The following is a 110,521-nucleotide window of genomic DNA, read 5'->3' as shown; positions in this document are numbered from 1 at the left end:
ATGCAGTGGAGCACACCTATAATCTGAGCACCCAGGAACTGAAGGCAGAAGGATCAGAAGTTCAAGGTCACTCTCAGCTTACACAGCAAGTTTGAGTCTGGCTTGGGCTAGATGAGACCCATTTTTAAAAAAGTCAGTTATGGCACATGCCTTTAATCCCAGCACACAGGAGACAGATGCAGGTGGATCACCGTGAGTGTGAAGCCAGCCTGGTCTACTTGGTGAATTCCAGGCCAGCCCAAGATACACAGCGAGACTCTGTCTCAAAAACAAAATAACAGGGGCTGGAGAGATGGCTCAACGATTAAGAACACTTAAGAACAGAGGTCCTGAGTTCAATTCCCAGCAACCACATGGTGGCTCACAACCATCTGTAATGAGATCTGGTGCCCTCTTCTGGCCTGCACGTATATATGCAGATAGAACACTGTATATATAATAAATAAATAAATCTTAAAAACAACAACAACAGCCAGAAGCCATCCTAAAATCTACTGTATGATCCAATGTTTTGTGCTATTAATATACAACCAAGGAAAATTATTGTTGGTGGATTTCCAACTAGATGAACACATTTTAGTGGTCACTATTGAGTCTTCCAGTTTCTGAGGCAGAATCTCGTAAGACTGGCTGGACTTTACAGCCCTCACTAGCCATTTCAGTAAAGCTCAGAGTTCCTTCTCCTACAGATCCAGCCAAGCAGAACGTGTTGAGGCATGCATGCCAAAGAAGCCAGCACACAGTAGGTGCTCTCAAAGTATTGGTGGACTATTAGCTTGAGTTTCCCTTCCTGGTTACACTTGAAGCAAATAATACCAAACCCTCTTCTCCAGCTCCCTCAGCTTGTCAGAACGCTGCTCTTCACCATGTCCTCATTTGTCGACAGAAGACGGTTCCCTTCCAGCCCGTCACCTCTAAATGCATTCCCTATGGACTCAACACCAGGCAAATTTGTACACAGTATTTATTCAATGATGTTCTGTACTTAGTAATCACATGGCTCTCTACCTGCAATCACAGTTCTCCACCGTGGATTGTGAGGGTCACGGGACTGGCCAGCTAGCTGTGATATACAACAACGAACATGGGGTCACAATGAAAGAGCTTTGAGATGTTTATGAACAGAAAGATGAGGATGACGACATTGTGGGTCCTGAGTGAGGGCCCAGACAGGCTGCCCAACCCACAGAACCCGAGGCCTGAGCAAGGCCTCAGAGGGTCCATCTAAGGGAGAATCTAAGGCACTGTAGTGAAGGACATGATTGGCCCACCAAGTGTGGTCTCCTGGTCTCATGGCAGGTGCTTGCCTGGAACCAGTGCAATACGCATTCCATTTAGGTTTTACTGAACCTCTGCAAGCAGCATTCCCTAATGAAAATGAAGACAAGGCCATTCTTGGAAAAGTGTGCCCCAGAAGACACTCTCTGTCACAAGACCAACCAGGTCCCTTTCTAAGGTCCCTGAGAATAGCAGCCTGGGAGCAACTAAGACTTTCAAAGGCTGACAAGGCACAGAGTGGATGGATGAAAAGATAACAATACATGGAAAAAACTTTGGCTTATAAAACTCCAACCCGAGGCAGGGGCAAGTGTCAACCAACATGCAGAAGCAGATATGAGTGCAGCAGAGATGATCTCAGAAGTTGTCAGCATCCCCCACACTGCCCAAATCCCAAGCCCAGCTCTCCCTCCTCCCCCAGCACCCCAATAGCACGCACACGCACACACATGATCTACAGACAGAGGTTGGCGATCAAGGCCTGACATCAGGAGAGAACCCTTGGCACTCTGCACTGTATCACAATGAGTCCCGACCAGACTGGGAAAGGAACGCTGGCCTAAGCTTGACTGAAGAGTCTCAGTTGAGAAGGTCAGCGGTTCTCAAGACAGCCAGGTCTGGAAAGTCTTTTACTTCTCCTACTTCGCTGAATGGCTGCCCACCCTGGTTGAAAGTCAGCTTATACCGCAACCGGATGGGTTCCTGGGACAGAAGAGAGGCTAAGATGTTAGAGATTCAAGCCCACGGTAAAAGCCTCCACCCAACCTAGGAGTCTCCAAGGAACAGCTTACAGCTCTTCTATTTTATTTTTTTGAGACAGGCTGTATGTCTCAAATGTAGCCTTGGCTGGCCTGGAACTCACTGTATAGATCAGGCCTGCCTCTGCCTCTAGAGTGCTGGGACCACAGATGTATACCACCACACACTCGGTTTATTTACATAATTCCCTCAAATGAAGTCTTCAAGTAACGGGATGGCCTGGCTACCCCGGCTTAGTCTCTTTGAAGCTACAAACACAAAGGGAGTCAGGCATGAACCCTGGAAGTCCCGCCCACTTCTGCAGTCCCAAAGGAAAATTCAGAGACCCACAGGAAGACAGGATGCTTCCTCCAGAGGAGTCTAGGCATGAGTTCACATGTCTGTCCCTTGCTTCCCAGCTGTGACAGCCCTTACAGATCTTCTATCAAGCCCCAAAGCAAAGCAGGCCCCAATAAGGGCTGTTCCACCCCCAAACTCAACCTGGACCCACTCAGACTTGACAACAAACCTCAATGTACTACTCAGGGCCCTATTTCCCTGCTACCAAAGGCCCAGGAACATACTTTGTGTGGGTTGTCAAGCAGCAGCATCTGCGATATCACGGCTGGAGGCATCAAAGGACTGAATGCTGGGAGCTTGGAACTGGATGCCGGCTGCAGCTTCACTCGCATTGACTATGGGTGGAAGACACAACCCGTTAATCCAGAAAGCCACAGCATCAGCAAGAGCACTCAGGCCAACAGTAACTTCCCCTCCCTCAAGACCCTCAGGGTTCCACACAGACATTTCTTATGAGGGGATATAGGATCTGAAAAAGCCTTTCCTCTGCCCACAGGAATGTATCTGAAGGCGTGTGGTCAGCAGTTGGCATCTCAGATGAAGCATAAACACTAGAGAGAATCTTGGGCTGAGTTCTCAATCTGCCTCTTATGCGCTCTGTGTTCTTGGGTACAACACTTAGTTCTGAGCCTTGCCGTCACAGCGTTTAAAGCAGCGACAGGCTACCACATCGATGAGAGCACATACATATCCATTTCCATCTTTTCTTGCTTGCTTTATAGCCTAAGTCAAAAAAAGAGGGCCATGCAACCCTGGATGCTAGTGGCCAGGTTCATGCTTTATAAGGTCCAGAAGAACCCAAGAAGAAAATAGAGCCAACTCTCTTCATCTAGGTGAGATGTGGTGGCACATGCCTATACACCCAGCACTCAGGAGGTAGAGGCAGGAAGAAGGTGAGTTTAAGGCCACATTTGGCTAAAAGCAAGTTCTAGGCCAGCTTGACCTGCACAGTGTGACTCTGTATGAAAAAACGAAACACATCAGGGCATGGTGGTCCACACCTTTAATCCCAGCACCTGGGAGACAGAGGCAGGCGGATCTTTTGACTTGGGGGCCAGACTGGTCTACATAATGAGTTCTAGGCCAGCCTGAGCTACACAGTGAGACTTGTCTCAAAAACAAAACAAAACATAACAAAGCAAAACCCCCCAAAAAGATTTTGTTTTGTGTTTTGTTTTTTGAGACAGGGTTTCTATGTGTAGTCTTGGCTGTCTTGGAACTTGCTCTACAGGCCAGGTTGGCCTTGAACTCACAGAGATTCACCTGCCTCTGCCCTCCAACCAAGTGCTAGAATTAAAGGTGTGCGCCACCACCTGGCAGTATTCTTAAGGAATTAACTAAAAAACTTGTCTGGATAGATCCTTATTTGAAGTCAAATATATAGGAATACCCAGCTGAGTAAGCCATTGAAATCCCCATTTTACGTTTAGCCAGTCTGAGAGAAGAGCCTGTCCCTCTATCTAACTAATAATGTCTCAGCAAGTGTTCAGAAACAAGTCACTAGTGAAAAGGTCAAAGCTGGCCAGCAGATGACTCACCTTTGGGACAGCCACCTGAAACATGATGTCCCAGACAGGCTGGGTAGCAGTGCTCATCATGGTCAACAGCAACACCTGCACATCCGGGTGGCCGGGGGCCCCAGTCTGGGAGAAGTGCAGCAGAATTCTGAAGCCATTCCGGTCATACACGATGATGGGAGGCAGGCTGCCTGGTAGACAGGGACCCCCCAAGGTCAGCACTCACACTTGATACCATCCCTGCTGCCTCCCATCTCCCTTCCATCTGCACCACGTATCCCAAATCCTCATGGACTCCTCCAATCCAAATGGTCTCTTACCACCACCCACCCGTTCTCATCAAGATACCCGGCTTAAAAAGGAATCTTTTTTTTTTTCATTGAACTCGATCACAAAGTATGTAGGAACACTATAGAAAGCACGAAATCACAAAGAATGAAATTCAAAACCAACCAAAAAACTCAGCAAATAGAATAAGCCAGTTGTGGTGGGCCACACTTTTTAACCCCACACCTGCCTCTGGCCAGCTGGTGATGCTGAATGTTATCTTTCTGCTTTGATTTTTCTATACTTCTGTATACGGAGTATGTTATTTTTTTACACACACACACCCTTTTAAACTTTTTATTATAATTATTTTATATTTATGAAGTTACAAAAGCAAACCAAATGATTCTCATAAACATTACCCACCTTCCTCAAATGTTAATACCTTATATAATTGTGGGATAATTATCACAACCAAGAAATTAACACTGGACATGCAATGCTGTTCCAATCAAAGCTTAACAACACAAATGTGCAGAGTGCCTGTTATCAGCAAGTACATTTAAACAACTCTGCCTGGCTGCCAGTCCCCTGCACGCCAACTTCCCCACACCTTGTCCCCATACAGGACTCTGGGCTGTTGAAGAGCAGAGTCCCCGATGCTCAGGACTGTTTTCTGCTGCACATACTACCATGCATATCACAGCGTGCAGCCTTAGCTGGCAGAGCCTCTGGTTTCCTTTCCCCTGTAACTGAGGCAAGACCCACTTTTCAGACTTGAGGATCCACAGAGAAGCATCATCATTAGCCAAATCCTTCCTTTCCTTCAATTTCCACCTTTTTTTCAGTCACTTCCAGTCACATTAAACCTTCCCTCCTTGAATTCCAGATGAACAAACATCATGTCCCTAATAGATTTCAACCTCCTCATTAAACTCTACCTGCCAATACCCTTCACAGTTGACATCCTAAGACAGAGAAGCCTAAGAAAAACATCAGCTCAAAAGGCTGAAAAGCTCTCCTCAGCTCTCCCCAGCCTCATACCCAACTCCCCCAGTTTAAGGACCGTGCCTATGAGCGTGGAGTGGTTTGCTGTTGTTCAGGATCCAACAAAGAAGGGGAACAAACTACTTACTGGGTTTCACAGACTCCAAAGGGACAAACACTTGAGCCAGAGGTGTATTCTGTGAGGCTGGGGAAGAAGCCAATGGTCCAGCCTCCCAGGACCAACCTGGAGAGTCCTTGGTACCTGGTGGCACTTCCTTGGGGATGCTTTTTTGTGGAACATAATTCCTACAAAGAAATAAAAATGATCATTGACTAACAAAAACTAGAAAACTTCGGGAATCTGTTATCGTTGTTTGTTTGTTTTCTGAATAACAAGAAAACAGGTATGCATGCAAAGGTGTCCATTCCCATGAGAGGAAAATGATTAAATCTAGCCGTGTAAACCGTAATGTAACTGTTAAAGAGAATGAGGCACATTTATACGTGCACCCACATGGCAGCTCACAACTGTCAGTTCCAGGGGATCGGGCATCCTGACACAGACATCTATACAGGCAAAACACCAATGCACATACAATAAAAATAAACACATTTTTAAAAATGTCTCAAAGATGTAACATGACATGAAAAAGGATCTGTGAGGACTGTGAGAAGGCTCGGAGAGTGAGGCAGTTGCGGCCAAGCCTGATGACCTGCAGCTGGCCCCACACTATGCACAAAACTGACTCCAAGGTGTCCTTTAACCTCCACATGTATGCTGTGGTGCCCAAAACACTAAATCAATGTAATTAAAACAATTTTAAGGAGCTGAAAAGATGGTTCAGTGGTCCAAAGTGCTGCTCTTACAGAGGACATGAGTTTCCCAGCAGCTCACAGCTACCTGTAATTCCAGCAGGGGATTTGATGCCCTCTTTTGGAACCAGAATACAAACACCTTCTTTTCTTAAAAAAAAAAAAAGTGGGACTGGGCATAGTAGTACACAGCACCCAGGAAGCAGAAATAGATAGATGTCAGTAAACTCAAAGACAGCCAGGGCTACACAGTGAGACCCAGGGAGTGGGGAGGGGTGTGCTAGAGAGACGAATCGTAATCAAGAACACATACCAAGGACCTATATTTGGTTCCCAGTACCCACATCAGGCAGAACCCAACCACTTGTAACTCTAGCTTCAGGCGGCCCAACACCTCCAAGGGAATTCGAATGCATGTGGCATATATATACACAGAAACACACATATAAATAAAAATAAATCTTAAAAAAGAGAAAGAAGGGCTGGAGAGGTGGCTCAGAGGTTAAGAGCACTGCTTGCTCTTCCAAAGGTCCTGAGTTCAATTCCCAGCAACCACATGGTGGCTCACAACCATCTGTAATGAGATCTGGTGTCCTCTTCTGGCCTGCAGGGATACGTGCAGACAGAACGCTGTATACATAATAAATAAATCTTTTTTTAAAAAAAAAAGAGAGGCCAGGCGGTGGTGGCGCACGCCTTTAATCCCAGCACTTGGGAGGCAGAGCCAGGTGGATCTCTGTGAGTTCGAGGCCAGCCTGGTCTCCAAAAGCGAGTTCCAGGAAAGGCGCAAAGCTACACAGAGAAACCCTGTCTCAAAAAACCAAAAAAAAAAAAAAAAAAGAGAGAGAGAGAGAGAGAAAGAAAAGTCATGTTGGAAGACAGCTTCATAAAAATAAGCTACGATAATGCACTATCACATGTACAGCAAAAGCAAAGGCATGTATGATGTATGTACCTGTCATCATAGCACTCAACAGACTGAGGAAGGGTGATTCCCAGGCTAGCCTACTATAGTGAGACTTACCTGGGGGTGGGGGCGGGGGCGGGGGCGGGGGAAGCTCCAGCAAAGAAAGAACTGGAGTCAGGGGCCAAAATAAATCCTCTTTGAAAAGAAGAAAAAAGAACCGTCTACCGGTTTTTTTCAGGGAATGGTATTTAGGACCTATTGTTACTTTTCTAGTTTTGTTTAATTTCAAACATAGCAGTCAGGAAAGAGAAACAAGTATCAAAATTATCAGTCAGCCAGCCATAGAACACACGGGACAAGGCTATAATCACAGAACTTGGGAGGCAGAGGTTCAGGAGTTCAAGGTCATCCTTGGCTCCTAACTGGGTTGAAGCCAGTCTAGACATAAGACTGTCTCATAAAACAAGAACAGGCCAGCGAGATGGCTCCGCGCAGATAAAGATACTTGCTGCAAAAACCTGGAGAGCTAGGTTCACTCTCTGGAACCCACAGAAAGGCGAGAAAGAACCACCTCGCAAAACTGCCCTCTGACTCTGCGTGCTCACCCTGGCATGCGTGTCCCTGTACATGCCCACCAGGCACCTACTCTCACAAATTAAAAAGATACAATAAACAAAAATGTCTGTGGTCGTCGTTGTCGATTTCTTTCTGGAGCTGTCCGAGTGAGGATGGGGTAAGGCAGCAGAGGGGAGCCGCACCCTGCACTTGCAATACAAAGAGCATGCGTGCCCTTCAGCAGGAGAAGCTACTGGCCCCGAACACTCACAGTGGTCCTGGAGACGGCTGTGGTGAGAGGAAATCCAGCAGGTTCCGTTCTGCAGAAAGGCTCTGGACCGCGCCCCCCAGGAGAGTGATGGCAGCAGGCTGCTTCTGATCTTTACAGCAACTTGGAATGACAACCTGCCAAACCAAGAACGACGGCTAAAACAATCTCTTTCATGGCAGGGTCAGAAAGAAAGGGCAGAACAGAAGACTCCTCCTGCACAGACCTTCAGGAAGCAGGAGCCAGGACAACGATAGGGTTAGTTAGGGCCAGGGAGAGAAAGACTTTTGGCCTGCCAGGGAGATGGGAAGTAAAGCCAACAGGGGAGATGAAGTGCTCTGGAGCCAACCCCACAGGATGATGGGAGGAGCCCAAAGAGTGGTGCAGTGGTGACCGCTCTCCTGAAGGCAGAACTGTGTGTGGCCAGGGTGGAAGTGAGCAGCCCTCCCCGGAACTCCCCACCGAGGAAGAACTTTCTTACCTTGTTGCTGGTGGGAATATCATTGAGCCCTGTGAGAAAGGAGTAGAGTGAGATACGTCACCACAACACTGCCTCACAGACGATGGGGCTGGATAGCGTGCCCACCCTTCCAGGACATCTAGAAAGCCTAGACAAGGAACCTGCCCAAAGCCAATCCACCCACCCAAAGAGATGTTTCAACTCTGGCCTGGTGTGCCAGAGGCCTCCCCACAGCAGGCCCATGCTGCTTGAAGGAAACAACCTACCCATCCCTCTACGCAGTGTCATTCTGCGCCTGTGTGACCGACCTCTCTTACCTAAGGCTGCCAGGTCCTGATGAAGCAACGATGGCGTCTCGAGGTCAATGAGGGGGCAGTTCTTCCCGCAGGCTACTTGCTTTGGAAAGACTAGTACACAGATGGGGTTAAAAGACTCAAACATGGCCAGTCGGTGGTGGCACACACCTTTAATCCCAGCACCCAGGAGGCAGAGGGGAGGAACTCTGAGTTCGAGGACAATGGGGCCAAATATATATATATATATATACAAAAACAAAAAACCTGTCTCGAAGAAAAACAAAAGAAAGAAAGACTCCATTTAAATGTCTCCATTTAAATCCTACTGGTGTCCTCTTGGAAGACATCCTGCCTCTCACCAACCAACTTCTGCCTCAGCTGGGTGCTGGGAAGCAGCTTGCCATAGAAGCCAAAGGAGTCAGTCCTCCAGGCACTGAGGTCCTCCTATTCCCTTGGCCCCTCTCATCCCCCAGGGCAGCAGCTTAGGCTCCTTCTTTAGTTTAGACACCTTTGCAGTTTCTAGTCAAATTCATCTACAGTACTCAGAGACACTCAGGCCCAGCTCCAAGCAATCCTGACTGAGAAGGTACAGGTCAGAGACTGAACAGCATGCAATTAAAAAAAATTTTTTTTGAGCAGTGCTGAGATGTAATCTTGGGCCTTGTGAATGCTAGGCAAACCCCTACTACTGAACCACTAACCATTTCCTTAGTCTCAAGCTCCAGGAGCACTGGAGAGAGATCAAAACCTGGGACAACACAGCCATCTCCTTGCATGTGCAGCCACGGTAGGGCTCTAACCGGGCAGGCTGTGTGATGGCTCCTGGGGCGCAGGCCTGTGACCTGCAGCCTATTTCTACAGAAAAGGGGACAGAAGCAAGCTCTCTCGTTCTTGTGACTTGCACACTGCCCTAAGGCAGAGGCTCAGTCTTAGCACACACCTCTGGTGACAGGAATGTCTCCCACGGCACCGGTCGCTGGGTTCCCAGCATTGACTCGACCCTCCACCACCTGTTTGTACAGCAGAACCCCCTGAGTGAGAAGGTCATTTGCTTGAAGAATCTCCGCTGAGGAAAGAGCAGATTTAGAAGTCCTCAGTGTAGCAGCCACCATCTATCTTTTCTTAGTCACTCCGTGTGGCTCTACCAGGCTTGGCACACCCAGGACCCCTGACCTTTATCATGTGACCGGGTTCTACACGGTTCATCACTTAGGTTTAGCTCTGTTTCCAGTTATCCAAACACTAGCAGCAGTTAACACTCCAAACGCTGTTCTTTTAGTGAGGATTTTTTTTTTTAAAGACAAATTAATGTAGATGTCACTATTTAAAAAATTCCTTGCTACCTGATTCAATTATTGAAAGATTTTTCATATCTGGAGAATAGATACATGAATCAGCTTTGTAGCCTATACATTTTACCAGTCTGGAAATAAAGATCTGGTATTCCCACTGAAAATTTGACATCCTAACTGAAGCATACTTAATAACAAATAACCACACCTGGCCATTATATGCTCTTAAGTCTCTCAATTACACCCGAATTTGACAAAGCTCCTGAGTTATCTGTCAACTGCAATCTAAGTAACAGAAAAACATCACCACAGGAGGATACAGCCAGCAAAACATATTCAGAGAACCTTACAAGTCAAGGAACCTGTGTTTCATAGAAGGAGGAGGAAGAGGAAGATGGGGAAAGAAACAAAGGAGGAGGAAGAGAAGGAAAAGAAGGAGAAGGAGGAGAAAGAGAAGGAAAAGGAAGAGGAAGAGAAGGAAAAGAAAGAGGAGAAGGAGAAAAAGGAGAAGAAGAAAGGAAGGCAGGACATCGTTTCCTGGTCTTCCATGGGAAAGGTCACACAATGTCTCTCATAGATTTCTACTCTTTTCCTGGTTTCTGGCCCTCACATTTCTTGTTCAAGCCTGGAGTCTTCTGAAGTCAGATCTAAGCCCCCAGCCCACACCAAACTCAAAGCTATCTGTCTTGCTGCTGGCCTCGCAGCAGCATGGCCCGGAGGACCACATCTATTTTACTACACCCTGAAAAACAGAGCTGTTACCCAGGGCGTCGTCATCATCCGTGGTGTCACTTGCTAGGCGGAACAGGGTCGGCCGCAGCTTCTCACATCTTTCATACACAACCTAGGGAAACAGAGCCTTGTTTACACCCTCACACCCAGACCCCACCCAAGTCCTCATGTGTCTCCCTCAGCCGCCTCAGACTGCAGGCTTCTTCCTTAGGCTGTGTCAGATCCGTGACTACTGTTCTGTGGTAACGTGACAGTCAGAAAACTGTAGAAGTAGAAGGCCGGGGCTTGCCTCTCATGCATTAGAAGGTTGAGAACCACTGCTCTGAGCCCAAGTGTGGTGACTCACACCTTTAATCCCAGCATGCAGGAGGTAGGGGTGGGCGAGTAAGAGGCCAGCCTGACAGACACATCAAGTCCCAGGCCAGCCAGCCTGTCTCAAAAACAAACAAACAAAAACAAACACATCTTTGTAACTTCAGACAACTCAGTTAGGGAATGGGCAGAAGATTTGAGCACACGTTCTCTACAAGAGCAACACACGTGGATAAGGACAAGAAGGCATGTGAAACACGGGCCGGAGGAACGGAAGTCACATGGAGGTACACGCTACAGCCAGCACAGCTGCCACAAAGGAGGACAGGTGTCAGCAGATGTCGGCTGCATGTGCAGACCTAGAATCCTTGCAAGGTGCTGAGGAGGCTGTAAAATGATACAGCTACTTTAAAACCCAGGTCAGGCAGCTCACAATCTGTAACAGCAGCTCCAGGGAGTCCAACACTCTCTCCTGACCTCCGTGGGCACCCACACACGGCAGGCACCCACACACGACAGGCACCCACACACGACAGGCACAAACCACAAATCTTTAAAAAAAAAAAAAAAAAATTAAACTTGCTTCCTACAAACAGGCTTTTCTGCAGTGGGGGATGAAAGTGCTCTAAAATCAGATAGTGGTGATAAATACCATTACAATGTGCTAATTATCTCAAGGGTGTTGTTATCAAAAAGAACCACTGATCTGAGAGGAAATAAGAAAGAAGTGGAATTATCTGCTGCTGTTAGGACTGTGAAATAGTGCAAACACTTAGGAAAAGACTCTGGTAGCTTCGGAAAAAGTTAACTGTTCATTTACCCACACCTAGACATCGAGAGAAATGTAGGTGTACATTTACGCAAAATTCTGTACACTGTTCACACAGCAGGCTAATTTGTAATCATTATGGTCTGAAAACACCCAATTATTCATCAGCTGACGGCATGCATACATACTGTGGTGCATCCATGCAAAAGACATCACTTTGTATACTAAACTGAAAAACTGATTAAAACTAAGGCGGTAGACACTGCCATTCTACTTACAGAATAAAAGGTAAATAATATATCAGTGGCTAGTGAGAACGGAGGAAGGGAAGGATGGAAGAGAGGGATAACAAAGGAATAGAGGAGATTTGTCTCTCCTGACCATGATGGCAGCCATAGGAACGCACAGGTGCAGTGTATCATGCTTGTAACAACAGGTGCAGTCTTAGGTCACAGCTAGCGATTACCTGCAGGGACTCCTGGTCAGGCAGGGCCTGGCCTGCCTTTCGGTACATGCTCAGCATCTCCCGCAGCACCTTCACGTGACTCCGTACTTCCTCCACTGCACTGACTCGCTTGGAGATCTTCTCAGATTTTTCTTGTTCCTTTGAGGGAAACAAGGAGGACAGAAATAAGAGAAGTCACCTAGGTAACTCCTAAACACCGGAAAGAGAAAGGCACTGCATGCTGGGAGTTCAGGAAGTCATGAACACTAGTGAGTGGGGGTGCTACCCAGAATCCCTGCAGATGAAACACGGCCTGGTGACTGCTCAACTGTACATGCGGTCTCAATTCTTCTGGGGAAACGACTCCTGAACCTAACTCCATCGACACCAACATCTGTCACTAGGGCAGAAGTTCCCAAGTGCTTTGTGCCATGGACAAAAGAAGCTGGGAGACTTGACAAGGAGTCATGATGCTAGTCACCATCCTGCTGGTCCCATTCAGGATGAGGAGGACATCTCTTCTCCAAGCCAGATTTTCATCACACCCTTACACATATCCATATACACTATCCATCATAGCCTGTCAAATGCCAGGTCTTCTATAGCGTCAACTGCAAAAATGCCTACCTCCTTGACCAAATTCTTGATCAGCCGGTTTGCAGCCTGAAGATCTTCAGGGTGGTTGCTCTTGAGAAGTCTTGTCAAAAGCTGAAGAGCAAAAAGAGCAGGTGAAGCTGTAATTCTCCCCAGCCAAGTGGAAGCACAGCAACAGAAGAATTAGCAGGACTGTGGTCTACACGCTGTATGCAATATCCTTCCAAGTATACAGTGACACTGGAATATGGGTACTGGGACTACGAGAAAAACCAGTGGGTTTCTCATGGGGAAGATGGGAGGATTATATCCCCTAGAGGACATCTGGGGATATAATTTGTAATCATCATGGTCTGAAACCACCCAAATACTCATTGGTCAATGATATGCAACAGACTACCCATCACTTTGTATGCTAAAACCAAAAATTAAACAAAACTAAGGGGGTAGCCAGTGTCATTCTACTTATAAAATAAAAGGCAAACAAAACAGTAAGCCCCTGGCTTGTGGGAATGGGGGTAATGGAAGGAAGAGAAGGGAAACATTTTCAAATGTCACAACTAGAGAGAATATTACTTGCATATATAGCGGGTAGAAGCCAGGGATGTTGACGGATCCTTTGGGGTACAAAAAAAGGCTTCATAGCAGAGGATTAACTAACTCAGAAGGCCAAGAGTGGGCTAGACATGCACCGTAGTTACAGAGCACTTGTCTAGCATACACCCGGTCCTGGGTTCCATGCCCAGCACGGAACAGTGTGAGAAAAAAATATAAATAAATAAATGTTAGGAGTTCTGAGCATGACCTTGGTCACATGCTCAAGGATGGGATAGACTTTCACCAAAGACTTGTTTCCCATTTAATTCTACGCTGAGCAAAATGACCTGCACAGAGTCCCTCAGGGACTCTGGACAGTGTGATGGTGTCTTAGTTAGGGATACTACTGCTGTGATCAAACACCATGACCAAAGAAACTTGGGAGGAAAGGGTTTACTCAGCTTATGCTTCAACATCACAGTTCATCATCCAAGGAAGTCAGGACAGGACAGGAACTCAAACAGGGCAGGAATCTGTAGGCAGGAGCTGATACAGAGGCTAGGGAGGGTGCAGTTTACTGGTTTGCTCAATGCTTTTTTACAGGACCCAGGACCACCAGCCCAGGGATGGCACCACCTACAATGGGCTGGGCCCTCCCCCGTCAATCACTAAATTAAGAAAATGCCCTACGCTGGGCGGCAGTGGTACATGCCTTTAATCCCAGCACTCAGGAGGCTGAGCCAGGAGGATCTCTGTGAGTTCAAGGCCAGCCTGGTCTACAGAGTGAGATCCAGGACAGGCACCAAGGCTACACAGAGAAACCCTGTCTCGAAAAACAAAAGCAAAAACAAAACAAGAAAGAAAGAAGGAAGCAAGGGAGGGAGGGAGGGAGGGAGGGAGGGAGGAAGGAAGGAAAGAAAGAAAGAAAGAAAGAAAGAAAGAAAGAAAGAAAGAAAGAAAGAAAGAGAGAGAAAGAGAGAAAGAAAGAAAGAAAGAAAGAAAGAAAGAAAATGCACTACAAGCCCACATACAGACTGATCTTATGGAGGCATTTTCTTAATTGAGGTTCCCGCCCCAGATGACTTCAGCTTGTATAAAGTTGACATAAAACTATCCTACAGATGGTTAATCTCTGCCAGCTTTCCTGTACCGGAAGTCACCTAGGAGACACATCTTGGGCGAATCTTTGAGGACATGAACAGAGAAGTTTAACTGAGGAGGGGAAGAGACCCACCTGAGTGTAGGTAGTACCATGCCAAGGGATAGAGTCCCAGGCTGAACAAAAAGGGGAGAAGGAGAATTCCAGATGGGAACCAGCATTTCTCTCTCTCCGTTTCCCAAGCGCACACCTGCTGCCATGCACTCCCCCCCACCCCCCACCCCCCACCCCCGGAATGGGCTGCACCTTCAAACTGTGAGCCCAACAAAGCCCCCCTCTTCCCTCAAGGTGCTTTTGTTGGGTATTCAGTCACGGCAACGAGAACCGTATGAATACACAGGGCCAAGGAAGATGGTTTTCATCTTTCACGGTAGTCACACCACACTCCGCGACCCAGGGCTCCAGCAGGGGAGGAGCCACAGATAAATGCAAGTCCACCCAGGCCACTCTGCCAAAACTGACCAGAACACCGCTCAGGAGCCAAAGGAAGGAAGCTGGGCAGAACAGCACACTTGCAATCAGCAACTCAGAATACAAGGCACAGGATCAAGAGTTCAAGATCAGCTTCAGCTATATAAAACCTTGTCTCAAAAAAATAAATAAAAATAAAAAGAAAGGAACAAAACAAGCTGGGACTAGTGGCACACACCTGTAATCCAGCATTTGGGAGGTGAAGGTAGGAAGACGGAGAATTCAAACAGAGTCTAGACTACAGAGATACTGTTTCCAAAAAAACCCCAAAATGTACGGGGTAACGGAGCTAGAGAGATGGCTGAGTGGTTAAAAGCATTTACACATGAAATTAAAAATAAATCTTTTTAAAAAAATACACTACCCAGGCTTAGTGGCACACATCTTTAATCCCAGCATTTGGGAGGCAGAGGCAGGTGGATCGCTGTGAGTTTAAGGCCAGCCTGGTCTACATAGTGAGTTCCAGGACAGCCAGAGCTACAGAGTGAGACCCTGTCTCAAAAAAACAAAAAACACATAGTACAAAAAAAAAAAAAAAAAACAAAAAAAAAAACATAAAACAAACGCTACAAAGGGTACGGCTGAGAGGGAGCAGGTGGACAGCATGTGCCCATGGATGAACACATGCACAGAGCTTTCCAGACCCTGCTAACCAAACGGCATGGCTGACAAAAAGCAGTGTCCAGCTCGAGAGTTGCCTCAGCAGGTAAGAGCACTAACTGATCTTGCAGAGGATCTGGCTTGGATTCCAAGCACCCACATAATAGCTAGAAACCATTTGTAATTCCAGTCCCAGGGCAACAGAAGCCCTCTTCTGACCTTTATGGACACCAAGCATAAAAAAAAATTTAAAAAGAAACCCTATGACAAATGGCAACCTCGTGCAAAGGACCATCCGTGAGCCCTCAAGCCTCTCTAGGACCATCCGGGAGTCCTCAAGCCTAGTGCTTGGTTTAGCATTTGTCTTAGATAGGGTTTCTACTGTTGTGAAGAGACACCATGACCATGGCAACTCTTAAAAGGAAAACATTTAATTGGGGCTGGCTTACAGTTTAGAGGTTTAGTCCATTATCATCACGGTGGGACATGGCGGCATGCGGGCAGACACGGTGCTGGAGGGTTCTACATCTTTCAGAGGCAATAGGGAGTGGTCTGTCTCACTGGGCATGGCTTGAGCACATGTGAGACCTCAAAGCCCTCCTCCACAGTGACACACTTCCTCCAAGACCATACCCACTCCAACAAGGCCACACCTCCTATAATGCCACTCACTCTCTTTGGGGCCATTTTCTTTCAAACCATCGCAGCATTTAACTACCTGCCTCCCATCTGATGTGTGAGGACTACAAATCCTGAAGTTTCCAGGGAAAGGGCAATGGGCTGGGTCAAGCTTATGGGAACTAAAAAGCATCCATGCCAACATGAGTCCCTCTCCTTCCCATCTGCTGCTCCCCTTCCACGTTACTGAACCAGAGCCCTCAGCCCCAGGCTCTCCCACCCCGACAGGAATCCTTACACAGATAAAGGATGGCACATAGCATGGCATTTATTATGTGGCCCATCCACAGGAAAATCCAAACTTCCTGCTATCTCATGGCACAGAAGCCATTACTCTGCCCCACATACTCTCAGAGGACAGTCAGGCTCCACAAAAGTCCCAAGGCAGGGAGGGGATTTTACCTTTGACTTTTCCTCATCAGCATCAAAGATGGAGCTCTTTGGCCAGGGAGAAGGTGGGGGTAGGATTTTATCCATCGGTAGTTTAGGATCTTGCTTTATTATTCCTAAAATGTGAAATTCATGATTAAGACGTTGATACTGAAGGATAAAACCTACAAGTCCCTGATTCCTAACAACTCCATATCCTCTTAAGCAGCGAGTCAGGCATTAGCAGAACTAGAGGTCCCTGAGGATGGAGCCTGCCCTTCATAATTAGCTTTGGGTCCACCTCCCATTTCCCTGGTGACACTCTGCTGTTGTTACTTTTTTGTTTTGTTTTGTTTTTTCTCTAGCTGTCCTGGAACTCACTCTGTAGACCAGGCTGCTGTCAAACTCAGAGATCCACCTGCCTCTACCTCCCAAGTACTGGGATTAAATAAATGCATGTGCCACCACTACCTGGCTTTTTTTTTTTTTTTTAATAGCCTTTATCATGGGAGGAATACATACAATCCACAGCATACATGTAGAGACCAGAGGATAATTTATGGGAGTCGATCTCTCTACCATGTGGATTCCAGGAGTTGAACTCAAGCCATCAATCTTGGCGACAAGTGCACTCACCCATTGACCCATCTCACCAGCCCCAACACTTTAATTTTGAGGGAAAACAACCAAGCCAATCTGCCGCTGCTGCCCTCCTTAGAATGTGAAATGCCATGTGAAAGCAAGGGAGGTGGAGGTAGCAGGCTTTGCTGATGTCCATTGAAGGGAAGTCATCTACTCTCAGAAACAATGCCATTTTATATATCTGCCTCCTTTAACTCTTTTAACCTAATCACATAAATTCTGGTCAAAAGAATAGGACCTAGGGGCTGGAGAGATGGCTCAGCAGTTAAGAACACTGACTGCTCTTCTATAGGACCCTGGTTTAATTCCCAGGACCCACATGGCAGCTCATAACTGTCTATAACTCTGGTTCCAGGGGATCTGACACCCTTACACAGACATATGTGTAGGCAAAATGCCAATGCACATAAAATAAAACTAAATCAATTATTAAAAAAAAAAAAAGAATAGGCTCTAAGTCACACTAATGGCCCTGGTGGAGATAGGACATTTGAAACGGTCCAAAAGATTGTAAGATCACAAAGACACTCTATTGTTCTCTCCTTTAAAAGCTAATTCAAATGGATAACTGTCATCACCTAGATATGAAACTGCCTCTCAAAAAAGGTATAACTTCAAGAAACACGATACAGCTGAAGGCATGTTAGAACAATGGGAAGAATACGATTCTCTTAATAAGCTATGTACGTATGTACCCCAGAGAATCACTCTACATACCGATTCTCACTGCCAAGCTTGCCTGAGTTATAACTTGTTTGGTTTTAGGGTTTTATTTTTTGCATGTGTAAGGTATGTGAATGTTTACGTGTATGTGGGCACATTTGTGTGCATGTGTGTAGATGCCTGAAGCTGTTGTCCGCTCACTCAATACAGCTAGTCTAGCTAGACTGCTCGCCCAGGAAATACTGTCCTGAGTGCTAGGATTACAGGTAGTCACCATGCCTGTCCTTTTTCTATGTGAGTTCTGGGGATTTGAACTCTGGTCCTCAGACTTGCACAGCAAGTGCTTTATCTACAAGCTGTCTTCACAGCCCTGAGTTCTAACTTTTTTTTTTCCTTTGGTTTTTCAAAACAGGTTTCTCTGTGTAGCCCTGGCTGTACTGGAACTCACTCTGTAGACCAGGTTGGCCTCGAACTCACAGAGATCTGCCTACCTCTGCCTCCCGAGTGCTGGGATTAAAGACATGTGCCACCACTGCCCTGCCTAAGTTCTAACTTTAAAAGCCTTTGAGTATACTCTTAAAATCCAAAGGGAGAGATATTAGGTATTGTAATCAATCATTTTCCACCATATCCTCTCTTTTTTTCTTGTTTTTTTGAGACAGAGTTTCTCCATGTAACAGCCTTGGCAGTCCTAGAACTCACTCTGTAGACCAGGCTGGCCTCAAACTCACTGAGATCTGCCTGGGAATTGAACTCAGGACCTCTGGAAGAACAGCCAGTGCTCTCAACCTCTGAGCCATTTCTCCAGCCCCATTTCAAAAAAAAATTTTAAAGACTTATTTTTACTTTATGAACACTGATGTTCTGCCTGCATGAATGTCTGTGTGAGGGTGTTGGATCCCCTGGAACTGGAGTTACAGACAGTTGTGAGCTGCTATGTGAGTGCTGGGAATTGAACCAGGGTCCTCTGGAAGAACAGCCAGTGCTCTTAACCACTGAGCCATCTCTCCAGCCCTTTTGAAAATGTGTAGTGTAGTCTGGCCTTGAACTTCTGATCCTCCTGCCTCCACCTCCTCCAGCGAATCCTACTGGAGTGTGCCACCACACCCCGACCTTATTCTCTCAATACCGGGTCTGTACACAGTTGAGCTGTGCTGGCAGCCAGCAAGGCCTAGCCATTCTCCTCCCTCTCCCCGCCATAGGACTGAGCACATGCCAAGCCCAGACTTTTACCTGGGCGCCCAAGATTCAAACTCACATCCTCATGCTTGTACACAAGCAGTTACCTAGTAAGCCACCTTTCAGACGGCATCCTAAGGCCCTCACCCCTCTCCACTGCTGCAGGGCCTCCCTGCGGCTTCCTGGACTTGTAACTCAGAATATGGTTACTTTCTGTCTTCCTTTTTCCCATGTACCTCCTCCCTACAGATGCTGAGACTCATAGCTTGCCAATGACCCTTTTGTCTTTTTCTCTCAAACTCAATAAAAACTGTCTTCAGTGTCCCTTTGTGTCTATTTTATCTACAAGACTAAGAAGTCGTAAAATGGACCCTGATTCCCCAATAACAATTTCACTAAACGTCAACAGCCTTCAAACCCCGTGACATAGCTTACTGGTAGAAAGCTTGCCTAGCTTATACAAGTACTAAATAAAAATAGCCCACCTAAAATAAAATTCTTCTACAGACAGAAACAAACAACCACAAAACAGCACGTATACATGGTCTGATCGAGGCTTTCTATCACCTCAGGAACTCACAAACTGCCACAAAACCAGGCCAGAACCCAGTCCCAAGGCCTGTACTCTATACTATGCAGCTCCATGACTCCCCAGGGCCCAGAGATGACTGCAAGACCTCGGTCTGATGCAGCCCCCAAGAGGCTGAGTGCATACGGCAGGGGAAAACAGCGGGTGATGAGCCCAGTTCCTTCTTCCAAAGAGTCTGACATGAAAGGAAACCAAGAACCGGGCAGTGGTGGCGCACGCCTTTAATCCCAGCACTCGGGAGGCAGAGCCAGGCTGATCTCTGTGAGTTCAAGGCCAACCTGGTCTACCAAGTGAGTCCCAGGAAAGGCGCAAAGCTACACAGAGAAACCCTGTCTCGAAAAACCAAAAAAATTAAAATTAAAAAAATAAAAATAAAAAAGCAAAGCAAAACAAAGCAGGCCCAGTGTTGGCACTCGTCAGGTGAAGGCAGGAGGGTAAGGAGTGAGGTCTCCCTCAGCTACACAGTGAACTTCAGACCAGCCTAGGTTACAGGAGACCCTGTACCCAGAAACAAAACACCACAGTGAGGACAGGAGACGTGAACACTGAGATCAAACCTTGCTTCTTCAGCATCTGATAAGCATCTCGGATCTTCATGTCTTCTGGAAACCAGACTGTCCAGCTAAAGAGGATTTCAATAACTCTTCCTTTAACCTTTTCGGTGGCCCAGGCCCCTAGGTACTAAAGTAAACAGGAGAATTAATTAGAGAGCTGGGAGGGACTTCAGCTAGCTGGCCAGCACTTCCCCTAGAGAGATGCTGCTGAAGTCCAGACGTGAGCTGGACTGGAAATGAGACCCACCCGGAGGACAAATTCCCTGGCAGCAGACCCCAAAGCCTCTTCTGGATTCAAGACAATCCAATCTCCACTATTAATAACAAAGCTCATCATGGACCTGAGCACTGTGGTTCATTCCTATAGTCCCAGCGCTGGGAGACCAAAGCAGGAGAATTGCCACAATTTTGAAGGCAGCCTGAGCTACATGGTAAAATCCTGTCTTAAAAAAATAAACATAAGACAGACAGTGGTGGTGCATGCCTTTTAATCCCAGCACTCAGGAGGCAGAGGCAGGCGGATCTCTGAGTTTGAGGCCAGCCTGGGCTACAGAGTGAGTTCCAGGACAGCTAGAGCTACACAGAGAAACCCTGTCTTGAAAAAAAAAAAAAAAAAAAGTAATACAAAATAAGCATAATAACAAACCACAACAATAAAAACTCCAGAACCAAAGTGCTAGAAGGGTATGCAGGCCTTTTCCCCACACCAGGCTCTCCCCATGGGTCATTCCCATTTATATTATACAATGATTTCCTGTCTCTTGTGGGGGCTCTAATGAATTATGGGACCTGGAGGGAGTCTTAAAAGCCCCTGACTGGCATTGTGCAATGTTTAGTACCTTGAAGACATTCAAAGCTAGTGATCGGCTCTTGAAACACATAGTGTAGGTAGGACTAAGCCCTTTATAAGAATGTTTAAAACCAGACAGAGGTCAGGAGTAGGGGCTTATACCTTTAATCCTAGCATTGATTTTGAAGCTAGCCTGGTCAAGGACAGCCAGAGCTATAGAGAGAGACCCTGTCTCAAAACAAAACAAAGACCAGATGGGTCAGAACTCAACTAAACTGTAGGATGCACACAGGTCCCAGAGAACCGTGGCTGGTTCCTGTTGTGGGATATCTGTACACTGTGAAGATGTATTGCTGTGACTGATGTAATAAAAAAAACTGAACGACCAATAGCTAGGCAGGAGAGATAGGCGGGACTTCTGGGCAGAGAGAGATCTCTGGGAAAAAGAAAAGACGGGAGTCACCAGTCAGACACGGAAGAAGCAGGATGGGCAGTACAGAGTAAAGGTAACAACTGAGCCACGTAAAAGAACACAGATTAAGGTGGGGGAGGAAGGACCGGGAAGGGGGCAGGGCGGACGAGAATTTAAAAAAAAAAAAAAAGAAGAATGTAGATTAAAAGATATAGGTTAATTTAAGTTATAAGAACTAGTTAGGAACAAGCCTAAGCTAAGGCCGAGCTTTCATAATTCATAGTAAGTCTCCATGTTGTTATTTGTGAGCTGGTGGCCCAAAGAAAACTCTGTCTACAGGTTCTATACAGGAAAGAACTCATATGCACTCAGTGGCAGGTGGGTGACATAGCTTAATACAAGTGCCAGGAATAAAGTGCAGGGACAAGGTAAGAGGCGATGTGAAATAGTCACACCTGCTTATCACTCCATTATCACTGCCAGGAAACCTGGGCCTCACGCTACAGTCTCTCACCTCCTGTAGGCCTTACAGCTCACAAATAGATGATGCCATTTTGGGGTTTTTGATTTTTGGAGGGTTTTTTGTTTGTTTGTTTTGTTTTTCAAGATAGGATTTCTCTGTGTAGCCCTGGCTGTCCTGGAACTCACTATGTAGACCAGGCTGGCCTCGAACTCACAGAGATCTGCCTGCCTGTCTTCCCTGAGTGTTGGGATTAAAGGCCTGCCCCGCTACTGCCCTGCTAGGTAATGCCATTTTCAAGGAAAAACAGAAATGCTAACACTGGAGGGACAGAGACTAGCTCTGAACCTGACTGCCCTCCAAATGTTGGCAGGGAGACAGCTTTGGCGTGAAGGGCTCTGCTCCCGACACACAGGCAGGTTCTGTCCGAGACCAGGCCAGCCTTTCATCTGCAGGGTGACAAAGTCTGAAAGTGGGGTACAGGTACAACATAATGAGCATGCCAAGCCCACGTACTCACCTTTGGGGACAATATTTTGATCAACTCGTTCAGGAAGCGGAACTTGGCCACCTCATTGTGGAACTTCTCCCCGCAGTAGTTCATGCACATCTCCAGGACCTGCAGACAAGATCCCCATAAGGGAAAGCCAGCCCCACAGGCTCGCCTTGAAGCACCACAGCAGGCTGACCTCAAGGCTTACAGAGCTCAGCTGCTGAAGTGTAGAACCAGAGCTACCTCTCTCTCAAGTCCTTTCTTAAGACCCCCAGCCTTTAGGAGAAAGCAAACACCTTCTGATGAAGAAAACTTGGCTGGGCTGAGGCTCGGCTGGTAGCCTTTGCTAGCATGCTTTCAGCTCTCAGTTCCAGTCCCAGCAGCACAACTGAGTAAGCACACCTGTAATCCCAGCACTTGGGAAGCAGGCAGGAGGATAAGTTTTTGAAATTCACCCTTAGCTACATTGCCGAGTTCAAAGCCAGTCTAGACTACATGAGTTCCTGTACCAAACAGACAAACAAACAAAACCCAAAACAGCCTGGTCTACAGAGCAAGTTCCAGGACAGCCAGAGCTACACAGACAAACTCTATTTCGGGAGGGAAAAAAAATGATGGGGCTGGAGAAATGGCTCAGCGGTTAAGAATACTGGCTGCTCCTCTAGAGGACCCAGGTTCAATTCCCAGCACCCACATGGCAGCTTATAACTGTCTATAATTCCAGGTTCAGGGAATTCATGGCACCAGGCATGCATATGGTGCACATATCTGTGCATGCAGGCAAAATACCCATGGGGGGTGGGGTGGAGAGATGGCTCAGAGGTTAAGAGCACTGCTTGTTCTTCCAAGGGTCCTGAGTTCAATTCCCAGCAAACACATGGTGGCTCACAACCATCTGTAATGAGATCTGGTGCCCTCTTCTGGCTTGCAGGGATATGTGCAGACAGAACACTGTATACATAATAAATAAATAGATCTTTAAAAAAAAAAAAAAAAAAAAAAAAAAAAAAAAAAAAAAAAAAGAACACTAGCTGCCCTAACAAAAGACCTGAGTTCCATTCCCAGTTCAATTCCCAGCATCCATATGGTGCTGTATACTGTCTGTAACTCCAGTTCTAGGAGATCTGACACCCTCTTCTGGCCTTCCCAGGCACCAGGCACATGTGTGACGCATGTGATGTACAAACATACATGAAAGTAGACAAAACACTGATACACATAAATATTTTAAAATGCCAAAACCAAACCATGGCCACGTGTGGTGACACACATCTTTAATCCCAGCAGAAGCAGGTGGATCTCTGAGTTCAAGGCCAGCCTGGTCTACCCAGCCAGTTCCAGGCCAGGAAGGGCTACACAGTGAGATTCTGTCTTAAAACAACAATGTCCTATGTTAAAAAGTGCCATGTCAGTATCCAGAAGTTCAGTGGGATGTTTAGATGACTCTTTGGGCAAGGAAAACTGGCCTCCAGGTCTCCCCGTGCCCAGGGGTAGAAACCTGGCTCACAGTGCCTAAGAACTGCTTGCTCCACTACCCTTGGCTTCCAAAGGCAAGCTAGGACTGCATTCCTGAGCCCAGACTAGTTTTTCCTTTTTCTTTCTTTTCTTTTTTGGAGACAAGATCTCTCTATTATGTATCCCTAACTGTTCTGAAAATTCATATGTAGACCAGGCTAACCTCAAACTCAAAGATTAGCTTGCCTCCGTCTCCCAAACGCTGGGATTAAAGGCATAAGCCACTATACCCCACCCACAGTGACTTTTAAACATATCAAATGAATCTGTTTGTTTCTGAGACGCAGCCTCATATCATAGCCCTGGCTGACCTAGGACTCCCTATCTAGCCCAGACTAGTCTCAAACTTACAGCAATCCCATGGCCTCTGCCTCCAGAATGCTGGAATTACAGGCCTGCACCACCACACCATTTTTCCCCCAGGCTGATCTCTACCTGGTCCTCCTGCCTTGATCTCCCAAGTGCTGGAATTACACAGCCACAGCCAGCCTCCAGCTTTCTTTTACAGATAGTAATTATCCTTATTTTCAATTCTAGAACTAGGAACTACTTCAGTTTTTTTTTTTTTTTTTTTTTTAAGGGAGGGGGAGGCTGGAGAGAGGACTGAGTGGTTAAGAACTGTTCCTCTTCCTGAGGAACCAGGTTCAATTCCCAGCACCCACATGAGGGTTTACAACTTCAGGTCCAAGGGAATCTGTGTCCTCTTGGACCTCTATGGGCATCCAAGAATGCATATAGTATACATGCTTACATGTAGGCAAAACACTCATACACATGAAAGTAAACTCTTTTTTTGTTTCCATTAATATCTACATATTCAGATATTAAAATCTGGGCTTTGAGGAACATGAAAATTCCAGTAACACTGGCCCAAACTTAGGCATGGCAAGCATGATCGAGGCTTGCACAGCAGCTGCCCTGTACAGACACAGCACAGCCCAGCCCACACCGACTCCATCTTTCATGTGTGTTCACTCTGTCAGTTGCCAACCCTGTTCCTAGTTGGGGAGGCAAACAGACATGAACCCCTCCTTTCCTTCTCCCAAAGCGGGCTAAGGTCTAAGGACTATCATAATACGCATCTGGGAAACCCCCTAGCCTGTTGTCAACACCTGGAAAGGAGAACTTGTCTGGTGACCTCAGTGCTCTTTCTAGAGTTGGGACAGAAATGTGTGGGCTGAGTGGCCAGCCAACTCACCGTCAGGGCGTAAAGGGCTTCCTTCTCTTGTGGAGACTGGATCTTGTGGGCCAGTAGCCAGGGCGCATGTGTCGGGCTGAAGAAAAATCAAAACAGACCTGGACTCAGGGTAGGGTGGACCACCTAAGCAACCTAGCAGCACACACTCACTTAAGCTGCCCCTCCTTCAGAAAGGTGTCCCAAAGCAGAGGAAGGGTATACCTGGCAGAGCTTAGGCACACACCAGTGAGACACTGATGCCCTCCCACCCTAGCACTTGGAGCCAGCATGTGCCCAGGCTACATCATACCCCCCTTGCCACTCCCAGAACAGCAGGCTCAGAGCAACGTAGACACCATCCATCCTCTGACAACTACTCAGTGAACACTACATCAGGAAGAGTGAAAGCTCTGAGCATGCTCCAAACAGCTGACCACGGAGCACCATGTAGGTCAACATCTGCATAAATTACTATTTCTCAGCTCCTTTGCAGGGGCTTTGGAAATAAATTCAAAACAATCTTGTTCTAGGGTGGAGATGTGATTCAGTGGTGGAGGGCATGCTTAGAACACATCAGGCTCTGAGTCCAATTTCCATCTCCGCGAATAAAGAAATAATAAAGCAATGCCTTGCCATTCTTTCTCCTACGGAAAACAGTGTATTTAATCATAATAAACAGGGTGCTAGGAGATGGCTCAGCAGTTAAAAGCACTCGATGCACACGCAGAGGATCTGGGTTCAGTTCCCATCACCCAAAGGCAGCTCACAACTGTCCCCAGAACTCCAGTCCAGGGAATCTGACCTCTTCTACTCTGTGGATACCAGATAGGCAGGTACTACATTTACATACATGCAAACAAAACACACATAAATTTAAATAAATCTTTCTTAATTTTGTTTGTTTGTTTGTTTGTTTGAGACAGGGTTTCTTTGTGTAAGAATCCTGGCTGTCCTGGAACTCTCTTTGTAGAACAGGCTAGCCTTAAACTCACAGAGACCTGCCTGTGTCTGCGTCCTGAGGACTGGGACTAAAGGGATGCACCACCGCACCCAGCTTTCTTAAAATTTTTTAATCATAACCAATGCATCAGTATGATTCCCATCTTTGGGAAACCTAGTTCAATTTGTTTTATAACATAACACAATTTAAAAAAAGTCTTAGTTATAAAAAATAGCCAGTCATGGTACAGTTGCACCTTTAATTCCAACATTCGGGAGGCAGAGGCAGGAGTTTCTCTGTGAGTTCAAGGCCAGCATGGTCTACATATGGAGCTCTAGGGCAGCCAGGACTTCATAGAGAGACCCTGTCTCAAAAAAACCAAACAAACAAAAAAGCAAAACCAAACAAAAAAGCAATAGTGCAAAACATTTTTTTTTAAATACCAATTTGCTTAGAATGTGGGGGGAGGGGTAAAGAATGAAATGAAAACATTCCCAGCTGCAGGCCCCCAAGACAAGGGTCTGATGCCCCCAAAGTCAAGCTTGTCTCTAAGGAGCTTACCCATTGGGGTCGGTGTTCACCTGCTCACAGAAATTCTGGATCGCTGACCAATCCTGCTCCACCATGCTTGGGTCTGTGGCTTTATCTGTCGAGGAATCAACGATAAAGTTAAAGAAAGCATAACATAAGAAATGTGTGCCTTCTGCATGGCTGTGACTGACATCACAGCTCTAGAGGTCAGATCAGTGGTCAGGTGGCAGAGACGGGCAGGGACGGCGCCTGGGCTGTTCACCGCAGTTGAGTACCGTGTGCCAGCAATGTTAGGCCGTTCCTAAAGATATGCTGGACGCATGAATGAAAAACTGATTAGTAAGCAAACAGCCATTTCTAGGGCCAAATCCGTCTGTGTGTACCTTCTTCAACGTCAGGAGCTCCCGTCCTGGCTTTGCGATGTGGGTGGTTGGCTGGGGTAGCATTTGGGGGCTGTCAGTTTCTTAGCCCCATAACAGAGAGATAATACCCCACCAAGGGAGTCTGTTTGGGTTCTAGGTTTTTCTACAACATCCTTGACTCTGGGTGGTCCACCCTTGTCCTGACCGAGATCTATTTTCAGGGGTGAAATCTGATGTTATTATTTCTCTCCCCGAGAAGTCTTTTCCTCCCCTCACATGCCTACCCCTCTCTTTAAGACTCCTCAGGAAATGAGATGGGTCCCTGGGTAAAGGCACTTGCCAGCAAGCTCCGTGACTTGAGTTGATCCCACTTGGTGGAAGGAAAGAACTGACTCCAAGAAGTTGTCCTCTGACTTTCACTTTTGCACTGTAGTACACACACACACACACACACACACACACACACACACACAATTTTAAGAAGTTTTAAAGACTTCTCAGAATTCCTTCTGCTAGGAAAAAACGCCCTCCTGCTGCAGGATAATGCTTTTGTACACTGGTTTAATGAAACGCTGGTTGGCCAGTAGCCCCATACTGCTCCGGTACCAAGTCTCTCCCCTCCTGATTACCCAGGATTCCATCCTCAACCTAAAGTCAGCTGACTGCCTCCTCCTACAGTCACATCCACGTCACGTGAGGTCATATGAGAATCAAAGGGCACATCTATGGGCTTTATCTAAACACAAAGCTCCCCCACCCCAACATCCACACACGCAGGGCCCTTTCTTGCAGAATCCTATCTGCCAATCAGATCACAATGCAAACACAACCCTTTCCTAGAGACGGCCTGCCTTGGGAGCTGGAGTGGGGCTCAGGTGTACAGCGCTTGCCTAGAACATGTGAAGCTCTGGCTCCATCCCAGTACCACAAAAGAAAAAAAAAAATCCTAGATCTGTATCTCCCACCACACACAAAATAGATGATGTCTGACTCCTCAAAACTTTTTTTTTTTTTCCTTTTTTCACAGGGTCTCACTATTTTGCCAAGGCTGGTTCTCAACTTCCCAACAGCAGGTGCAGACTGGCACTTTAATGGCATTCCTCTCCAACCACCACTTTATGGTGGTGATCTCTAACTCTACCCTAAATAATCACAACCATCAATTAATGTCCCCGAACTCTCTGACTGTTTCAATTATAAAATAAGGAACATAGTTTTATTTGTTTGTTTGTTTGTTTTGGTGTTTTCAAGACACAGTTTCTCTGTGTAGCCTTGGCTGTCCTGGAACTAGCTCTGTAGACCAGGCTGGCCTTGAACTCTGAGATCTGCCTGCCTCTGCCTCTCAAGTGCTGGGACTAAAGGCATGCACTACTATGCCCAGCTAGGAATTCAGTATTTTCAACTATTATGTGATTTAGGGATAGTGTCCAAAGTGCCGGCACAGAGTAAGTAATCGATAATTATTTAATTCTAAATAGTCTCTGCCTTTTCCTATTAAAAAAATGCATATACTTTATTGTACCTACAGAGATTAAAACCCTTGAAGCCATATGCCACATTATTCCTCTAGTGCTTAACACAAGGCTTTCCAAATAGGTATGAAATACAGATGCTCCCTGACTAACCATGAAGTGACTTCCCATAAAATTACCCCAATAAGCCAGGCAATGGTGGTGCATGCCTTTAATTCCCTTTAATTAAATCCGTCTTTAATTCCCAGCACTCGGGAGGCAGAGGCAGGAGGATCTCTGTGAATTCAAGGCCAGTCTGGTTTACAGAGTAAATTCCAGAACAAGCAGCGTTATATAGAGAAACCCTATCTCAAAAAACAAAACAACACAAAAAGACTACCCCTATAAACCTTACCCTCCAAAATCTGTAAGTTGGTGAGATGGCTCAGCGGGTCGAGCAACTTCCGCCAAGCCTGACAACCTCCGTTTGACCCCAGGGGCCCACATGGTGAAGAGAGATCACTGACTTCGGCATACACTTGAACATAACAAAATAAGTAACATGTGCTGGAGAGAGAGCTCAGTGTTTAGGAGTGGGTACTGCTCTTGCTGAGGACCTGAGCTCAGTTCCCAGCACCCATGTTGGGCGGCTCACAATGGCCTGTAACTCCAGCTCCAGGGGTCTTGGCACTCTCTTTTGGCCTCCTCGAACATCTACACTAATATGTACAAACACACACACACAAAACTAAAAAGAAAATAAATCTTAAAACAAACAAACAAACAAGTTGCCTAGTTATTCTAGGTCTAAGAACCATCTGCAGATAGTTAAATAAATTTTTCAACAGTGATTCTCCGACTCGGTGCCTGAATCACCTGAAGTGATTCACCATTTAAGCTTCAACTTCGGAACACAACAGGGTCAAGGCTGACACCTCTTAGAGCTGGAGGCAGAGGAAAGGACCAGGAGAGCCCTGCGTGCAGAATGCAGCCTTCTCCTTCATTCCCTTCTGTGGGTTCCTGGGGAGGAAGGGTCCAGCAGGGTCCACTGGGGCAAAGGAAGTTAGAAAGCTCCCAAACCCTTAACCGGGGGAAACAGCCAAAGGCTCCGTGTGGCATAAGATGTTTCTTCTTTATCTGCTCGATTTGGGGTGAGGACTCACTCAAGGGTCACTTTTATTTTTCCTTTCTCTAGGTGTTTTTTTTTAAGTAGGACACCATGACAAAGTCCTCAGAAGGGCTGACATTGATGTTATCATCTCACCCTTTGCAGCTGAGGAGACTCTGTTCCAGGCACAGAGCAAGAAAACCACACAAACAAAAGTTAGGCCCCAGGTCAGCCTGGCTCCAAGTCCTGGTGGGAAGACTTGGCTCCTTGACAAAGGCAGGAAGGAAGGGACTGCTCACCTTTACCTGCTCCAGCACCAGAGCATGGCCGGCACAGACAATCACTTAAAGAAGGAATGTGTCTGCTGTATGGGGCTAGGATAGCCGCCTGGGCCATGGCTGACGCCAGAGAGTGGCTATTTCAGTTCTGAAATGCCCCTGAACACATAATCCCTGACTGTCCAAGCTATTTCAGAGGTCTCAGGCAGCTACAGAGAAAGTGACCCCCACAGGACCCAGCAAGTGGGCCTGATAGGAACAACAGCTGCTGGGATCTGTCTGACACAAATCTAAACCAAAGAGGAGCTGGGGGGATGGAGGGGAAGAGCCAGCAAAACCCTCCGAGGACACCCTTCTTTGTCTTGTGACTGTCACCGTCCTCAGGGCACTGAGAATGGACATCCAGGCTCCTTACTGAGGCTGTCCCTGGAAGGGACAAGGAGAGTCCAAGAAATAATACTGTTGTCACATACTTGCTTAATAAAAAGTGTTCCTAAGATTTGCTGCAAGCCTGTTCCTGTTCCGCTCTGGGTCAAGGGTATTAAGACAGCAGCAGAGATCCTAGTTGCCAGTAAAATGGCTCCTGGAGTGACCATTTGAGAAGCCAAATGATTTCAGCCAGCTGCCAACCAATCGCCAGGGTCATGACTCAGTCACTAGAGGCAGAGTGTGCTTGCAAGGGGAGCCTGGAGGCTAGAAGCTGGGTCACCTCTGGGAGCCCAACTCAACCTTCCAGCAGTGCTCATTGCACAAGGAGTTTTTCCTCAGGGCCACAACCTGGGACCCTACAGCCCATCAATCATTCAATGCCGCCTACAGGGAAACCGGCCAGGACCAGAAGGAATGCTGTAATCTGGACTCCAGGCTAGCAGAGCTGCGAAGCTCTGGATTTTGAAACAGATGTAGACTGCAATCCAGAGCCCCGGGGGTGGAATAAAAGTGGAGAGGGAAGGAAGATGGGCTATTGTGTGGGAGCAAGTCCAGGCAGAAGCAAGAACAAGGGATCCACTTTACTTTTCATTACACTTCATTTTTACTAGACCAGAGTTAGAATCCACAGTCAGAGACCAAGGTGACCACATGCCCTGAAAAACAACACAATCCTGGCAACACTTGAGACCCCCGCAGCGAGCCAGCTCTCACTACACTCATAGTAGCTCTCAGAGTTTTTCATAAGGGGTAATGCTAGAGCAGTCACATGGAATAATGATAAATGCACTGGCTGGCATGGTGTTGGTTAATTGGCAATTCCAGCTCTCAGGAGGCTGAGACAGGAGGACTGCCATAAATTCAAGACCACCTTGAGTTAAATACCAGTCCAGCCCAGGCTACATAGCAAAACTCCGTTAAAAACAAACATAGCCGGGGAGGTGGTGGCTCACGCCTTTAATCCCAGGACTCGGGAGGCAGAGACAGGCAGATCTCTGAGTTTGAAGCCAGCCTGGGCTATATAGACCCAGTTCCAGGAAAGTCAGGGCTACACAGTGACAATCTGTCTCAGAAAGAAAGAAAAAAAAAAACTTTATGAAAATGCATTAACATTTTTGATCTTCCAAAAGCTCTAAGGAGACAGTAAAGGCAAGATCTACCAATGGCTTTCTTTTCCATCTTGTCAAGACACATGGTACATCCTTCTCAACTACACACCTGTCCTGATCATGCCTCCAACTCCTCCAACTCTTGTCTCTACATTATACCACCAGTACCCACCCTCAGCACTCCTGCTTTAAAACACAGCACCTCCTTCACACACACACACACACACACACACACACACACACATACACACACACACACACACACACTCTCACTCACTCACTCGCGCTCACACTCGCACACACACACTCTAGCCTGTGCAGATACTTGTGGAAGCCAGAGATGTTGCCATATCTTCTCAATTGCTTTTCGACCTTTATTCTTTATTTTTTTGAGACAAGGTCTCTCTTTGAACCTGGAGCTCTCTGGGTTTGCCTAGACTGGCCAGCCAGCAAGCCCCTGAGATCTGCCTGTCTCTGCTCTATACTGCTGGGTGTACAGATATGTGTAGTCGTGCCTGATTTTATGTGGTTGCTGGGAATCTAAATCTGGGTAGTGACACTTGTATGTTAAGCACTAGCCAAGTCCCCAGCCCCTGCTGTACACATTTCTGATGAGCAGTTGACACTCCAACATCCCAACTGAGAGGACAAATGGGGGTGGGCAAACAGGGGGTTCCTGATCCAACCCTCCCCATCCTGAGAAATTGGACATGGCTGGAGATACCTTGGGGGTCAGGATTGGCAAGGTCAGGGTTATAATTGGCATCTAGTGGAGAACAAAATGAACTTAAAACAGCCTAGCACAGCTCGGGACGCGGGCCCAAGATGTCAATTGCAGAGGTTGAAACCCCATCTCCAACACTGTGCGGGCCCGCGGTGCACTTTCGTGGTTCGGTTTTCTTCCAGGACTCCTGGACTTCACTGCCTTCCTCAGGCCCAGTGCAGTGACAGGACCTCCGAGTTTGCATGTGCAACCACCTTTATCTCCTTCCCCAGACCTCACCGAGACAAGCTGTTCTTCCTCTGCAGGCCACATCCGGGTCTGGTACTTCCCATTCAGGTTCCCAAGGGCTCCAACATCTGAAAGCCCCTCAGCAGTGGCCAAACACGGACCCAGAAGCCAAGGGGAGCTCCCCAAAGGAGCACCACAGGAAGAGGAGTTCCTGTGCCCTCTCCATTACTCTCAAATTCCCACTGGATCTTGCCCCTCTCCTTCCTTTCACACCAAGCACCATAAAAAACCATTTGCACACACACTCACACCCCCACACACCCCCACTACAGATTATCCCACGGCTCTTCAACACATTTCTTTGAAAGTAGTTGCCAACTTTGAAATAACTCAAGGAATTTTACATAAAACGGTTGGTTCTAGGCCTCTCTGGAAAGGCAGAGGGTCTAAGAACTCTGGGGTAGCTGCCAACTCCTCAGAGAGCCCCAGTTGCAGACAGGCGCACTTCAACAGCCACTGGCAGGGCTGGCTCTCACCCTACCCAGCACACGCGTTGTCCCCCACTCCAATCTCAGCCTGCTGTTCCCCACCGCTTCACAAACCTTCTGTTTCCACCATTTTACTCAAGGCCTCTCAATAACCTTTTGCCAGACTCCAAGTTCCCCTCCCTCCAGTCTCCATTTTGAAGCAACAAACTATGGCCCACACCCCCTCTGCCTGTGGCTCTCCCCAGCCCAGCTTTCCAGCTCTGCTTCTACACCTCCAGGCTACTGGTCCCGTACCACGCCTCCAGCTCTTACCCCCACCCCCCACCCCAGCCCACTCACAGAGCCTCTTCCTGACTATCTTGCAAAGAACTTCAAACTTCACACTACATAATCCCTCCTCCTCACAGGTGGGGCATCCACAATTACCTTTGACTCCTGAAACCAGGGATCCTTCCCATTCTTCATCTCCTGAGTCCATCTGTGTGTGCACCCTGAAGGAAGGCTGTCTATGGTGTTGGCTAATCCTTGCTGGATTTTGCTTGTTTGTTTGTTTTGTTTTGTTTTCCTAGACAGGGCCTCACTATGGAGCTCTAGCTGTCCCGGAAGACCAGGCTGGCCTCCAACTTACAGAGATCCACTGGCTCTACCTCGAGTACCACTACCATGCGGCTCCAGATTTTTTTTTTTTAATCAAAGTAATGCACATGCAACTGTGTTTACATTAAACCTTTCAGGTGGACTCAGCTAGTCCTTGATCCCCACCTCCCTGTCCTACTGCACCACCCCCCTCCAGCTATCTAAAGACCTGAAATCTCACCTCCACCAATTCATCCAGTAGCACCGCATGTGGCGCCTTGATTGGGCTAACTGGATCAGATCCTCTCCAACAGCCTCCCCCATCTGCTAAGACGTAAAATTCGGGGCCAGCAATAACTCTGAAGATAAAGGGGCCTGCAACCAAGTCTTATCACCCGAGTTTCAGTCCTAGGGCCCACAGAAGAGTCTAAAGAGATAAATCACCCCTCCTCCCCAGTTGTCCTCTGACCTCCACAAGCCAGGAGCAGCACGCCCCACCCCAAATACACAAAATAGAAAATATTTAAAAAATAATAGTTTCTTCTGTGGCATACAAAGCCATCCATGATCTTCTTACTTCTATTAGCAAATTAGCCTGACGTATCTTTTCTGTATTCCCTGCTCTTTAAGCTGTGCACTCCCGGCCAACAGGCCTACTCCCTCCCAGAATGTTCTACATTCTCGTTCTGAGTTTTTGCAGTTTCCTGTCTGGAATATGGCCTCCTCCATTGTCCACAAAAACACTGTATACCAGCTATGACAAGCCCCAGGTAAACAAAACAGTCCCTACTGTGCTCAAAAAGCGCCCTTCCTGCAGCTTCTGTTAACGAGGTGCTGCTCTGGCAGCCAGCACCCAATGAAAATGTCTTTGTGAGCAATGTCCCGTGTTACCATCGCAGTGCGCCCAGAATGCAGTGGAGCCCACACAAGGGGTGGATTCTTTATCCTTTCTGAACCTCAATTCCTCAGATTAAGCGAGAATCTTAAGGACCCCACCTCCAGGGACCACCGTGAAGCTAGGACAAGGAACAATTAAATCTGGCCAGAGAAAACCCGTACCGAGGCAAAAAGGCTGGTTTTGCTCTTAAAGGTAGCAGCCACATTAGCTCTTAGACACGATATGCAAAGAAGCTGCGCAGTCAGGGGTAAGTAAATGAGGGTTCCCCTCCAGGGTCTGCGACCAGACTAACAATGGCTGAAACGCCTTCTGCACGGTCCTCGGCACAAGAGATCACTACGCTCCAGCTGTTAGGTGGGGCCGCTGGGCCACTGAGCCGTGGGGTGGTCTGAGGTCCCCGGAATTCCCTGGGCGAGCCTAGAGACCCCTTCCCCACCGAGGAGGACAACCAGGGCGGCGGGAAGCGGGATCACGTGCGGCGCGATGCTACTCACTGAGCCACAGTTCCAGCGCTGCCGCCGACCCCGGGGCACCAGACGCCGACTCGGTCCCCGCTGGGGATCCAGTCCCCGGCGCCACTGCCGTCGCTGCCATCTGCCCAGCCCAGTGCTGCGGGCGCAGTTACCCCTGCCCTAAAGCTGCAGCCGCCGCCGCCGCCTAGCCTTCTCTCCAGCTGCCGACGCGGCAGGGACAGAGAGGCACGTGATGCGGGCGGCCCCTGCTGGGCACGCCCATTTCTGACCCTGGTCCCACCTCCCCATACCACTCCTCTGCGCCGCCTCCAACTCACGAGGTCTTTTTTGTGCAAGACCACTTGAAAGATCAAAAACCAACCTAGCAAGTTACGGTCCCTTCTTCCTTGAGAAGTAGGGTTCCCAGATAAGATACTGCACTCCTGGCTAAATCTGAATTTCAATAAAGCATCATCCTTTCAACATTTTTATTCATTAGGGTCCTCCCAGAGCACCTTCCATTCTGACTTCCACACTTTTTTTTTATTTTCTACATGACACATTGCACCATAATTTATAAAACACTTATTTTATGAAAGGATACTTTTCTCAAAAGCAGGTGGTGATTTTCGTACTCTAAGAAGTGAACACGTTAATGTATAAACACGCCTTTTTCTGATTGTTTTGGGTTAAGGTCTCATGTAACCAGTAGGTTTTGTTCACTACACAGCTAAGGACCCAGAACTCTTGATCTTCTTGCCATTATATTCCAAGCATGAGTAAAGCAAATGCTACCACTACAGCTTTGTTGTGGTTTTGGTTTTGGTTTTGAGAAGGGTCTCTCACACTCAGTAATCTAAGATGTTCTTGAACTATGTGGGCCAAGACAGCCTAAAACCCTGCAGTAATTCTCCTGCCTCAGCCTTCCAAGAGGTGGAACTACAGGTGTGAACTACCATGCCAGCCTTATACATGAAATATTTTATTTAACTCTTCAATTAAAGGAGTCAAGAAGATGTTGTATTAATATGTCCACAAGAAAGGTCAAAGGGCAAATTGATGAAGAATAAAGAACTATTGAAACAAACATGCAAATGGGTACAAAACTGGCTCCAGCCAGTGGAGAAAGCTATCTGGCCAGTGGACAGGATTAATATGCATGTCTAGACGCCAGAGTAATTTTGCATTGCTGTCAATGATCTACTACTGGCAGCACTGTTAAGACTATGGGAAGCCTCAGCCTGGCAGGCAATGGAGACAACGCACAAGGTTCCACTGAAGCACCAGTTCTTCCCTATTATCCCTCACCTGTCATTTCCCACCCTCCAGGCCACACCCCCAACCCCCCCCCACACACACATACAGAAGGATTTTAATTTGCACAGATCTGTGCCTCCAGCACATCAAAAAGTGCTTGGCATACCAGTGCCAGTAAGTATCTGATGAATGGACACATTAATAGTGGAAACAGCAAGAGGTGACCTTAGGACTTTAGGCATATCACAATCCCAAATACATAAATATCTTTTTTTTTTTAATTTTTATGTGCATGAATGTTTTCCCTGCATGTCTATCTATGCACCACATGTATGCCTGGTGCCTGAAGAGGCCAGAGAGGGTGTCAGATTCCCTAAGACTGGAATTGTAGACAGTGGTGAGCTGCCATGTGGGTGCTAGGAATTGAACCTGGGTCACACATACTCCTGACCACTTAGCCATCTTTCCAGCCTTGTTTTTAATTTTTTAAACACCGTTCGTGTATGTGTGATGTGTATGTGCTGGTTCAGGCACACACGTCACTATGCTTGTGGAGCTCAGAGGACAACTTTGTAGAACTGGTTCTCTCCTCCCACCCATACGTGCATTCTGGGGATAGAACTCATATCATTAGGCTTTTATGGCAATCACTTTTACCTGCTGATCCAGTGAAATGGCTCCAAATATTTATGTTTAAAGGGACATTTTTGTGTTGGCCATGGTAGTACACACTTGTAAACTGAGCACTTGTGAGGCAGAAGCAAGATTATGAGTCAGAGTACACAGTGAGACCCTGTAACAAATAAATAACAAAGAAGCTGTTCATAGTAGCTCATAATCTATAGTCACAGCCCTGGGAAACATGAGGCAGGAGGACCCTGAGTTTGAGGCTAACCTGGGCCTACATCAGTGATAGCCCGTATCAAGAAAAACAAGGACATTCGATGTGTTTCAAACCAATGCTCCCATCTACATCCTGACATGCTACTGTCCCTAACACCCTTCAACACTAGCAGTAATGAAACTACACACATGCCCACGTGACAAGAGACTAGGCACTGTGTGCCAGGTTTTATGCTAATCTATCTAGTTGTTTTTCTTAGATAGCTCACACTGATGCAATTAGTTTTCTCTGCTGACTGGAAGGATGAAGATCAAGATGTCAGGAGATGGAGCCTCTGGAGAAGGCTCCCTTCTTGCTGCAGATGTTCTGAATTCTTCCTGTGTTGTGTTGTGTCCTCGTGTGTGGAGAAGAGGCAGAAAGCAGCTCTCTAGTCTTGTTTGTTCCGTTTTTGTGTTTTGACACAGGCTCTTACTACTCGGGGCAATCTAGTTTCACCTCCCAAGTGCAAGGATTACAGGTTCACACCACTACACCAGCAAAAGTGCTGTGGATATTGCTCTGTATGCTGTGAATGTGTTGCTCTGATTGGTTAATAAATAAGATGCTGATTGGCCAGTAGCCAGGCAGGAAGTATAGGTGGGACAAGCAGAGAATTCTGGGAAGTGGAAGGCTGAGTCAGGAGATGCTGCCAGCTGCTGCTGGCATGAGAAGCAAGATGTAAGGATACCAGTAAGCCACGAGCCACATGGCAAGGTATAGATTTATAGAAACGGGTTAATTTAAGATGTATAAGAACTAGATAGCAAGAAGCCTGCCACAGCCATACAGTTTATAAGTAATATAATTCTCTATTTTTTTCCTTGGATCTGAGTGGCTGCAGGAGCCAGGTGGACACAGGAAAACTCCAGCTACACAGAAGACCCCTCTTGTTCTAAAGACATCAATCTCATGGTGCACCTCGACCCTGCAGGACCTCATGTAAACCTGCTCACCTTACCAAGGCCTTGCCTCTAAGATTACACTGGAGGTTAGCCGGGCGGTGGTGGCACACGCCTTTAATCCCAGCACTCGGGAGGCAGAGGCAGGCGGATCTCTGTGAGTTTGAGGCCAGCCTGGGGTACCAAGTGAGTTCCAGGAAAGGCGCAAAGCTACACAAGAGAAACCCTGTCTCGAAAAACCAAAAAAAAAAAAGATTACACTGGAGGTTGGGGGGGGGGGCATAGCATAGGCATGGGGAGGGGGCGCATATTTCAGTCTACACCCAGGTAAGGAACATTTCATACTTTAATGAAAACGGTGTTGTCTTGAGCACATCTATGTTACTTGATTTGGTTCTTTTGAGAATCACTTCACATCTCTGTAAACTGTTGATAACTGAAAACAATGGGGAACTATTCTTACCCATAGGCATGCAAATGAATACTGTGCAGGCAACACACAACCCCTTTCCCCTGGAAAAACCAGTTCTGTGGCCATTTGCATATTTACTGCAATATTTCTAGTCTAGAGACTGTTCTTTGCATTTTCCTTTGAAGCAGTTTTAAAATCTCACCAACTGAATTATCATCTTTTGTTTTTTTCAGACAAGATTTCTATAGCACAGGCTATCCTCAAACTTGACCTGTAATGGAGGATGGGTTTACAGGGGTACATTACCATGCCTGGTTTATGTAGTACAGGTGATTGAACACAGGGCTTTGTGCATTGTGGTCAAGCACTATGCCAACTGAGCCCCAGCCCTCTTCATTACTGTAAACAGAAGTTTCTGCCCTGCCAGCAACTCCCAGATACCCAGCAGCTACTTTGTAAATTACCACAGAGAGGCTTATATTAATTATAAATATTTGGCCATTAGCTCAGGCTTGTTACTAACTCTTACACTTGAATTAACCCATAATTCTTATCTATGTTTAGCCACATGGCTCATGGCTTGTTACCTCATTTTCTACACATTCTGCTTGCTCAGTGGAAGGCTGGCATCTCCTCCTTCGTCCTTCTTCATCTCTTCAGTTTGATTGTACCACCTAACTTTATTCTGCCTCACCATTGGCCAAACAGGTTTATTACCAATCAATGAGAGCAACACATATTCACAGCATACAGAAGGACCATTCCACTGCACATTACTCTTTTTTTTGTTTGTTTTTCAAGACAGGGGTTCTCTGTGTAGTTCTGGCTGTCCTGGAACTCCCTCTGTAAACCACGCTGGCCTTGAACTCACAGAGATCTGCCTGCTTCTGCCACCCAAGTGCTGGGATTAAAGGTGGGTGCCAACACTGCCTGGACTCTTCAGTACTCTTAATAGTCCCTATCTTGAAAATTCTAGGGCTGGGCATGTGCCCCTTATCCCAGCACTTGGAGGCAGAAGCAGGCCAATCTCTATGAATTCAAGACCACCCTGGTCTACATAGTGAGTTCTAGGATAGTCAGGGCTACTAGAGAGAACCTGTCTTAAACAAACAAACAAACAAACAAACAAACAAACAAACAAACAAACAAGGGGCTGGAGAGATGGCTCAGTGGTTAACAGCACTGGCTGTTCTTCCAGAGGTCCTGAGTTCAATTCCCAGCAACCACATGGTGGCTCACAACATCTATAATGAGATCTGGTGCCCTCTTCTGGCATAAAGGCATACATACAGACAGAGCATTTACACTAAAAAAAGAAAAGAAGAATGAAAGAAAGGAAATTCTAGGGCTGGGAATTTACCTCCAGAGTGGAGTGTATTACCTAGCATGCATAACTGGCCAAGCTCCAATACACACACAAAAAGTGCCCGGGTGTCTGTGTGTGTAAGATCTCAGGAAAAAGCTCCTTAATGTCCAAGGCTAGAACAATTTAGCAGCAAAATAGAAGGCAGACTCAGTGGCACATGCCTTTAGTACCAGCACTTGGGAGACAGTCAGGCAGATCTCTGAGTTCCAGGCCAACCCATCTCCATAGTGAGCTCCAGGCCAGCCGAGGCTACACAGAGAGACTCTATCTCAAGGGAGTGGAGGAGTAGCATTGGATATAACCTTTAGCATAAGATAAATATGCACAAATCCATCATGATCTAAATGGTTGAATGCATGGGGGCAGGTGACACATTTCTCATGCAGAAACTTTCATGTAATACATGTAATTTCTGCAACTATATGCCACCCTCAAGGAGGTAAACAGCAACTGACTTCAGAAGAGTACAGCATGAAAGGTGAGGGGACAAGGGACAGTCACTCTACAGTGGAGAAATCTGACAAATGTTGCCTCAGCTAAAGGGGTCAGGGTGGGCACTGTTAGATTATCCTAGCACTTATCAGGAGGTAGAGGCAGGAGGATCTCTGTGAGTTACAGCCCAGACTGGTCTACATAGCCAGCTCCAAGATAGTCAGGATTGGGTGGGAGGGGAGAGAATAGGGGAACCTGTGGCTGATATGTAGAACTGAATGGTATTGTAAAATAAAATAAAATTAAAAAAAAAAAAGATAGGACTACAGAAAGAGACTCTGTCTCAAAATAAACAACAACAAAAGCTTAACAATTATCAGTCATTGAGGATAACAGATGGATATGGTGGCATGCAGATGCCTGTAATTCCAGCACTGGCAAGAAGGTAGGAAAAGGGAGAGTTCAAGATGGGCAGTGATGGTGTACGCCTTCAATCCTAGCACTGGGGAAGCAGAGGTAGGTAGATCTCTGTGAGTTTGAGGCCAGCCTGGCAGTCTGCTCTACAAACCAAGTTCCAATACAGCCAGAGCTGTAACACAGAGAAACTCTGTCTCAAAAAACCAAGGAGGAGGGGAGGTAGAGTTCAAGGCTACCTGGGCTACACAGAGGCCCTGTCTTAGAAAATAATAAATAAAGGTAACAAACCCATGTGGGTGGCACAGACATACTTAAGGTCCTGTCTTCTCTTCCCTCCGCACCCTCAGGCCTAACAGAACCTGGCACCTAGTATTTGCTCCATAAATGAGTGAGGACAAGGTTAGACAGACGCGGCCAAGAGGGATGAGGTGTTCTCCAGACAGAAAAGATCCTTTGTCAGCAATATGCTACAGCAGCCAGCTTGAGAGGACACAGGCAGGGGTGGAACTCTTCTCCAAGTTTGGAAGGAATGGCTGGGACCCCAATGATTTGCCCAGATCTGAAGGGAAAGTTGGAAATCCCAAAATCATCATCAAAGGCTTAATCTGGTCTGCTTTCTAAATTTATTAAACCCGCCAGTCATGTTGTCACATGCCTTCTTAAGAGAAAGAGCAACCACAAATGATGTGAAGCTATGGGTACTGCATGCCATATTCTAACTGAACATGGCAGCCCTTAATCAACACTCTCAAGGCCTGATCCAATTAGATGATATATCTAGAGCTTTTTTCTTTCCTTTTTTAACTTTTATTTTATGTGTATGGGCATTTTGCCTGCATGTATGTCTGTGTCTGTTCACCACATATGTGGGGTACCTACAGAGGACAGAAGAGAGCATTGGATCCTCTGGAACTGGAGTTCCAGATGGTTGTAAGCTGTGTAAGTCCTCTGTAAGAGCAGCCAGTGCTCGTAACTGCTGAGCCATCCTGTAGTGATATATTGTGTACCCCAATAAAGCTTACCTGGGGATCAGAGAACAAAGCCAGCCACTAAATTAGACATAGAGGTCGGGCAGCTGTGACATACACCTTTAATCCTATCACTGGGAAGCTGAGATCCATTTGGATCACTGTGGGTTCAAGGCCACACTGGGCCACATGAGAGAAACAGAACCACGTGGTGGTGACATGCCTTTAATCCCAGAAAATAATATGGCAGGACACAGAAAGGTATATAAGGCATGAGGAAACAGGAACTCGCTCTCTTGAGGCTGAGGATTTCATAGAGGTAAGCTAGTGCCTGGCTGTTCTGCTTCTCTGATCTTTCAGCTTTGACCCCAATCTGGCTCTGGGTTTTTTATTAGAAGACCTTTTAAGATTCATGTTACATCATCCCTCCAGCCTCTTTTTTTCTTCTTTTTATCTCCTAGGCATGTGCCACCAAGGCCTGGTGAGTAAGTGTGCTTACTGCCAAGTGTAGGCATGGTGGGGATCAAACAGATGCTTTCTTGCAGGCTAGCCAAGCTTCCCCAGCTTTGTGTCTGGGCCTTCATTCAGATACCTATTAGTGACCTGCTCTATGAGTGAGTGCTTCCTGATCACCTAATGTGTGAACAGGTGCCATTATCAACACGGGGAATACAGTATTGGGCAAGGCAGATGAGCCTCCTGCACATGTGGACCTCACAATCTCTTACTTAAAGTGGCTGCAGAACTAATTATTCAGCTGTTTCCATAATCAATTCCAACTGTGTACTGCAGAGAACCCCGTGAGGATTTATGAAGGAGGAGGCTCTAGATGTCAGGGGCTTCCTGTTGACATTGGAGCTAAGACCCAAAGGTTAAGAATGAGGAGGCAAGGTGGGGGTGGACAGCATGAGAAAAGGCAGAAAGGAAGCAGGGATACCCAAGAATCGAAGGAAGGCTGATGTGGCCAAAGACTAGAGAATAAGAGGCTGGGGCATGACAGAAATGAAGGAAGAGGTCAGGAAAGCAAACAGGCACCTCTATCATGTCCTTCTGATGGCTGGACTATTGTTTTCAGTTTAAATGTGCAGTTTATTTAACTATTTCCAAACACTCTGACGGTAATTTTATGTGTTAACTTGACTGGGCCATAGTAGCTAGTTAGACCTTTCTGGATATATCTGTGAGGTGTTTTTGGAAGGAATCACAACTGGAATTGGGAGACTCAGAAAGTCAGATGGCTGTCCCCTATGTGGGTGGGCTCATTCAATCTGTTGAGGGACTATAAAGAATATATGGAGTTTAATTCTTCCAGGTAGCCTGAGCTGGGACACTGGTGTCTTCTACCATGGATGCTCCCAATTCTCAGGTCTGTGAACTACATTGGCTTGTGGGTGATAGGTGGTAAGACCTTAGCTTCTGTAATCACATGAATTACCACCTTATACCAATTTTCTTTTTAGACATACGTCCACCTGATTCTGTTTCTCTGAGAACTCTAATACAGGTCCTCATAGGCCATGTTGAACAAACTCAGTTTTGTCACACCAAGGAGCCACCTCATTCAAGTCCAATTTTGGCTCTAGGGTGCTCTGCCTCTAGTCCGGCCCTGCTCTTATCTCTCTTCAGCATGTAGCCAAGAATAACCTTCCCAAATCAAACCTGATCGTGTCACTTCTCTGCTTTAAACATTTCAGGGCTCCTCGCCCACCTCACAAACACCCAAATCCTTGTTTTCACTAAGCCAACCCTAACTTGGTTCAGGTGCAAGCCCAGCCAGGCAAACCCCATTCTCAGAGTCTGACTGATGTACCGGAATCTTCTCTAACAGTGATGCGTACAAAAATAGGAAGTTGAGTTGGGGGAGAATGCCTATAGGAGTGGCTTTGCTTTCAGGACAGAGCCATAGAAAACCACTCTCCCACTAGACAAGAGAAGGAAGTGGCAGTTGACTGTGATGGAGGCTGCTGCCGATCTAAGACCAGGGAGCAGCAGTGGAATGACCCTGAGTCCTTGCTGATGTCACTAAGTCAACAGTTCCCACAGCCTAGTTTACCACTGAACTTTCAGCTCTGTGGGAAAGAGAAATCGTGTTTAACCAGGTTAGAAACTGGATTTGGGTATCTGAAAGTTAGTACCTGGATCTAATTTCCCTGATATGCTGGGTCCTAAAGTTAGAAGTTATCACTTAGCTCTCCCTACAGACTGAACCATCCCACCTGGTCAAACTCCACTTTGGTCTTTCACAAAGCCACTCCCTTCCAGAAGTCAGGACTCAATACAACCATGGACAATGGACCAGACAGCTAACTACAACAGCAGATCTTGCAAGGGAGAATTGGTTCCTGGAGTGGAGGAAGTTATGTTGGGAGACTGTTGGGATCTAGCAGAGTTAAGCCAGCTGATAATAGCTTCTTCTGAAAAAAACAAAACAAAACAAAAAAACTGGTCTAATAGATGAAAGTTTCAAACATTTATTATTTATGAGATTTAAACTTGATTCTCTACTGTGTATCAAGCAATGTACCAAGTACTGTGTTTTTAACCAAAAATAACAGACTTCCTGTCTGCCTCAATCTCAAATTTTTAAAATAGTAAATGTAAATTTCACACAAGAGTAAGTACTATGAACTTTTTTTGTGTGTGTGTGTTGGGAATTGAACCCATGGCTTTGTGCATTCTAGGCAAAAACCACTCTGCTACCCAGACACATTTCTCGTTCTAAGACAAAAGTTAAGTTAAATGAAGGCAGTGGTTTTCATTGATATGAAGAGACACCATGGCCATGGCAACTTTTTTTTTTTTTAACCACAGCAACTCTTATAATGAAAATATTTAATTGGGGTGGCTCCCTTACAGTTTCAGAGGTTCAGTCCATTATCATCATGATGGGAAACATTGCAGGGTGCAGGCATATGTAGTGCTGGAGCTGAGTGCTACATCTTTCAGGCAACAGGAAGTCAACCGAAACACTGGGCAGTATCCTGGGCACAGGAAACTTCAAAGCCCACTCCGAGTGACACACTTTCCTCCAACAAGGCCAAACCTACTCCAACAAGCCACATTTCCTAATAGTGTCACTCCCTATGCGATTATGGGGGCCAATGGCATCCATACCACCACAGGAAGCAGAAATGAAATTGCAAATGTGCTTACCAAAACATTCTTTCTTTGTTTGCTTGTTTTTTTCGAGACAGGGTTTCTCTGTGTAGTTTTGGTGCCTGTCCTGCAACTCGCTCTGTAGCCCAGGCTGGCCTCGAACTGACAGAGATCCACATGGCTCTGCCTCCTGAGTGCTGGGGTTAAAGGCGTGCGCCACCACCCGGCAAAACATTCTTTTCTGAGAGTCGCTAAATCCACTGAAGAGAGAATCCCTAAAAGAGGAAGCATTCCTCTCTCACTACAGTGGGTGCCCTGCAGATGGTGCCTTTAGCTGTCTGTCCCACCGACCACAGCTGACAGGACCAGGGACAGACAGCTGCCTAGGCCCACAAGATGCTCTCCTGGGAGTCTGGACACAGATGCTCTGGTATTTAATAGGCAGTGTAGAGGAGAGATGATTTAGCAGGGCACCAAAGGCTGAGTGGCAGAGATGCAGAGAAAGCCAGCCCACAGAGGGAATATGAGCACAGAGATCAATCCAAGAAACTGGCAGTTTCAGAAGAAAAAGCAGCTGCCTCAAGTCCAAGTGGATTTCAGTAGATTCTCAGCACTCCAGAGGTCCAGCTGGAAGTCCTGACCTTTGGGTCTGCGAGTCCTAGAGTTTTCAATGCATTCCCTGGTGGACTGTTACCTAGTCTGCTTTATTCCTTGGAATGAAAATTACTGCATCTAAGGATAACAATGCTGATGATCAGAATGACTGAAAATTGTAGCTAATATTTATTGTTCTACATTTATTTATTTATTTGGTTTTTTCGAGGCAAGGTTTCTCCATGTAGTTTTGGTGCCTATCCTGGATCTTGCTCTGTAGACCAGGCTGGCCTGGAACTCAGATCCACCTGCTTCTGCCTCCTGAGTGCTGGGATTACCACTGCCTGGTGCTAATATTTATTTAAAAAAAAAAAAAAAGAAAGAAACAATGTAGCCATTGGGCAACAATTCCCTGCTTTCTCTCCCTCAGCCTGAAGCCCCAGTTGTGCTTTGTCTCCTATTCATCCTTTTGTGACTTTTGCACAAGGTTCATCAGTGTTATAGCATTTGTCAGAATCAACTTAGCATTTTTTGTTCATTTTGAGATAGGGTCTCATACAGCTCAAGATGATTTCAAATTTGTTATGGAAGCAGGCAAGATAGCTCTGAGGGATTTGGGGGGGGGGGGCAAGGATACAAGGACTCACTATGTTACCTTGGCTGGCCTGGAGCTTGGCTCAGTAAAGAAAAGTACTTGTGTTACAAGTCTGATGACCTGGCAGGGCAGTGGTGTTACACACCTTTAATCCCAGTACTCCAGAGGCAGAGGCAGGCAGATCTCTGTGATTTCAAGGGCAGCCTGGGCTATAGAGAGAGCTCCAGAACAGCCAAGGGTACACAGTGAAACCTGTCTCAAAAACAAACAAACAAAAAAAGTCTGGTGACCTGAATTCAATCCCTGGAACCTCAGCTGAAGGTTAGAACTGACCACTGAAAGCTGACCTCTGACCTCATATACTATACAACTGCATACTATACAACTAATTTAAAAAAATAAATTAAATAATTCTATATGGAGCTGAGGATGGAGGATGATCTTGAATTGCTGATCCTCTGGTTTCCACCTCCAAAAGCTGGGATTACAGGCCCAAAATATCATACCAGATCTACTTTGTAGGTGGAGTTTTCCTGTCCCAATTGCCTGCTCCCAAATAACCAACACAGAGGCTTAATATTACTTGTAAATGCCCAGCCAATAGCTCAGGCTTGTTACTAGTGAATTCTTACACTTAAATTAACCCATATTTCTTATCTATGCTTCCACGTGTGACTCATTGCTTGTTACCTCATTTTCTACACATCCTGCTTCCTGGGTACATCTCCTTCTCTCCACCCCTCTTCATCTAGTATCCCCAATTTGACTGTCCTGCCTAACTACATCCTGCCTTGCTGTAGGCCAATCAGCTTCTTTATTAACCAGTGAGAGTAATACATATTCACGGTGTACAGAAGGATTATTCCACATTACTTAGCATTACTATCACTTTAGGAAAATATTCACATTCCCTGAGCACAAGCCTATGTTCTCTCTATCCCCTCACCCTTTCCCCCTCCTTTTGGCTTTTGTGGCCCAGGATGACCTTGAGCTCACCTTCTGCCTCAGTCCCCATCCCCACCCTCCAAGACAGTTTCCTCTGTGTAGGCCTGGATGTTCTGGGACTCACTCTGTAGAACAGGATGGCCTGAACTCAGGAGATCCACCTGTCTCTGCCTCCAGAGCACTGGAATCAAAGGCATGCACCACTATGCCCAGTTTACCTCAGCCTTTTGAAGGCTAGGATCACTGGCATGTGCTATCACACCTGAAACAACCACTTTTAATGTTTCAAGAGCAGTAGTTCTGATGTCATGTAAGAGTTGGAAGGGCCGGGCAGCGGTGGTGCACGCCTTTAATTCCATCACTTGGGAGGCAGAGCCAGGTGGATCTTTGTGAGTTTGAGGCCAGGCTGGTCTACAGAGCGAGATCCAGGACAGGCACCAAAACTACACTGAGAAACCCTTTCTTGAAAAACCAAAAATAAATAAATTAATTAAAAAATAAATAAATAAAAATTAAAAAAAAAAGTTGGAAGGGGTGTGGGGGACCAGCCCCCACACTTATTTACCCCAGGAACTCTTGAGGAATGAATGAGGGATAAGAGACTTAGTTAAAAATAGAGGGGGAGAGAAACAGAGAGAAAACACAGGCTAGACTCTGGTGGGCCTGGATCCTTATCCACTGGCCCAGAAACTTTATTCCAAAGGTCTATTTATAACAATGCCAAGGGATGGACCTCTCCCTTGCTAGTTACAGTCACCTGGTACCCAGGCCCATGGTCCAATCAACCCCTTATGCAGTCCTGCTGGGTAAAGCCACTAGGAAACCTAGTGGGCTCCAACAGAGGTGGGGGGCAGCAGTTAAGAGCACTGGCTGTTCTTGCAGTGTACCCAGTTTCTATTCGTAGCACCCACATGGCCGCTTACAGCTGCCCATAACTCCAGTTCCAGGGGATCAGATGTCCTCTTCTGACCTCAGTGGGGGCCAGACATACACATGGCAAAGAGACATACATGCAGGCCAACATTCATACAACAAAAATATTTTTTTTTTAAATTAAGAGTTGGTCTAAGCATGATGGCACTGCCTTTAATTCCAGTACTTGGGAGAAAAAGACAGATCTCTGTGAGTTCAAGGCCAGCCTAGTCTATGAAACTAGTTCCAGGCCAGCCAGGGCTATATATTGAGAACCCGGATCCCAAAAGAGTTAGATTGGACTCTTGAAATTTGTCATAGGTCTGAGTTTAAATAAGACTTTGTCTCATATCATATCCTAAAAGTGTTACTTAACTTTTCACAGTCTCAGTTTCTCCATCTGTAACATAGGAAAATACAAAACAACATCCCCCCCCCCACACACACACACAGTAATAATACTACCTATCTCCTGGGGTAAGTTAATGACCTAAGAGCTGGAGAGCTAGGTCAGCAGTTAAGAGGACTGGCTGCTCTTCCAGAAGACCCATGTTGAATTCCTAGCACTCACACAACAGCTCACAACTGTCTTGTAATGCCAGTTCCAGGGGATCCAACATGCTCACACAGACATACATGTAGGCAAAACCCAATGCACAGAAAATAAATAAAAATAAATCATTTTAAAAAAAAAACGTTAATGAGACAGGCAGTGGTGGTGCATGCCTTTAATCCCAGCACTGGTGAGGCAGAAGCAGGATCTCTGTGAATTCAAGGCCAGCCTGGTCTAAGAATGAGTTCTAGGACAGGCTCCAAAGCTACACAGAAGCCCGTGAGCAGCTGAAATAGATGCAGCACACACACAGTAAGCCACTGATGTTATTACTCTGCCCCACTCTGTAGTCAGCCTCTGGAATTTCCTCCATTTAAGTCCCTTGGGTAGGTTTCTTACATTGAGTATGTCTCTATGGGACTATCTATTCCTAGTGAAGGTTGGCAGCAGCACCTCTGGTAGTCCATCAGGTTCAGAATCTGAATCTTTTTTTTTTTTTTTCTAAAAAAACTGTTCCGTTTTACTTTATTTCACATAAGGAAACCAAATGATTAAGCAGAATCTGAATCTTAAGCTCAAAGTCACCCAACACTTAAGGGGAAATAGCTAAAAAAAGTAAACACTCACCATCACCGGTTCTTACCTGTTCCCACTGCAGACTTCAGCTAAACAGGCCATCCGCTACCATTGTCTGGTTCCCATCTGTCTCAGGGATTCTATTGCTGTGATAAAACACCATGACTAAAAATAACTTGGGGAGGAAAGGGTTTATTTCATCTTAGAACTCTCATATTCTAACATGGAAGGAAGTCAAGGGAGGAACTCTAGGCAGAAACTGAAATCAGAGGCCATGGAGGAACACTGCCTGCTGACTTGCTCCCTATGGCTTATGTGACCTGCTTTCTTATATCATTCAGGACCAACTGCCCAGAGATGGCATGCCCAGTGGGTGGGGCCCTTCCACATCAATCATTACTCAAGAAAATGTCCACAGACCAATTTTATAAAGGCATTTTCTCAATTAAGACCCCTTCTTCCCAAACTGGACATGGTAGTGCACCCATGAAAGGAAGAGTCCCCAAAACAAGCAAGACTCAGAGACAGCCTCCGCTCCCACTGTTAGGGGTTTCACAAGAACACCAAGCTACACAACTGTCACATTTCATTGGCTCCCAGGAGCCTGTCACATATATGCAGAGGGCCTAGGTCAGACCCACGCAGGCTCCCTGGTTGTTAGTTCAGTCTCTGTGAGTCCCTATGGGCCCAGGTTAGTTGATTCTGTGTTTTCTTGTGGTGTCCCTGACCCTTCTGGACAGTCCTTCCACCCCCTCCCCCTGCTTTTGCAGGATTTCCTGAGCTCTGCTTCATGTTTGGTTGTGGGTTTCCGCATATTTCCATCAGTTGCTGGATGAAGCCTCTCTGATGACACTTGGGCTAGGCACCAATCTATGAGTATAGCAGAATACCATCAGAAATCATTTTACTGACTTTTTTTTTTTTTTTTTTTTTTTTTTTGCTGGTCATATTTGGTTCTATCCTAGGTCTCTAGGCTACCTAGCTTCTGGTTCCTGGCTTTGCAGGCAGTGTCAGAGGTGGGCTCCCTCTTGTGGCATGGGTCTCAAGCTGGAGTGGACATTGGTTGGCCACTCTCCTAATTTCTATGTCACCTTTACTTTGTCTTATAGGTAGGACAAATTGTAGGTCAAAGGTTTTGAGGCTGGGTTGGTGTCCCAATCCCTCCACTGGGAGTCTTCCTGGTTATAAGAGATGACAAGGTTCTTTAAGATCAAGCCTCTATCACTTCTTCAACAGTCGACTGGTTATGCATCTGCCCTCCTCAGGAGAGAGTGTGCTGGTGCAGAGAGGCTGCCCCTAAGGAAATCTAGAAGCCCTGCTGGGGTCTTGTACCTGGTCACCATGCTCCTTAAGCTACTATGAGTTAGTTAGGACCTCAAGAACAGAAATTTGATTTCAGGGATCTGAATACAAGCAATGGTGGATATGATGAAAGGCACCAATATAAGGAGAGTGAAGGTCTCTAGTTAAAGCATCATGTCTCAGGAACTGGAAGAGAGCAGATGACCTTCAAGGAAAGAAGACACAAGCTACCCTAAATCCAAGGACAAAGAGCAACACCAAACACAAGTGTTTACTTTGCTGGAAGAGCAACTTCTCTATTTACAATCAAAAGAAAAGTTTGATGTCTAGTTCAGCCCTGCCTATGTACATTATGACTCTTAACTCCAAATGGGGCCTCAGAATTGGGATCCATGAATCCAGACCAGCACCACTATTGTGGGCTAAACTGTGCCCCACCTACTATTCTGGACACAGAACCCTAAGCCCTAGTATCATATAATGTTAGGCTGTACTCGGAGGTCAGACCTTTAAAGGGGTGTTACATTAAAAGGAGGCTGTTAAGAGTGGGTAGCATTTAGTCTGACTGGTGCCCATGAGAAAGACCAGGATACACTGAAAGGAACCAGGGACAAATGTGCACAAAGGAAAGATCCTGGGAATTGCACTGTCTGCAATTCAGGAGAGGCTCCCCCAAGAAACCGACCCTATGACACTTACCCTGGACTTCCAGTCTCTAGGACACTAAGCAAATCAATTATTTTGGTTTAAGTCACAGTATTCTGTGGTGTTTTGTTATGCACCCTAGTGAACCAAGCCTTCTAGACTGTTTTGGAATGTCGATGTATTCTGTAAACCAGCTCCTAATATCTGTTGTAGAATGTGGCATGAAAATCAACACAAGGGACTGGAGAGATGACTCATCGATTAAACACTGCTATTCTAGAAGACTTGGGTTTAATTCCAAGCACCCAAATGGTAGCTCACAACCCTCTGAAACTTTATTTCGAGGCAATCCAGTGCTCTCTTGTTGCTTTTGCAAGAATCACTGCACATATGCATGTTATACACATGCATACATGAAGGCAAAACACCCATACACATTAAAAAAAAAAGTCTTTAAAAAATAACCAGGCAGTGGTGGTACACACCTTTAATCCCAGCACTCAGAAGCAGGTGGATCTCTGAGTTTGAGGCCAGCCTGGTCTACGGAGTGAGTTCCAGGACAGTCAGAACTGTTACAGAGAAACCCTGTCTCAAAAAAACCAAAAAAAAAAAAAAAGAGAAAATTAAGACATGAGTTCAGGTTCATCCTTCCCAGAGTCAGCGAGGTGAAACAGGCTGGGCTTCCCCAAAGGCCAGCTGATGAGGGTAGTCAGAGAGTCTGTTTTTACTACTGTTCATCATTCAAATGGGCCCCAGGCCTCCTGATCTCCTCAGAATGCAGTTTCCATGATTAGAGGCCCTTGGAGCCACGTTCACGGTCCTACGCATCTTCTCCTTAACTAGAAAGCACCTTCTGGATTCGTTCCTGTACCTCCTTTGGGCCCAAGGACACCATCATCTCAGCCACAGGAGGTCCTTGCTAAAAAAAAGAAAAAAAACAAAAACAATGTCTTTTTGCCTTGAACTGCAGAAGGAATTCATTCCTAGTTTCAACATCTCAATTTGTAGAAGGCAACCCTAGGCCAGCTCCAACCCACAGCCTGCAACCCCAGGAATGGGGTCTATATTTATTTTATTTTCTTTTATCTAGGTTGTTATTTTTGTTTTATTTTTGCAGAGCTAAAAGAGCTTCATGAATGCTAGCAAATGCTTCAGCACTAAGATATAACCTAATCCTACTCAGTCCTACTTGTCTGAATTTTTTTCCCGTTCAATTGGCTCCCAGGAGTCTGTTTCTGCCTTTGGCAAATTGGTAATCTGTCTATTATTCCCTTGATCTCCACGGAGGCAGGGATCACATGTGTTCTGTTCATGCCATCTCTGCTGTAACTGTCACAGGGCCTGCACACAGAAGATACTCAGTGGATAAATGAAGGAAGTGATCATGTTTCATCAGTTCATCATCCCCTAGACTGGCCTTAGTACCAGACTGTGAATACTGGCTGGAAGGGTCAATGAGGGGCTGTAGACATCAGTTCAGTTCATGTCCCATCTTACCAGCTGTCCACTGAGCATCATTCGGAGGAGCTTCATCACGCTGCTATACTTGGTGCCTTCCAGGCCTTCTGACAGCTTCTTCAGTTCTCTGTTCACCACATCCTGAGTTAGGCTCAAACCAGATCTTTCTAAAACCCTAAAAAAGAGAGCCAGTCTGAGCCAGGTGTGACAGTTATGATTGTAATCCCAGCAGAGCTGGGGAGGCAGAGGCAGGCTGTCCTGGTCTACAGAGCAAGTTTTAGGACAGCCAGGGCTCTACAGAGAAACCCTGACTTGGAAGACACACAGACACACAGACACACAGACACACAGACACAGACACACACACACACACACACACAGAGAGAGAGAGAGAGAGAGAGAGAGAGAGAGAGACACACTGAGATTGTAAGAGACTGTAATGAGCATCCAGGGTAGGAGAGGAAGGGTCAGGAGACTGTTATTCACCTAGAGCACACAGTTTTATGAGGGTTAGGAAACTTACTACACAATCTACTATAGGCAAACAATGACGGAACCACATATATAGGTGGCCCATGAAAGAAGTAAGACACAGGTAACTAAAAGGACATCATAAAGCCAGTGAGATGGCTCAAGAAAGCCTGCCACCAAGCCTGATGAATTGAGCTCAATGCTCAGATCCCACATAGTGGAAGGAGAACCAACTCTCTGAAAGCAGTCCCTTGATTTTCACGCATGTGCCATGGCATGTGTCTTCCCCATGCATACAAAGTAGATAAACTTCAAAGAAGGCACAGCAGGGGTGGTATAAAAATAGGAAGTCACTAAAAGATAAATTACTAACTGCCACATAGTCGCTATGCCTCTATTTTTAACCCATAAGGCAGGGACAATAATAGCACCTGTACTGCACAGGGAGGTAACAAAGAGCTAAGATGTGACCAGCATTAAGTAAAGCCCTGAACTCATGGTAAACACTCAAAAATATTGGATACTATGTTTCAGTAAAAGCTTAAAACTTGCCCAGCAATTACTTGCCCAGGCCTTAAATCCCAGCACGTGGGAGGCAGAGGCAGGCAGATCTCTTTATCAGTTTGAGGCTAGCCTGGTCTACAGAGTGAAGGCTACATAGAAAAATCCGGACACAAAATCCAAAAACAAAACTAAAAAACTTAGCTAGTATTTTCTACACCCCACAGCTCAGAGACATTGCAGGAGAACCTCAAAAGAAAACTTAGGAATAGGTTCGACACAGGATACAAGAATGGGTAATTTCTGAGGAATTACTTGAAATAGCTTCAAGATTTGTTAAGGGGAGTATAGCACAGAGGAAGAGAAAGAAAGCATCAGGAAACACCAGCTCCAGGAATAGCCCTGCTATTAATAGGTACAGCCTCTTTTCCCACAAACAGAAACATGAAGAATCTAAACTCCACCAGGCAGCAACCACCCTCACATCCAGGCAGCCATGTTAAGACCCTTTCCCAAAAGTACTGTTGAGTTTTGAGTGGTCCCCAACTAGTGAGAGCTGAATTTGTAAACCATCCATTCCAGCTCTGATTGAGGCAGTAGGTACATTACACCGCAGCTTCCCGGGTCCCTTAGGATTGTATTCCAGGGGCTGGAGAGATGGTTTAGCAGTTATGAGCACTTACTGCTTCTAGAGAACCCAAGTTTGGTTCCCAGCACCCATGTCAGGTGGCTTACAACCATCCTTCACTTCAGTCCCAAGAAATCAGTGCCCTCTTGTAGTCTCCATGGATGAGGTCTCGCGCGCGCGTGCGCGCGCGACACACACGCACGCACGGACGTGCGCACGCACGCCGCCGCTGCTGCCACCGCCACCACCACCACCACCACCACCACCACCACCACCACCACCAATAACAAACCAACTTCTGAAATGATAGGACAGAGGTGCTGTACCAATGCTGCGTGAGCAGAACCCCTGCTCCTGGTGAGATCCACACCATGGTGCTCTGAGTGGCAGCTCAGTGTGGAGCAGTACTGACTTAGGAAGTGGTCTTCTAAGTGATTTGGAGAAACAGCCTCTCTGTACACAGCTTTCCTCAACAACTGCCAGAGTTCAGCAGCAGAGCACATGAAAAAACAAGGAGGACAAGGCCACTGCCTGCCCCTGAGTCAGCTGGCACTCATCTGGAGCCCCCAGCTTCCAGCACTGGGAGAAAAGAGTCTGTTGTTTACAGAAGTCTATGGTATTTTTATCATAGCAGTCTTCCTGGACAAAAGGCAATCATTAAATGGAACAGGATCAATGCTGTTTATAAAATCAAGGAGAGGAAATACTAAAAATATAAAATGCAATATAGGGAGAAAACGGACACTCCCCAATGTCATTGCATTCAAGGAAGGAGGCTGCCAAGGAACAGAAGGACAGGCCCCAGGAAACTGCTAATGACACACGTTAGGCCTGGCTGAGAGCTTGGCACTACCACTAAAGTGGTCTGGTGGCTCCTGGGTACTTGGTGTCAGCTTTCCTGACTTGAGTCGGAGTCCCAGTGTCTCTAAAAGATAACCTATGACAAGGATACGAAGTTGAGACACCATCTTGGTGAACTGGAATTAATAGCTGGAGAGATGGTTCAGCAGTTAAAAACATACTGCTCTGGGTTGGGGATTTAGCTCAGTGGTAGAGCGCTTGTTTAGCAAGCACAAGGCCCTGGGTTCGGGTCCTCAGCTGGGGGGCGGGCGGAGCATACTGCTCTTTCAGAGGACCTGAGCTTGATTCACAATGGGTGGCTCAATTTATCTCCAGCCTCCACAGGTACTGTATTCACATGGACATATCCACGCAAATTAAAAGAAAAAAAAATTCTGGATTTGGTACTTTAATACCAGAACTTGGATGATGGCAGAAACAGGTGGATCTCTACAAGTTTGAGGCCAGCCTGGTCTATACATGAGTTCCAGACCAACCAAGGCTATATAGTGAGACCCTGTCTCAAACAATAAATAAACAAAAGAAAAAAAGAATTAAAGACCCTACTATGGAATGTACCAAATTACTGACAATATTAGCTCTTGGGTACAGATTGGGCGTGGACTTGCAAATATACTTAGTAATATTCATGTAAGGTTGGTCACCGTACAGCTATTTCTCTTTTTTTTTCTTCCTTCCCTCCTTCCTTCCTTCCTTCCTTCCTTCTTTCTTTCTTTCTTTTTTTGAGACAGGGTTTCTCTGTGTAGCTTTTGGAGCCTATCCTGGAATTCCCTCTGTAGACCAGGCTGACCTCAAACTCAGAAATCCACCTGACTCTGCCTCCCGAGTGCTGGGATTAAAGGCATGCACCACCACCCAGCTTTGTATAGTTATTTCTAAAAAGTCAAATTTGGAAGCAACCCTAATGTACATAAACAGATGAATTAAGTTCTTGTTGAAGTTGTGTTACAAGTAAAGCTAGCTATAGAAAGGAATGAGGAGACTCCCCCCCCCTCGAGTTAAGGACCGAACCCAGGGTCTTCTACCACTGAGCTAAATCCCCAACCCCGAGACTTTCAAGGATTGGACAAATCTAGGCATATTACTGTTGGGTACAGTATTCCATGCCTAAAGTCTCAACTTCCTGGAAAGACAGAGGGAACTCATTTTCCATCTGTTTGGGACTAGCCTGGGCAAGATACAGTACCTATCTCTTAAAAAAAAAAAAAAAAAAAAAAGAAAAGAAAAAAGAAAAAAAGCAGAAAAATATATCTATAAACACCCAAACATTATCCCTGTACTGTACCTTTTGGGCAAAAATGGAAAATAAGAATTACAACTATGAGAAGAACTAGGCAGATAGAAGAATGCACCAAGGCATAATTGACACCACCATGTCTGGCTTCCAATATCCAGGTTTAAAGTCTAGGTTTAAAAAGTTTTAGTGTATTAATAATATACAAGACATGAAAATGGTGCTCAGCATACATGCAGGCAAAACACTCAGACACGTAAAATAAAACTGAATACGTATTTAAAATTTTTATCTGACAAAAATCTTGTTATTGCTACAGTAAGACAGGTCCTCTCTCCCCTACACACAGCTAAGGAAAAGGAGGCTCTAAGAGCGAGACACCTGGACCTTCAGGGTTGCTGTCCTTACCTGAGAAAGCATTTTTTTAGTTTGTCACAGTTTTGTGATGGGGTCCAAGAGCCAAAGGTCCGGTGTAGAGAAGCCCAAAGAGTGGGAAGGGTGTGTCTAGCCTGTAGCCAGGTGTGTGAACACTTACCCCAGCAAGCGTTTGACAATCACGTCCACCTTTTCCGACTCAATGCCCAGCTGTGCGCGATGGACAGCAGGGCGAGTCCATAAGTAGGAGTACACTGGGGAGACCAGATCCTGTAGGCGGCTGATGTGGCCCTGGGGAGAGAGGCAGTCACCACATGCACTGGGAGAGCTTGGGGAACACTGGAGGGAAAGAAGCCCTAAAACCACACCTGTCGCAGCAGGATGATCCTCTCCATATATTCGGGGTCCAGAACATCCTTGTCGTGCAGTTGGCTCCCAAACGCCTCCTTTACCAGGGCCTGCAGCTTCTCCACCAACTGGGGCCTCTGGGTCTCACTGCTCACCAGCCGCTGGAGGTGCAGCCTGAGAGGAAAAAAAGGGGATGCCCTGGCACTGGACACCCAGGACTATGCCAAACCTCTCCCTCAGGGTAGCAGTAGGGACTGAAGGCTGTCACATCTTCAAAACTGTAAGTAAAACGTATTTTTTTTGTATATGTAAAAGGAGCTGGATTTGATGGAGGTCACAGCCAGCCTAAGTCTATCTAGGCAGACATGATTTGTTTTCATTTATTTATTCGTTTATTTATTTTTTGAGACAAGGTTTCCCTATATATCCCTAGCTGGCCTGGAACTCACTTTGTAGACCCAGTTGGCCTCAAAATTACAGAGATCCACCTGCTTCTGCTCCCCAAGTACAGATTAAAGGTGTGTAACACCACACCATGCATTTTCTGTATTTTAAAAATTAGTAGCTGACTTTTTCCTGTTACTTTTGAGGTTGTAGGAAGCAAACTCGGGGCCTCATGCATGCTAAGGAAGCATTCTAAAACTGAGCCGCAGCCAGCAAAGAAACTCTTTTAAGCTAGATCACCATAAGGAACATTCTGGCTCTCCCTGTGGAATGCGCAGCTCTGGGTGCACAATGCCCTGGCCACAGCCTTAACTGGCTGGCGTAGGCTGGATCCACGCTGTGGGCTCAGACTTGTCTTCCAGCTGCCCTGGCCCTTTCCTCCTTGGTGTCTTGCCAGCCTCTCCCTCCTTACACTGTCACCTGACCACCACAGGCACTGAATTTACCCAGATGGATGCAGGAACGTGCTGATATAAACGGAGAGGTAAGAAAATGTATTCCTAGGATTTGGAACAGGGGGTTGTTTCAATGAAGCACTCAGCCTCATTGTGAACAAACAGTAGAGCCTCCAAGAGTCCAACCCTAATACCAAGCCCTGCCACCTTCGGTCCCAGGCTGTCCTTTGTCTCTTTCTGTCAGGACTGGGAGGGCCAAGAAGACTCAGAGCAGTGCAGAACCAGGGACCATTCAAAGTTCTGTGGCCCTCTGTCTGTGTTACAGAAGAAAGCCAGGTAAGTGGAAAACAGCTCATGGGGTTGGCATTGGGACAGTCCTGATTCTAAAGCCTGTCTGCCAAGTGTTTGCAGTAACTCACACAGCCGTTGGAAAGCTGGGGAGCCTTGGCACAGATAGGGTAGTAGTGAGGACTAAATAGGAGTATACATTCAAAGTACAGATGCCAGGGCCTGGAAGCCACCCATTTGGGAGCTGCAGACCTGCAGGAGTTGAGGCTCCTGATATGTCACAGGATGAAAAGGCATTATGGGAGGCCTTCTGGAATGTAGACTGGCAAAAAACTTTTTGCTTTGTTTTTGGTGTTTGAGACAGGTTCTATGTAGGCAGGCTGGCCTAGAACTCTCCATCTTCCCACCTCAACCCCCTGAGTGCTGGGATTATAAGCATGTGTAATTTGGTTGAAAAAATATTTTTAAATGAGTATTACAGTAAACATATGACTGTAGTACAGAAACTATAGAATCTCCTTAGCATCAAGGCCAGATAGAAAGAAGGAAAATAACAACCCAAAAGACCCTCCTGGCCATGCTAAATTGATATATCACAAGTCCAAGCCTGGAACACAGTCAAGCTAAATGAAATTTTTTTTAAAGATTTATTTATTTATTATGTATACAGGAGAGGGTGCCAGATCTCATTACAGTTGGTTGTGAGCCACCATGTGGGTGCTGGGAATTGAACTCAGGACCTCTGGAAGAGCAGTCAGTGCTCTTAACTGCTGAGCCATCTCTCCAGCCCTAAATGAATCTTAATTACTATTCCCATTTTCATATACTACCGGTGATGGAAACATCTGAGGATAATTCAGCTTGACTAGATTCAGTCTGTGGGCGTCAGTCCTAAGGTACTCCCCCCCCACCCCCCCACGCCCCCCCACCCCGAGTTCAATTCCCAGCAACCACATGGTGGCTCCCAACCATCTGTAATGAGAACTGGCACCCTCTTCTGGCCTGCAGGCAGAACACTATATACAAAATAAATCTTTTAAAAAAAAAAAAAAATTACAGAACTGACAAAGTCATATACTTAAACAACTGCAGGTGAGTCAGTGTGCTGGCACACTCCTGTAATTTGAGCACTTGGGAGGTGGAGGCAAGAAGATCAAGATTCACGGTCATCAATTGGCCACTATGTAACCTAATCTGGCTTAGAATTTACAATTCTCCTGTCTTAACTTTCCAAGTGCTGGGATTACAGATATGCACCATAGTGCTTTGCTCTCTTACTTACCTATTGAATTCTGGGAGCTTCTCCAGGTCCAGCAGGGCTGAGTGACAGGTGATCCGAGTCAGGTCAAACTGTGTTATCAGCTCCGGCAGGGTCCTGCCCATTTGGTTCTCTGCAAGTCAGGCCCACTCAGCTGCTCAGCCCCTCCCTAATCTTATTTCTGTTCTTCCTTTTATCTTTCTTTCTGCATTGCCCAGGCTGGCCTACAGATTTTGATCCTCCTGCCTCAGTTTCCTACATAGCTGGAATATACGTGTTGGTTATACCACCCTGCTTTTCTCCAAGTTTCACACACAGAGGAGCAACTGAGCAAGCTGTAGGCTCCCCACATTTAGATCAAGGCCGCAAGAACAGTGTGCCCACTGTCTGGCTACTCCAGAGCTTCTAGTGTGCTTGGCTGAGCAGAGTCTGGCACCTGCATACCCAACCAACTTCATACTTAATGCCACAGTGGGACCTCAGTGCTGGAAGCTGCTGCTTTTCTGGTTCATCCGAGAAAGAACTTTGGTGTTATACAGTCCAGACTGACATCAAACTAGCAATCCTCCTGCTTCAGCTTCTCTAGTGTTGGGATTCCAAGTATCTAACACCATATCCAGACTGAAAGCTATTTCTTTTTTATTGTTTTTCTCTTATTTTTAATTTATGAGTGTGTGTGTAGGGGTGTGTGTGTGTGCTACAAACCCACCCACAGAGGCCAAAAGAGGGTGTTGGACCCTTTGGCGGTTGTGAGCCATCTGATAGAAGTTCTGGGAACAGTACTCATACCAGCAAGAGCTTTTAGCTGCTGAGACATCTCTCCAGTCCCCTGGAAGCAGTTTCTTTATGAGCAGCAGCTCCCTTTGGTGCAGAAGGCACCATGGTCAGGCACTGGCCTTAAGAACTACATCCTTTACTAAGGTTGTGACTCTGGCAAGTTACAACCTCCTTGAGCCTCGAAATCACCTTAGAAACCAGGATTATCAAGTTACTGCCATAAGAAGTCAACCCATTTGGTACTCGCTTCTTCAAAGTTTGTGTTCTAAACCTTGAATAAGCTAGATTCACAGTAACACCAGTAATACTGTTAGAGCTCATACTTGTATAATTACAGTAATCATAAGGTCTGTGGCTTTTGTGCTTATGGTGTGGGAAGACAGTGAGCTGGTTCCTTATATTTATAAGCTCACTGGCTCCTAATTAACCCTACTGGGCATATCCTTAGTCTTATCATATGGACAAGGTTAATGAGACTCTAGGTCTTTGAGGGCAGGGACAGTGCCTACTGTGAGTCCCACTCCATCAACCACAAAGCTGTGTGGGAAAACCAAGTGAGGGAACACAGTAGCGTGTGTGACTCAGTAAACTCCACTGACTAGAATAATGAACTTGTCCAAGATCACGTGACTGACAGATGCCAATGCTGGGACTGACAAGCACATCTGCCTATGTTAAAGCTCAAGTTCAGCCACCATGACCACACTGCATATGTACCTGCAAACCCCGAACCACAGTTGGTGATGATGTCAAGCAAGGCTTCAGGCAGAAAACCAGTGGCAGCAAAGTGTTCCAGGAAAATGTCCCCTTGCCTTTTAGACAGCTTGCTACCATCCCTGTTGAGGAGCAGGGGCAGATGAGCAAACTGAGGTGGCTGCCAGCCCAGGGCCTGGTACAGGAGCAGGTGCTTGGAGGTGGAGACGAGCCACTCAGAGCCTCGCAGCACATGGCTGATGCTCATGTGGTGGTCATCCACCACACAGGCTAGGTGGTAGGTGGGGAAGCCATCACTCTTCAGGATAACTGGATCCCCCTCCACACTGGCCACTTCATGCTGAGTCCAGCCATAGACAAGGTCCTGGAAGGCTGGTGCTGCCTCCTCCAGGCGGAAGCGGATAGCAGGCTTGGGGTCCATGGCCAGCTTCTGGGCCACCTGTGCCTGACTCAAGTTCCGGCACCGATTGTCATACCTAGTGGGAGACAGAGCAACAGAGTAGTTAAGTATCAATGGGCAGCTATCCCACTTGTCTCTCAAGTTCTGGTTTTTACTTGCAATGCTGGGGATTTTACTCAAGGCCCCGGGCATGCTAGTAAGTACTCTACCAACTGAACTATAACCCCAACCCTCACCTTTGGTTTCTGGTAGCTTATGACCTTGGGCAACTCATTAACCTCTTGAAAGGGTTCCTTCGATCTAGAATGGATTTAAAAAAAGTTGTGTGGGATAACACAGTTTGGCAGACACAAATGTTTGCTGACCTATTAGTCATTGTCCCTTTTCCTTTGTTAAGGAGGACATGGAAAAATGCTTAGATCAAAAGTAGGCTTACAGAAAGTATAGACCATGTTGCAATCTCATGACCTGGTGCCAGTGATCAGTCCAGGTAGGAATGTAAACCCATTCTATTCACTGAGAATCAAAGAAAACAACACTTGGTGGGTAAGGAAGGGCTATGGTACTGGGAAAGATATCTCTCTCCAACAAGGTTAAGACATACCTGTAAGAGGGGGAAAACCCTCCTTTTATACCTCCCAGGAGTACTCTGTGGATGCCACCCTCTGAGAAGCCATGTTGGAACTGTTAACCCCACATACAATTAAGTGAGAGATGGCAAGGCTGTCAGCAGGCAGGGTAATAGTCAGAGAGGTCACCACAGAGCTCTGTTATCTCAATGTTACTCCTCTTAGCGTGGAGTCACCCACCACCAGATTTCCACAAGATACAAACATAAGGTCTGTGTGCTCACATCCTCCTTATTCAAAGTAGGTGTGTAGACTACCAGCACCAGCTTCACTTGGGAACTCCTGAGAAATTCAGACCTCAACTTTAGACCTGCTAAGCAAGAATCTACAGGGTAACCATAAGCCCAGCTGATTCTTCTACTAGAAAAAGTACAGGGAGCTGATGTTGCTGTCATTTTAAAAATTTATTTTATCTTTTAACTTTCTTTTTTTGGTTGATCACTTCTTCAAAAATTATGTGTATGTATGTGCACATGAGCACAGCACCTGTGGAAGCCAGAACCGTTGGATGCCCCTGGAGCATCTGGTACTGGTGAGCTGCCTAATGTGGGTGTTGAGAACTAAACTCTGGTCCTGTACAAAGTAGTATGAGTTCCTAACTACTAATCCAACTCCCCAGTCCCCTAGTTTGCCACCTAAACAAAAAGAGTTCTACCTGAACATGGTGGAACACACCTTTAATGCCAACACTAAAGAGGCAGAAGTAGGTTGTTTTCCGAGTTCAAGGACAGCCTGGTCTACAGAGCTTGTTCCAGGACAGCCAGAGCTACATAGGGAAACCCTGTCTTGAAAACAAAAACAAAAAGGTTTTTAAAAATGTTGTTGTTATTATTATTATTATTGTTGTTGTTATTATTATTATTATTATGTGTGTGCATGAAGTGCACATGCCATGGTGCATGGGTGGAAGTCAGAGGACAGCATTATGGAGTCAGTTCTCTCCTTCCACCTTTCACATGAGTTCTAAGGCTAAAACTCAGGTCTCTAGGCATATGCAGTAAACAACTTCACCCACTGAGCCAATTCACTGGCCTCCGTCTGTAGCTTGAGTTTTTCTGCCTTGCCCACAGTCAGGACAAATCCTTGTCACCCGCCAGTCCCACAGCCGCTCAGACCCAACCAAGCAAACACAGAGACTTATATTGCATACAAACTGTATGGCCGTGGCAGGCTTCTTGCTAACTTTTCTTATATCTTAAAGTAACCCATTTCTAGAAATCTATACCTTGCCACGTGGCTCGTGGCTTACCAGCATCTTCACATGCTTCTTGTGCTGGCGGCATCTGGCAGTCAGTCCTTCTGCCTTCCTGTCCTTTTATTTCTCCTCTCTGTTAGTCCCGCCTATCCTTCCTGCCTAGCCACAGCCGATCAGGTTTTATTTATTGATCAATCAGAACAACTTGACATACAGACCATCCCCCAGCACAGCCAAGTGCAGACCATTTCAGACACCTGCACTCAGGCCCATGGTCCTAATCATCCTCTATGCGGACCTGCTGGGTAACGCCACAAAGAACCCAAGAAGGGCTCCCACAGGACATACAGAACATCCCACAGCACTGGTCTGTCACTTTTAACTTTTTAAATTATATACAATAGTGTCCTACCTAACACAAATGTGAATGAAGATTGCAAACTCAGTTCTTGATACATCTAACTTTTCAAATGATGTCTCATAGATCCCATGATACCATGTGACCACAACTAAAAACAATTCTTTGTACTAATGGACTACAGTCTGTTTACAATTAAAACAAACAGCTGGTCATGGTGGTGCATGTCTTTAATCCCAGCACTCTGGGGGCAAAGACTGGAGGATCTCTGAGAGTTCAAGGCCAGCCTGGTCTACAGAGTGAGTTCCAAAACAGCCAGGTCTACACGAAGAAACCCTGTCTCAAAAATCAACAACAACAAAAACAAAACAAAAAACCAATCCCCCCCCCACAAATAAAAATAAAAAAATGAAGAAAAGGAGCTGAGCATCAGCATTACTCATTTTCTTCATGCTGACTATGGACAGAATGTGAGCAGCTGCTTCAAGCCCCTGCTGCCTTACCATGATGGGCTGTACCTTCAACTGTGAGCCAGAAGGAAGCCTTCCTTTCTTACGTTTCTTTTGTCAGGGTGTTTTATGACAGCAAATAAACTACACACTACACATATCACAGATGCAAAGGATGTATCTCAATGTTCCCTCACTGTACTGGTTACTGTCCTATTGCTGTGACAAAACACCATGACTGAGGCAACTTATAAAAGAAAGCATTCAATTAGAATCATGTTTCAGAGGGTTAGAATCCATCATGGTGGAGCAGAGGCATGGCAGCAGGAACAGCTGAGAATTCACATCTTAGCAAGCAGGAAGCAGAGAGAGCTTACTGAGAATGACTAGAGTCTTTTGAAACCTCAAGGCCCACCCCTAGTGACACAACTCCTCCAATAAGGTCACACTTCCTAGTCCTTCTTTAATACTTCTACCAGTGGGGACCAAGTATTCAAACCACACAAACCTATGGGCACCATTCACTTTTCTTTAAACCACCACATTCATCATAACTCCCCCTTTTAAAACAAAGCATAAAAGATATAAAGATTCATTAATAGGAAACAGAGTAATATATAGCATTTCCACATAGAATTTTTGCTGTTGTTTTTAAAGGGTCTCACAAAGCTCAGGAAGTCTCCCAAAGTTCCAAGGTAGTGAAAAATGACTCTGAACTCCTGATCCTCTTGCCTTTGCCTCCTGAATGATGGGATTACAGGCAAATTTCATTATGCAATGTCATAAATGGAATATTATAAGAGAGAAAAAAATTATGGGCTGATACAGAAGCTCCCTCAAGACAGGAGGTGTGTACTATACTGCACACTACTATTGCCTAGAAAAGGTACCAGGAATTTCCATCTGTCAGCATAGGCACTGAACACCAGCTGGTACCAACTGCCTCTTGAGTAATGAGTGGCCAAAGGGACGGTTGAGAGAGATGTTTCTGTATATTTTGGGGTAGTTTAAGTATCAAACATGAAGCTAGTGAGATGGCTCAGTGGGTAAGGGTACCTCCTGCCAAGACTAATGACCTGAGTTCCATCTCCATGTGGTAGGAGGAGAGCACCAACTCATGAAAGCTGCCCTTTGACCTCTACATACACACTGTGGGATGTGCTGCCCCTTCATAAAATCACTTTAAAAAAGCAAAAAGAAGTTTAAGTATTAAACATGAAAAGACTTTTAGATTTTTATGTTTTCTTGTTTTTGTTTCTGTTTTTAAATAGGGTCACACTGTGAAGTCCTTATTGTCCTGGAACTTGCTTTGTAGACCAGGCTGGGCCTTGAACTCAGAGATATGCGTTGACCTCTTGTCTCCTGAGTGCTGGAATTAAACGTAGGTGCCACCATACCCAGATACTTTTATTATTTTTAATTTTTAGTGTGTGGATGGGGGCGGGGTTGTGCATGTGAATACAGGTGTTTATAGAGGCCAGAATCAGATTCCTCTGGAATTGGTTATTAATTATTTCACGTGGATGTTAAGAACTGAACTTGGGTCCTCTACAGGATCAGTAAGCTTTTGTTTTGTTTTGTTTTGTTTTGTTTTCTGAGACAGGTTCTCTTTACATAGCCTGGCTGCCCTGGAACTATGTAGAACTGGCTAGCTTCTAACTCACTGAGATCTACCTCCCTGTGCCTTCCAAGTACTAGAATTAGATGTGTGTGTCACCATACACAGCCAAGTCACTATTCTTAACTACTGAGCACTGTCTCCAGCCCAGAACAATTTTTAGGCCTTATAAGTTATTATTATTACAAATAATATTGCGTAAGGTGTAGTGTAGCCAGCAGCTTCTCCAATAGCCATAATGACTGTGACCCTGCCTCTTGGCATTCCTGCTCTACAATGTCCTCTCTCTAAGTATGGGCTGAACTCACAACTCACACTGACTTCTTTTTTTTTATTTTGGTTTTTCGAAACAGGGTTTCCCTGTGTAGCTTTGTACCTTTCCTGGAACTCACTCTGTAGCTCAGGCTGGCCTTGAACTCACAGAGATCCACCTGCCTCTGCCTCCCGAGTGCTGGGATTAAATGCGTGCGCCACCACTGCCCTGCCACACTGACTTCTTTTTAAGGAACAGAACACAAGTGGTAAGATGTCCCTTCCACAGTTAGGTGTATTTAATTGCTAGGCTGTGAGCCGCCCTATGTAGACCTGTGTGGTTTAGAGATAGAGTTGGAAGAATGTTTGCCTAGCATGTACCAGGCTATTCATTCAACCTCAAGCACTACCAAAAAGATAAAAAGGAAGGGAAGTTGGGAATTTAGCTCACTTGTAGAGCACTTGCCTAGCAAGCACAAGGTCCTAGGTTCAGCCCTTAGCTCTGGAAAAAAAGAAAAGAAATAAACAGACTTTGTGTGTACCTTGGCAATTTAGTTGGCTAGAAGAAACCCACCTGACAAGCAACAGACAACTAGTAAGACCCTTGGTCTACCAACAGCCTTTGGGGAGAAGATAAACGTGAATCCTCCTCAGACAAAACTCCACAGAACTGCAGGCTTGACTTCAGCCCAACTGTAGCTTTGAAAGACACCCAGAAGCAAAGAACCTAGCTAAGCCTCACCCAGATGCTTGACCTGCAGAAACAGAGAAGGGACAAATGGGCTTAGGGAGGTGTCCAAAGTGGCCTGTGGCTCTCACCGGGGTGTCTGGCGGCTCCTCAGAGCTTCTTTCTTCAGGAGCTCTAGCCGCTGTGGTGAACAGAAACAGGGATAGGCAGCTCCAGATTTCAGCAATGCTTCTGTGGCCTGGGCATACAGTGCCAGCCGCTGTGACTGATTGTAGGGCCCTGCAGGACCACCCCGACGGGGACTTTCATCAGGTGGGATGCCTGAGCACAGGTGGAGAATTGTTATCACACAGTAACACCAGAAATGCACACTGCTCTTTTTGTCCCCTCTAAGTATTCATCTGGGTGCTTTTTCATACACATTCAACTTTTTGTTTTTTCGAGACAGGGTTTCTCGGTGTGTAGCCCTGGAACTCACTTTGTAGACCAGGCTGGCCTCAAACTTACAGATTTCTGCCTGCCTCTGTTTTTGGAGTGCTGGGATTAAAAACATGTGGCCCCATGCCCGGACACACATTGAATTTTTAAGCCTTATGGTAATCCATGAGGGCAGTACTACCACAATTTCTGTGAAGTGGGGCTAAAGTCATGTAGTCTAGTGAAGGGGGAGGCACAGGGATATGCGTGGTCTGCCTACTGTGTATCCTTTCCACTCATCTTTTCCCAGGTAAGAGAGAAACCAACCGAGGCCTGCAGCCACAGACTCAAGAGGAGGTAGTAAGGCGAGGCTCCAGCCTGTCCTGGTTGGATTCCTGGCTGTTGCTACTTACTGGCCAGGACAGAGATCACAAAGGATGACAATGTGTAAATACTAGGGTGCTATTCACTCTGCAGTCTGCTTTGATGTTTGTTCTGCAACCTCTCCCAAACCTTTAAGTCTTTCTTAAAATAAGTGTTGATACAATTACAATCTGGATGGAAAAACCAAGGCATATGGTTACCTCCAGCTCTAAACCCAGGTTAGAGGTCCAAAGCCCACATTCCTAACTTTGCATAACTCATCCTTTCTAAGCCTTAGTGTTCTCCTGGAAAATGAAGCTAACAGTCTTTTGTGCAGAATGACTATGGGAACAAACACATTGGTGCTTATATGCTTACAGAGTATTGAGCCTGAAGGCTTGTAGGTAAGACAGTCTGAATAAAGCTTCAGATTATACCCAAACACTTACAGGCTAGACTCCAAACCTAATATCCAGCTTCCTGACTCAGGTGGGAAAGACAAATATCAACACTTCCAATAGAGAGCAGGGGAGATGCAAGACCTGCAGAAGGGGGCTTCTGTCCTCTAGAAGCTTCTAGTAAAGTAGGATAAGAAAGACCATAGATCACCTTGTGACCTTTAATGCTAGCACACACACTCCAGGCAGATGGAACTGGGTTCAAACCCAGTGGCCAGCTCAGAGATTTTGGGTAAATCTACTTTGAATGCTTCCAACTCTTCATTTGTAAAACAAGATGCAAATATTAATTGTCTCATAAGGGTCATAAGAGGCCAAAATAAGATTAAGAGCCAGATACCACCTGGCACTTGTTAAATCCACAATACATTCTGGCTATATTATTACTAGCATAACTTAGCTACCTCTCTCACAGCACCCTCATTTCTTCACTTGATAAAAAAAAGATAGGGTGGTAGGCATGGTTATCTCATACTGGTAATTCTCTAACTTGGGAGGCTGAAATAAGAAGACTGCCAAAGTTCAAGTCTAGCCTGTGCTATATAGCAAAATCCTGTCTCAAAACAAAAATGAAAACTACATACATATGGGGCTTGGAGAGATGGCTCAGTAGTTAAGAGTATTTATTGCTCTTGCAGAGGACATAGGTTTGGTTGCCAGCTCCCACATGGAGGCTTACAAGTACCTGTAACTCCGGTTCCAGGGGATCTGATACCTTCTTCTGGCCTCCACAGGATTCTGCACACATGTGGTACACATAAACTCATGCAGGTAAATTCCATTAGGGATCATTTCCATATCAAAATTTATTAGTTTTTTATAAAAAAGATCTCCCTCTTCTTCATTAATTTCATTCTCAAGGCATTTTCACACATGTATATAGTATATTTTTATTCTACTTCCCTTCACTCGTATTTCCCTCCCATTCCTATTAACATTTCCTCAACACGGTTAGGTTTCAAATCTGGGACAAAGGCTGAGGTGCCTACTTAACTATCAAATCAGACCTGGCAGCCAGGTTCTCCCTGCATCCTTCAGTCCTTGCCAGTTACAGGGTCCTCCTGGCTGGCATACCCACCCCCTAGCCTGAACTTCTCCAGCACAGGGGCTGGGCTGCCCTTCCCTATATAATTCAGACATTTCAGTTTCCTGGTCTTTTTGGGCCTCCTGGCTGCTGCACCTGGTCATCCCTCCATGTTGTCGTCTCTCCCCCCCCCCACTCCCCATGGCTCAGGGTCACACCCACTCTGGACTCTCCCAGATGTCCCTGCCTCTGACTATGTCTCCTTTTTATCTACAATAAGCTTTTTCCTCCACCATACCTTCTTCTTTCTTCTTTTTTTCATTCAATCCTTGCCAGTCCCTTTCCCAGATTTAGGACTTGGTTTGTTTTGTGACCCACTTTGCTAACCAGGGTCATCTGTGTGAGCAATAGATGTTGTCTTAGTAACTGTTCTATTGCTGTGATAAGACACCATGCCAAGCACAGCAGGCCCTGTTTACACAACAGTGTGGCAGTGATGTTCAATGAGGGCAGGAGCAGCAGCTTTGCTCAGCTCAGCATGAGCCTCACACAGTACCTGGTGGAGCAAGAGCCCCATCCAGTTGAAGCTCTCACCTGGGCCTGCACTTTCCTGAGTGGATTTAAGGTCCTCCTCCTCCAGTCCCTTTGCTTTTTTGTAGTCCCAGGGCCACACCGGACTCCTTGTCACTCCTCACCCAACACTACTTCTCCTCCACAGAACTTCTGCATCTGATTCCATCTACTCTACATAGCCAGAATTAGTCCCTTAGTTCTCTGGGCACCTGTGCCCAGAGAACGACCACACCAAGAAGAACACCCTTTCTCAGTTTTCCAATCTGTCACTCTTTCTCTGTTACTTTGCAAGTGCACATGTCCATGTAGAGGACAAAGAGATCAATGTTGGGTGTCTTCCTCAAGGGCTTTCTACTTCATTTTGTAAGATTTTTAAATAATCTATTCCTGTGTATATGGGTGTTTTGTCTGCATGCATGTACGTGTACCATGTTCATATAGTACCCACAGAGTGTTGGAACCTAGACCAGTAAGTGCTCTTAACCACTGAGACATCTCTTCCTGCCCCTCTCACTGAACCTAGAGCTCGCCCCAGGGGATCTGACCTCAAGTCCTCACACCTGCACAGAGCAAGCACTTTACCCAATGAATCATCTCTCCAGTCCTTTCTCTATAATTCCTTTTTTAAAAAGAAGATTTATTTATTTATTATGTATCTAGTGTTCTGCTTGCATGTATGCCTGCCAACCAGAAGAGGGCACCAGATCTCACTACAGATGGTTGTAAGCCACCATGTGGTTGCTGGGAATTGAACTCAGGTCCTCTGGAAGAGCAGCCATTTCTCTTAACCTGAGTCATCTCTCCAGGCCCCCTCTATAATTCTTATCTCAACTTAATATCAGGTTAACGATGAATTACAGGACACAGTTCAGTGGTAGAGCACTTGCTTAATATGCACAGGCCCTGGGTTAGAGCCCCAAAACTGTTTTAAAAAATATTCTGAGTAAGTGTAGTACTAATATTTACAATCCTAGCATTTTCAAGGCTGAGGCAAGCAGGTGGAACAAAGTGATCATAATTACATTCCTTTATTCAATGAACCTCAACTAAATACATATATACTAAAATTTCACTAATAAAAGCTAGAAATAAATGGGTTTCTGCTACTTAGGAACTTAGAGCCTAATGAATAATTATCCAAGGTGAGAGTATATGTCTTCAAGTAGTCTTGGTATTTTTCCTTATGGTGTTAAATTTCTCTAGTGCCTGCCTTTAGTAGGAGCCCACAGGAGTTCAGACTGATCCAGGAAACTCAAACACACTCTTTCTTTTCAACAAGCCTAGTTATACTCAGAATTAAATTACACACAAGAAGATCAACTTCTAAGACTGCACTCATTTTGTGTGGCTCACAACGATGTGGTTTAAAAATAAAATAAAATAAATTCAAGCCTAGGTTTAACAATGGACAGTGTTCACTTAAAAAAAAATCAGTCATTGAAGTGGCTCAGGGGTCAAGACTCTTGTGACAAAGCCTGATAATTGAAGTTCAAGCCCTAGAATCCACATTGTAGGAGAGAACCAACTCCTGCACGTTGTCCTCTGATGGCCACACAAGGGCACACACACAAATAACTTAAAACAAAATTTAAATAAAAAAAAGTTAGGGAGAAGATACCTAAAAAAAAAAAAGGGGGGGGGGAGTGTTCAGCTGGGCATGGTGGCACAAGTCAATTTTAATCCTAGCATTCAGGAGGCAGAGGCCAGCTGGTCTATATAGTGAGTTCCAGGACATCCAAGACTACACAGAGGGACCCTCTATCAACACATACATACATACTACAAATTTTGGCTTTCTGGTTTTTCTTGGAACTATAAAGCTGGACAATTTGAGATCACATTCTCAGGGGAGCAGGAGCTGGCGCTCATAGACACTGCCTCCTTTGCAGGATACCCCACTTCCTTCACTTCACCACAGGCCTCGCCATTCATTTCCCATGAGCCTGTTTCCTGCCCTGGCCTCTCAGAAAATGGACTTAAGCTACTGAGATAAGAGCAGGTATTCCACAACAGTCTTAGAGCTTGGCTTCAGGAAGCCTGCCACCCCAGACTGAGCAGATTTATCTATTTCCCAAGGAATTCTTGTTCTCCACCTTGAACCCAGAGAAGATCCACAGCCGCCTTCTGTTTCCTGTTCCTCCTCAGAGACTCTTTGCCAGCCTCACCTGCCCACTCCAGCATGTCCTCAATGTTCTCTGCTGCCCTTGGTACCAGTCGGCTCTGATCAGTGTCCTCCAGCCTCAGAATGAAGCTCCCTTGGTGCTTCTTGGCAAAGATGTAGTTGTAGAGGGCTGTACGGAGGCCACCCAGGTGCAAGAAGCCTGGTAGAAGAGAACAGGTCTAACAGGACAGGGGAAAAGCTGCCAGCTGAAGTGCAAAGAAGAATGTTCCAACCCAAGTTTAAGACCAAGAAATGGCGTGACTGTTCAATTTCTTTGGTGGACACCCAGACAAGACTGTCACTGAAAAGGACACAGTGGGGATGGTGATGGCCCAGTGGTTACAAGCACTGGATGCTCTCCCAGAGGACCCAGGTTTTTTTCCCAGCATCCACATGGTGGCTTATAACTATCTGAAACTCCCATCTCAGCAGTTTTCTGACCTCAGCAGGTACCACACATATGTGGTGCACATACACATATGCAGACAAATGACTCATAACATAAAATAAAATAAATAAACCTCAAAAACAAAAAACAAAAAAAGAAAAGGTAAGGACAGGGTGGCTGACTCCATTCAGTCCTTCATCTTGGGAATGGAAGGACACCCAGGTGTCAGGTCTAGGAGCTTGTCATCACGTAAAAATGCTCCACTCAACTTTGACATCTGTCTCAAGGCCAAGTTTCACCAGAAGGAGAAATAGCATTCATTCTCTGTTTGAAAATTTCTGTCTGAAAATTATTCATAGAGGCCAGATCATACTAGCATTTACATTACATAAATATACTGATATATTGCGGGGGGTAGGGTGGTGGCTAATTACATGTTAATAACACATCTAAATCCTATTAAAATCACATTTTTCATATGTACTCTACATATGATACTTAGCCACATCATTCAATTTGGAGTTTTTCCTACTTGAGATTTTTCACCATAAGTGCTAGTTGTAAGTAATTATAATTAAAGTAACATTTGATTTCACTCTATTTCCCTTCACTGGGGTTTAAACTCCAAAACTATTACTACTGACTGAAAAACTAAAAATTTCCCAGGTCTGTCATTCCCCTTTCCTCTACTTTTTTTGGTCCAGCACAAAGCCCTGGATCTCCACAGTCAGGCCATTTACATTTATAATGACCTCATCTGTATTTCCAGGTACCTAAGGCAGCATGGGACAAGAAATGTTCTTCTGGGTACTGGGCAGACCTGGCTCAACACTGATTCTATGTGAGACCTTCAGCAAATTATTTCAAAACCACAAAACAAGTAGTTCTCAGTGGAACTGAGCCTCAGGAATTTCAAGACAGAAGAGACCAGAAATTGAAAATAACACCCTTCACATCATATATAGCTGGATTCTACATCCAGGGGCTGGATAAATGGCTCAAGCCAATAAAGTACCTGCTGCATAAGCATGATAAGCAGAGTTTGGGTCCCCAGCACCCACGTAAAAGCCAAACATCCAGCTATCAAGTCCAGCGCTGGCAGAGGGCAAACAAGCAGGTCCCTACAGCTCACTGGCCAGCCAGTGTAGGGGAATCAATGAGCACCAGGTTCAGCGACTCTTTCTCATACCAACATGAAAACATACACCATACATGAAATTTAAAAAAGAATTCTCCATCCAGCATTAAGAATTTGCTAACTGTCAGGAATTCATTTAGCTTTCACAAGTTTTAATTTACTGATGTTAGTAAGACTTAAAAAAAAAAATCAGGCTGGATCTGGTGCCGGGAGCCTTTAATGACCACTCTGAAGGTGATCTGTGTGAGTCTGAGCTAACAGCAAGTTCCAGGCCAGCCAGGCATACAGTAAGGTCCTCTCTCAACAAAACAAAAACACCTGGATCCTTCTTTACCATGAGGCTGTGGTGATACCTAAATGTTGACCAAAGGAGAACTTTAAGACAGATCTTGTGACTCACGTCTGTAACTCCAGTATCTGGAAAGCAGAGACAGGAAGATTGTACAAGTTCAATGACAGTATGGTCTTTAGAGTGAGTTTAAGGGCAAACAGGGTGATACAGTAAACTGTTGCCAAATAAAAACAAACCAAAACAAACAAACAAACAAAAAACAAAATTTAAACCTTCAATTAATTTTAGCTATCACAGTGATCTACACTGATTGACAACTCCTTCCCATTGGGCTTTTCCTGCCGGTGAGCAAAGCAATGAAAACGATAACTGCAGTGAAGGCTACTGCACACAGCAGATCTGGCTGAGCGGCTCAAAACCATCAGACAGGTACTATTATTAGCCCTGCTTGACAAACAGCAAAAGTGGGACATCAACAGAGCAGATAATGTTGCCAAAATGACACATCTAGGAATGGACAAAAGCAGAAAATGCCAGGCCTTGGTGCCCTACATAAATGCTTCTTCAAACAAGGTGAGCCTCCCAGTGCATGGTCACAGAAGGTAAGCATAGAAACGGAAAGCTGAGGTTTGGAAACTTAGAGCCATCTGATGTCCACTGAGACTAACAAAAAGAACGAAGCTTTTGTTTTGTATGTATTCCAGATACTCATTTTTCCCCCTAGTAGTTTCATTTATATTAGTCTTGAATACAGAATCACAACTGGTACTTAGGAACCTGGGTTTCCACCACATAGAGTTTAAAAAGCTCCACGACTTATAGTGCCTGCCCAGAAGTCACGTGTCACTCCTGTGCAGCTGGGACTCTGTCACAATCATCTTTTTCTGCTGACCCTGGACCTGGAATGAAAGGTTGCTCAGTGTCCAGAGGGCCGAAGGTGACTTGAGCTAAAGGAAAGCTGGGAACTTGTGGTGAGGAGGGTAGGTGATGACAGTATTTCTTTCTTTTTGGTTTTCCAAGACAGTTTCTCTGTGCAGCCTTGGCTGTCCTGGAACTCTCTCTGTAGACCAACCAGGCTGGCCCGGAGATTCGCCTGTCTCTGCCTCTGTCTGTCTGTGCTGGGATTAAAGGCGTGAGTCCCGCCACGCAGCAAGATGGCAGTGTTTCTAACAGGGCATATACTGGGCCTCTTTTCCTTTGGCTTGCTAGACTTTCAGCAACAATGAACCCGGGTCATTGTGCCATTTCCTCTTAGGCGTCAAGCAGGTCTCCTTAACATTTGGTTCTCAACACAAACGTTAACTCTTCAGCAACGCCTTCTAGGGTACCCTATCCTGCTTCATTTCTAAAATGACAAATAGAACTCTTGTACGTGTTTGACGTGGCCACTAGAATGCCGATTCCTTCAAAGCAGGAAACCCTAACTTTTCAATGACTCTAGTGCACAGGACTTGACACAATTTATACGCACTACACGCTGAGTACGTGAAAGAAGAACAGAGACAATACGACAAAGAAACTTCCCAAGAACCTGAATCAATTCAGGTCTTAAGTCCTCCATTTCCGTCCCTGTAAAATGGGGTCGCGCCGACACCGGAAGGGGCTGTTTCTGGAACGTTCCGGGGGGCGGGGACGGGACGGAGGGATGCGGCGCGTCCGTCCACCAGGATTACCTGTGGGGCTGGGAGCGAAGCGGACTCGCACCGTGGCCCCGGGATCTGGGCCCAGACCGGCTTCCCGCCGTCCCACTTGGTGGCCTGGGGCCACCGCGCGAGGCCCGGCCCGCAGAAGCCTCTCGAGGAGCGCCGCCATGTGAACTAGAAACACACACGTGGGCCTCTCCGCGCGTCACTTCCGCGCGGCGGGGGAGACTCATTCCGACCAATCGACTTCCGCCACCGCGAGGGCGGCCCCGCCTCTTAAAGGCGCAGGCTGCCTATCTGTGCCGCTCACTCCCCCTCTGGACAGTGCATTGCCGCTAGGGGACAGCGTGCAGGGAGCCGGCCATTTCCCAGACCCGCCCCCCTCGGCTGCGGGAATGCTAAAGCGTGGCAGGGGCCGGCCCGGGAAGCGGAGGAGGCGGGTCTCCATAGAAACCTCCACCTGTTTCCGGCCAGGCTGTGTGAAATTAGGGGCTGTTGCGGGGGCCAATCTCAGCCAGCTCGCTTCTTCCCGGCGGCCCCTGCGGGCGCGGTGGGTGTTGTACACAATCATCATGGCGGCGGCCGGAGCCCCGGATGGTGAGTGCGGAGGGGAAGGCGGTCGGTAGGTGGCTGAAGAGCTGCGGGCGCCGCGGGGGTCGGGGGACGGGTACTGGCTCTAGAGGGAGGAGGTGGCGCAGCAGCCGCCGTGCGGTGGCGCCCGGGCCTATTCTCGTCGCAGGCCCGGCCCGCGGCGAGCGCCCACCCCCTAACCCCTTTGCAGGCATGGACACGGAGGCCGAGGCTGTGACCCCCGAGGCGCCCGCACGGCCCCTCAACTGCGTAGAGGACGAAGCAGCGGCGGGGGCGGCGGCCGAGGACTCCTGCGACGCGCGAGGCAGCCTGCTGCCGGCCCCGGCCCAGCCCCCTGGGGACCCTGTGGCTCAGGCCTCGGTCAGCAATGGCGAGGACGCGGGCGGCGGTGCGAGCAGGGAGCTGGTGGAGCTGAAGATAATTTGGAACAAGACTAAGCACGACGTGAAGGTCCCTTTGGACAGCACGGGTTCCGAGCTAAAGCAGAAGATTCACTCCATTACAGGTATTCTAGGAGCTGACAGCCAACTGCCTCCACCTCCCCACCCCCCACCTTCTAGTTGATGTTGCTTACGTCGTGCTGGAACTGCTTGTGTTTTCCTTGCATGGACTCCCCGTCCACTGCAGTTTTCTGAAGTCAGTATTTGCATGTGCATTATTAACCTGAGAGGGAAAATTGGACCCATAATGATAGAGAGCTACCGAGGGATGGAGCTGAGATGCAAGCTTGAAACTGAATTATTAGGCTCAGCCGTCTAATGTTGAACTACCAAAGCGAGTGAAAATCTCCCATGGCATTCACTAAATGTACAGTTCCTGGGCATTAACTGTGGAGATTCTCTATGAGTCTAGGATGTAGCCAGGATTTATTTTTAGTAGGTAGGTAAGTTTCGTAAGGGAAGTTCATAAAACATTACTATTGACAGTCATGGTGGCCCTTCACAATTATTCATAGTTGGTCTTTTTATTTATATTGGTTTGCTACTTAAAATGATTTCTTTCTTAAGCTTTTCCCATGTAGCCTGTAAGTGCCATAGAAAATAACTTATTGGCTTCTGTATCTCTGACTCTTGGGCATTCTCAGTATTTAAATGAGAACAAGGTTGAAGAACAACTTGGAGAGAATGATAGCTAAGACACATTGAACAATTCTAAATACTCTAAGTCTATTAGAAGGACCAAGTCTTATGAATCAAATAGGTTTGATGGTCCGAGTTCCTCCAAGTTCACAAAGCTGATAGCCAGTGGAGCCAGTATTCATTTTCTGTTTTGTTAGAGAAGGATGAGGGTCCATACATTTCCTGCTTGTTCCTTTCACTGTCTTCCACTTTTTGTCAAGGTCTCCCACCTGCCATGCAGAAGGTCATGTACAAGGGACTTGTTCCTGAAGATAAAACGTTGAGAGAAATAAAAGTGACCAGTGGAGCCAAGATCATGGTGGTTGGCTCTACTATAAATGATGTTTTAGCAGTAAACACCCCCAAAGATGCCGCCCAGCAGGATGCAAAGGCTGAAGAAAACAAGAAGGAGCCCCTCTGTAGGCAGAAGGTGAGTCCATTGTGTACTTGCTTGTTGGTCCTGGGAAATTGGAGGCTGGTTACATTCTCCCTAGAATAAGCTCCTTTTTGGACAGGGCCCATGATGGAAATTTATGGAGCAGTTGGGTGCAGCAGAGTGGAGTTGACAGCTACCTGAAATATGCAGCTTTGTCATCTGGTGGGTCAGTGTCCTTAGTCTTCCTGCGTTAGGATAAGGCCTTTGTAAAGGGAGACTTGAGCTAGTTAGCAAATGGAACCAGACATGGGTTTCTTTTATTTAGTGCCAGAGAAGATGACCAGTGTTAGAATTAAGCCATTATTCCTTACAACTGCTCACATTTGGGGTGTGTGTGTGTGTGTGTGTGTGTGTGTGTGTGTGTCTTCTCAAGTTCAAAAAGCCCAATTCTGGATAGGTATGGAAGTCAACAGTTTTCAGAGGTTCCCCTAAAACTGACCGTCTCAGGAACCCAAACCAAACTGAATAAGAAGATATTGACACTTTATTTTGTGTGTATATGACCTTTCTCCATGATATAACCTGAGTTTTTATATTATCTCTCTTGCTCGTTTTTGTGCTTTTTGTTTTTGTTTTTGAGACAGGGTTTCACTCTTTAGACTGGCCTGAAGCTTGATCTGGATACTAGGCTGGCCTGGACTTTGTACAATCCTCTTGTCTCTGTCTCCCTAGTTCTGAGTTTGTGGGCATGTGCCATCATGTCTGTTTATACATATGTGTTTGTGTGTCCATGATACAAAGGACTGAACCTAGAGTTTTATGCATGGTAGTAGGCAAGAACTCTATACTGAGCTATCCCTCAGTCTCTTACCATGTATTTTTAATTTAATCGGTCCTTACCAGAGTAGATTTGACTTGAACCAACATTAGATATAGGGCCAGTAGACACTAAAGGCATAGTTCCAATCATGGGAGAAAGATGGTTTTATGTTAGATATCCATAATCCATGTTTACTTCATAACCAAAAAGTATTTTTAAAAATTTGGCAGCAAAATTGAACAGAATTGTGGGGACAATTACACTTTTTTTAAAAAAGTACATATGTATGTATATGAGTACTCTGTCTGCATGTTCCTCTGCTCGCCAGAGGAGGGCATTGGATCCATTATAGGTCCATATGGTTGTGAGCCACCATGTGGTTGCTGGGAATTGAACCCAGGACCTCTGGAAGTACAGCCCGTGATCTTAACCACTGAACCATCTCTCTAGCCCCTCTTAACGTTTTTTTGATGGAAATACTAATGTGTTTGAAAGAAATATTGTTTGGTGACAAGTTGCTACTCCAGATACCATAGAGAATATTATGTACTCTGAAGTTTAAAACATCTTTCTCTAGGGTATTTGTTTTGTGTTGTATTTGGTGTTGGGGATTGAACCTGGGACCTTGTCAATAGATAACGCATGCTCTACTGTAGAGCAGCACCTCTATAGAGTTTTAGATAAGAATTGTAAAGTTGAATTATCATCTAAAAGTAAGTATTTGTATGAGCCATTTTCATTCCTAAATATGGGATCCTAATTTCCTGTAATCCGTTGGGGTCATTGGTATTTTCTGTCTTCCCCTGCCACATTTATGAAGGAAATGTGAGTATTTTCTCCTGTCACAGCCTTAGTGTGTAACCTGCCTTGTAAATACAGGTTTTGGGTTACTAATGATAGCTTAACATGCTTAGAACTGTTCACCACTGTGCAGGGACAATTCTCCCAAAGGTACTTATAAGGCATGACTCAAATATATTGCCACTCTTTGGTGCTTTGCTTTGGTGATGCCACTGGTTATGAGGCATAACACGACCTAATGAGGCTCCACTCCCTCATTAGGCTTTTGATCAGTTGTGTTTCAGAATCTGAGGCTGATGTCAGCAGCAGCCCTTTGCTAGCAATCCCTACCACGGTGTTCTGCTATGCCAGTGAAGGTTTGGGTTGGCTCATTGCCTGTTAGTGCTTGCATTTGACTTGTTTTACCCGTGGCCCATTTATTGGCCTATAGTTCCAGCTGTACCAAACAGCTACTGTGCCTGTAAAGCCACAGATGTAAAGGAGATGAGATGAAGGCATTTAGGGACTGTGAGCTTTGGAACTCTTGAGCGCTGAAGTGGAAGGCAGGAGGAGGGGGCTTGGAGGCTTCTTAGTGGTAAGGCATAGGAGGAGTCAGCATTTCTGTTTTCAAAATATGGCTCCTTGGGTATTCTTTGTGGCTGGGTTGAGGGTGGGGTAGAGGAAGACTTCTGCCATAGTCTGGCTCTCCATAATAATGGACAAATGACCCTGCTTGGCATTTATATCTGTATAGGCAATTCGTAGTTTCTTTGGAGTTGAAAAACACAGATGTTGCTGTCTTTTCCTGTCTGTTAACTTAATGGTTAGTTTTTTCACTGGAGAGGTGGGAGTAAAACATTTGATTTAAGAACCTTTGAACTCCTACTTAGTGTGTGGAACTTCTGTATCTAATATGGTGGCTGCACATGGAGAGTTAAGCCTAAATAAAGTTGAGAAGTCACTGGCTAGCACAGGTAAAGGAACATTTCATTATCAACATAAACTCCCTTGAACACGTTTGCTCTGTAGTGTCATGGGATCTGTAGTTTGTTGATACTAAAAACTTTCAAACATTAAGACTGCTTCATCCTGTCTATCCAAACGATAAAAACCTGGCTCAAATGTAGTAGGCTGTCTCATTTTCCTCTTTGTTCTGGCTTATATTGTAGCAACACAGGAAAGTGCTGGACAAAGGAAAACCTGAAGATGTGATGCCATCTGTTAAGGGTGCCCAGGTAAGCTGGCCTGCTTTTTGAGTCCTTAAAAGAAGCTGGTTCCACAGTCTAAGATTCCTGTAATCATGGCCTCAAGTTCTGTCTCACCTCCCTCTCTGCCCTACTGTCCCTTCCTTTCTCACTGTGCTCTTGTGCCTCCAGGAGCGCCTGCCAACGGTACCCTTGTCTGGCATGTATAATAAATCTGGAGGGAAAGTGAGACTCACCTTTAAGCTAGAGCAAGACCAGCTGTGGATCGGCACTAAAGGTACTCCAGTTCTCTCAGCCTCCTTGGCATCCTGGAACCCTGCCTGCCTCTAGTGCCCAGCAGCACTGACTCCTGACCACGATTCTGCCTTTCATTTGGAGCCCCTCTGTTCCCCGTGCTTTGTGTCTTCCTAGCTTTTGACTTTGTCTTTACATGCTTGCCTCTTGGTTGGCCCCATCCCCCTCTTTCTTTTCAGTCTGATCCCAGAGACCATCCTTCAAATCTTGGCCCTTAAGTTAACATACAAACCAAGAGATCCCAAGCATATGACCAAAATCTGGTCCTTAGGTAAGGGTTTTATGGGTATATATGTAGTTGTACAAATGAGATTTCCCTGAAATGAATGGGGAGCTTCTCTTAGAAACTGTCAGAAGATCTGGTCACTGGAGCCTGCACTCTTCATGTAGCATTGAGGAGCTGTGACTAAGCAGTAATATGCAACACAGTCCCCATGGCCCTGTCTAATGTTTAGTTAGCTTGGCTTATGGTGCCTGTGTGGCCCCTCTCTGTTGGTCAGTTTGACTCCAGAAGCGAAGGTTCCCTAATTGCCACCTAGAATTGCCTCTTTGCCTGATGATTGCCCTTCATATACATCCTCATCTCTTGTCAACAACACCCTGCCTGCGCAGCTATCTGGTTCAGCCTTGCTGTTCCTGGGGAGTATCTCTGGTCATCCCTACTCCACCTTCCCCTGATGGTTACCTAATTGTGTTTGTTTGTTGGCTTATTTATTTATTTTTGACAAAGGGCTTCTCTATGTAACCCTGGCTGTCCTAGAACTTGCTCTGTAGACCAGATTAACCTCAAACTCAGATCCGCCTGCTTCTGCCTCCTGAGTACTGGGATTAAATGCATGCACTGTCACTCTTGGCTAGTTATCAAATCTTGTTGGTAACACTCCAGAATTGCTCTGTGTCCCTGTCTCTGCCATTCCTCAGTACTGGTAAAGGCTACTAGCATCTTTTTAAAAGTTGCATCAGGAGCAAGTTTCTGTTTACCTGACCCCTTCTATTATTTTGGTCCTCATTGCTGTACTGTTTTGTTTTGTTGTTGTTGTTGTTGTTTTTTTTTTTTTTTTTTTTTTTGGTCTGGTTCATAGGCCTTTAAACCTTTAGTTCTTCAAGGGCAGGTTCGATGTTTAATCATACTCCATTTTAAATCCTTGGCCTGCTCTGTCAGCCCTCATGTATATGAGGTACATTTTTGAATTTCCCAGCTCATATTTTGCACAGCTCTTGTCTTTGCTGGGACCTATCCTGGAATGTCTTCTCAGTCCTTGGGATTAATAAATAGTCTTTCTTCCAAGACCCCACCCCCAAGATGCACTTTCCTAATGAAGCCTTCCTTACATCTCCCTAACCCTCCACTTGAACTTCTGTTTCTTTTGAGTTGCTTCTGCTCCTTTAGCACTCTGTTGATGTCTCCAGAGCACTCATTACTCTCCGACTTGTCTGTCCCTGTTAGATTCCTGGAGGGACCCGAACATGCCTAATTCACCTGTTTCTGGCCATCACTGTAGGTGTTCGGTGTTCGAGGTAAATGCCAAAGAGGCGAATAGAGGTCCCATCATCAGAAACTTACTTGTTGTTTCCAAGGGAAGGTTGCAGAAAATGGAACCAAGGGCAGGTTGGTGGGGAGTGTAGTGTGATTTTTATTATCTAAAATAGGAACCTAGAATACAGATCACTGTTTCAACCCTAGGGATTCTTAAAAATGAATAGGTTGAAGTGTTGAAAGGGCTTGAGTTTTCTCATTTTGTGATGGCTATGTTGTTCATTTTATAATCAACTCTTAACTGCATGATCAGATCAAATTTTCTAGGTATTAAAAGGTTTCTCTAGTGTTCCAGTGGCTTTTGAAGGCTTTGCGCGAACATTCTGTTCTAGAGAGCCTGTCATATCATCTCCTTTGCCAATGATTAGCTGCCCTGCCTGTGGGCTTTCTTGGTGATCTTGCTTCATCTTATTTATTGCGTTTCCTTGCTAATGCACATGGCTCTCTTCTGTAGCTGGGCGTCTCTGCTTGCTGGCAGCCCAGATTGAGAGCAGTTGCCCAGGCTAGTCTAGGAAGGCCATCATGTCCAGGAGGATAGGTGCAGGCAAGGGGTTTAGGTAGGGCTCAAGTGTAGTGCTTAATGGATCCTTGGAATAGTTTTTTACCATGAAGTTGTGTATGTTGTTTGGTGTTTTTGAGGAAACTATAACCTAGCCTGGCCTCAGACTTTTGTTGATTGTCCTGCTCCAGCCTCTTGAGTACTGGATTTAGGCATGAACTATCATGCCTGGCTTAAAGATTTTATTTAAGCTTCTGAAAGCAACTAGCTTCCTGTTTTAGTGTGAGGGCAGAGCTCTAGAAGTGTCCTGATGCACTGAGATTTGAGCTGTTTGAGAACTCCTTCCATTACTGCATGGCCATGAGCTTGTACCTTTCATGGTTGATAAGGCCGAGCTCTTCATTCTGAGCTAAACCCTTCCTTATCAATGTCTCTAGTAGCCCAAGGGGAGGGTAAGTGTTCTTCTTGTGTGCCCAGGAGGCCTGTCATCTAGCATCAAAAGGACTTGGAGAAGCACAGCTTGTTCTGGGAATTGGCTAAAAGCCATTGGCTTGTCTTCACTTCAGCAAGAAGCTGCTATGAAGTGACTATCCCAGCAGCTAATTGGCCTCTCAATGGGTACTTTGCTGAGTAAGGGACCCTCAAGACTGCCACACACAACCTTTTCTTGCCTGTGTAGGAAGAAGCAGGGTGAGACTATGGAGCTGCCCAGGAGAGCATACTAGGCTTGTGGTCAGCTGCCCCACCCTGCTTGTAGGACAGTCAAAGCTTAATTGATTGCCATTATTTGCTGTGTGCTCTTTGGGTTGTCCAGTCTTTGGAATTGGAGGAAAAGTCAGAAATCTCTGATTGTATGAAATCTCTAGACATTTCAAGGTGAAAAGTATTTTGAAAGTCTTAATTTTAAGGATGCTGCTGGTCTTGTCTGTGTGTGGCTGCTGTTTTAGAATCACAAAGTAGACATGTTCAGACCCCTTTTCCCCATTCCAAGTTTTCTGAAGTCAAGGCCTGTGGAAGTACAATACTTGGATGTCACTGGGAAGGCCAGAGCCCAGGACTCTTTAAATTTCTAGTTCCATTTGGTAACTTAGTTGTTTACTTATCTGCCTCTCTAGATCTTTCTTTCTGCAAAGGCTATAAGGAGTCTTTTTCCACCTTGATTTAACAGTTTTATGACAATGCCTGCCTGTACTTGAGGTATCTGGTGCTTCCTGGGTTATTTCCTGTGGCACAGATTCCCGTGCCTCCACACTATTACACTTGTCTGCTGCAGGTGACTCATTTCACTGAAGGCCTGTTTCATGGCTGCCTCCTCTTTCCTGCCATCCTTAAACTTGTAAAATGTTCTCTGCCCTGTGTGATCGATCATTGATGTCTCCAGTGTTAAGAGGTGATGGCGTAAATGTTTTGAGAGGCCACCACAAGCAGTTCTGTTTATAGAGGGTTTGGTAAGTTTGGGCACAGGCAGTAGCCTTGGAAGCTTGGCATACTTCTCCCTCCTGTTGCTTCTTTGTTGTGGGCCTCTTGACTTTGCCTTTCTTAGGTGTTCAAAACGGTAGCTGATTCTGGGTTTGGGTTATGAAAACATAGAGGAGTTTTGAGGTGTTTTTTAATCATCAGACTTTAAAACTAATAAAAAGAGGGGTAAATGTGTCCTGGGACTTTTACTCTACCATCACCAAACCCTGTTTTCCATTTGGTGCTCCAGATTTCCCAGCTCCCTACTAGGCTGTAGGTGCATTGGTCAGAAGATGTCATCCCTCATCCCCAGAGGGTGTGATACCTCCCAACTGAGTTACTATACATCCAGCCAGCCCTGGTGTGGGAGGAAATGCTGTGGTCAAGGAGGAGTTGGGACAGGTAGACCTTTGAGTAACTGCTATCATTCTTTCAACCTAGAGCGGACTGAGAAACTGCCCATGGGCTCCATTAAAAACGTGGTCAGTGAACCTATTGAAGGACATGAAGACTACCACATGATGGTGAGTAGCCTCAGCCTGCCTGGCCACCTGCTTCTGCTTCATCTTGAAGGGAGTGGATTTTTAACAGGGCATTGCTAATTGAAAAGAAAACAGTTTTCAGAAGACTATGGAGATCCTTGTTTTCTTGTCTACTTAGAGTTGTGTCCATGAGCTTATTCCCAGTTGTGGTTTTTTTGTTTTGTTTTGTTTTGCTTTGTTTTTTTCAATCTCCCAGCAGTCCAAAGGAGGGTATGTTTTCTTTTGTCCTTTTTAGAAATCTATTCTGTCTCCCTCTTATTTGTAATACTTTGTTTTTAGGCCAGGAAAATGAATTGGAATGGCTTGTGGACTTTCATTTTAAGTTTTGTCTTGCTTATAAAAGAGAACATCACCTTAGCCATGAGGCTGTGAAGATACCAAGAAGTCTCTCTCCGGTAGTGGTCTGCCACCCACATGGCCGGGAGCCCTTTGGGAAGATGGGGCCCAGGGCATGCTTGCTCTGCATGGAGCTCGTCAGTTTGTGCAGAACAAAGCAGGCAGTTTAGTGAGCTGATAAAATGAGCACTTTACAAATGGAGTTTACCTGCCTAGACTCCAAAGTTGCTATAAGAGGCACTTACCCTGGGCTAGCAACAGTTCCAGGGTGGGTTTGCCTGCTTTTGTCTTCCCAGGAACAGTTTTTTTTTTTTTCAGGATCTAGCCTGTAGTGATGCTGCCATGTTCCCCTGACCTCCATGAGCAGCTAGTTATTTGAACTGTAGGTAGGATTACCAAGTCCATGGCACAGAGGTCATGTTGGACAGTCTCCTTGCTCTAGAGCAGTCAGTGAAAGGGTCTTAGCATACAGTGGGCTGCAGAGCTGGTGTGTCCTCTCCTGCCTGCTCAGGTCAGCTAGGTGGTGGCAGAGCCAAGGCCATGGGACCGCAATCACTTTTGGACTTTGTTCCTAACGGTGACAAGAACATACTGAGGCTTCCTTTGGGGCTACCTCTACACCTTCACGTGTTTGTAATGTATAAAACAAGATGGCAGACAGATTGGTTTGGCCTGCTTAGTTACTTTTCTGCTTTAACAGTTGATACTGGTACTCTTAGCCTGGCCCTTTCACTCCTTTTTGAAACATTTGCTTGAACAGTTTGACCCTATGGGGCTTGCAAATCCTGTTTTTCAGGCAGCCTGGTGATGGGGAAGCAGATAGGGTGAATAGACTACATTAGACATTTCTTAAGGAATCTGTGTTCATGGATAATGGTTTAAAATTTAGTTTAAATTCAGTTTAAATTTAGTTAAAATTTTCTGAAGTCATTTTAGGCAAAAAGTGGATTCAGTCCCCTTCTGACTTTTTTTTTAATGCCATGAAATAGCACTTTATCCTTGTTTTAGTGGAAGATTGACTTCCTTCTTCTTCCAGATGCCATTTGTCTACTAGAGGAGTATGTCCCAGTTCAAAGTGTTCTTTGGTTTTTAGGGTTATGTTTCAAAGATACAGAAAAGGGTACACCTTACATTTTATACCATAACCCATACATCCATCACCAAAATATGATAGTTGTAAATATTTTGTAACTTGTTTTAAATCTTTTAAATAAAATTTTTTTTACCAACAGTGATGTTGTCCCCATTGTCTTCCCCTCTCCCCTCCCCATTATTGTAATCTATCATGTATGTTCTTCATCGATCATTGCTTTTGTTTATACATATGTCCATGAACAAGGTGGCGTACTGTCTTGTGGTTTTTTCCAGTTTTCATAAATAGCATCATGGTATCTACCCTTCTCCAACTTGATGGTTTGGGTTTGACATTGTCATCTATCAGAACTCTAGATCCAAAGGATCTGTTTATATTTTAATAAAAGACTTCAGTGTTTGTATGAATAGGCCACACTACTGTGAATTATGGGTACCCTTCCTTACTGGTGGGTGTGTAGGTTATTGTCAGGATTTTAACATTTCACACAGTGTGCTTTAGACATTCATACCTGCTTCCTGTGTGTGAGTGACATGTTTTCTAGGGCAACAGTCCTCAAACTATGGCCTCTGGAACCAGTAACGTTGAAATTACCCGGGAGCTTGCTCAAAGTTTCTTGAGCTTTGCCTCAGGCCTCCAGAACTAAAATCCAGGGGCTGGAGCCTACACACTATTTTTGCAAGTCTTTCTGATGTGCATTGAAGTTTGCAAACTACTGCCTTAGGGGTGGCTATGCTGAACTGAACTTTCCCTGCCCAACTTGCCCCCCCCCTCACCCCTTTGAGTGTAGGAGAAACATACAGTTTGGTTTTGTTTTTCTTCCCTTTTTAATCAGTTTGCTCCCCTCCCTCCTGCGTCTGTTGTTCTGCCTGCTTGGTCACCCTCCTCTGAAGCATCGCTTGGTTTTTCCTTTTCCCTTGCAGGCGTTTCAGTTGGGCCCCACGGAAGCCTCTTACTACTGGGTGTACTGGGTTCCAACTCAATATGTGGATGCAATCAAAGACACTGTGCTGGGCAAGTGGCAGTATTTTTGAAAGCACTTTCACCTCTGGCCCAGGAGACTGACCCAAAGTGAAGGACATTGCCGGGAGAGGTCTGCAGCATCCCTGGATTGCAGAGTTCTGGGACTTTGTTCACACACAAAAAAAATCTCTATTCAATCTGAGGTGATGTGGTGACTGAAGCCAGAGGTGATGTACTTTCACCATTAGCTTAATTTGAACTTAAAATCACCGGTTCCCTTTCTTGCAGTAAGCTTACCATTTTTAAAGTCAGTTTGGTGGAAATTAATAAATCCAAGTTTTGAACATGTGTGGAATACTCTTAAGTCTGTTTGAGAGTAGATCTGCCAGTAATGCTGAGAGGGAATAATCAAAAGCTTTCTGATTGTTTTCTTTTTGTTCTTTTTCTCTTTTCTTTTCTTTTTCTTTTTTTCTTTCTTTTTTTTTTTGGTTTTTAGAAGTGATTTCAACTGAAATGTTCAGATGTCTTTGGTTGCAAACATTTGGACTGCATTGTGATGAGTTGGTTTTTTTTTTTTTTTTTTTTTTCTTTTTTCCTTGGTATTAAAATTGTATGCAAAATGGGGGTGGTTAGTAAGCCATATTTTTTTGTGTGTGTGCTCATTGATTCAGATTTTTTTTTAATGTTTTCTCAATTCCCTATGATTTTGTTTTAAACCCAAAGATGCCAGTTTCTCTTTTGGTACCTCATCTTCACCTCCTTGCCAGGCTCTCTCCCATGTGCTGCTGCTGCTGCTTGGGAAAACACATGGGAAAAGAACAGCTGGTGGTCTTGGTATAGGGCTCCCACCTTTCTGGGGTATTCATTGAGCAGCAGAGTATCTCTCACTTGACTCCTGTGTACATGTCTTAGCCCTTGGATCCCTGTTCTGGGGGAGTTCCAAGGCTGGTTTGGTTGTTGACAGCCTTCCTTGAGCTTGGCTTTGAAGCCCTGGCTATCACCACAGCCTGGGACTTGCTGCTCCAAGGCCCCCTGCTCTGAGGAGCCGGTTCGCCATATGGCCTCAGATCACATGCTTGCTTTCTTGGGAAGCTTCCTAGAACTTCTTAAGCAGTCCAGTGGTTGTTTGAATTACTGCTTCTCCATTTGGTCCTTCTGCTCATGCGTTTAGTTCAAGTGTCCTTTATCCCAGGTTCAGAGATGCTGCCTTTCTCGTGGAAGACCTCTGACCCAGTGGGTTGGCCAGTGGTATTCCAACAACAGAGATGGGATAAATTGCTTTTAGGACCAGCTTGCTCTTCTGGTTTTAGCCCTGATGTTCTTTGTACATGTGAACTGCTGTCTTCTCCGTAAGCCTTGATTGACTGAAATGAGGGACAGTCTCTTGGTGGATGATTCCCTTTGTGCTGTTTGCTGTTTCTCTGCTGCCGTCTTTGCAGTTCTCCTCTCACTGGTTGCAGGCTCTCATAGTAAGGTTTGGTGAGAAACCTTCCCAGCGTCACACTTTGGATTCTAAGCTGTTACCCGCCCTCATCCTGTGAAATGTACTCGCATGTATTCGCCTAAGATGACTATTCCTTGTGAGCCAGTTAATGACGATATTTATGCCCTTCCCTTCTAAGCTGTAGTTTGGGAATCCAGCCCACATAGACAGACTCTTGCTTTTTGTGGTGTATTCAGTGCCAAGTTATGCATCTGGACAGGAAAACCTACTCTGCTTTTTGGGCGCATAAGTAATATATGCAAAATTCAGCGTCCAAGAAACTGCTTGTGTTTCAGCACCTAAGTGGTAATTGTGGATTTTCTGTTCTTGTTGGCCTGCAGTTCCTGGAGAAAGTACATTTTGCTCCTTGTCCCAGCCTCCTCCTGCACTTGGCAGGTCTGTCAAGGAAGTGACCAAGTGGCAGGTAGAGCATCTTCTTGGCTTGAATACTGTCATTTGTTTGCCAATGTCCCTGTTCTTGAGACTTGTCTGACAGTGCCACATACCCAGTTTTGGTCTCTCTGAGCTGGCCTTTGTGTTCCCACCTTAGCTCTGAGGCCCCTTCTGCCAGCCCCCCATTTTCTGTGAGGGTCCCAGTGCTCCCTGCCTTCCCTCCTCCTAGTACACGTGCCCTGCTATTATCCCCCTGCTGCCCAAGGGCCAAACTGCTTCTCACACAGGCTGGTGTCATTTCAAGAGGACCAAAGCCTCTGTGAGCCTTTTTATTTTCAGTAAAATGGTGCTTTTTCCTTACTTGGAGATACTCTCTATAAATAATGTAAATGACACCTTTTCGTATGGAGCTGTTTTGAGTATTGCTTTCCAGAGCTTGCTGAATCTGCTTGAGCTCTGGCTCCTGAGCCTGGCAGCACAGAAGGCCTGGCCAGAAGCTCTCTGAAGGGCAGGGGCAGGCAGCGCCAGAAGCCCTGGGAAGAAGTGTTCAGGTCTGTCTGGGTCACAGCAGTATTTGCTATTTCGTCACTCAGTTCCTTGAGCAGTCTTTATAGATTTCTTACCATGTGGAGTATACTGACTAAATTTGTGTGAGCAAATTGAAATTCTCTTCCCTTTAGGTCACATCACAGTGTTTTTTCCTCAGGATTATTTCTGTACAACTCCTTCACTGTCAGATGAGAGCATGCAGATAGCTCTTCAGGAGAAGACTCTTGGTGGCATTACATGAAGCTAGATGGAGGCGCCCTACTCATGACGAGGCATCTCCTGGGCTTGTCATTATGTAGCCACTCAAAGTGCTGTTCTCGCATTTATAGGTGGTACTGGTGGCTCTTCTGCAGGGCTGTCCTCACAGACATCACGCCTTCCTTTTCCTCCCTGAGGTGACTAGGCAGAAAACTGTGACCACATAACCGCCACTGAGCCTGGATCCCTCACTCAGAGCACTCAGACTCAAGAGTTGCAGGACTTTTGTGAAGTATTTTAATCCATGGTGGGCCTTGCAGATAGCTTTGACTCTTAAATTAAGTTTGACTGGACAAGGATGTACTTTCATAGCATCTTGAGGACAAAGTAGGGGCCTGGTAAGGTCCTAAGTAGCTCCTTAATTGCTGCTTTCCCTTATGAGGGCCAAAGAGATTAACTTTGCTACATTGCCATGTCTCAGAAAAGTTGCCATATCTTACCCAGAAGGGAATTTTTCTTCTTTAATGTGCCTGGAGGAGCACTGTGAGCTCTTGCAGTTGACCTGCCCTTGTCTTTGCCAGGAGCCAAGAAGGGAAGGGATAGATAGATAGATAGATAAATGCCAAGGTCAGGCTTTCTTTCCTGACTTTCTTTCCATCTGCCTAGGGAGCCAACTTTCTCTTGCTCCTTGTTACTGTTCAACCCTGGTCCCTTGGAAAAATGGTCCCTTTGTCTTCAGGCTTTGTAATAAAGACACCTCCAGTCAGAATCAGGCCCATTTCCTTCTTCATAGGCCTAGAAGCCTGTTTGAAGTCACAGTGGCCAGGAGCCCTCTGGTGTGCAGGACAGCTGGTGGATTTACCTGCCAGGCTGGGTGGTTCTGTTTTCTTGGTGTCTGAGAACCTTCTTTACCTTTCCTACAGAGTTCTGCAGAGGTATTTGACAATGTGTAAGTACTATGTTTCCTTGTGGTGTACACTCTGTTCTTGTTTGTTTTTAAATCAAAATGCCTGTTTGGGAGGAGATGAACGTATTTAGTCTATTAGATTTGCGCTGCTGGATTTTTTTTTTTTTTAATGTGTAATCTTGACTAGCTGTCTTATTGTTTATCCTGTAAGATTAGTCTATCAATTAAAGTTTGATAATTAATTGCGTCTCTCTTTCCTTCCAATTCTTCATGCGCCTAATCTATTCTTGGGACTTAACATTTAGAACAGGGCCCAGAGCCATCTTCTGTCAGCTCTGGTCTGACTTGTATGGCTTTGAGTAATATATAAAAGTTGGTTTTCTGAAACAGCTGACAAAGAGATGGGATTGAGTCTGAAATATCAGACTAATGAGCTTGCCAATCAGCTACCCTCTTGCTAGGGTAGCCCTCTGCCATGCATGCCTCTAGTTAGGGGAAGCTGCCTCTCTGTTCTAACTGGAAATCCTGTAACCTTGCCAGCCATTTACCTTCAAAAACGTGTTTTAAAAAACTATGGAAACAGCCACAGCTAGAGCCACATGCTATAAAGACCCAAGAAGGAAAGCAGGTGGAAGAAAATTATTACCAGAAACAGAACAAGACCAGAATCCTTAGCATCAAGGGTTATGGCAGCAAGGGTGTGTGACATAGTCTACCTAGTTACTCACGTTAGACATTTTCCCTTCCCTCTATTGTGCATGTATTCCTGAAGGTCCTGGTTTCCAATTTTTCTATTTTGCTAATACCACATACGTCTGAAGCAACACTGAAAGGTATTTTTCTTTTCTTTCTTTTTTCAGGTAGGTCTTGCTAGGTAGTATAGGCCTGTTTGGAACTCAGGATTCTCCTACCTTACCCTCCTAAAAGACTCCAGGCTCTTGCTGTGATGTCCAGCTTCAGTCTTAGATTTGTATTAAAGTTTTTATTACAGTTTTGTGTGTGTACAAATAACACGTGTGCATACTCACATCACGATGTGTGTGGAAATCAGAGCACTGCTTTTGGAAGTTGATTCTTTCCTCCTACTGTATAGGTTCTGGGATGGAAAGGCTTGGCAACAGGGTAAGCCACAGAGCTATCTTAACCCCCTACCACTAGATTCTTAAAAATCTGGCCAACAACTGTTCCCACAGTAGAGACCCTAGAAGCAGACAGTCCTCAGAGATAGAGCCGGGTCTCTTCCCACTCTTTCTTGAGCCAGAGCCAGCTGAGGCAGGCCTGAGGAGCTTGCTGCTGTGAGAGCTCTGCCGCACGACAGTCAAGGCCGCCTCTCCACTCCTCTCACTCCCCTAACCCTGTTTCCTTGACGGAGGTGACCAGGGCTGTTGTTATTTTCAAACTGTTTTGCTTTTTCTCCAACTTTTCCTTGTTCACTTCATCTTCAACTAATTTTCAAGTTTCTCATTTTTATGCCTTCTGCCCTTATCTAAATCCTTTGCTCATTTTCTGCCCTTCGAACTTTTTTTTTTAATTGCATGTATATTTTACCAAGTCGCTCATGTGAGGAGTTCAGAGGACAAGTTAGTAGACTTGGTTTTCTCCTACATTGACTGGAATCTAGGAATCTAACTCAGGTTACCAGGTGTGTTCGTGAAAAGCCTTTACCTGCTGAGCCATCTTTCAGCCCCTCCCTTTTTTGTTTGGAAAGTTTTCAGATTTAGAAAGTTGAAGTATCCTAATCTGTTTAGCATCCTCATACCTTTCACCTGGTTAACCAGTAGCTATGGTATTGTCCACAAGTGCTTGCTAATCAGACCACTTTATTGTGCTGATGACAGACATACAAATTCAGACACTTGCCTGTGGTTACATAAACATACTCCTAAGAAGAAGGAGTATGAATGCTACTATCTCATCTAAAAATATATCAATAATACTTAATTTGTAGAATTTTTTCCTATTAATATTCATGTACCTCTCCCCCCCCCCCCCTTAAGACAGGGCCTCACTTGAGCTCTGACTGGCCTGGATCTTGTTTTGTGGATCAGGCTGGCCTTGAACTCACTGTGAAGCTGGAGGTAGCCTTGCTCCTTAATTCTACTGCTACCTCTATCTCCCAAATGCTTATAGGTATGAGCTACCATATCCTGTCCTGCTTGGTTATGAGTTGTGTTCTCTGTCACATTATGGGTTTCCATGGCTAGGGATCCTCTGGTCCTGGGGAGGTTTAGCAGGGTAGGCCCCTCCTACACCCTCAGGGCCAAGTCCTTGTGTCTAGTGATGACTGTGGCAGTACTCTCACATCCAAGTCTAAGACTTCGACTCCCTGGTCCGTTACTGAGGACTGGTAAAGTGTTTACTTATATTGTTCTATTATTAACTAAAACTCTGAGTCAGATATTGGAGTAAAAACCTGATAGATCCAAAGAGCGATGAAGTAACAATCAGCTGACTCTGCCTCTCCATGCTTCCCCTATCCAAAAAGGCCACAACTACTTCTGTTTCTGTATGTATCCTGGGTCCTCCAAAATCTCTATGGCTAACTCTGGTTGGCTAGTTGCTAACTGCCCCGATTCACAGTTAAACTTTATTGGAAGTTTCAAGTGTCAGTACAAACAAGTATCCTGAAAGAGACTGATGTAGTTCTTGGTGTCAAACTCTGTTCATATGAGTTAGGAAAAGGGCTTGGGCTCTTTTACTAATAATGGAAACCTAGAGTGTCAGACCCAGCCCAATGCAAATACTCCACTAAGGTGGTTAGGTGTGACCATGTGACCATGTAATGCCTGGTTCTGTTGTATTCTCTGTGGAGCTGGAATCTGTTATCTAGCAACTCCACAGGAGGGTGTTTTTGTACCCAGAGTTCTGGCAAGAGCACCAGTAGTTGCATTATTTTATGTTACTCTTGCCCTCCACAGAGCAGACATTGCCACTTCAGTTTCTAAGATGCCCCATTCATTGTGAGACTTTGACTGTTCAGCAGTTACTCCATACAGAGCTAACAACACTTTGATGGCCATCTCACAGGGCTTTGACCTCTTGCTATGTGACAAATGCTGCCTGAAAACCTTTTCTAGGGTTCTAGCCTTCCAGGGGAGAATGGCAGCCAGAGAGGGGGCCTCTTTGGGCTCTCTCATAGAACTTAGTCTAAACACTGCATTCAGGTTCTGCCATGTCAGCACTCAGATTGATCTGTCACATCCCTCCTGGTACCCTCATTTCAGCCATTAAAGGACTTAGGTCCAGAGAACAATCACATTCCTGTCTGTAACTAGCTGATTCAGAACCCAGATTTGCCCAGTGCTGAAGTCTGCACCCTTCACCTGACTATTTAGGACTAAAGGAAAGTGGTTCTTGCCTATTTTGCTTCATTGTCCCCTCCCTGATTTCACTGATGCATGTTGAGAATTGCTTGCTTAAACTTTGATCTCGGCATTTATTCATTGGACTTACTGTTAATAAAAGTCTGAAATTTGCTCATTTGGCTTTATTATTTTAAAAACTCAAAGTCGTACATGCTGCACTTGATAAAGAAATTTCAAGTGATAGGTGTGTGTCTGTTTCCCTGTCTACTCAACCCCAGCTGATCTATTGCTGAAGGAACAGAATTCCTGTAGGCTTCAGCACATGAGGACCCATCCTAGGAACATAAAAGTCAGCTTTAACTCACTTGGTAGAGTGAGGAGGCACATCACAGGCCCTTGATTGTGAGTCCAGGCTCTAGCATGGCATTTTTTCTTTTTCTTTTTTTTTTTTTTCTTTTTTCTTTTTTGTTGTTGTTGCTTTGGAGCCTGTCCTGGAACTTGCTCTTGTAGACCAGGGTGGCCTCAAGCTCAGAGATCTGCCTGCCCCTGCCTCCCGAGTGCTGGGATTAAAGGCGTGCGCTACCATCGCCCAGCAAGCATGGCATTTTTCTTATGTTTTTGCTCATCTTGTTTATCTGTTTCCAGCTTGGGTATCCCACAAGCCCCTCAAATTCACCATGTCCCAATTGGAAATTATGACACTCCTTAAAATCTGACCCTCATTTTATTCCTGGTTTCAGTAGCAGCTCACCTGTGTGAACAGCTGAAATCAAGTTACTCGGAACCTTCTCCATCCATTACTTTATCCCAGTCTCCAAATCTTTTTTTTCCTTATGAGCTCTTGAAGTAACGATCAGGTTCATCCTCTTAAGTATACCCTGGGTGTCTCTGCCCTGCAGAAAATCCCATAGTGGCCAACAGTTCCTTAGACCATAAGGTTTCTGGTGGTCTAAAGCTGACCACTTTAACCGCAGGTGACCATCTAGTTCATGCACTACAGGTTTCCTAAACCAGAGGCTGATATCTCACCTATTTTTGTTATTATTTTTAGGTTTTTCAAGACAGGGTTTCTCTTTGTAACAGCCCTGGCTGTCCTGGAACTCGCTTTGTGGACCAGGCTGGCCTCAAACTCACAGAGATCCACCAGCCTCTGCCTCCCAAGTGCTGGGATTAAAGGTGCGCACCATTGGTGGCGCACGCCTTTAGTCCCAGCACTGTATCTTATTTTGAGACAGTTTCATGTGGCCCTGGTTAGCTTTGAACTTCTTAGGTAGCTGAGGTGTGCCACATGGGGCAACCACTGGCTTTGCATTCACTACTGCTCCTACTGTGTTTTGTGTGCTGCCCTTCCTATGTGGCTGCTACACAGCCTAAAAAGCCTTTCCCAAGCACCAGCTCCTCAGTCTTGGCTGGACTACTGTCAGTTTTCATACCCTTTATGATACTTTCATTCTTCATTTATTAACAACACTTGAAGATTTACTTGTTAACCACACATCTTTCTGATGTATCTTGGTAATGACCATTATTTATTCACTTTGGTACCTTTTTTTTTTTTTCATTATGGTATGAGTTATAGAAGTGAGATCATGCTGCTTATCTTCACTTTGTTGTTTTGAGATAGGGTGCTGTGTAGCCAGGGGTAATCTTGAACCCCCAATCCTCTTGCCTCCTTCTCCCAAGTACTGGAACTATAGACATGTGTGTTTATTTTCACTTAAAACAACTTTTCCATATTCTACAGATTTGTTTTTATTCAACCATCCCCACCTAGAGTTTATTTAAACTTTTGGGACAGTTTGATTTAGGCTAGCCTGTGATTCACAGTTCATGAGACCTTGCTGGACATCCAATTACAAGTCCTCAGTATATTCCTTTTCAAATTCATATTGACACATTCTCCCAACTTTTGATGAATTTGACAGTTGAAAGAATAATATGAACAAGGGCTCACCCTAGCTAGTCACCAGTTAGCATTTTGACTTTTTTTCCTGAATCATTTCAAAGTCAGCTGCTGACATGCTTCATTCCTAAATATTTTCTATTTCCAGGCAACATGGTTATTCTACCTGCTGTACCTAAGAAACCTAACATTGTCTTATCACATACATACAGTCCAGTTATCCCCAAATGTCTTCCTAGTGCTTTCCAGCTCCATGTTTCCCAAAGTTACCATCTCCCTGGTCTTTGATTTAGAATAGTCATGTTGCCCTTTCCCATGACAATTAGAAGCTCACATTGACAGGCAGTGCCACCTTGTAGACTCAATCCTGCACCATCAGTCTGCTTATAGGATTTTAAAAAGAACACCTGGAGGGTGACATGTGGTTGGTATATCAGCACAGGTTAGCTCGTGTTATTGGATACTGTCATGTAGACTTTAAAGGTCTCCCTGAACCTCCTGCTGGGCTCACTGTTGGGACTGTCTAGGGGATACAGTGAAGAGACTGAAGTGGCTGAACTAGAGGAACTGGGAGACAATGGCTGGAGACAGTGCTGGGCACAGAACCCAGTCTTGTGCATTCTGGGCAAGTGTTCTACCACTGAGCTTTATCCCCAGCCCCAAGGGCTCATGAGTCACCCAGAACACAAAAGACAGGAAATTACCCCCAACAAGCTGGCCAGCTAGATGAGCTGAAATAGCAAGCCTCATTAGGTAAGGCAGGAGGAAGATACTTATCATCAACCTTGGTTTTTGACACAACATACACGTGAACATGCACACCAAACTTACACATCAACTGCGTGGCTTCTGTTCTCTGACTTGTATTTAATTTGGAATGCTGTGTGTGCTCAGTTTGCTGCCTACCTATCAGAACACAGAATCCTTACTGAAACCATTCTGATGAGTTTAGAGCAGCTTGATATGGAATAAAGGCATCTGTGAAAACTAGGCTCCTTAATGCTCCACGATGGCAGTTTTACATGGTATTTTCTTGAAATGTCTACCCATCAAGTCTTAGCAACACGACTGCTTAAACATAAGCCGAACAAAGACGACACCAATGGACATGCCAAGGTGAACGGAAAGCCCACAAAACCTCAGCCCTACTGAAGAACTATAGGCAACCAAGAAAGCTGAAAGCAGCTGAAGTAGTCATCCCCAGAAAAGAGCACACCGATTGGTTGTCCAGTGCCAGTTGTCAGCCCCGAAAACATCCATACAAGTCACATTACACACACAGTAACAAAGAGACCATGAATTTGAAGGAGAGTAGGGAGGGGTATATGGGATTGTTTGAACGGAGGGAAACAAGAAATGTTGGAATTATACTTGAATTTCAAAAAATAATTTAAAAGGGGGAGGGTGGCTGAGGATATAACATGGTGGTAGAGCACTTGTCTAACATGTGAACCCTTGAGCCTGTCCCCAGCACTACAGGGAGAAAACCCCAAAACACACAACTGGTTTATATTACTAAAAGGAAAGGAGTATGTGGGACCAACGTGTCTAAATAATTCTAGGGAGACAAAGAAGAGACCTGGCACTTCAGAAAGAAGTGTTGAGGGTAGGCCCAAATGTAGTTGCTTCCTCCCCTTTCACCTCATCCCACCCAGAAGCTTCTCTGCTGGCCGAGGACCGCTTACCTCCGTCCCTCTCCCTGCTGATACCACCTTCTCTAAGCTCTTGCTTCCATTCCCTTCTACAAACAAAACTAAACTGCAGTAAAGAGCAATTACAGCAGGACTCAAACTGAACCTCAGGATGTAAGCTATGTGTACATGTTGCCTATAACAACCCTAGGAAGCACAGTGATGAGAACAAAAGGGTAGCTGTGGTGCAGGTATATACCTATCATCCCAGCACTCAGAAGACTGAGGTCGGTAGGACTGTGGGTCTGAGGCCAGCCTGGGCTTCATAGACAGCATGCATGTCTCAAAAGAGGTGGGGGCTTTCAAAAAAACTAAAAAATAAAAAAATAAAAGCCATGCCGTGGTGGCGCACGCCTTTAATCCCAGCACTCGGGAGGCAGAGCCAAGCGGATCTCTATTGAGTTTGAGGCCAGCTTGGTCTATAGAGCGAGATCCAGGACAGGCACCAAAACTACACAGAGAAACCCTGTCTCAAAAAAAAAAAAAAAAAAAAAAAGAGGTGGGGGGCAGAACTGATAATGGATATGTGACTGAAGAGCAGTGTTTAAAGCCAAGCTGACCCTCAGGAGAGCTGATCCCCAAAACTTCAACTTTGGTATTTTGGAAAGAGCCCCACGTGCTTTCGGCCAGTAACATCCAATTCATCAGTGTGAAGGGAGAAACAAGTGAAGCAAGTGTTCTTGCACCGTCAATCCATGTGCTGAGGTGGGTAGGAAAGGGAAACCTGCTTTGGGGACACTGCTGGAGTTCCCCTCCCCCCCTTTTTTTACACAGGTTCTTGCTGTTACCTAGGCTGGCTTTAACTCTTACATGCTAGGGTTATAGGAATGTACCACCATACCTGGGTAGGTCATACAGTTTTCATTTTTATTTTTTGGTCAGCATACAAAATAATGGGTTTCACTGTGACATATTTATACAAAATACATCGTTATTTTTTATTCTGGAAATTAAGCAACATCAATAAAAATTAAAAATTAGGTGGAACAGGGTGGTTCAAACCTATAATCTTAGCACTTGGGAGGCTGAGGCAGGAGGATCACTGTGAGGTTAGCTTGTGGTAATGAGTTCAGTCCAGAATGAAATTGTCTCAAAAAAGAAAAACTGAAGATTGAGAAAAATGTTAGTTTTATAATAGATTTATTTTTAAAGGGTAAAACACTCAAGACAATTTAAATACAAGTCCAACAGAACCGCTGTCAGTCAGCCATGATGCCATCAGGTGTTCTCGGAGTCCTCCTGGTGAGGAAGAAGGCTCTGGCAATGACAAGATAAGTTGGGTTTCTTTTTGGTGTGTAGTCACTGACTCTAAATGCCACCTTTAAGGTGCCCAGTGCATTCTAAACACTAAAACAGTAGAGCTGAAACAACAGTGACTGTCAAATAAGGCTTAACAGTGACAGCAATGCCCATCTATGACCCAATTTGACCTTCACAAAGCCCTGATAGGGCCAGTCGTCATTGCCACTTTACATGGAATCAAATTCATAGCTCAGCAGCTTGTCCAAGATCGCCAGGCTCACTGCATGGCCATCAATAAGGGGCATTACTGCCGATTTGGGTCTCTGTCTCTGGCCACCTCTGCTTCTGAGAGCAGGCAAGGCTGTGCTGGGAGTGGGACTGAGGGACTGAGGTGCGTTTCTGGTTTATGCCATGCAGTATTTGTGTAAGACTGCTTTTAAGAAGAGGGCTCCTGGAACCCTGCATGGGTTAGGGATTTGGATGCCATTAACCAGAAATGGCCTGTGTTCTCTAACTAATGACAGTCTGTCAAGCACTGCCAACTTTTGTTCTGAGTCTCCAGACAGATTAATCCCATGGGAGAATGTGGCTTTATGTCAGGTTGTTTACCTGATACTTTATTCATATACGTCCTTCTTATCTGCAATGTAGTCTACAATTTCTTGTGGACACATTAACTTCTCTGCATCTATGTCAGGAATTTCAAACCCTAAAATGAAAAAGAAAAATTGGTAACAGTGTGTGAATATGGAAAAAGTAAACCCTTTAGAACTGAAAGCCTCTGACTCCCCTTTCCTCTTTTAATTTTAGGTCAGAGCCTCACTAAGTGACTCAGGCTGACCTTGAAATTTCAAGTAGCCAGGATTACAAGTCTGCCACCAGGCTTGGCTTGCATTTGATTCTGTCATCTCACTACACATTTCCAGCAATCTGGAGTCTCATTTTGTTTTTGAACTGGGTAGGTTTTAGAAAATACATATATCATGTTGGGCTTAAGTTTTTTAGAAATAATAGAAAATTTCTCTTTTTAAGTACACAACTCAGTAGTTTGTAGTACGCTCACAAGGTTGTACAACCATTGCTATTGTTTAATTCCCCAAGAATTAATCCAATTAATCAAAGTCTCCCTAGAATAGTTCTTAACCTGTGGGTCCCCTTTGGGGTCACATATTAGATATTCTGCATATCAGATATTTATACTATGATTCATAACAGCAAAATTACAGTCATGAAATAGCAACAAAATAATTTAATGGCTGGAGATCACCATAACATGAAGTACTGTATTAAAGGGTCACAACTTTAGGAAGGTTGAGAACCCCTGCCCTAGAACATTTTTATCACCCCTAAAAACAAAACCAAGTCATTAGTAGTTCACTCCCCACCATCTCAGTACTTGGCAGCCTTAGATCTACTCTGTCCCATCTGTTTTCCTCCTGATATTTCATGCCAGTGGCGTACGTGTGCAGCACATGCGGGGTGCTTTGTCTTTTGTCCTCCGGGTCATCCCTGCTGCAGTCTGTACTCCTTTCTTGTCATGCAGCTGAGTTGTGACAGTGTCAATGGGGCTCAAATTCTGGATGAGCACCTTCTATGTGATCTCTCAGCAGTCCCAATCTTGAAGCTCCTATCTGGCACACTCATTTTCCAGTGTAGGAAAAGACTGTGAGAGGTGCCATTGCTTGTCAGGCTCACACATGTCTGAACTCCGTCCAGCTCTGGTACGTGTAAGCCCTAGGCAGCATAGCATTTGCTGACATCATCTATAAGGAGCTTTAACTAGGGCCTGCTTTGTTGGGTGGCACAGGTATCCTTTGCTTTCTAGTCAAACAGCTATCCAAAAAGGAGCCAAGGAATTTTATAAAGTCTCATTTGCACAACAAACAGATCTTAATAAAAACTTGAAGCAGGCATGGCAAACATCACAGGAGATGCAGACCTCATCTGTGTGTCCTCAGAGCAGCTTATTACTGCTGTCTGGTTAGTGTCGTCAGCATCTCTACAAGTCAGACTTTTGCCCTTCATCCCATGCTTTCCCAGGCCTTTTGGGGCCAGTCAGCCTTTAATTCTAGTACACATTCGGCTAGGCCTGCACTGTCCCTAATATTCACTTCATTTGACAGTAAGAAGACTGGGAAGTACTAGCTGTTATTGTTTCTACTAATACCTGAATCTAGTCCAGACTCTAGCATTTCCTTCAGTTTAAACCACCTAAAAGTCACCTGGGATACAGCCTGGGTTTCAGAGAGAGAGAGAGAGATCTTTTCTTAAAAACAACAAAATAAAGACTCATAACATGCAAATCCAAAGCTAAGGTATATATGTTACCAAATTCGTCTTCCATGGCCATAATAATCTCCACTTGGTCCAAACTGTCTAAGCCCAGGTCCTTCATAAAATGAGAATTTACTGAGAGCTGCAAGAAAGAAATACAAAACAAAATTTAATTCATGAAGGTGTTTGCTTCCCAACAACAGAATGGTACTTCATCATCATATAGAAGATTTTCAAAGAAACATCAAGGCTTTAAATAACATGGTATATTTAACATATGCTGGGATGGGCACAGTATATTTTGTTAGTTTATTCAATTTCATTTTAAGGCGGTTAACTTTAGAAACAAATTTAAATGAAGGATTTCATGCTACTTTTTTTTTTTTTTTGGTTTTTCGAGACAGGGTTTCTCTGCGCCTTTCCTAGAACTCACTTGGTAGCCCAGGTAGTTCAGGCTGGCCTTGAACTCACAGAGAACCACCTGCCTCTGCCTCCCAAATGCTGGGATTAAAGGCGTATGCCACTGCTGCCCAGCCATGCCACATATTTTATTAGGATCTTTGATCACTATTCTAAAGGACATCTGAGAGAATTTGTTTTCTTGCTATTTTACTAGCAAATAAAACCCCTTCTCCCCCAAGCCTAACTGTAGGCTATTATCCTAGCAACTCAGGAGGTAGGCACTGACAGATCTCTCTGAGTTTGAGGCCAGCCTCGTCTACATAGCAAGTTCCAGGACAGTCAGCCCTACACAGTGAGTATCTATCCTTAAAAAAGAAAGAAAAGGGGCTGGAGAGATGGCTCAGAGTTTAAGAGCACTGCTTGCTCTTCCAAAGGTCCTAAGTTCAATTCCCAGCAACCACATGGTGGCTCACAACTGTCTGTAATGAGATCTGGTGCCCTCTTCTGGCCTGTGGGGATACGTACAGACAGAACAATGTATACATAATAAATAAATAAATCTTTAAAAAAAAGAAAGAAAGAAAAGGCAGGCTAGCCGGGCGGTGGTGGCGCACGCCTTTAATCCCAGCACTTGGGAGGCAGAGCCAGGTGGATCTCTGTGAGTTCGAGGCCAGCCTGGGCTACCAAGTTAGCTCCAGGAAAGGCGCAAAGCTACGCACAGAAACCCTGTCTCGAAAAACCAAAAAAAAAAAAAAAAAAAAAAAAAAAAAAGAAAAGGCAGGCTATTATAGGGCTGTGGCTCAGTATAGAGCATGTGCTTAATATGTATGAGGCCCAAGGTTCCATCTCCAACAACACAGTCACACTCAACAACTAAAAATCCTAAGATTATTATAAATTGTAGGTACCTGTCAGAAGATAAAATAGTGTATTCATTTGCTTATAACTTAGACTTCAAGATCACCAGGAAATATTCTTTAAAATCCATGTTAAGGTCCTGAGATGGCCCGGCAGTTAAAAACATTCCCTATACAATCCTGAGGACCAGAGTTCAGATTCCAGCACCCATGTAACAAGCTGTGTGTCTGGTACATGCCTATACTGGCAGCTCCAGAGTGGGCAGAGACAGGAGGATCACTGGACTTGCTGGTTTCCAGCCTAGCTGAGAAAGTGGGAGCCCCAAGTTCAGAGATACCTTGCCTCAAAATAGATGGGAGAATGAAAGAGGACATTTGATGACTTCTGTCTTCAGTACACACGTAGGCAGGTATGCAATTGTACACACACACAAATCTTTTTTAAAAAATCTTTTTAAAAACTATGTTAAACTACACACCAGTTTAGTTACTAAAGGAAAAAAATGTTTACAAACGATGAAAAAAATTCCAAGAGTTAAGTTAAAAAAGAAGCAAGCCTATGTGGTAATACCTCTATAATCCCAGTGCTCAGGAGAAGGCAAAGAGTGTGAATTTTGGACCAGCCTGGGCTACATAGGGAGCCCTTGTCTTTTAAAAAAAAAAAAGCAAGAGGCAGAATGCAGGTCTGGTATATGGACCACCTGTGGTTTTTTGCAGGCTTTTCTTGTACTGAGGATTGTGATTAGGCCCTGTCATGGGGTAAACATGTGTTTTCCCCTGAACTACACTCCCTGACCACTTGTGTTTTCAGAAGAGTGGGAGATCTTCATAAGTACTGTAGTGGTTTGAATGAGAAGTCCCCGATAAGTGTTGGGCATCTGAATATTTGGTTCCTAGTTGATGGCAATTTGGGAAGGATTAGGAGGTGCAGCCTTGTTGGAGGAAGTGTGTCCCAGGGGCAGGCTTCAAGGCTCCTCCATTCCCAGTGTACTCTCTGCTTCCTGTTTGTGGTTCAAGATGTAAGCTCTCAGCTACTTCTCCAGTGCCATGCTTACCTGCCTACTGCCACGATGGAACTATAACCTTAATAAACCCTTCCTTCTGTAAGTTGCCTTGGTCATGTTTTATCACAGCAATAGAAAAGTAACTCACAAATACATATGCTATACATGTGTCTGTACTGCCTAACATCTATTGGGTCTCTGGAAAGATACACAAGAAGCTATATCTATATGAGAACATTATCAGTCTCCTAGTTGGCTGGAGGCTGGGAGAGGTTTTTTGTTTTTTTAATTTTATTTTTTTATTTATGTGCATTGGTGTATTTGCCTGCATGAATGTCTGTATGAGGGTGTTGGGTACCCTGAAGTGGAGTTACTGCCATGTAGGTGTTGGGAATTGAACCCAGGTCCTCTGGAAGATCAGCTAGTGCTCTTAACCACTGAGCCATCTCTCCAGCCCCCATGGAGAGACTTTTAATTGAATATTTGTTTGGCCCTTTTGAATTTTATACTACCTGGTTAAATACACCGAAGGAAAAACAATGCAGGCTAGTGAGACAGCTCAGCAGGTAAAGGTGCTTGCCACCAATCCTGATGACCCCGAGGTCAACCTCGGGACAGGCACGGTGGGAGGAGAGAACCGACTACTGCAGATTGTCCTGTAACTCCTCATGGGGGCCATGACATGCATATACATACATAAGTACTTATACAAACACATACACAAAAACAAAAGGGAAATTAATAAATTCCTCTTATTTATTTATTTATTTATTTATTTATTTATTTATTTTCCAGAGTTATAAAGAGCTTTATTAGAAAGAAAGGGAATAGGAGGGAGGAGAGTCAGGCCTGGAGAGAAAGGAAGATGGCGGGAGCAGAGAGAGAACACAGAGAGAGTGTGGGGGTCCCATTCCGGGTTTTTAAGGCGGGGATTGTGTGACCATGCAGCAATAAATTCCTTTTAAATTAAAGCAAAAGATATAAAAAAAATCCCAACCAGTTACCTTTTCTGGGTCAATCTTGTCGTAGAGTTTCAAGACATACAGCACTCGGTCCTTGATTCCCTCTAACGTCAAAGGGGGTGCGTCACTGTACTGACGGCACAAGTGTGTGACCCTTCCAGGCACCTAGAACAAAGGAGGAAGGAAACTGTCACTCAGTCCCAAATGTCTTTACATAAGTGCACATTACAGGTATCTTTTAAAAAACTTACACAGCAATGTTTTACTTGGGAGCGGAATCCACATGTGCCATGGCACATGAGTGGAAGTCAGAGGCATGGGAGTCAGTTCTCTTCTCTCTGGGTTCCAGGGATTGAACTGAGGTCATCAGGTTTGGTGGCAGGTGTCTTTACCTGCTGGGCCACTTCACTGCCCACCACAGGCACTTTCCCAAAGCTTCCTGGGCTTCACAGAACCCACCTCATCTCATTCTCCAGTGTGGTCATTACTGTATACTGAGTCATAGAGCTGGGTCAACTCAGCAGCTCTAGCATCAAAATGAGTGTCACTTGTCCTCAAAATCAGGACTGGTCCCTCTGGCTTTGGACATCATCTTGTTCAGTAAGACTGTCACTAACATAAGGCCTAAGTTCCCTCATGGCAAATTTAGCATGTCATAGCCTCTTCAATGCACTGCCACATTCATCACACAGGTAAGAGTCAAAATAACCCACCCTAACAGCTGCCATGGTATATATACATCAGAGCTTAATTAGGCTTAAGCAGTAACTAGACTCTGGCTAGAACAAATGATGCCAGCCACCATCCCTAAACCTCACAGCCCCATCTATTTCCCTGCCAGGTGGACATGCCCTATAAGTCACCAGACATGCTATGAGCCTTTCTAAACTTTGTTATAATATCTCAAGTATTTCTGCTATCAGCCTGCTTTATACTTAGTTGAGTACTGCAGCCCTGGCCAGATTTCATTTACTAAGTATGGAGAAGCACTGACTGGCAGAGGGTTTAATGCTGATGAAGTCATAACTAGAACAAGAAAAAACAACCTATCTAGCAGTTTGGCTCATCATGGAGTCCCCATAAACTAAACAGGTTATCTTCAAATGATTTTTGAATCCTTAGTTTGTAGCTAAGGCTTTCCCACAGAAAATGCATTTGTTGCTGGGCTTTTAACCCCAGGTGCTTGGGAAGTGAGGCAGGAGGGTCAAGATCAAGGCCAAGCTGGACAATTTAGAGAACGAGTTTCAAAATAAAGAGGGGCAGGGATGTAATACAGCTTAATGGCAGAGCAGTGTGCTTAGCATGTATGAAACCCTGGGTTCACTCTTTAACACCGAAAAAGCAGGGGAGAAAAGACAGCAATATGGATCAGAGGCTAAAGGCATTTGCCACCAAGCCTAATAAACCAAGTTCAATCTTCAGAATCCACATAGTGGAAAGAGAAAACATGGACTACCTCAAGTTATCCCCTGACCTTCTCATGCACGCTTACACACTAAATAAATAAATGTATAAGAAAGGACGAACTGGGTTTGCTTGCTGGCACTCAGGTCCCTGAGTATGTCTATGAAAAATGACCTAAGAGCTGCTGTGGTGTCAAATGCTTGTAACTCTAACAGTTGAGACATTGATATTCAGGGTCCCAGGAAAGTCTGGACTATTTAGCAAGAAACTACTTCAAAATAAAACTAAAGCCGGGCGGTGGTGGCACACACCTTTAATCCCAGCACTCGGGAGGCAGAGCCAGGCGGATCTCTGTGAGTTCGAGGCCAGCCTGGGCTACCAAGTGAGTTCCAGGAAAAGGCGCAAAGCTACACAGAGAAACCCAGTCTCGAAAAACCAAAATAAATAAATAAATAAAATAAAATAAAATAAAACGGAACCAGTGTATACTTCTTTATCAAGATATACTTAATTTGCAGCAAACTAAAGAGATGAACTGAAGAGATATTCTAGAGGATTTCTGAATACTTTTAAAGAATGGCAGGGCACGTTTGTGTTGAAATCCGTTGTTTCCTTTATATTTGGTGTCAGAGGCCTTTGATAGGGACATACCACCAGACCTACGCATCACAATGACTTAAAGAGGTCACAAATAAAATGAAGCAGAAAGGAATAAAAAGAAAGGAGAAGAAATATGTTAATAATGAGAGTGACAGAGAGTTGACCTCCTGAGGTAGGAGGACCCAAGAGGTCCTGTGTGCATATCAAGAAGGCATGGAAAAGAGATTAGAAACTATTAAGGGACTGGAGTTGTAGTTCATTACTTGAGGGCTTGACTTGTATGAGTGAGGCCCTGGGTTCGATGTCCAGCCTGGAAGGAAAAAAAGATCCAAGCAGATTTTAGTAAGACATGGTTCAGGCTTGCAATCCTAGTACTTGGGAGGCCGAGGAAGAGTAACACATTCTCTCACCAACCTGAGTTCCAAGGCCAGCCTGAGATAACATGAGACCCTGTCTCAAAGACAATAAACAAACAAAGAACATCAAGGACTGGTATGAAGTGGAATTAACACAGGAGAGATGGAGAATAGTGCCGAGCTTGTCACCAGGCCATGGGAAAGAGTGGCTGGGAGAGTCTGTATGTATAGTTAGTTACTCATGTGGTCACTAGGTGTCAGTAGCTCACGAGGCATCACTGGCAAGTTCCTACAGAGTCAGGTAGGTGCCAAGTGATTGAACTAAGAGTTCTCTGTCTTGAGGCTACATGTCAATCTAAAGTAGATGGCTGTAGTAAGATCAGTACAAGGCAGTAAGATGTAAGAGCCGAGAGGTGAGACTGAGAAACCAGATTAGATGTAGTAACTAAGCCGGGCGGTGGTGGCGCACACCTTTAATCCCAGCACTCGGGAGGCAGAGCCAGGCGGATCTCTGTGAGTTCGAGGCCAGCCTGGGCTACCAAGTGAGTCCCAGGAAAGGCGCAAAGCTACACAGAGAAACCCTGTCTCGAAAAACCAAAAAAAAAAAAAAAAAGATGTAGTAACTAGACTGCTTAAAGTAGTTAGCATCAGAGTATTGGCTCTTACTGTTTGTCCTCATCAAGTTATATAATTGTATATGCCTCAGTTTCTTTAGCTATTAAATACAGACAAGCAACAGTACCTTGTTTATAAGATTGTGGCAAGGCATCAGTTAGCTGATGTAAAAGCACTGGACACTGCTTGGCATCTACACAGTACAGTGTGGATTATCTAGCAGTGCTGCAGTCTGGCAGTGTGGCCCCCTCAGCTGTGGTAGAGCCCAAAATACATATTCCATTCATTCCTTTCCTCGGTCATTTTTTTAAACTTGTCATTTACTTACTTATTTTGGTACTGGCATGGGACCCCATTTCATCCATGCTAGGCAGGGGCTCCACCATTATATCGCCATCCTTGTTTTTGAAATGGGGCTTAATTACGTTACTCTAGGTAGCTTTGAACTTACTCTGCAGCCCAGACATGCCTTGAACATATTCTTTCTGTTGGCCTACCAAGGAGCTGAGATTACAGGCCAGGGTTGATTTGTTCCATTAAATCAGACTATGGCACTACTAAGCACTTTACACACCTTTTACAAAGAAATTGAGACAGGATGGCTAGGTATCCTACTCCAGGTCTCCGTGCATGACCTCTTGGAGGGTCTAAACTGCTTCCTCCTGCCAGATCTCTGTGATGATACAGTGTCCCCCAATATATTGTGCATCCTAATAAACTTATCTGGGGTCAGAGGACAGAAAAGCCACTAGATAGACATAGAGGCCAGAAAATGGTGGCACACATGCCTTTAATCCTACCACTTGGGAGGCAGAGATCCATTCAGATCTCTGAGTTCAAAGCCACACTGGAAACAGCCAGGCATGGTGACTCACGCCTTTAATCCCAGGAAGTGATGGTAGAAAGCAGAATGGTATATAAGGCGTGAAAACCAGGAACTAGAGCTAGTTAAGCTTTTAGGCTTTTAGCAGCAGTTCAGCTGAGATTCATTCTGGATGAGGACTCAGAGACTTCCAGTCTGAGGAACAGGATCAGCTGAGGAATTGGCAAGGTGAGGTAGCTGTGGCTTGTTCTGCTTCTCTGATCTTCCAGCGTTGACCCCGGTACCTGGCTCCAGGTTTGTTTCTATTAATAAGACCTTTTAAGATCCATGCTACAGATCTCTGCTAGGAAAGCACCTCCCCTGTAGTCAACACAGTTGTCTCGGGGGTGTTCTTCCCCCCCAGACTCACACATGGGACATAAATGATCTCCAAGCATCAAGGGTGGTATAGTCTGCAGTGACTCTGAGCTCTCCTGGTACTGAAGAGTTTCTATTAGAATCTATCTTGCTCCCCTCTGTTCTTCTTTATTTATGGAAAAATCTTTAAAGGCCATCTCTGTCACTTGTCCACTTCAAACCTCAGGAACTGAGACACCTCAAACGCAGCTGTTTGAAACAAACCTACACCTCTACAAATTTCTTCCTTACTCTACTCCCTCTCCATCTTGTGGGATCTAGCCAGAAACTTCCAAGCCAACTTATTTCAATAATCAAAGATGGGTGATTTAGTGAAAAGGTTTCTTATTCCTTCAACAACAAACCTTGCTTACTTTTTTTTTTTTTTTGTTTCTTTTGTTGTTTGTTTGTTTTTGTTTTGTTGAAACAGGGTTTCTCTGTGTAGCTTTGGAGCCTTTCCTGGAACTCACTCGGTAGCCCAGGCTGGCCTCGAACTCACAGCCTGCCTCTGCTGGGATCAAAGGTGTGCGCTGCCACCTCCTGGCCTTGCTTACTGTTTGCTTCCCCTGATTTGTGCAGAGAACGTCCATATTCCAATAACATGCCTAAAATAACTTGTAAACAGCTGTCTTTCTGCATCTATGAATGAACTTACTCAACACCATTCTGTAAGTATAAAGCAGTTCCTCTATTGTCAACATAAACCCAGCAGAGATAGCACTGCCTGTTCTAAGCATGGTCCCTGGACCACATCTGGAAAGCCCATGAGAACACACACTTTGCAGACCTACCAAATCAGTCTTCTATCATAACCCTGAAGATGTGTGTGCACACCTATGTTTGAGAAGCAATGCTGTAAGAACAGGGAGATCACATTTTATCCTAATCCGAAATTAGTCTCTAGACCCAAATACACAGCAACTTTACTGCCCTTCTAACACCTTACAATGACAAGCTTTTGGGACAATGCTCTGTGTGTCCATTACACTGTCAGCAAAATGTCAACACTGATGTAGATTCTTATTTCTTCTTGTAGCATGCAGGTGTGGCTGAAACCGCTAGCATAGGAAATTCGTGAGTGCAAAAAGGGTTTTCAACATGGCCCAGAGTCTATCCTACAGTAGGCTCCTAATCTTGGTTGCACACGGGGAACTTAAAACGCCATGCCAGGGCCTGATGCCAGGGCAATAAATCAGAAGGGGAGCGGGAAGAAGGTTAGAATCTTCGGTTGTTGGACAACTAGGGATGAAAGTGACGCCCGAGAATTTCAGCCTCACACTAGTTTTATCAAATATGCAAGCTACTCAGCACTTTTTCCTATCCCTACTTCCAGAAGGCTCACAGACAAAAGGTGCCACAAGGGGAAAATTATCACAGAACTCTAGTAAGAGAATACTCTATAGAGAGGGCAGGCAAGTGGTTTCTCCTTGTGCACTCTTTTTAACCTTCCCTAGGAAGTGACCACAGTATACCATCATCCTAACTGACAGGGGCCGCAATAGGTGCTCTCCTCGATCTCTCTCAACTAAACCTCATTGCCACTCCTCAAGAATGAGAGCTGGTGCCCAATTTTGTTGTTCAGTCGAGACTTGGTCAAAGTTCTGTGCTTTAATCATAAGACACTCGGCCTCACGACAGGGGTCAACCAAAACCCGTCGGGCAGCAGGGCTAGCCGCGTACCCCGAATCACCCCTGCAGCTGCTGTGCAGCCTGCTGGGGCCCCTCCCCCAACCACGGCGGCCCGGGCCCTGACCCCTGAGCAGCCCCGGCAAAGTCACCGCGAGTCACCTGCGTGAGCGCCAAGGAGGGCTGCAGAGTCCCGGGCCTTCTCCGGGTTCCCTCAGGGCAGAGAGTGGTGCTGAGCGGCCGGGCCAAGGCCAGTGTGGGAAGCCGGAGCTTGGGCACAAAGGCCGCGGGCAGGCGGCGGACACAGGCAGAAAGGACACGAGCCGCCATGGCTACGCCAACCCAGGATGCACTGCGCCGCGACCTCCCGCCCAAGCCGGTGTTAGCACGGTACGCTAGCGACGTACAGAGCGGCGCTGGCGGGCTCGGCGGGCGCTGGCGGTCCCTGGCGGCTCCCGGCGGCGCTGCACCCACCTCCATTTGAAGGGCAAGAGCTACTGTGGTGCCATCTGTCCCTAAACGCTCACCGACAAAAAAGGAACCGACATTTCCCCCCTCAACATTCTGAAATAAATTGTTTGAAGAGTGTTGGCCGGTGATCCTGGCGTGGTGGCAAACGTCTTTAATGCCAGCACTCTGCAGGCAGGCGGATCTCTGTGAATTCTAGGCCAGCCAGGGCTACATACTAAGGCCCTGTCTCAAAAAATAAAATATGCCCCAGTTCTCCCATAGCATTAAGATTTTTTTTTTTTTTTTTTTTTTTGGTTTGAATGAAAACTCAGTACAAAATATGAGCGTGAAACAGAGTGGATTTAAGACTAGTAGCCAGGTGTGGTTGCCAAAGTCCCAGCCCCAGAGTCTGAGACAGAAGGATCATGAGATGATGGTAGTCTAGACTACATAGCAAGGCCCTGTCTCTAAATAAATAAATAACCCAAAGGACACATACACAAAAAAGACCCCACAAAATCCCATGTGCTTGCATATGTAAACTGAAGACTAATAGATGGGAAGCATAACAATACATATTTTAAATTTTGGTAATGTACAACCTTGGGATAATTCTGCAGTATAGCAAAAAGTAAGACTGGACAATATCCAGTAATATATCCAACAAAATGGACAGCTATGTATATCCAACAACTAACATATCCAACAAAGTGGTAACTTTGGTGCCCACACACCAGTTAGCCACTAAGCAAGGCAGACATCCTAGGGACAAACTCCTACATTAATGCACTTTATTTCATTATTTCCTTTATTTTCAGCTAAAGCCTTCTGGTGTAAGTTGAGCATGCCTAGAGGCATTCCTGTTCATCCCCTCCAATCTCATAAACACATACCCCATGACCTAAAAAAATGTGCCTAGTATCTTCTTAAATTAACTAAACTGAGCATGCTGAGAAGTGTATGTAGGGATAAGAGTATGTATGATTTCACACACGATTGAGCCGGTATGATAATGAGTATTCAGAGATGGGTAATGCCTGGGGGGCACTCGCCAACCTAAGACAGAGCACCTGTGTAGCCTGGGCAGGCGTCTCTATGACAGGTAAGGTGACCTGCTGACGTCCCACGCAACCCAAGTCAGAAGCTCATTTTTTAATAAAAGGGGGACCTGCAGGGCCCTGGCCCCCCTTTTGGGAAACTGTTGCCTTGCTTGCAGACCTTGACCTTGATATCCTCCCAATGCTAATTCCCTGCCAGGTTCCACCCTCCTGAATGCCTAAGGGAAGTTCCTTGTCTGTGTATCCTGAATAATGGGCGTTAACAGCTTAGATGCAAGATTGTAAAACATCAGTAGCGAACTTCTGCCC

General features: G+C 45.4%; 4 protein-coding genes across 8 annotated transcripts; 1 reads left to right on the top strand and 3 right to left on the bottom strand.

The window, feature by feature from the left end:
- Positions 1 to 947: 947 nt before the first annotated feature.
- On the bottom strand, positions 948 to 34,698 carry Gga2 (golgi associated, gamma adaptin ear containing, ARF binding protein 2). The gene is made up of 17 exons (XM_028867854.2): positions 34,495 to 34,698; positions 26,380 to 26,464; positions 24,900 to 24,975; positions 22,214 to 22,312; positions 20,035 to 20,158; positions 16,438 to 16,541; positions 12,624 to 12,704; positions 12,018 to 12,155; positions 10,501 to 10,582; positions 9,387 to 9,512; positions 8,468 to 8,557; positions 8,172 to 8,200; positions 7,694 to 7,827; positions 5,296 to 5,453; positions 3,915 to 4,084; positions 2,601 to 2,711; positions 948 to 1,980 (listed from the first exon to the last, which is right to left on the bottom strand). The coding sequence occupies exons 1-17, from the start codon at positions 34,592 to 34,594 to the stop codon at positions 1,858 to 1,860; spliced, it is 1,830 nt and encodes a 609-aa protein (XP_028723687.1). The 5' UTR covers positions 34,595 to 34,698; the 3' UTR covers positions 948 to 1,857.
- A 16,159-nt stretch (positions 34,699 to 50,857) lies between these two features.
- Positions 50,858 to 74,359, bottom strand: Ears2 (glutamyl-tRNA synthetase 2, mitochondrial). Of its 2 annotated transcripts, XM_028867855.2 has the most exons (9): positions 74,133 to 74,321; positions 70,646 to 70,801; positions 65,777 to 65,966; positions 60,060 to 60,532; positions 58,590 to 58,698; positions 56,201 to 56,354; positions 55,993 to 56,123; positions 51,802 to 51,937; positions 50,858 to 51,223 (listed from the first exon to the last, which is right to left on the bottom strand). In XM_028867855.2, the coding sequence occupies exons 1-9, from the start codon at positions 74,269 to 74,271 to the stop codon at positions 51,140 to 51,142; spliced, it is 1,572 nt and encodes a 523-aa protein (XP_028723688.1). In that variant the 5' UTR covers positions 74,272 to 74,321; the 3' UTR covers positions 50,858 to 51,139. The 2 variants fall into 2 exon arrangements, with proteins under 2 accessions (XP_028723688.1, XP_028723689.1); XM_028867856.2 differs by lacking the exons at positions 65,777 to 65,966; positions 70,646 to 70,801 and having other exon boundaries at positions 74,133 to 74,359.
- Positions 74,360 to 74,478: 119 nt separating this feature from the next.
- Positions 74,479 to 89,486, top strand: Ubfd1 (ubiquitin family domain containing 1). 4 transcript variants are annotated; one of them, XM_037210954.1, is made up of 8 exons: positions 74,479 to 74,699; positions 74,884 to 75,198; positions 76,033 to 76,241; positions 78,957 to 79,022; positions 79,164 to 79,269; positions 80,734 to 80,804; positions 83,222 to 83,304; positions 85,675 to 85,762. In XM_037210954.1, exons 1-7 carry the CDS (start codon positions 74,498 to 74,500, stop codon positions 83,300 to 83,302), a joined length of 1,050 nt encoding a protein of 349 aa, XP_037066849.1. In that variant the 5' UTR covers positions 74,479 to 74,497; the 3' UTR covers positions 83,303 to 83,304; positions 85,675 to 85,762. The 4 variants fall into 4 exon arrangements, with proteins under 4 accessions (XP_037066849.1, XP_037066854.1, XP_028723690.1 ...); XM_037210959.1 differs by lacking the exon at positions 85,675 to 85,762 and adding an exon at positions 83,602 to 84,889; XM_028867857.2 differs by lacking the exon at positions 80,734 to 80,804 and having other exon boundaries at positions 85,675 to 89,486.
- A 7,780-nt stretch (positions 89,487 to 97,266) lies between these two features.
- Positions 97,267 to 109,070, bottom strand: Ndufab1 (NADH:ubiquinone oxidoreductase subunit AB1). Its single transcript, XM_028867859.2, has 5 exons — positions 108,867 to 109,070; positions 102,927 to 103,049; positions 99,714 to 99,801; positions 97,995 to 98,094; positions 97,267 to 97,400 (listed from the first exon to the last, which is right to left on the bottom strand). Exons 1-4 carry the CDS (start codon positions 109,032 to 109,034, stop codon positions 98,003 to 98,005), a joined length of 471 nt encoding a protein of 156 aa, XP_028723692.1. The 5' UTR covers positions 109,035 to 109,070; the 3' UTR covers positions 97,267 to 97,400; positions 97,995 to 98,002.
- Between the last annotated feature and the right edge of the window lie 1,451 nt (positions 109,071 to 110,521).

This window comes from Peromyscus leucopus, chromosome 1, assembly GCF_004664715.2.
Source record: "Peromyscus leucopus breed LL Stock chromosome 1, UCI_PerLeu_2.1, whole genome shotgun sequence".
In the NCBI taxonomy this organism is placed as follows: domain Eukaryota; kingdom Metazoa; phylum Chordata; class Mammalia; order Rodentia; family Cricetidae; genus Peromyscus; species Peromyscus leucopus.
This window is presented reverse-complemented; position numbering and strand designations above follow the sequence as displayed.

What these genes read in the sequence shown, in the direction of transcription:
- Gga2 (XM_028867854.2), bottom strand. Translation starts at nt 34,594, where the DNA reads ATGGCAGCGACGGCAGTGGCGCCGGGGACTGGATCCCCAGCGGGGACC. An exon ending in AAGCCCTTTACGCCCTGACG is followed by an intron (nt 22,313 to 24,899) that starts GTGAGTTGGCTG and finishes TCTTGTCTGCAG; the next exon opens with GTCCTGGAGATGTGCATGAA. An exon ending in CTGACCAGGAGTCCCTGCAG is followed by an intron (nt 10,583 to 12,017) that starts GTAATCGCTAGC and finishes CTGTTTCCCTAG; the next exon opens with GTTGTGTATGAAAGATGTGA.
- Ears2 (XM_028867855.2), bottom strand. Translation starts at nt 74,271, where the DNA reads ATGGCGGCGCTCCTCGAGAGGCTTCTGCGGGCCGGGCCTCGCGCGGTG. An exon ending in AGGAGCCGCCAGACACCCCG is followed by an intron (nt 60,533 to 65,776) that starts GTGAGAGCCACA and finishes GTCTCCCACTAG; the next exon opens with GTATGACAATCGGTGCCGGA. An exon ending in GGATCATCCTGCTGCGACAG is followed by an intron (nt 56,124 to 56,200) that starts GTGTGGTTTTAG and finishes CTCTCTCCCCAG; the next exon opens with GGCCACATCAGCCGCCTACA.
- Ubfd1 (XM_028867857.2), top strand. Translation starts at nt 74,498, where the DNA reads ATGCTAAAGCGTGGCAGGGGCCGGCCCGGGAAGCGGAGGAGGCGGGTC. An exon ending in GGCGGCCGGAGCCCCGGATG is followed by an intron (nt 74,700 to 74,883) that starts GTGAGTGCGGAG and finishes ACCCCTTTGCAG; the next exon opens with GCATGGACACGGAGGCCGAG. An exon ending in AGCCCCTCTGTAGGCAGAAG is followed by an intron (nt 76,242 to 78,956) that starts GTGAGTCCATTG and finishes CTTATATTGTAG; the next exon opens with CAACACAGGAAAGTGCTGGA.
- Ndufab1 (XM_028867859.2), bottom strand. Translation starts at nt 109,034, where the DNA reads ATGGCGGCTCGTGTCCTTTCTGCCTGTGTCCGCCGCCTGCCCGCGGCC. An exon ending in CCTCCTTGGCGCTCACGCAG is followed by an intron (nt 103,050 to 108,866) that starts GTGACTCGCGGT and finishes CCTTTGTTCTAG; the next exon opens with GTGCCTGGAAGGGTCACACA. An exon ending in ACAAGATTGACCCAGAAAAG is followed by an intron (nt 99,802 to 102,926) that starts GTAACTGGTTGG and finishes TCTTTCTTGCAG; the next exon opens with CTCTCAGTAAATTCTCATTT.